General features: G+C 38.7%; 9 protein-coding genes across 9 annotated transcripts; 1 reads left to right on the top strand and 8 right to left on the bottom strand.

The window, feature by feature from the left end:
- Nucleotides 1–18,860: 18,860 nt before the first annotated feature.
- b3glcta (beta 3-glucosyltransferase a) lies at nt 18,861–71,273 on the bottom strand. Its single transcript, XM_041046681.1, has 15 exons — nt 71,120–71,273; nt 63,204–63,247; nt 52,141–52,180; nt 43,548–43,657; nt 37,622–37,698; nt 36,786–36,897; nt 35,182–35,318; nt 34,965–35,028; nt 33,775–33,906; nt 30,485–30,554; nt 28,436–28,549; nt 22,425–22,524; nt 21,838–21,957; nt 20,836–20,980; nt 18,861–19,790 (listed from the first exon to the last, which is right to left on the bottom strand). The coding sequence occupies exons 1-15, from the start codon at nt 71,181–71,183 to the stop codon at nt 19,623–19,625; spliced, it is 1,497 nt and encodes a 498-aa protein (XP_040902615.1). The 5' UTR covers nt 71,184–71,273; the 3' UTR covers nt 18,861–19,622.
- Nucleotides 71,274–75,282: 4,009 nt separating this feature from the next.
- Nucleotides 75,283–92,876, bottom strand: wdr95 (WD40 repeat domain 95). Its single transcript, XM_041046524.1, is given in 28 exon segments — nt 75,283–75,351; nt 75,484–75,517; nt 75,519–75,623; nt 75,625–75,658; nt 76,653–76,741; nt 77,148–77,187; nt 77,293–77,425; nt 78,207–78,512; nt 82,920–82,979; nt 83,353–83,398; nt 83,485–83,539; nt 83,759–83,868; nt 85,526–85,677; nt 86,124–86,229; nt 86,315–86,555; nt 87,139–87,208; nt 87,405–87,522; nt 88,293–88,339; nt 88,444–88,489; nt 88,571–88,663; nt 88,795–88,880; nt 89,573–89,800; nt 90,356–90,421; nt 90,591–90,674; nt 90,762–90,815; nt 90,997–91,020; nt 92,063–92,294; nt 92,769–92,876. Coding segments are annotated over 28 exon segments (2,796 nt in total). The 5' UTR covers nt 92,837–92,876.
- A 698-nt stretch (nt 92,877–93,574) lies between these two features.
- LOC121187331 (testis-expressed protein 26-like) lies at nt 93,575–97,354 on the bottom strand. The gene is made up of 9 exons (XM_041046523.1): nt 97,319–97,354; nt 97,150–97,258; nt 96,523–96,675; nt 94,985–95,069; nt 94,729–94,891; nt 94,458–94,614; nt 94,108–94,293; nt 93,863–94,024; nt 93,575–93,772 (listed from the first exon to the last, which is right to left on the bottom strand). Exons 1-9 carry the CDS (start codon nt 97,352–97,354, stop codon nt 93,666–93,668), a joined length of 1,158 nt encoding a protein of 385 aa, XP_040902457.1. The 3' UTR covers nt 93,575–93,665.
- On the top strand, nt 96,516–99,321 carry hmgb1b (high mobility group box 1b). The gene is made up of 5 exons (XM_041046689.1): nt 96,516–96,727; nt 97,875–98,030; nt 98,151–98,296; nt 98,411–98,585; nt 98,747–99,321. Exons 2-5 carry the CDS (start codon nt 97,884–97,886, stop codon nt 98,879–98,881), a joined length of 603 nt encoding a protein of 200 aa, XP_040902623.1. The 5' UTR covers nt 96,516–96,727; nt 97,875–97,883; the 3' UTR covers nt 98,882–99,321.
- Nucleotides 99,322–115,004: 15,683 nt separating this feature from the next.
- Nucleotides 115,005–117,861, bottom strand: LOC121187475 (olfactory receptor 52E8-like; the record flags this gene model as incomplete). Its single annotated transcript, XM_041046733.1, has 2 exons — nt 116,939–117,861; nt 115,005–115,035 (listed from the first exon to the last, which is right to left on the bottom strand). Coding segments are annotated over exons 1-2 (954 nt in total), but the record flags the coding sequence as incomplete, so codon positions are not given.
- Nucleotides 117,862–119,715: 1,854 nt separating this feature from the next.
- On the bottom strand, nt 119,716–120,678 carry LOC121187329 (olfactory receptor 52E8-like). The gene has a single exon (XM_041046521.1). The coding sequence runs from the start codon at nt 120,676–120,678 to the stop codon at nt 119,716–119,718; it is 963 nt and encodes a 320-aa protein (XP_040902455.1).
- Nucleotides 120,679–121,542: 864 nt separating this feature from the next.
- Nucleotides 121,543–122,511, bottom strand: LOC121187328 (olfactory receptor 2AT4-like). Its single transcript, XM_041046520.1, has one exon. It carries the CDS (start codon nt 122,509–122,511, stop codon nt 121,543–121,545), a length of 969 nt encoding a protein of 322 aa, XP_040902454.1.
- Nucleotides 122,512–124,832: 2,321 nt separating this feature from the next.
- LOC121187440 (olfactory receptor 52E8-like) lies at nt 124,833–125,798 on the bottom strand. The gene has a single exon (XM_041046694.1). The coding sequence runs from the start codon at nt 125,796–125,798 to the stop codon at nt 124,833–124,835; it is 966 nt and encodes a 321-aa protein (XP_040902628.1).
- Nucleotides 125,799–127,328: 1,530 nt separating this feature from the next.
- LOC121187324 (olfactory receptor 2AT4-like) lies at nt 127,329–128,303 on the bottom strand. Its single transcript, XM_041046507.1, has one exon. It carries the CDS (start codon nt 128,301–128,303, stop codon nt 127,329–127,331), a length of 975 nt encoding a protein of 324 aa, XP_040902441.1.
- Between the last annotated feature and the right edge of the window lie 5,326 nt (nt 128,304–133,629).

Genomic DNA, 133,629 nt, shown 5'->3' with positions numbered 1-133,629 from the left:
TAAATAACAAGCAAAGCAAAGACATGTCTTCAAAACATCTAAAGATATGCTTTCTGTTCTGGGGCTGAAAATACCTGATCCCAAGTCAGTAGACCAACAGTAGGAAAAACTTAATAATTAAAAACATGTACACACACATATGGATCCTCCAAAACACAAACAACTCTGACTGACATCAAAATCTTCACACCTGCCTACATTCACTCTAGTCCAGTTACAAAAGAGCCTGTTCAGTTTTTCAAGTCTAAATATACACATCTAAACTTTTTGGGAGAGAAAAAAAAAACTTACATAATGGGAACCCTGAAAATTCAAATATTTTAAGTGCCTGAGACAGAGGCTTCTGTACTGCAATGTATTATTACTGGAAATGACATGAACTTGTAAAAGATGTTATAGTAACAGTGCGCCCTCTAGTGTGCAACAAAATACACTGACAAGTTATATTAGAATTTCAGTTTTTGTTAAGGATTACTTTCTAAGAAACAGCGTCTGATAGAACTGATCACTTAAAGAATTCTTGCTCAACCTTCACTACTGAACTCAGTTTACACAAATGTACACACAGTGCAGTATTATGCAAGTTACAATTACATGTTTACCAAGTCATTTAATGGAGTGAAACAAAAATCAGCACATGAAAATCAGGAATCAACAATGCGGAAAACATTGTAGACAAAGAAAAATCTACTAAAAAAATAAATCTTTAGCAGCTTTTATTATTTTTCTATATGTTTTCGTCAAGTCTGAAAACCAGCTGAACCAATCACAGGTTGACTTGAGTTAAAATAAAGTCCACTACAAAGTGTAAAGCTGTCCTTGGTTTGTTTCATCGCATATATCAAAATGTGGAGCAGAGCAGGACTGCCTGGACTGAGCAAAGAGGTTGGAGACGGCGTAGCCGCTGAAACCAACACCCTCCGGGCGAAGACAGAAGGCTGTTTCCATGGTGAGACACATTTAGATTTGAACAGGCAGAGCAGAGCATGATGAATAATTGATAGATATCAGGCCCTAAAGTTAGCACAAACCAGCCGAAGGTTAATTCCAGCTATGCTCATGGACTCTTGAATAGCACACTCACGCAACAAGTAGACAAAGACACAACGCGCTGTGGGAACTGATGCAGGATGCAGATGATTATTACGTAACACACTTAACAACTTCTAGTGATAAAACATCAGTGTCTATCAATGTGCCACTGAAGTGCATTTGACTTGATTGTTTTCTCTTGACGCTCAGAGAAAAAGCAGCTGTACAGGGGTCCGTTTAAACATTTACAACTCCCTTGAATGCGAAGTGGAAGGACTATGCATAATGACAACTTAATACCACATGGGATCAAGGCTGTCAACCTCTTGCAACTGGTACAATCTTTTACAACTTTACAGGTCAGGCATACCACAGTCTCCTGATCCCAGCCATCTCCACATTTTACACTTCTAACTTCAGATAACAGGTATGTAAAACGTGACAAAAAGACAGCATCCACTGAGACTAATTGTTCAACGGGTCACCTGCTCTCTACACTGCTCGGGGTCTGAGTTGGGTCAACACACAAAAGGACCATTCAAGGGCTGCAAAAAAGTCCACAAACTGCACCTGTTCCCAGCGCTGCCTGTCTATTATCAACCTGAAAAGGGAGGGGCTTCACTCTGAACACATGCAGCCACTGTGGCCTCCAAAAACACATGAAACCAGGTGAAGTGAACACCGTGCGTATCCAGTTACAGTGAGGTAATTAGGTTCATTGTGCACCAAGAGGTTTGCCTCATTGTTTTGGGGAAAAAAATAATTTACTGATTGCTCCTGATGGATATTTTAACATTTGCCCAATGTCAGGATGGTATGCATACCAATTTGAAGTATATGTTTATTATTGATCCAGCCAGGTGGATAGCCCAAGGATTTATCTGAGTAACTTAGAAGGCATTATAAATATCAAAAATGAGAGAGATACTAAGTTGAGCTGTTAAAGCCCTAATTATATCCACTGCCTACAGGTGTGCACAGTCTCTCTCATGGGTTGAAAATCTTTTAAAAGTACTCCACTTCTCTATAAAGAGACCTCAATATTCTTAGTGACAGCTCCTCTTGGAAGTGGCTCAATTTGAAAGTGACTTTAAAAATGCATTTCAAGTAACTTTCTATGGTGTAATTAGGCCCGTGCTTTTATGGATTAGTCTACTTGCCTTTTGAAAGAAAAAAAAAACTTTCTAAGTAAAATTAAAACACCCTGTCTCATCCTACACCATTACTGGTATCAGCAATGACAATAGTGGTAGAATTATTGTTAAACCAAAGTTTGACAGCATATTTAGGTCAGAGACCTTTTCAGTTCAAATTAACATGCACAAAAACTGCAGAGCTTCACTGACTTGACAATGATGTCAAGTCAGTCCAAGTCTACATTATTTATGGAGCGCTTCTGCACAAACAAATTTGTTCTGTTTATTTTGTAGAAATAGCACCAAACAAAATAACAGTGTCAACTAAATCTGTGTGCATAACCAAGTAGGAAAATCCTCATTCTGAGTTTGAGAATCTCCTCACATAACTGACACTGCAACACTCTTGTGATGGTGGATCAGTAGAGATACCCAAACAGACACAGTTCTTCTAACTGATGTGACAAACATCACGCAAGGTAGAGCACAGTTTATATTTTGAGCGTCTTGTTTCATGGCAAGTACATTCTAATAGAAAGGAGGAAATACTTGAAATGCTTTAGATAATCTCATAAATGAAAGAAACTCTATTTGCAATAATGTCAAAGCCGCTGTGTCATACATACACTTTGTTTAGGTTATGCTTTTCTTCCTACAGGAGTGATTCAGTATGTCCATTTGATGTATTCATTTAAAGTATGTACAAAGAGAGTCAACACTGACGTCTACAAAGAAGTGTACACAACATGAAGGAGAATATTACAAAACAACAACAGACATAAAAAAACTAAGCAACATCAACCTATAAAGTACCTGAAGCCAAGGATCTATGCATCAGGTGAGAAGGCACAGTCTGGTCAGGTAGTTTCTCATAGGGATAACATAAATTTGGACAAATAGAAAACCAGAACACATGTAGATAATACAAACACTTGGAGAACAAGCAAACTCTCAGGCTCATTACAACCTGAATGGTTTTGCACCCTGGGCCTTCTAGACAGTGACCGTGCTGGCAACTCAGCCACCTTGTCCACAGGCTTTTCTTTTTTTTAATAAATCTACTAAAGGGTATAGCTTGTAATATAATGGGTTCCCTTCCTTACAAATTATTTCACCTCTTTTTCCAACTCAAGGAATAAGGGGTTGATCATTTAGGATATAACAACCTTATATAATAATAACCCTACGGGACTAATGATGCTTGTGCAAATAAACGTTTTGATGTCAACAAATTAACTAAAACATCTTCTTTCATTTGATTTTTTACCCAATGTAACACAGCGCCCTTCACACATATTTGAAGAGAAAAGCTGATTCAGTACAGAATACAAAGCTACAGTAAAACACCTTTTGCTTAAAGATTAACCCCACTGTGAGTTCCGCTTTTGGACAGCAGATATAACTCAAAGGGACTTTGGAACCAAAAGCTTTAAGATGAGAGGAAGTTGGGTTTTATTTAGAAAAAATGTCAAAACTAAATTTGGTTCCCCGCCCCCAGGTTTAGAGATCATCTCCGATTAAGAATGAACAATTTTAGCGATATTTAGAGCAACTACAGCGCCGAGACTTTCGTTTCAAGGTTAAGAAAGAGCTCATGTTATAGAAAATGCACAAATAGAAACAGAAAGATTAAGTTGGGTTAACGGTTTCTTCTGGCTCGAAAGTAAGACAACAGTTACTGCACCGAAAGATGAATTACAGAAAAAAACAGAAACTTCAAGAGACTTGTCAACACTTGAAATGATGATAAATACCTTCGACTACAGCCGGTGCGTTTATTTTGCTTACTCCATCTCCACTTGTGAAGTGAGTCCAAGTTTCAGGCTCAGTGTCCCCTCGGGCGCTCCACTTGTTCAGATGCACTTCTCTCCCTCGGTCTCCCTCCATCAGCTCGACAGAGACAAACTCCGCCCCCAGCAGCCACCGCGCTCATGTCCTCCTGAATAATGAAAAACATGCAAAGCATTGGCTTTCTTCTATCTGCAGGATGACCTGGCCCAGGGCCATGTCAGCCGCTTTGAAAAACATCTGCTGCCCTGTGGTCAATTATACAGGGAAGCCAACACACTAATATCACAATAAGCACTAACGAATATTACAGTTAAAGCTTTTTCAACAATAGATTGGATTAAATATATCATGTATGAATAAAATTCAAAATTGTTATTTATGTATAATTATGTAAATACAATCCAGCAGGAATGTCTGAATAAAGAATATGTAGCCTAAAAGCCCTTCAGTCAAATCCAATCAAAAGTAAATAGCCTAGCATTTATTTCACATGTAAGTTTGTATGTCAAATGTATCTCAAACTTTTTTCAGCTGCATTTGATATTCTAGGCTTGTTTGCAGCACTCATCCCTAGATGGGTCTTTAGAAAAAGAAAAGAAAAAAACATCAAATAAAACATCAAATCAATGCAGAAAAATAAACTCTGTTTAAATAAAACACAGGGAAGACTTAGAAATAAACATCTGATCATTTATGACTATGACTGGTCCTTCTTTAAAAACAGTCTGAAAAATGATCCAGTTTGTCCATATATTGAGTTATATAATAAAGTATATACTGCTGCAGCTATTTTTGCTAAAATAGACATAACAAGGCTTCCATGAACACGTTTGTTTAATGGTTTCACATCAAATCAATAAAAAGGCACATGAAGCAAAATAATCTTGTTGCGATAATTCAGAGAATTTGCTCCACTATAGCTTTGCCTCAAATAATACAGCATGGAAAAGGTGGCTATTACCTGTAGAAGCAACACAGATAAACACAAATACAGAAGGATGTATACTGCATTGGTGCTCAGTGAGTGGGACTGCTGCTTTGGATGTTCAGTGAGTATAGTTTAACAAGGACCCAGCAGATGGCGTCAAAGAACATGATAAAAGTATACTTATCTTTGAAGTAGAGGTGGTGAAGAGCAACACCACTGACATGTACATCTATAAAAGATGAAGCGTGAGAAAAGCAGGAGAGAATGATTTTCACAGAGATGACCAAGGAAATATAGGTGCACAGATTACAGTTTGGCAAGACTCAGTATTTTCTTTAGTTTATATTGGAGCTTCAAACACCTACACTTCTTGAGAGAACAGCACTCACAAATATCTCTGTTGGCTCTGATAGATGTGCCAGAAGTTAAAATGTAAGGTCTGAGTTGCTTTTTGAAAAAGATCTGTGTGTGACTGTGTGAACCCAAAGCCACAGAGAGACCCAGCGGTTGTTGATGAGAGCAGATACCCTGACAGGGATGGACACAGTTCAATGGCTGGCCATCAACCTCTCAGACATCACTGTTTTAGCACTCGGGGAGAGAGAATGTTACTGATTCAAGATGATAGCATGCCCAAGAGCGCTGTCCAGACCAGAACAAAAAAAATTGCTTTGTCAACTGTATGCACACACCAGGGCTTGTCACGATGACAGCAGAGCTTGACAGTGCTGGTGAGTTACAGAGCACCAGGTGCACTGCAAGGCACAACATTAAAAAACATTTGTGAATTTAGAACATGTTTTCCTGTGTGTTTTTGTTCTAAAGTGGGCCAGGTGTTCTTGGCTGCAACATATTGGCTGTGGTGATAATTCTGTTAGGCTAACCATCAGTGAAATAACACATCAGAGCCACAGCACAAAAGGCAGACAGATTTCCAAGCAGACATATAACTCAAAACTGCAGCTCTGACCTGATCCAAGCGCTCCTTTTGGGTATCTTTGAGGAATAGAGCAAATGCAGGATAAAGGAGGATGTGGATGATTGTCACACCAGAGTGCATTGATACACATGCAGGTATTTTTCAGCTCAGATGAAAGTCTGCAAACCAATTAAAAAGAGATTCCATAAACCGGTTGTGAAAGCCATGACCCACACAGACATGCGTAAAATCACATTAGCCACATCTTCTTCAAAGTAAGTCGTGCGTCACTTTGCACTTGCAGGCAGTAGGTTCAGTGCAGTCTTGACATTTTTCAGGGGTATTCTGCTGCAGCAGTTCCATACAGGGGGGATTTCTTGTTACAAAGGGAAAGTTTTTTGGGTTGGAACCTGCCCTACAACTGAAAGTCTGAGGCATGATGACCCTTGATTCATGCTTTGGCTCTTTTATGGGAGAATATGGGTCTGCCTTTGAAACCTTTGAGTTACAAGAGATCGGTCCCCCACAGAGGGCTGCTGCAGAGGGAGAGGGCACTGAAGCAGCAGGACATGAGTGTGGATCAAAGCTCTCCTGTCTTGCAAGGATGCTTTGACTGCATGGATTGGACTGTGCTGCACAATTCCACAAACAATATTGATGAGGCCACAGATGAGCTGTGCAGCTTCAGTGAGCTCTGCTAAGTATTTAAGCAAGGACACATTGTAATGTTTTGGCGCTGCAGCCTTGTAATGGATTTATGTTGTTAGAATGGATGGATGATGTGTCAGGTGTGTCTTTATTTTAGGAAAATGATCTAGATTCAACTGGCAGTTATAAAGTTGCCCAGAGCTCAGTCTCATAATTTGAATTAGCATCAAGACTGAGTAGCAAAAAATCTCATTAACATTGTTCAGATAATTGGAGTCGATTGAGGTATTTGTCATTCTCACAGAAGAGAACCCTGCCATGATTAGTGGTTTCTTGGGGAGTAGCTTGAAAGCAGCAGGTGATGTTGTTGCTGGAGAAGAGGAAAATGAGAAATGAGGTGAGAATGGTTAGAAAGTAGATGTGTATAAAGACTAAGGAAGAACTTTAAAGCTACTTGGAAAAGCCAGAGATTTATGTCTGGTTTTAAGCCTGACAAACAGCTGGTTGATGTGACTAATAGTTTTTAGACAGATGGAAAGTGTATGAGATCCTATACGATTTGCATACAGGACCTGGGGAGGTGTAAAGACGCCATCTTACACCACTGATGTATTTATACAAACATCTTAAGGGCTAAATACTCAAGAAAGCCTTTCAATCACTGATTTTTGAACCATCTCCAAAGCCTCACTTGGCAAGCTGACAGCTCTAAATGGCAGCAAGAAGTAACTGTTTACACCCAGAATTCATGTATCATCAGTACACTGTACACAGCACGTTCATGTTTACTAACCCAGACTCTGATTGCTTTATACCAAGGGACACCAAAGGGATGAGAGAGGCAAAAGATGTAATGAGACCAACCTTCGCTGAATGTAGTAGTCGCTTGCTGTTTGTATTTTGCTTTTAAATTTGGTTATTTTCTGTGAGCTGTTCAGTGTCTTACTTAGCAGGGGTGGGACACTCTTCTCCACTGCAGCCCAATTTTTTAAAATCTGGGCTGCTAAAACAGGTGTATTTTTCCATTAATATTGTGCCGTGTTAATGCTACTCTGCCACACTGATTATGGGCTTGAATGCCACCACAGCAAAGGTATGTTTAATGTGCATATGAAGACTATTTGTACAGGAGCAGAGATGATCAATGCAAAAATAGTAAAATGATAATACTTTCTGTGAATGGTATGCATGAATGTACATCTAGGATGCAACTAAACATGAAACCCAGTAATACTTACCACACACATTGAAGTATTCTCATCCATACCAGTGGTCAGAGAAAAATTCCCCTTTAGTGAAGGGCCTGAAATTTACATAGAAAGGTCAAGGAGGGACAGAGGATGGTATGAGATTAAAAGACAATATATCTTGTTATTCAGATAAACCAGTTACAAGTGACTTAAGGGCAAATCAAGAGCTGGCAGCTTCAGCCCCAGCAATGATTTCCTTTTATGCACAGCTAGCCACTTGGCACACTGTGCACGGCACACTGCAGCCCCAATGCTCTGCACAGCTAAGAGGACTTTAATGGGTTTTTCTTTCCACTTTAGGTTTAGCAACAAAACCTACTGCCACTCACTGGTCAGGACATCAGTGGAGTCACACTTGTCTTGTTTGAGTGCATTTTGCTTGGTCAGCATTTCACACACAACAATATAGCCTTGAGATGATTTGTAAGGAACTTGTGGCTTTACACTCTGATTGTTAGCTTTCAAGCGGTCATGGTTACCTGATGTGTGGATGTTCTGTTTATCTACTTGTCACAGACAGTTGAGGCCAAGGCTTAAAAAGACACATAAGTCAAATTCATAATTCTAAGTGCATATATAACAGCACTGTTGCGAATAGCTGTGACTTGTGGAGGTATCTCTCTGCCATTGAATAATCTTCCAGGGATGAATACATCATTTTCATATCTGTACACATATGATGGATTGGTTCAATTTGCATGTTTTCCATTGGTGGCAACTTTGAACATTGTAATTTTTTATTAGAAACGTATTAGACAGGCTTTTCAACTGTGTGTTTACACAAATGGTAAAAAGAAATCAGCTTTGCCTGTTCTGTATCATCCTACACTGAGCATCGCTTTACTGCAAACTTAAAGATGATTGAAGGTTGCTGCCTGACTGCTGTAGAGCTCAAGTCATTATTTCTAATAAATATAATGATGTTAAATATAATGATGTTGTGTTCAATTCTGGCTTAATTTGCACAATCTGCAATGAATGCATCTGCTCTTTTTTGACCTTGATGTTTTTTTTGTTGTTATGATGACTGTGATTCTTGCTGACTGCTTTACATGTGAGGTAGCAAGACTGAAGTGAGTAATACTAGATGAATATGAATTTATAGAGAGAATAGACATGGATGTGGAAGTTGAGAAGCAGCTGGAACATCTGTGCAGTGTACGAGCAGCATCATCCTCACTGTTAGGATTCAATGGGAAAGCAGAGGTGAGTTCTGTGAATCGTTTTCCTGGAACTGATGCTCCAATTCATCATCCCCTCTCTTTCTGGTTTCAGTCTGTCCTCTTCCTGCTAATCTCCCCCAGGAGGGATAGCAGGCCTTTGCTTGGCACAAAAGCATGCAGGAAGGCCGCTTGTTTATCTTTGATTTTATCAACAATCTGCTTCTCTGGAAATAAAAAACACCATAGGACAACACAACTTCAAGTTATGAGCTTGCTGTAAGAAATATCACTCAATTACAAGATAAAAAAGAGTATGCCCAGATGAGCTTATCAATTCAATTTTGGAAGGAGGTTATTCTTGGGCATGTTATAACTGTGAATAACTGCAATACATCCTCAGATGCTGAAGATGCAGACAAGTGATCAAATCTGCTGGATGCACATATATACTTCTCAAATATATATAGGAGCAACAGTTGAAATGGCATCAGAGACATAAACTCTGATGCTCTGATGTTTTGGTTTCACTTTAAATGTGTCCTTGGACAACATCAACAGTCATAATACATCATGGAGCGGCCTCTGATAATATTAAAATGAATCTCTAATCCTACTTGTCATTGCATTGATTGACAGGCTGCTGAAAAAGCTCAAACATCTGTCTCGTATCTGCACATTTTGCTGCAAGTAAGCTGCTCTGGATGCTTTTTAGTGTAAGGCGCAGAATTTGTCCTCTAGTCATTTCCTGATTTGATTTGTGAGTACAGATCTCTGATATCAAATCATTTAATGCAGGAATATGTATCACCCTGTTGTGTTCTACGCAAATTTGCCTCACATAACTGGATTGGACAACTTCAATCTGAGCCTCTATCAGTGACTGTAAATCTCTAACAGATGCCAAGATGAATGCAAACTAATATCGTTAAGAGAGACATTCACTCACATTGAGTGCACTTGCAGGGAAGCAAATGCAGAAAAAAATTATACCACATCACATACAGTATATTCTTAATGTTCTTACAGTGCTCATAATGCTGCTATTATTCATGATGTGTAATTCTATTTCAGTAAACCAAACAGAGCTGAACAACATTTTTAACCTTTATTCATTTTCATGAAGAATTAGTTATCTCACATTTCTAACAGTGCAATATCCTTTCTCATTAACAGCATAAAATGCATTGCTGATTACATCTGTGATGTTTTTTGTTTTGTTTTGTTTTTTTTTAATAATGCTTCAGATAAGTAGCTTAGTCTAAACACTCAACAGACCGCAATGCCTGTCAGTCCAGAGGTGACTCCAATACAATAAAAATCCATTACAACTTTGGCAAAGCAATCATGTCTGGGTGAGAAGGTTAACACAAGCAATAAGGACATGCTTACTTGCATCTGAACTTTGTTTGCCTTTCACTGCCCTGTGAGTAACATGAAGTAAGTGTAACGTGTTCAGAATCTTTTCATCTAGCGCCATCATCAGGTCAAATTCTTAGTTGATCAATACTTTTGGTTTAATCAATACCTGCAAAGCTAATGACACTGCCATTAGCTTCAGCTGTACTTTGTGTTCGGTGCTTGGCTTAATTAGAAAATGTCAGCATGTGAACACACTAAACTGGGAATCATGCTCTGCTACCTAGCGTTGACTCGAAACAGGCAAGTACACTGGACAGAGAGTGATTATAGAGAGCAGTGAGGTTTCTAGACAAAACAAAAGTGGAGACTGACTGTATCTGGCTCCCCTCTAAGTCCCTGTGCAGAGAGGACTGATGAAACAACAGAGCTTAATTCTGCTTTAAATGTCACGCTTGATTAAATCGTTCCCTTTCTTGTACTGATCTGTTAAAAGTTTGTGCACTCTGGCTTCATCACTGCTGAACGAATTTGCATGAAGCCTGACTTTCATTAGGCCAGAGCAGTAATAATGGAGACAATAAAGATAATGTAATACTGGCGGCAATTTAAGTGATATTAATGACCACTGGGACACATTACTGTAGAAATACTGGACTGATATAAGAAGATTTAATGTGAATGACAGAATAAATTTATCCCCGAGCATCCTGTGTCATTTCAACACTGACAAGGGACATAAACTCTGAATGTGTATGTGTGTGTTTTGTGTGTTTTTCTAGAAGTGTGTCTAGAGGAATAATACCACAGTCAAATTCACAGCAGCTTCATTGCTCTGATTAAAATTTCAAACACAGGAGGCTTCACCATTATTCATTTACATTCATCATATGGTGAAACTGAAGATGCAAACACTTAAGGGAAATAAATTTTTAAAACAATTTCAGCCTCTTGTTTCTGTCACTGGCTCCTACAGTTCATTTGTATGAGAGGATCATGATCAGTTGAAATTAAAGAGGCTAAAAATGAAATTGGCCTTAAGAAAAAACAAGAACACGACCAGCATCCCTGTTTTGATGCTTTCATGCTAAAGCTACTGGAGGGCAAACTCCTTTGAAAATAAACTCACTAGGTGCTTGATCTCATTGCCTTCAAACTGTAGAGACATAAACACATCACTCTTACATCTATAGTACGGTACTACCTGAAGACAGAATGAATAAATCAGAAAACTGGACCCCAGCTTCTACAGAGCCATGTTTATTTTAGCAAGCAGTTGAAGGAAGCAATCTGAAGTTATTTCTAATCAACCCCTGAACCCCACATGTGCAATTTGCTATGTATGTTTTGTGCTCTCCTACTTTAGTTCGGCTAAGTGGGCACTAATGGATTCAGCAATTAATGTTTTCCTTTATTATGCCTGATTGTTCATTTGTTTGTTTTGCTGCTTTTATTTTGCAATCCAGCATTCTTGGTGCAGAAGCTGTTAAGGTCTGGTCTTATACAGCAGCTCTGTGGACTGAGCATGGTGCTGGTAGTAAAAATATTTAGGGGTTTAAGTCTCACTGGCCCTATGCATTCTGAAAAAAGCATTTTTGGCCATTTGGCCATTTGGATAGCCCATAAAAAATGCATATATTAAAAACATAAATTTATTTAGACTTCAATATGAAACTTCACTTTGCCACATCTTACTGCACTTTTCCCATTAATTTAATCAAAAGATGCAAGATGAGCACAAAATAATCTTAAAACATGAATGCAGTTCATAATAAAATGACATCAGCATGATGATTTAAGAAGGCCTGGACCAAGCAGCCAGGAAATTTTGATCAAGTGTACATCAAACAAATTATTATTCGGTTGTAGTTACCATGCTGGCTTGATATTTGCCAACAGTTGACAACATACAGAGCAGGAGAGGCAGTATTCATGAGATTTTCTTTCTCTCTACGGTGCCACCATCACAGTGCAGATTCACAAATTAACAACAGCTTAAAGAGTGCAGCATGGAGTGCTTTGTGAAAAGTCAGCATGCACAAGAAAGACAGTAGACCAACAGTCAGTACCAACAACAAACCCATAATAAGCTGCTGGTTGCAGCCAAACATAATTTGCCGTTTTTTAGATTTTATCTTTGGAATTCTTCCTGGGTACTCACCCATTGCTCATATTTAATTCTGCACTTCATTAAAATGCATGTTGTACCTTGTTTCAAAACCGTTCTCCCCTCCCCTTCCACGACACCAAATTATTGTGCATTTTGGCTGGGACAGTAAATGTCATTAGGTTTCTGAGCTTGTGGGTTGACAAATCAAACAAAGGCAGCAATATTTTTATTACTCCTTTGTTACATTCACCCTTCCTTGTGAACTATGCACATCATAAAACAAACAAACAAACCAAAAAATAAACCACCAACAACATGCCATAAGGGGATTATGGGCTTTTCTGATATTATTCTAATTATTATCTTCACCTCCAACATCAAAGCAAGAAACTCTGATGTTCAACATGAAAGAAAGATTGAGGAATAAGGAAAGATTAAGACAAACAATTGTAATTATGATAAACATAGAGCAAATGGGAGAAATTGACCTTTATTACTCATAATTATATCTTTGTAAATATTTAGGTACTAATTACATTCGTGCTTAAATATTTTCAAAGATCTATCACAGGCCAATGCATACATATTTCTTTACAGTTGTGGTTCTTGTGTTTCTTGCTGCTGCTGGTGGTGTAGATACCCATATAGATGAAATACTATTGTTGCCTTTACAAATGATAATGGTTATAGTGTAGCTTGACGTATTCAGCAACAGAACAGGTGAGGTCACCTAAGTACACAGAAAGTGGGGAATCTAACCTTCTGAGAGAAATACAAAAGATTTATAAAACAGAATGAGCCCACAGAATGAGCTCTCTGTGCTTTGAAAGCTGGATTCACAGCTGACTGTGAAAGAACAAAATTATTTTTATCACCATCGCCACCTCACTAAAAAGAAAGTTTTGTTCAGCTTACACCATCTTACACTCTGGGTAATGAAATGCTTCCAGTGAGAAGTTCAAATAGCTGCCTCCCATTTTTGAATCCAAAAATGTAAAATTATTTGGAGCAGTATTTCCAGACTTTTCTTCTCATATCAGAGACTATAGCTGCGACTTATGGAGCTTATGCCTCTCCGACTTATACCCACATCTCTCAAAATAATTACATTTCATGCGGAGATGAAAGTGAACAGGTGGCCATTTTTCATCTGCTTTCTGTGTCTCAAAGATAAATGAGGGTTAACATGTGTGGGAGGAATTCTGACTAGTTTAATCACACCATGTTGTTTCATTACACAGTTACATTGTTGAGGCACCTGCACACAGTGCTGCTTTACAATCTTTATATCCTGGTTCCTGGAAAAACTAGGCTCACCATCATCACAATGGTGGTATCCTCACTTCTGCGATTTGAAAGCAGACCAGTGCTGAGCAGTATTGTTCTGACGCACACTGCCTGAATATAATTTGATTCGGTCAAGGACAGCGGCCCTAGAATTGGAGTTGCTCCCCAGGTGCAGCAGTGTGGCTGGCCACTGCTCCTGAAAAGTTGGGATGGGTCAAATTCAGAAGACAAACTTACCCACAAGCATTAATAAAGTACTAATGAACTCACAGAGCCACACTGTGTCTGCACCATGAAGCAAATATGAACAGTAACACGTAACAGACAAACACGTTATAGTCCTTACTCTGCAGTGAAGAGAGAAAAACACAGCCAGGAGTTACTTGTAAGGTTATACTTTCTGGAGCAAAATCAGTCAGTTCACATTTTCCTCCATGACACACAACTCTCCCTTAATCCTGCAGCAGTGCCATACCCCCATACCCCCCCCACAGTACATGCAGCTCATACAGTTTCTGGAACTGGAGATGAAACATCACATAATCAAGTGTTCCCACTCCTTTCTCACTTAACACACTAAGCTTGTTAAAGTTAATACTTTCCCTGAGCACATGGCTACAAACAGAGGTGCTGTCAGCCTCTCCCACATCCCTGTTACTTTTAACACTAATACCTGTAAAAAACTATGCTACAAAAATTAGCATCATTAAAGCCTTTGGTTATATGCATGTCTGATTGACTGAGTGAGTGTGATTATCATTTCCTCAACGATTGAGGCTCAGTTGAACATTAAAGGGGCATTCCACAGATCTTACACATAAAGATAATTTTATTTTTCACAAAGAGCACCACTCATCAGTTTCTGATTCTAGTTCTGGAAGGAGGCAGGCAGGTAATGAAAGATCCAGCATTTCTGACTTATATACGGTGGCAAAAGTCAAGATAGCTCAACCTCTGCAGCTTCGATTTTGAACGTTCTTTTGAAAAAATCTTTCTCTAGCAAGTCCCCCAACTTTATGGAAGTGCTACACAAAATCATGGGAGAACTCCTTAAGTGTGTCTAAGACCATCAACAAACTATAATGATCTGCAGCTATAGAAAAGGTAGTCATTCAAGGTCAGTCTGTACCATCCTCACTGTATAGCTGTCGAAAGGGAACCAACAAATACTGTTTCAGCGTATTAAGCCACTGGGATACAGTAAAAATGGTGTAAAAACCAATAACTACTTTCAGGTCATACAGTACAACAACTTAAGATCATACCGCCAACATGTGAAAGCTCCCCTCAGGAAAAAACCTTTTTTTAAGAGTATGTGCTGTATTTTGGCAATGTAAGAGGTATTTTTTGAGGTTTGTTTTTGGATGTGTACCTCTTGTCCCAGCTAGTTAATCACACAAAAAATATGTGGACCATGAATGTGTACGTATGTGCATGTATGTTTATACACACACACACACACACACACACAAACATACATATATACATATACATATATATCAGTAGACTCCACTCACATCTTGGACAGCTACTATCGTCTCTCCCCAGCAGGCAGGTGATACAGTGTCCCATGCTGCAGCCAGAACAGATACAAGGAGTCTGTTGTTCCCCTGCCAATAAAACTGATTAACTCAGAATGATAGTCTGGGTCTCCACAGCAAAAACACTCACTGCCTTCCTAGCTCTTCCTTCTTTTCCTTTTTTTTTTTAGATCTTTCCCCATTGTGTGCATTATTAACTGCAATGCATGTATTATATAGTGTGATTCTGGTCTGCACTGCTGGTTATTATGGTTTTCTTTGACTCTTTCGTGTCCTTGCTGCTGTGACAAGACAGATTTCCCTGCAAAGGCAATAAACTTTATTTGATCTAATCTAATCTTCTCTTGGAATAAGCAGCTGGTGGGGGATAAGCATTTAGAAATATTTTAATCGCTATCAGTAGCCTGACACTATGACCGCATACTATTTATTTTACTGTTGAACTAGCTGTAAAACCAATCTTGCGTTACATACGGTTAAGAGCCAGTAGCATTTTGACTTTCAACACTTGTCCTTGGCCCGGTTTTAACTGCAACCTGCCCATTTACCAGCACATCTGCACAAGTTTAACACCTTCTGCATTATCCACTCAGCCTTTTTAAAGAGACCCCTCTCAACCTCAGTATTATAATTTGACACTGAGTTTACTCTGTGGAGCTAAATTGTGCACACACAATCATATTATCCTTACAGGGCAGCGCTGAACCGCACATAAACATGAAAATAATTAATTTGCCAGCCTTGCCAACATTCATTATCATGATTTTCTTATTCCATATAGACAAGCAAAGAGATGACTCCTGCTAAGGCACACCTTTTGAATGCATAATGTTAAAAATTGGTGCTATGTAATTTTATTGGATGGCATAAATGAAATTCACCATGGACAAAACAAGATTTTAGACTAAGGGCTTCTGTGTCTTCATCTATATTAAACTGTGAACCCACAAACCCATGTAAACATCTGATTTTTAAAAGTGGCAAATTTTTGGCCCTGTGTGTGTGAGAGAGAGACAGACAGAGAGGTGGAAGTGTAATTGGCAGTAGTCTCATGTTAATAAGAAAATATTAAAATGCAATGAGTTACGAATGAATCTGTTTGCACTTTCAACTTGACCCCCTTACCCCTGGCTGAAATTATGTAAATGCTTCTTTGTGTTTATTACTAAAAGATTCAGTTTTGCACAAAGAATTACAGTTATGCTATTAATATGACTCACTTAATGGCCTACAAGTATGAATAAAAAGCCAGGAAAATTAAAATTATTCACAGAAAAACACATTTTAAAATACATAGAAATATGTGTGGATGCTTTATTTACATTTCAGCTTGGTTTCAAAGCAAATGTGTCATCCTAATTTACAAAGTGCTCTTTCACTAAAATGGTCATAAATGGTTTTTGGTTTGGTTAAAATTAATAGAACCAGAAGAGAGAACTGGCAGAGAAAATGCTCCCAATCTTAGTTTAGCATGTTGTTGTTGGAATGTCATTACTTTTGCAGGTCTGAGGGGACCAAAGTAATTAAGATTCCTCCTCTGGGGACAATGACTGTCGGTACAAAATTTCACGCAATCCATCCAGAAGTTGTTAAAGTTATTTTAGCCTGTACCAACACAGTGAACCAACCAACAGATAGACAGCTGCCATCCATATAGTAGCTAAAACTGGCAAGGTAGAAATATGAACCTTGAATTGTACAATACATGATTCACCAGGTTTTATTTTACCCTACTGAGATAGTGTTAAGATAGATATTAGTGTAACTGAGGCGAAGTTTCTGCAGCTCAAGTCTCATAATTGTTTTGCTAAAGAGATCTTTGCAGTCACTGTTGCTGCCCTGAAGGGATGGAAACAGATTGGCAACAAGTGAGAAAACCGAATGATGATAAAAGCCTCAGCAGAGCCAACTGTGACAGAGATTTGAGATGGCACTGACTGCAGCAGCTCTTCTCATTTGCTCCATTTTGGAGGCCCGGCTGGACACAGTGAATCCTCTGTGGAAAACACACTCATATTCAAACGGCCCCAAATGAAAATTCAAAACCCTCCAACAACTTTCCAGCCGGGCCTCTCCAAGGCTCATGCATGCTTTTATTCAAATAAAGCTTTATGAATAATAATCTGAACACATGAAAGCAAATCTTTACTTAAAAAGGTGCTGAAATATGACGTGAACCTGGACTTTCTGTAAAATGAATGTGTAATCTAGTGAACCGCTTCAAAAGGAGGAATCAGGGATATATTGTCAAGTTCATGGTTTTTGTACTTTTTTCTATCAGCATAAGAAATAAATCACAAACCCATAATGGGATAAAATGTATGAGTTATGATGAATCCAAAGAGGACAAAGGTAAAAAACATATTTATGAAAACCGACAGTTCACAGCGCAATATTGCGGCATAAATGACTGGAATTAGGTAATGTAGGCAGCTGCAATGTTTTTTGAAGCACATGATGCAAAATCCCTTCAGTGACTTAAACAATCATCAAAGCTGTATTCATAGCTGCATAGCTCATGTTTTAAGTCAGGTTTGGTCTGCAGTGATTAGAATTTCTCTGAGTTCACAGTTCAAAGTTACACATGATCCTTTTTTAAGCATAATTCTGTATATTTAGGCAAACAAAATAAAATATAAACAATTCAGTATTTCCCCTTCGAAGTTTTAAACTTGCAGTTTGTAGCAGTGTGGAGAGGCTTTAAAACAGCATTTAGACCTTCATGTAGGGAATAAAATCTACAGAAAACATAAACAGTTCACTGAAAAAAAGTGTGGAAAAAATACTTTTTTTGAATGTCTGGTGAAGTGCATAACCTCAGTATTTCTAAAAACCTGGAAACAACTCAAGACTCTTGGCTTAACAACATGTGGAGGATATTTTGAAGAAAACACAGCAATACACTCTCAGCAATACACTCTCATCCTCCTACTTCACTGTTTTGGGATAGGATTAAAGAATAAAATTCAACACCAGACAAAGTCCAAACTGACTGGGATGCTGTTGCTGACACACTAGAAATATGGGCGAAGCAAGCATTGTTATGTGGACCTACTTTGAATTATGCAGAGGATTTCCCTCAGTGCAAAGCACTGTCTTACCACCACTCATCACTCCATGTGTGGGTGAGTTCCACTAGGAATTTAACTTGTTTCCCGCAAATAGGTTACAATTCATAGGTGTGTTAGGAGATGTCTACTTGACTTATTGCTCTGCTTCAAATGCCTGAGGCTAATAGACTTTTCATGGACTCGAGCCGACCTACTGTGCTATTAGGACAGTGTAAATTTAGCATCACAAACACTGACAAAACCTGTGAATAGAGGAACAGCTTCTGCATTACATTGTGCATTTTATGTGAGTGAGTCAGTTTTCCAATATTAACATTTCAAATTTTCATTAATTCAGTGTAATTAATTTTTTTTTTTTTTTTTTTGAGAATGAAACATAACAACTGCAAATTAATTTTTCAATATGGAAAACAGCCAGAAGAAAGGTTTCATTCTACAACTGAGGCTCAAGGTCTTTGAAAGACCTTTAATAATGGTCAGTAAATCACAGAGTCTGTTGATTAATTGTCTGAGACAGTTAATATTGCGAGAACTAAAAAGGAAAATGAAAAAGTGGTACTGAGGTTGATAAGACCAATTTCTACCTCATACCTCAGGATACCAGCTAATGTTCTGCAAGTTTGTTCACGAAATTATGCCCAAGTTTTTGTTTTTTTTTTTGCTTCTAAGAGTCTGTTGAGCCGTGAGAAACAGATGGTTTTGGCCAAAATTGCAATGAGGGTGTTTGGTTGAGTTTAAAGTAAAGGTGATGAAGATGTTTATCTGCCTGAGCAACAGTCAGACCCTTTTAAAAACGTTCTGGGAGTAATTAAAAGACTTCATGCTTTAGAGAGCTTCACTGCTGCACCAGACAGGCTGCGTTCATACTGTAGTTGTACCATCTTAGCCTTAGCCTCAATTAACCTTTAACAAGTGCATAATTTATACATTACTGGTTTAGACTAAATCCTATAATAGGCCTCCAGTGAAATAGAAAAGCAAAACATTCTCAAATATTTATAATTTTATGTCAAAATAGAGCACATTGTACAGCTTTAGTGATACTTCTTGAAAGATACAGTATCTCCCAGAAAAGAAGATATGCTCCTCTGGAAAGTTTTGATTATTCATATGATATAAATATACACAATATTATATTCATAATTCCAAAATAACAATGATATCAACATGCAACTCAGTCATGAAAAGACCCTCACATTAAGCCATGGACACACGCTTGCATGGTCCCTCTTAGTAACGGTTCAACATTAGCAATACAAAAACATTTACATCTGCGAAGGACAACATTTCAAATCCATGACTCCATAATACACACACTCTTTTACTCTCTCTCTCACACACACTGTACAAACACACATATTCTTACAGGCTAGTCATGTGCTTAAAATTATTATAACTCCGTCTTTACGCTCATATTAAATCCACCTGAAGGTTTTGCTCTCAAGTCATCCTTTAGCCATTTGTTGAAAACAGCAACGGGGTCGATGTTCCAGTGTTTATGGAAAGAGATGGGCACCTGGTGAGCTAAGAAGTCTCTGGCATAGTCCTCTGGGCGTGCCTGAAAAGTAAGATTAAGCACAGTAATTTATATTTGGAAGCAGTCACAAGAGACTGTGTGCTAGTACTACAGAGAGCAAGAGTGGAGGCATGAATGTGAAAGTTTGCATTCAAACAAACGCTGCATACTGAAAACCGAGCAACTTAACTTTATTTTAGTGGCTGATCCTTTTACAGAGTGACCCATAACTTGTGTTAAACTAATGGTTTGCCAACTCGGTGCTTTCACTGGTGCACTCACAGGTGATTTCACCTATTTTATGCTAATTAGCCCCTTTTTCAGAACGTGCAGGGGTGTAGGGCCTATATTTGATTGACACCGTGTTCACTTCAGTGGCTTTGTTAGGGTGGGACAAACTACACATAAATTAGACATATTAATTATTGTTATAATTATGAACAGGTAACTCAGATTTTTCTGAATTCTCTTATATATTCAACTTAATAATGTGGTAGATTCTGAAAAGGTAAATAAGTATGGATGCTTCACATCAGCTAGTTCAAATTTGTTGTTTAATTTAATTAAACAACAAATATTACCCAAATATTGTACTACAGTATTTGCTACCATCATACAACCAGCTCTGCAACCACCTAGAGATGTCCAGTGATCTTATTATGTGAACATGATGCTACATTCATGCCATGTCAGCAGAGCAGAGAAACCTCACATTACTCAGACTGTGAGCATTCAAGCAATACTTCCAGATGCATAACTCCACTGCTAGCCTTGTGAACAACTAAAATCAGATACAAATAAATATACAAGTACAGAGAACTACTGGCAATTACAGAATCTAAGATATGACTTTAACACAGCATAAACAGAGGTTCACTCAGGCAGAATACCAGATATAGGCCAGATTGAGGTCTGTATCTGTGGCACGGCACTGTGGCAAAATTTCCCCTATAACTGAGCAGGCGCTTGGGAAATTTCAAAGAATTTTTTTTTTTTTTACTAAGCTAAAGACTTTCATTTTCAGCGCGAGGTGCAAATACACAGCAAGAGAGACACAAAGACTGTATTGTCAGAGTGTGAGCACAACCTGATGGAAGAGTGGACTGTGTGTGACAGGAAGTCCAAGAGCATTGAGGCACATTCCCAGCACCATGTCATCCGGTGCATCATTGCTGTAGCACTTGCAGCCGCTGTTAAGAAGTTGGACCACAGCCTCCCTGCTGAACACCATACTGCAGCAACACAGACAGACATCAGAAACATAAACATAAATACATAACACAGCCGATTTAGCTGCACTGTAAATTATCAGTTTAGAAGCACATGCTGAAAATGACAATAATATGTCCGTCTTTCAGTTATCATCCTAAGATTCATCATGCTTATTTTACTCATTTGATGAGAGGGCGACAGAGTAGGGAGTGAAACTGCAAATCAAACTGAGAGGGAGACGTGGCTTTTCTGTGAATCGGCTCTGCACAACGATGATGTGACATCTCTTTGAAAAGAGAAGCAATTACACATGAAAAAACAAATCTTAGGCTGCCAGAAAAATCGCTCATTGCCACTCAAAACAGTTTTTAGGAGATACCACTTTTGGGAAAACTGGCAGTTGCAGTGTTGTAAAGTGTCACTGCTACTGAAGTGTCCCTAAATAGAGTTTCTCACACAGCTCACTCACAGCTCAAGATTTATCTATAGTGCAGCTGACAGCCGACATAACTTGTCCTTCTTGTCCACTTTTACTTACAAGCAATAAGAGGACTTTAAAACATGGCTGTTATGGAATTGCAGTTATTTTTGTGCTATATGTTTTCTTGCAGTTCCTATCTCTGTATTAACTCCCTTTGTCTTAGCAACTGATAACTGTTTACTGTGTTTTTATTTCATATTTTTATTGAGTATATTTACTGTAATGCAGTTTGCAAACCAAAATTTCCCTTAAGGGAGCAACACACTTTTAAACAGAATTGAAATGGTTTATCTGTAAATTACAGATTACAGGTTTTTCATTACGTATTTTATAGTCCCTCTGTAGCGTCTGTATCTTTCATCATTATTCCCTGTGCATCTGAGCTTCGAAACTCACCCTCCACCTCCTGTGATGTAGCTGTAGCCACCTTGGCTCAGGCTGTAGCCATACCTCTCCCCCAGACACACTGGTTCAGAGGGGTCGTAACAGCTCAGCAAGACTTGCAGTCTCGAGAGGCTGCAGAAAGTACAGATCAAGCTCATCACACACTCATCATCGTTGTGCACACACGTCTATGCATACACACATATGAAACAGTCCATTTATAAGCTGAAATAACTGCTCTCCCTCAGGCACTATTACACATCCAGAGGCTTCCACATGAAGGAGCAACCTGACAGATATAAACTGAAGCCAGCTGGACTTGAATTTATGCACTGAGGTTTTTAGATGTTCGACAGGATGGTAATATCTCTGGAACTCCATTTCCCAAAACGACTTCATTCCAAGTGTTTCTTTCACTGTGCAAACCTTTTTTTTTTTTTAAATGGCTGTGAGACAGAATCAGTTAGAAAAGTTATGAATAAATGTCAAACTATGAGAAAAATGAAAGCATGATATTTAAAGATTGGGACACTGTGCCCTAGTTGAAAAAAAGGATAAACACCATGTTTAATAGCCATTTCCAGATCATGAAAATATACCTGATTAGGGTGTCATCGTCCACAACAAGGAGCCACTTGGTGTTTGGGACAGTGTTGCTAAGAAATCTCTGAAGGATTGCAAATGTTTTCCCGCAGTGGCCTGTAAATTGAGACATGCTATCAATAGACTCACCAGTACAACTTAATCACATATTGACCATGGGCTGTATCAATCACATATTGACCATGGTCAATCACATATTGACCATGGGCTGACAAAAGCTCTGCCACAAAAAGAAAAAAAAATTACTGCCATAAATTATGCTATCGCCAAAGAATTTGAAAGGTGGCAGACTAAGCGATAGATACAATTAGCAACTACAAAAACAGCAACGTTTTACTCTGGAGAAGACATTACTGGAAGTCAGATACCAGAGCTCCGTTCAGTTCAATAAGTGGGTGAATTTTTTCATCATGAATGGCTCCTGTGGTAAACCTCCTGTAATAATTAAGTATTACACTTTTATTCTCTTGATGGGAGCTTTTGAGGAGGCAATAAAAATAATATTGTGCCCAGACCTCACGAGGATGCACTACTTTGCATTAGCAACTTTTGTGTATGTTTCAGCATTTACTTGACAGTCCTGTGCATGATAGCTTACAAAGTGTGAAGAAACCTGAGTTCTGAATTCTGCTCAAGGACACCTCAAAAGCACACGTGGCTGTAGGCGGACACATCACCTACTTCAGCGATCAAATAAATGACCTTATGTTCAAGGGGATGTTGCTTTAAATGACTTTGCCACCCTTAAAAGATTTGAATTGCACAGCATTAAAGAAAATTCGTTTTGGCTTTTTCAGTCTGAAGATGTGTCCTCCAGAACTGTGTGAGCAAAAAGAAAGCCGGTGTCTACATTCTGACATCTCAAAGACGTTATAAGGTGTGTTTGGCATGATGGGCCAAGAAAATCAGACTTTTACTCTGGCATGTTTGACATGACCGCCAGATGGAACAAAATGTTCTGCCAACTCCTGAAAACAAAAACAGTGATGTGGCAGTACACAACAAACACAAACAATCCAAAGAAATATACCCATCAGAATCCAAATATCTGCACGCCATCATGGCTGAGAGCTGAGACATGGAAATCCCTGGTGGCAAGCATCACAAAGAATACTGAGGTCCTACTGTTTTATTTATAAGGAACCCAAGGTGTTGTATCTGAATATAGAATAAGAAAGGACACCTTGAACTGCTGACAGGAATAAAATCCAAAAACATACTTTTACAGGCAGGTCCCCCGAAAAACCTGCTAATCTTATTTCTAGTTGAAGGACGTTAGTGAGTGACGTTCACGGGCCGGGAAAAATGCAGTAGCTTCCCTGTTCATGTGTCATGCAGTATCTATCTCAAAAATATCAGTTTAAAACAGAGAGAACTGCTACTGCTTCCTAAACTTGAACATAACGCTACCATAATGCCACTAAGACACAGCTGACCGTGAATAGTATTTACTTGATAAAGTTCATGTTCCCATTTCAAGGTCTTGCATCACCCCGCACCTCACTTGCTCAGACTGTCTAAAATGTTTTACCTCAGAATGATTGGTTTATTTTTTTCATTTTCAAAATATTTATACTGTAAGGTTTGTGGCTTTCCACCAGACATGAAAAAACAGAGACATGTTTCTGCTTTGTTGCCTTTGTTCTAAACCCTATTACCAAATTTTACTACAAAGGTAAACATAACTTTATTGCTATTTACCCGATTTGTTTGTTTTTCCCGTTTAACCTCAATCATATATTGTTTCAATGCATGCTTGTCTGATCCCTGTAGTGCCCAGTGGCTTTTTGTTCCTAAGCAACTGACTCCAACTGTACATTTCTGTTCATATTTACAGCATAAAGATAAAGAACCGCTTTGATTTTCTGTTGTCATGGTGTTCAAGGCCCAATCACATTTAAAATCTCCCTCTTCCCAGACTCAAACCACTGTACAAATCCAATCTACTATACTTACTCCAGGATGTAAATGGTATTATGAGTTCTGTTTGATTGACATTATGCATAGTTATTAAACTGACAGCAGCTTCAGTATCTGGCTGCTTACCAAACTAGAGAAAATCCTCCTGCCTTGATGATGGAGTGTGGACGTCTGCCAAAGTGCCAACACTTGATTGTTGTCTCCCAAAAGTAAAATACTGGCATGCAGTGGATTGCAAGATTAAAGGGAAGGAGAAACTCTCTTCTAGATCATCAATGTGAAAGACTTAGCCAACACTGGATTTAAAAAAACCCCAAAAAACTAACAAATCGGTCGAGAGGAGCAGAGCCATCGCTTTTCTTGAGTAAGACGTCAAACTCAGAGGTAAGTCATTCCAACTCTTGAAACCCTGGGTTAGGTAAGGTGTCAAGTTATGCAAATCAGAAGTCAGACAACTTCCACTTGAATGTTTTGTCATGACATAACCAGCTGCCAGTCTGTCAGTTTGGCAGTATGCAAACTGTGAATGTGAGTGCACATCATCTCTTGCCCTGACCCAAGTATCTGCTCCAGAGAGTGAGAGAATATCATGACAGTATTCTTGTTGCTCTGCCTCAGTGGAAAAGACTTAACACATGAACATTTAGCATATCTTCAGGTCAGAGAAGGTCCTCTACACTGAGCAGTACTTACCGCACATTGGCAGTTGGAAACCAGCTTATCTATCTTTCCACCTTCCAACTAAAAATGCAACATTTAATTGATTAATCCACTGATTTTTCAAGCAAAAATGCCAAACATTCACTAGTTCCACCTTCTCAAATGTGAGGATTTGACAATTGTTCTTACCATATAGTAGAATAAACTTAAATCTTCTGGTTTACAACTGTGGGTTGTGTAAAACAAGTGATTTGATAGCATCTTCTTGGGCTGTAGAAAATTTATTTTAGGCATTTTTAAAGATTATTTTCTGGCATTTCAGAGACTAAGAGATTAACTGAGAAAATAATCAGCAGACTTTTCACTAATTTCACTAACAGTTAGTTGCAGTTCCATTTTCTAACAAATCTAATTACATGTAATCTAATCTAAACAGTGTGAACAGCTCTGAAACAAACCTTATGAAGACTATAAGGTTTGACCCTGTCACAGGTGCATGTATAGTGATGATGTACTGGAATGGATTATGTTCAGAGGTGTTTCTATTATTTTGTGACTGTGTGTGTGGAAATGCAGGTGAACCGGACATTAGAAACACATTTCAGTATAACTCAATATATAACACAATCAGTTAAGTCTCAATTAAGTCCTCCATCACTGCTGATTCCTGCTGCTGTCATGTGGTTAGCTGACAGGGATTAAATCATTCTGCATGTGACATCAAGGTTTGTTTACTATTATAAGTGAGTTAAAAGGGTTGAAATCAGTTTGAAATAGGTTTTGAGCAGCTAGGGTGAGACATGTCTTCAGCAATCTGGTCAAACTTCCTAAAATCTGATGTGCAAAAATCTGTCTCCATGTGAATATTTTCCTGTTCACATCTGATTAAAAAAAAAAAATCCAACTGGATGCTTCCTGTGACGACACAGTATGCCTGAAACCTGAGAACACTGACAGTTAGTGCAAGAATAACTATCTGTGGTTCAGTGTCAGGAAGGCAAAGGAGCTGGTGGTGGATTTGTTTTCTTTTTTTGGATTTGCCGCAGAGACCTGTCATTATCCACAACGAGGAGGTGGAGATGAGGCAGCCCTCAAGTGCAGAGGTTGCATATCAACAACAAACTGGACTGATAACAGAGTAACTTTACAAGAAAAGCTGACTTTTATTCTTGACGAAGCTCAGCTCTGCAAACAGACTTGTTCACATGTTCCAGCAAGTAGCCGGTGGGAGTTTGCATCGTTCCCTGCCTCGATGCAAATAGGCTGCAAAACATGTCCTTGTTAAAGAACTGAGCTGCCTAGAGACAGTAACTGAAGGGAGACTGGAGACTAAACCACACTATTTTGAACAACAACTCTCACCCTTCCCACAGTGGGCTGAAAATGGCAACAACCGATGCATCATCCCATTAAGGTGAAACATGAGAGGTCTTATGTGCCATTTTGTGCCGCCAGCCATCAGACTGTAAAATAATTTGTGCCCAAATGGCCCCTGCCTCAGGCAACCAGAAGGGCGCTGAAGCAGAGAGCCTGGGCTGTCTTTACAAAAGACCCTGGATTACTTTGAGGATTCTTATGCTCTATATACATGTTCTTGTTTCTGATTTGCATTTCCATAAATTCTGTATGAACTGGCACATGACATGTTTTCTGTACCTATGTTACATCTGCTGCCCTTGTTCTATCTTGATTCCATCATTGTACTGTTTACTGATTCAACAAGCTGATTTCTAATGAGGAATCTATGATTTATTTTTATTTTTTTTAATCAAACCTGTTAACAAATTTTCCAGTTGAATTCAAAATTTTTAGAAGTGTCTTCGGGAACCATAGATGAAATGGCCACAACATCTTATCAGAGACTCTTACTTGCAATGACTCACGCAAAAATTAATCTTCTGGACATCTCCTGCACTCAAAATTTTGCCTGAGGATAAAATCTGACTTATAGGAACCCAACAACATCCTCCAGCTTTTCCCTCAGGAGAAGCTGGAGGATGTTGTTGGGTTAAAGCTTCTCCTGAGGCAACACCAAACTCTCAGATCAGCTGGGGGAGGCGTTTTCCTTCTGGGGAAGTCTGGTCTGCCCAAGGGTCTTTTCCCAATCAGCCTCGCCTGATGCACCTCCACAGGGAGTCACCTTTGGAATTTTTCACCAGGTGCATCCTCTTGATAAAGATGAGCAATGGCTGATAACCTCTGAACTCTTGATTTTCTCCTGGATTTTTTTTTCTCCATACTGTATGATGTGTCTGTACCATTACATGAAATCAGATTATCAAAGATGATTTAAGAATATTTCCTCAAACTCCAAGCTCAATATCTTTGATAATATTTGGGATCTTGGGAAATGCACCAAATGTACCTCTTGAAGACTTAGATGAAAAGATAAATACCACTCGTCTAAGAAATGTAGATAAATGAAGACACATCCAGGAGTTGATTAACTTAGCGCAGAAATTGGAAACAGCTCTGTCAAAAGGTAACAAAATTTGCTGGCCAAGCTTTACAAAAGCGTAAAAATGACAAGTTGTAGTTTTTACATGCAGGGTGTGTGCCAGACTATTTCTTGGCCAGGACCAGTGACTTGCTGGAGTCTCCACCGATTGTCTGGCAAACAAGGAGTGAAAACAAGACATAAGAGAAGCACTGCTTCTGGCCAAGAACTAGTCTGCCACATAACCTCTATGTAAAACCAGTGAGCTCTAGAGGTCTGAGTAGGTGGATGTAACTACCTTTGAGCAGGACAAAGGTAGTTGTCCTGCTCAAAATATTGACCAGAGTAAGTTTGACAAAGTTCAAAAGGATAAACTGTGCTAGGGTTAAAAGTAAACTACTACAAGTGGTGAAATATATTAATGTCAGATTATCACCAGCTCTTAAACAGAAAAATATCTGGAGCAAACATTTCAGTTATTAGGTACTGACAGTCCAACAGCCTGTGGAAATCAGCAGGAGATATTGGCAAAGTTTGTGGTGAGTAAATGCGCAGTTTATAGCTTTCAATCAGAGGAAAGTGCCTTAAACTCAAGAACAAACAGAAAGCACAGACCCATTTATCACCTCAGATTTATTCTGAGAAAAATATAAAAGACAGCATGAAATATTTTCAAAAAAATCTGAGCATGATTAACTAAAAGCTCCAAGCACAACTGACTAAAATCTGCAGTTTACACAGGAGACCGACTAACAAATATCTAGTCTGTGAGGAAAGCACAGTTTTAGTTTCACTGCTGACTCCCACATGCTTTAGTTCCAATTCCTCTGCAATATTAGTCTGAGTCACTGGGACCATCCCCATCACAAGATGTTAGGTTACAGAAATTTCAACTTTAGTTTGCCTTTTCATTTTTCATGTACCTCTGTGTATGCAGCTGACCCAGCGACATTACAAAGGTCTTATTGTACCTGCCGCTGGAGCTCTTACCTCTTTCAGTATTTGGTATTCCTAAATTAATGGTTGGTATTGAAGGATCAGCATGGTCACTGTAGTACTCTAAATATAAGGCATCCTTTTCCCAAGTCTTCTTTATCACTGGAACTAGAGCAAAGGTAAAAAAAAAAAAATCAATACAGCGTTCATTGAATTTCACAACAGATTTCTGGTTCTTTGTGGTGTAGACACTCTGAGCAAATGATTATTTGACATTTATTGCAATACATATTTTCTCTGATGTTTGATTTCTGTCTGATTTTGGTAAAATATTCCATTAGACCTCTGAATATTTTAAGCCATAAATCAACAGTAGAGACACGAGGGAAAGTAGATTAAATTTAAAGAAAAGTGAGATGAAATGCTCTGCTCCCTAATTCTTCCACTCTGGTTAATTCTGATTATTTCAAAACTAGATAGTACATGCAGATGCTATTTTGTTTTGTCAATACGGGGGACAAAAATCCTTTCTTATTCCAGCTTGGATAAGTTGAATCCTTGGTATTTAATTTTTGATTAGTGGTTACACCAAATTAAAATGTAACCTGCAAAACAAAAAGCATTTTCTTTAGTTTCAGCATTTCTGTCTTCTAAAAAAAACATTTGGTAACGTCTTTGTCAGGTTCTGCTTGATGCCCTGTAACATCCTGGGACCTGCGACCTTTTGACTTTTTGTCCTCTGTTGAAAAAGAGCTGAGAAGTAGTGTATGTGAGCAGATTACTGTATCTGTATGTACGTTTTGCTATGTACGTTTATACACTGCCTTTGAGCTAAGCTGTTTGTACATACAGGACTGATCTGTTGCTGACCTAATTCTTGGCATCACACTTTAAAGCCTTCCTATAGATTGGGATCTGACTGATGAGACCTGGAGATTTTGTGATGAGAGTTCTGAGTTGTTGAGTTGCTGACAGTACATGAGTGCTGAGAAATACAAATACTCAGGGACCTGAGCTTGAGGCTGAGTTAAACTCTGAATGAATCGAAGTGTCATATTTAACACTGAAAGAAGAAACAAAAAAATAAATAAAATAAACTGTGTTGGCTGACCGTCACTGCCTCCAGAAAACTGAAAACTGAAGAAACTCCAAATGTGACACTGCTATTTCTATTTCTCACATTCAATTATATAAACCAAACTAACCAAAGGAGCAGGTTGAAAACAGACATTAAAGCACTTTATCATACTACAGTATACACCTAAATCTGCACATCACAACAAAGTTTGTAATGTAGCAGAGGAACAGCACTCTTCAGTTTTATACATATTCTTCATATTGTATGCTATTTATTGTTTATTTTATTTCATTTTTAAAACTAAGCCAAAAGCTACAATAAATACATGAATTGACAATTTCATGCTACAGATAATGAAGATTAAAAATCCTTAACACTTAATGACATCACAAATTAAATGTGAGGCTCTTTGGTGTCTATTGCTTTTTGATCTGAGCTAACCTTTGAAACATAAACTTAATATTCATTTTCATCCTGTCTACATTTGAAACTGATAGTGGCAGCTTGGCAGAGGAAATGGTAATTACGGTAATTAGTGCAATTAATTTTGAGCGACACCCTCTGAACATAGTGTACAAGTTGTCAGATCCCTATAAAACGAATCTGCTATTTGATCTGTTCACTGAACCTGCTACATTTTTATCAGGTAACAAAAGAAGAAGATTTACAGTAGAAAGCTTAATGTCAGGCAGAACTTGCCAAAAATTTGTTAAACATCAGTAAGTGATTTCTTAACATCTGCAGGGTTGTTGGATGATTGTGTGTTTTGGGCATTAAGGGAGGCACTTAGCTGAGTACTTCTGGGTATTTTCTTAACCTCAACACTATTAAATCCTTTCAGACATGATGGTGGAATTGTTCTGTGAGAGAATTTGTCATGATCATGAGGAGCAGCTCTTATGCAGTCACACATGTCAAAGGTAAAACAAATCCATTATGACAAAACAACGGGACAAAAACACATGCCATTTAAAGGGAAATTATGGGTCTTTGGTGCATTTTGTAAGAGTGGGAGTGTGACTCACCTCTTTCACTGTGAAACTTCCTACACGTTTTCACAGCAACAAATATATCTTCTTTACTTACAGGCTCCCCCTTTGATGAAAATAAGAGACATGAATCATGGAAATGCTCACATGAACAAACTCCATAAATCAAATGCAATTAAAACAGAATCTATATTATGTGCAGGCAAATCGTTGAAATTCTTTCATGTTATATTAAGTGTCTAAGTGATCAGAGGGAGTTGTTATCTTCAAAGTGAAATTAGAATTGGATATTTCTGTGAATGGTCAGAGGTCATTTGGCCCTCTGGCTGTCTCTGGCTCTTACAGTAGCTGATAACAATGCAGAGTATGTTAAAATTTCAGGATTTACGCTGAATGAAGTGAACATTTGTGGCATGTAAAAGCCCTTGAAATAAAAGGATGAGCAACCTGCGAGACAAGGAAGGGCGATAAATTAAAGGAAAGTGAATGAAACTAAATGTGGAACATCACTCTGTGCCTCTGTGTTCTTTGTTACCACATTTCATCCAAAATGGAAGAAGCCAGAATTTTTTTTTTCCCCTTGTGCTAAAACAGTGACACAAAAAGACTCACTAAATCAACAACAGACAGAATGCATTAAAAATGTACGCTACGTTAAAAATATCATCAGTTGCTGCACAAATCATCACTTCCTAGACAGCATTTATAGACAGGATGTGATGAACAGTAATGTCTTGTGCCATGATGAAGCCTGAGACTCACAAAGAAACCAAAGGCTGGAAATTTAAACCATGATAAAAAACATTAGGGCTGCAACTAATCATTATTTTTGTTATTAAAAATAAAAAAATATATATAAACATACAAACATTTGAAAAAAAGCTCATGTTCTCATTAGAGGATTTATAACTTTTTAATAGCTGCTAACTGCTGTCAATTAATTTTGAAGATAGTGTTTCAGCAGTAGTAAATCCTACAAATGTTGGCCATACAGAGCTACAGAACTATCACAGCGACAAGCAGCATCTCATCCAAATATTACAGTTCTGTGTGTAAGCACAGATGCTTTGTTGACCTAAGACCCCAAAAACCTCAAGACGGCTCAAAATACATTCTTATTTTGGTTCTTACCGCTCGCTTCTCGTCTCTTTTTTTGTCTGCTTTATTCATTTTTGAAAACAACTCATGTCTAAAATGAATTTGAACACACTTGTGTCCTGAAATGTCTGGCATGCACAGCGGAACAACACCACAATAAGTGTAGTTATAGCCTAAAATAAAAAGGACATGTTTTGCTGCTGCAGCCACTTTGCTGATTGCTGTCCTTTGCCTCCTTGAATCTGCCTCTCGAGACACTTGAGTCTTTGTTGACACTGCAGCCAAGTGCGGCTGTGGCCCTACTTGGCAATTTGTCTTGCAACAGTTTCGAACACTGGCCGATTACGATATGTCCCCTCTTGTTTTGTCTGAATGGAAACTTCTCCCTGAATACTTATTAAACCTGTGACCTTCATGTTTTTCCACCAGCTGCTTGAGTCGTTGTCCTGTTTTCTGGGCAAATTAATGCAGTTTTATGAGGTTAGTGATTTCCACGGCGAGGGAGGTAAAAACCACATGAATATAAATCTGACAATTCAGACTGCAGCAAACATGCGTCAGACTCTAGACCACATGTGCACATGCAGTATGAGATTTGAATCATAAATGAAAAGATCAGATTGGATTTTTCTTCTGTCAAAAGTAGGAGGGGAGGGGAGAAAATAAGAATTGGGACACTTTCAGCTGCAGTTCTGGCATCCCAAATTCAACTCACCTACTCTCAAAAACACTGCAGTCACATACACATCTGTCAAAGACTATTACCTCTTCCCAATATTAAAGATCATTTCATAGTACCTGGGGTCAGCAACTACAAACTAAAGGATGGCTGACCCTTCTGATCAGTTCACAAACCAAACTCCTTTCAGCTACAGAAAAAATAATACAATATATCAAGTATCATGTGGCAAAGCAGGGTTTGCAATCCAACAGTCAGAAAAATTATATACTGCAACAGTAAAAAATGTACAATACATGGACAAAAATTGTACTTTAAATGAAAGTACTGACCTTATTTACCACAACCACTCACCGTCTCCCGCGCCGATATAACACAACATAAAGTATGACCTTAAGACAATGCCAATTATTTCCTGCTGAATTATTCTAAGAAACTGCCTGCCTCTCATACATTATTCCCTTCCACATAAAACTGACTGTAATGTTCTCAATGTATTATTTGGTAAACAGTAGGTTATACATGAGATCAATCATTTACCAGCTGATGATCAATATTCATTTTGTAATAAAGCCTTCATTACACAATGAGAGACAGTGAACTGATTGTTATAATTGCAGTGTAGCACCAGTTCCTGGCAGTTTGTACAGTATCACTCCTCTTAGTTTCATTTAATTAGCCATTTTCCAACACTTGGGCTTGCTGCACATTAGTTTGTGCAACAGCGAAAGTAACAAGCCAGCTAAATCACAAGGCACAGATATCCTGTAGACATTTATGCTTAATTTTAAATTCCTCACAAAATATGCGAGGCGATTTATGCTTTTTTAGATAAATAGAACAAATTATGCTTATGTAATGAAATTGTGATGAGCATGTGTGCAAAATGGCTAACAAAAGAGATAAAGAGTATAAGTAAAAAGAAAAATGGAGGGCTGGTTAGTCACCAGCTGTGAACAACATGAATTTGCATGTGAATTTCGATTTTCCTTCGTTCAAATATGACAAAAGGATAAATCTGACAGAAGAGGACGAGCCAAAGGCAGAGGAACGCATGAGCCTGTAAAACTAGTTTTACTGTTTGTGTCAGCTGACAACCTGTTGCGGCCAGAAATGGATAAACCTGAACATATTTAGATAAATGTGGAAAAAAGGCAGAACAAACGGATGTAAAACTGGATGCTCAGAGGACGCAAAAGGATGTTGCTTAGCAACGGAAGTATATTTCTTTCTTGGCGCACGACTAAATTGAATTTAGCAAAACAAACCCAAGACTCCTGTCTTTTTAGGTAAATGCACAGTGTTCTACTGAATGGTGTATAAAAGCAAAAAAAGGTTCAAGGCTGCACTGCTCTATGAAATACTGGTGCCGCTTTGAAGTGGCTGTGACCACAAAGGCGGAAGGCCGAATGTCGTACATCATCAAGCAACTGCCAGTATCTGACAGTGAAGAACCCTCTGTTTTATGTTGCTGTTTAATTTTGGTCCTTTTCCATTTCCTGGAAATGGAGGACATCCAAAGTGGTCTGGAGACAGAGCAGATACTCACACACAGTGGAGGCTCGCTGCTCAGAGTGGTGGCACAGTGCTGGGCCTGAGGAGAGTCCTCCGGCTCAGTGCACAGCTCAGGAACAGCAGTGAGATGTGGACCCTTCCCATTGTCCCAGATATACAAAGCAACCTGTAATAACACAGACTGATCTTGTAAAATTCACGAGCTAAAGACTAGATGCAATCTTTTAGACATTAATGCTTTATTAAAAACTCAACAGAAGACATGTGGGATGCTTTCTGTTTTCTTTTATAAAAAATATGACAATTTTGCTCTCACAATAAAACTCCAGAGAGCTTTAATATTTAAGATGACGGAAAAAAAGAAAGATAAAGGGGATGACAGACAGGGAGAGATGGGGAGCTGGTGAGTATTACTGTACGTCTTTCTGAAGAAGAGCAAAATAAAATCTAGGATTTTGTTTAAATATTCTACAGGGGAAAAAGAGAGATTACAGTAAAAGAATATGTAATGAAGACAGTACAATCAGTGCTGTCTGACTATTGACAACAATCTCAGAGAATCAGAAACTACAGAAACTGTAAACAGTGATGTTTTGCTGAATTACTGTCTGGACTAAATTTACTGACAATGAGCTGGAAAGACACTAAGTATTCATGCAATGTTTGTCTATACCTCTGCATATAAATTATCTTTACTTATTTACTTATTTGTTTACATGCGCAGGGTTGTCTGTGCATGTAACTGAGAGAAATTATAGTGTTTAAAGGTGGAGTAATCTGCAAAAACAATACTTAATATTGTTTATAAATAAGATAACATTCCTTAAATCCCTTAATTCTTAATTTGTGTAACATTTGAAGAATGTACAGTAATTTAATTGAATCTCTAGGTCTGAGCTCATGCCATCTCTAACTGAACCACCTTTTTCAGACTGAGCTTGATAAGTCTGATGCCGTGTTTACTCAACAAAATCCCTCGATGCCTCCCTGACTGAATTTCAGTGATAAAAATAAGAACCTCAATGGCGTACCATGACAATTCTCCAAAGTAATGAGATTTCACTTCAAGGTTAGACGGATTTCATGCCTCGCTCTTTCTGTGCAAATAAACTACAGTAGGTTGGCGTTAGCTTGAATGTGAAAAAAAAACAAACAGGAGTCTCATCATCACATTCCAGACAAAATAGGTTTGAAGGTACTCGTGTGACTTGCATGTTATCTCACCTCATGTTTCAGGTCAATGGTGAAATCAGATTTAAGTGGCTCAGCTCTCACTTTGTTTGCAAGCCTAAAAAAACAGATAATAGATTTTTAGTTGAAATATGCAATAAATGCAAAATGTAAGCTTTCAAAATTAAGGAATATGGAATAAGTGGAATAAGCAATACAAAATGAACAGCTCAGTTTTACAGACAGTAATGGATTTACTGTACAAACTCACCGAACAACTAGGGGGATACTTAAGGCCCAACCAGCAGCAAAGTCTGGATACTTGAAGACAGAGGGATTCTCTGCAAAGGCATAGTGATGGATAATGGTCGACTCCTCGTCATGGAGGGGCTTACCAAGAAACCACTCCTGACAAATTAGAGGGACACATTGCAATAGGTAAAAAAAAAAAAAAAAAAGTTTTTACTTTCCATTAACATATTACAGTGAACTTTCATTGAATGAAACATTTGGGCTTCTGGTCTAATTTGGGTATTTTCACACTGTACTTGTCAGAGAATCTTTCCAGTGAGGAGGTTTGTCACTGCCTGGGAAAATAATGAGATTTCTTGAACAAAGTTCAAAGATGCTAGATATTGTAGTCACAAAGGCTCACATCATAATTCGGGACATATCTGGAGCAAAAATAATCTGATACTTAGATAAAAATTCTCCAACAGTTAAACAAGGTGAAGTTTAAAGGAACAGTACAACATATTTGCGAAATATGCTTATTTGCTTTCTGGCAATGAGTTAGATGAGAACATCAACACCACTTTCACATGTATGTATTACAAGTCATACTATGTCTTATTACTGTCATGCTTTAATGCCTTAGTGCTTAATTGGTATAAGCTAATATGAAGGTGACAGCTGGTTTCTCTGAGGAGCCTTCACCCTTGAAAATGTTTTGAAATGAAAACAAATTTTGTTGTGTTCATCAGTTACGAGGCTGACCACACTGAGCGGTAACACCTTTGCTATAGGGTGTGTTGTAATGAATCAAATCATAAGGTGTTGCATCCATTGTCACTTCCTCCTCAATATAAGGTTGTGGATATTCAATCAGGAATGAAATCCCATTTCTGATTTGGATTTTGGATTTGTGTTATTACAGGTTGCAGGGTCTAACAGTCTAAGGTGACCATAAAATTGGTTTCCATTTACTGTTTTGCAGAGTTTTTCTCAGGCAGACCAAAGCAAACTTCAGCATTTGCTGATAAAAGTAAGTTCTTTTTTTTCCTGCAGGCTTTACAAGAAAGTGTAATTAACATCATTTTTGGCTCTGTTTCACTTAAAAGCTGCTCAAACTTCTGTTAAGTATAATTAGAGAGGAAAAAAAACTGCTGTATCTACTGATCAAACCATAAAAATGCACCAATAATTTGGATTATTTTGAAAATTATTAAATGAACTAATTATTGATGGAGGAAGCTATTTTGCGAAGCTTGATTAAGAAGCAATCTTTTCATTACAACGCCAATGTATGATTTTTCAACTGCAGCATTTATCCAATATTTATATTCAACCTACCTCACCAACCCATATACAGGAAAAATAATTTCATGAGTGGAGAGACAGGGCTTAAATTAGGTCTACGGCAGAGACTGGAGTGACATGTCTGACAGGTTACACTGTGAGCTGGTGGAGCTCAGTGCAGCTCGGCAGCTGCAGAGGAGCTGGAGCCAACCTGATACTGTATCTCTTAATTGAACTGATGATCAACTAAGCTGGAGCTTGTATCGGGACACTTTGGTCTCACTGATGAATTTGGCAGAGAGAGACATAGCAGCAAAGAGACACAGAGATGGTTTAGGGAGAATACTGTATACTTACTTTATTCTTGTCAAATTTTGCAAGGACTTGAACAAGTTTAGTCATCTGCACATTTGTTTCCTCCTCAAGAAATACGATCCAGGATGAGTTTTTCCCAAAGGAGTATGATAAGCTGATGACACACAAAAAAATATGAAGTATCATCAAAACTAGAATGAAATAATAAAACAAAAGTGAATGGAACTTTGCCATGCACACACAAACTCTACAAAAGTGTCTTTCCATTTCAGTCCAGTCTGAGGAACTAGAATCTAACTGAGGCTCCTGACCCACTCAGATAAAGGAAGTCGCACAGTTTTCCCTAGAGGGCAGAAAACAAAACAAAAAAAAACATCACAGACACACAGACTTCTTTCAGGAAGGGCAGCTCTGTAATGGCTTGGGGTGCTTTTGGTGATCTGAGCCCTAAATCTTTATGAAGGGAGAAGAACACTTCAAAATTCAGATGCTATTTCTCATTTTCAAAAACAATTATTGAATACATATTGGATTTTTGAGAAGGCCCGAGCATGAAGATGACTGTAGCTAATGGCATTATCATGCTGTTCAGACCACTGGATAACTGCAGTAATAGGTTTATTGTCACAGTTATAGGCACATTAGGAAGGCATTTATCACAATACGAAGCAATCAATCTCAGTTATTGTGTCAGTAATAGCTTCTAAGTGATGTGTAACCTTAAAACATGGTAAACAAAATGTCCTCAAAACCTACACTTACTGTCCAAAAAGCCTACTATAGGAAGCAATGCTGTTTCTTCACATTTTGTCCACATTTTAAACTTTCAGTCATTTAATCACATGCCCATTCAATCCTGTGAGTTCAGGGATACTTACTAAGGCAGCAGGGGAAGGATACTCCAATCTCCCTCATTATCTGATAAACTGTGAAGAAGCAAAACCACCGGTGGTTTCTGAAAGAAAGACCACACAAACCAGAGCTAATTTTTTGTAACTGTACTGGAGCTGCACAAAGCTAAAGACAATTAAAGCAGCTTTTCTGCAGTGAAGGACCCGAGGGTGAACCCAGTGTTTGAAGAGACTGTCCTGTAACTGGAGGGTCAATGGTTTGATCAATACTAATGAGCCAGACTGCCACACTGGCTCTCTGGTATTCTTACACATATCAGTGGTTTTGCATGTTTTAGTCCATTTACCACAAACTGCATATACTGTGTATTAAAGTTAACCATGTTACAATCAACGGTGGTGTGTTTTACATTTCTAAAAATATTTTTCTATCACTCTGTGCAGCTTAGTATTTTTCTATTTGTGTTTCTAAGATATGAAAATCTATTAGCAGACACTTGAATCTTGTTTGAGTAGTGTAATTTATCACAGAGAGCATTGTGTCTGTATTTGTTTTTGTTAATGTTACATAGTCATTGCTTTGTACTTTAGTTTGAAAAATCTGCACAGCCTGACCCGACAACAATATTGTGTAACTCTGACATAAATGAGCACATATTCACTTGTATAAGTGTCAACAAATTCCAGGAAAAGACCAAAAAAGCAACAATATATATATAATCTACAAGAATTGAGTGTGTTGCCAAAAACTGATGTGCCAAACACCTCCATTGTTGTCCAAAGATATATCACTGCTGCACTGACCTGTACCTACATCATCAGAAATATGGGCACTGTAATTTATTTTGATCATCCATCCTGTTGCCTTAAATACTCACTAGAGCACCATATTTGTATTAATCTGCAGCAAAACATACTCCCCATTAAATGCATGATTACCATTTGTCAACAACTACAGTGCCCTGCTGACATTTTTAATGACATTTTTTGCCATTACAAAGGAATATATATACATATATACATATATGTATATATATGTGTGTGTTTGTGTGTGTGTGTGTGTGTGTGTGTGTATATATGTGTTTCTACTTTTCTAAAGATATATGCCTTCAGCAGGAACAAATGTCACAGATATAGTAGAAAAAGGTGAGCTGTGTTGTTTTCCTTCCCAGTCAGTAGAGAGAGGGCAACTCTGCAGGTGAACAGGAGCTGTTGAACTGGAAGGAAGGAGAAAGATGGTCTTTCTGTTGTATGATGTTGTGAGGGGTCCTCCACTATGAAACATTTTCAGTTGTTCCACCTAACACGCCCTATTGGGTCAGGTCATTATGAGGCTCAGGTTGTGTAGTAGTTAATGTATAAAAATGCCTGCTTTATCCTTGCAGGAGATGAGATTGGTAAACACACTGGTTTGATCCTTTAACAATAATATAGCCCTCAGGACTTCTGCTCCTGCCTGCCCTTACACTAAGAAATAAACTTTGGTCAGACAGAAATATCACCAGAGACAAGAGCAGGATATTCCAGGGCATGGACAGTGCACACAATCTCTTCCAAGTAAGAAGAATCTGTTTCAGCAAAATTTCCAGTAGTGAAGATGGAGAGTGGAAGGTGTGTGAGGACTGTATAAGAGAGCCAATGTCTCACACTGCGAGGAAAACAAAGCAGCAGAGCGTAAGACCCTGTGGTTCATTACTGCATGGTCCACTCATCATGCAGGAAGTCAGGGGGAACCGTCTCCTCTGAGCTGTTCAGCCTAACGGCAGCCTGTTTCATTCAGGCGATGAGTCTGACACTGTTTACACTTATTAAACCCTATAAGTCAGCTGAGATTTGTTAGCTCTCACCTAATACGGGTAGATAGATAGATTAATGGATACACAGATATTTTATTAATCCTCAAGGGGAAATTGCGTTGTTATAGCAGCTACATATAAGAACAGAGAGCAAACAAAGAACAAGATAAGAGAGATAAGAACAGATAATAGCCCCAATACCATAAAGGATATTTCTATATATCTATATCTGTATCTATTTATCTATCTATTCTATATCTTTCTCTCGATACATATATAGATATAGACATAGATATGTATGTATATATGCACACCTAATTTACAATGGCATAATGATATTTAACTGCTCTCTACTTGACATTCAAGCCATTGCTGTTAGATAAAATAATAATAACTTGGAAAAAAGTTAAACAGAAAAGAAGGATAGTCTTCAGATAATAACACAATCTCAAAGAGAGAGTTTTTGCTCCAAAGAGCTATTGACATTCTTGTGACAAAGGAGACATTCAAGAAGAAGAGCCTGCTCCTTTCATGGCAATTGTGTGCAAGCTGCAGATTCCTAATCAACAGATAAGAGCTGGTCATTGTGCGGACATGCCTGCAACGAATAGGACACTGATTGCTTGGTGACTTGGGAGAAGATGGGGGTCACTGAGATCTGGTTGTAATGGAAGGACAGGAAGCTATGCTTTTAACCAAAGGTGGGGCTGGAGGGGAGAGTGAAGATTGAGCAGCCACCTGTCAAAACAACTTTAGGGATGAGCTGCAGTCACACATGATGCTCATGAGGGTCAGTTAAGCCAAAGCAAAGAAGGATTAATCTATAACTGAAGAACGTGATTGCATATTAAAGGATTTTCATTACAGTGGCTCCTTAAATGCAACTGTTTAAGATAATACATGAGGAAGCACTCAAAAAGCATAGCGTATTCCACCACTGCTGTAAAAGGTTTCAGACTTTAATCTCATTCTATTGTACTTGTGTGTCTCTGTGGATATGAGCGTTGGCTAAATGACAAAAATACTATATAAATGTAATGTGAATTCCTCCCAGAAGGCAGAATGTCAGATAGCAAGAACATGGGCTGTGAGCTGCCACATAGAATACACAAGTTCCTGTCCGTGGAAATCTGTGAATATCACAAAACCTTCGACAGTCAGACGCGGACAAAACCGAAAGATCTGCTGTGGGTGAAAAAGGCTTGGCAAGAGGAAATACTGATTGAACATGGGTTTCCTGTCTTGGAGGTGCAGTGATCAGGTCATAAATCTTTCAGTTATCAGTGATGTTGGCCTGAAATTTCACATCTTTTGTGACACAAAGTCAACCTTAAACGATTTAAGAAGAAATAAATCTTTTTTTTTTTTTTTTTTTTGCATCACAATGCTTTTGATCAGAATACTTGTCAATCTTTTCCTTTTTTCTGACCTACAGAAAAGGAAGTAGAAACACAACTGGAAGACAACAGCTTGTCCAAAACCTGAACCTTCTTTCTTGAACAGGAATAGAAATCAAAGGTTGTAGTGCTCTCTAATGTCCAATATCAGTGTCTCAAATCTGATTTGAAGATATTTTCAATACATTGCGTGGCATTGTGCAAAGCTTTCCGTGGCCATGTACCATAACCCACTGTACATCAAACAAGTTTCTACAAACCGAGCAAATCTCTTGTGATTACTTGGCTTTGATCTCTTTCCTTCAGTATCCCAGGAACACCCTGCAAGACTGTTAAATGGCAGAACTATAAGCTTCTGCATGTTGTGCCTCGGAGGTGGGACCAGTAGTGGTTGGCTGGTTGTAACTCATGTTTGGCCTGAAGGGGTGGTAGTAAATAAGATAAATGAGAGAGTTTAAATTTTATCTATATACTCTGATGTTGCTAAAGTAATCAGAGTTTTTGCTTCTGCTTTATTTTTTGCTGCATTTTCATCGTGTGAAATCCTGCACCAACAAAATGCTATAATTCAGGAGCAGTTTTCATACCTGTAATTACCGACCTTAGATTCATTGCTTTTTTCCCAGACATATGATTTTTTTTTGAGGATCTCTGTATATTCTGATGCAGTTCTACAGAGGATGATTTCTCCCCAAATAAAAATTTTAAATGGAAAATTAAACAAGAAAAAAAAAAAAAAAACATTGGTACAGTGTGTTTCACTAATCAGGATAAGTATACCATAAATAAAATTCCTTATTTCCGTTTTCCTCCCTCCCTTTATTGCCTGTTTCCATTTGACATTTAATGTTTAGCTTTTCACATTTTTGCCATGTTTTATTTTAACTGTGTAAAAATTATCTATCCATGCAAATTTGAATTCAGATTCAATTTAGGTCTACTAACATTTCCTCAAATTCTGAGGACTCTGTAGCACTTCATGGAGATACACCATGTGCTCTCTTACTGCTCTCTAGGTACACCTGAGGCTAAAGGTATTTTCACTCTTATTCTGTGAAGATAACTTATCTGGATCATGAGCCTGGTCTTTTATCTCCTTGAAAAGCTTGCTAATTAAAATTCTCCCTGGACTTAGTTTGTATAATCGCATGCAACAGATACTAAAACGTCAGACATCCCTGAGATCATAAATGCAAACACAACATGATGTGGTTGTGGTAATCTAAGATAAGTCTGTCCTATCTAATAAAGTTTGACATCCATTAGTGTGCCTAAAACTTTTTATGACAAATCTTATCTACTGGCACAAATTGATGCCACTATTCATTACAGGAAACATGAAACAATCTTTTCAAAATGTGGACAACAAGACAATGTCTGTGCCTCAAACTTTGACTTATCAGATTTCAATTAAAAAAAAAACCTGGGAGGTCAGCCGTCTCTGCATTTCCTGACGTGCAGTGCAGGATTTCCTGCTGCAAATCAGAGAAAAAAAAAAACAACAACAACAGGGTGTCTACGAATTTTTCTAAGAACTTTTAAATGGTGTACCACACTAAATATTTTGAGATTATCTTCAAAGCATTATAATAGTGCCAAACAGAGAAATACTGACTCGCTTTGATTATTTATATGGTTTTCTCTGTCAGTGTGGTACAGTCTGTCAATAATGTAGACAAAAGGTGCGTGACATCCAGCAGAGGAGAATGAGAAAACAACAACAAATATCATTTCTGAGTCTGAAACAAATCCAAGACCACAGAAATATAAACCCAAACACAGAGATCTAAATTGGTCTCTTGAGAGAGGAAACACAGCAAACAATATCTTCATCTAATTTACTGTAATATTGTCATTAGTGATGCTACACTCACTATTTAACCAAACGAAATATAACTAATGTATTACACCACATTTCATCCAGATCTGAGGAGATTTAATGAACAGAAGCAAAAGGAATTTTGACCTGCTAATGTGCCCTCTGTCTTCCTATGACATGACGCTGACGTAATTAGTAAAATTTCAATGAGCACATGAAATGCTGAGTTTATTTCCTTGGTGAAAGTATATATTTCCTTTTCCTCTGGCCTTCTTTGGAATATCTGAATTATAAGCAGGAATTAGAATATTCATTAGGGTGAACATATGCCTTTGGATGATCATCACTCCTCATTAAAAATTCAACTAAAAGTGGCCAAAAATGGAAAGTTGACATGTTGAGCAGAGCGATACACATCTGAACATCAAAGCCACACAAATGTCTGGATTTCCTAAATCCATAAAATTATAAGTAAGCACATGATTTGATGTCGCAAGGAGCTGAGAATGTTGCATATTTTAAACTACACTTTCATATTTTGGACTTGAATGTACTTTAGAAGTTTAATCTGGAGGGTACCATGAATAATTCTTCACACCACCATTCAATATTTAAAATTATGAGTACTGAGTAATAGTGTAACAAATGACAAACACTTGGCGAGGCTCTTTGTCTAAGTAATGAAATCATGTCATGTTTACTTTCTCCCAAATGAATTTCCAATTAAAAAAAGTACAATAATTGAACACTTTTTCAAAAAATCTGTGCTGACACCATGTGGCAACATATTCGGCTTACAAAAACTCATATTCAGATGTGACTTTTGCTGTCTAGTGATGATCATTACCTACAGATTTCTACTAAAGTGTAAGTGAGCTTTCCTGTGCTCCTCATATGACAAAATAAGAGCATGTGTGTATGCTGAGCGGCTTGAATCTTACCTCTGTGAGAGTGTGTGCCTGCTTGAGTAAATCTGCTCTCCGTCTTTCTGCCTGCCTCACATGGAAGTGGTTGCTTTGACTCTGGATGAGGAACACTATCTCCCGCAGGTCTAGGGGAACACAAAGGATAGAGATGAGAGACCGCTCAAATACTGCGAAAAAAGGACCAAGCCAATCGATGGCTTTCTGAGAGCAAGATAAGCAAGATAAGAGCCATGGTCTGAATAACTGAGGTGACTTTTGCTAATCTCCATTATTGGTCTGTTGATAATAACCACCACATCAAGAGCTTAATTGGCTTGGGGAGAGAGAACGTAAATGTCACAGACCAGGCTGTGTTACTTAATAAATGATTAGCAGTCAGAGCAGTCTTCCTCTGAGGTGTCATAATACCCAAAAGGTTGACATAGCCCAGCTGTCCACTTCGAGCTGAGCGACACAACTGCATTGTCAGTAAAGCTCCTGTATTGTTACTGCATGTTAAGGCCAAGGTTAACAAGGAGCCACAAGCTCAATAACGTCTACAGAAAAACTGCTAATACAGGCTGTTTCAATGCTGACGTTATGTTTAGATACCATCTTCAGCTAGCTGCAGTTCCTCTTCATGTGAAATCCATTTACAGGGCAGTAATAGTGACACAGCTCAGTGAGGAATGACATTGGCTGCACAAACAAGTCCACATAAACCCTGTGGCTCTCACGACCAGTACAATCAAAACTAGACCAATGGACCTGGGGGGAGGAAATAAAAAAAAATCTGTCATTTTGTCTTTGGCTCTGTACAATTACATTTGACAACTTCTAAATCCTGTAAGCTGTCCCTCACATCAAAATAAAGTCTGCAGCACCTGGCTGGAAAGACTGTGACAACAAAAAGGCTTTTCAAGGATTTAGAGCTGAGAGGTGGGAGCCAATATCCAGGTGTGAAGTAAGAAGAAAAGCAGAAGAGATGTCAGAGTTTTCCTGCCATGACAGGCAGCTCAGAAACTTCCCAGTAATGAGATATGCAGAACCTTCTCCTTTACACTTTTCTCTTAATTTAAACTCAAACAAACATAACAGGCTCTGTGCCAAATAATTCTCACTTGCTTTAGACATTTTAATTAGCTGCTTAAGTATTTGTACAGAATGTAGTCATAAAGGGTATACCATGACATAAATTATGATTACCACAAGGAATTTTTCCCATATAGCTTGGAAAAATTAGCTGACTAAGAGTATTTTAATTTTTCAAAACATAAATAAGCAACAGCCACTGCTGACAGGTCTATAATCTTCCCTTTGGAATAGGAAGAAATACAAGGGAAGAGGGGAAGGGCGAGCGCTGACAATGGCAGGATTAGATGAATTGCCTCCTCCTCAATTACACTACTTGAACCTATTCCCTTCCTGGGATCAGATATTAGTGCCGGGGTCAGGGGAAGACACTATGTCAGGGTACAGTATCTGTGTCAGATCTTTTTAATTAAGTGTTGGTGGGTGTGTCGCTCCTTTGAACCGCTCATAACAAAGATCCCATTGATCCTGGAGCCCTGGTGAGGGGGTGGATTTACTTGCTAAATCTCAGCATGTCCATCTCCCAGCAGATCTAACCTCCGCCTAGAGCCGAGCTTAGAGAGTGAATACCACTGCACCACCTCTAAATGTCCTTCTGCTGAGTTTGCTAAATGAATGACTGTGTGTACGTGTGCGTGCATTTGGTTTCACATAAAGCTGTGCTTTTTAAAGCCCCAGGTGAGGTACCAGCCTCCTGATACTGCACAGTACAGCAATAATACCAGCTGCATGTGACTAACAGCACAATCAGATAAGCAGTTTGCCAATCCCTCATTGTGTAGATAATGCGTACCCTATGTCAAAGCAAAGGAGAATGAGGGGTAAAAAAAGAAACTAATTAAGACTGAATTCACTGGCCTTGGCTCCACACTAATGGCTTTCGATTAATCATCAAACAACGGGGAGAAAAGGGGAAAAGGAAAATTCCTGTTATAGCATCGTTCTTCCTTCTCCTCCATCATTCCTGTGTCCTTCTCCTTTCATGTAAAAATCACCTTTGTGCTCTCCCTTGGCATTCATGGCAGACAGAAATGTGCAATCAATAAAAAGACAAAGATTTATAACAATGTCTTAGGTGCCAGTGATGCCACAAAGCACTTCTCTAGTGATTAGGTAAGATTATCCAATGCTGCTCCAAGATGGGGAGAATATAAATTCAACATGAAAAAACTAAATATTTTCTGAGGAAAACACACACTGATTACACCTGCATTGTAAGCCACCGCTAGGTACTGTTAGGACTGTTAATGGTGGCTTGGCCAGGGTGGCTGATGTAGTTGTTAGGGTGCTGGCACATCGTTGATTGGATAGGTGATAGCTAGCTAAGAAATTCTGAATGGTACCAGGGTGTATTTACTCTAGATGGTTGGTAGAGCTGTGTTTGCTCCTCGTCTATATGGGACTTTGTCCTTGCAAAGTTTAAGAGAAACCAAGTTGGTGCACATCTTTTAAAAGGATCTTCAAACCCATTGGTTTAAGGTTTTTCTTGATTTATTTTAAACCTAAAATGTGGTCTGTACACATTCTCAGCACATTCTCAGAGTAGCAGGGTCCCCATGGACCCTGCCTCCATCATGAGGTTCACATTTGTTGTTTTTCAGTGAAATGTCAGCATCAACAACAATTACATGGATCGCTATTAAATTTGGCACAGATATTAATGCCCCCCTCAGCATAAAGTGTAATAACTCGGTGATTTCTTAATGAATTTCAATGTGTCCAGTACTTTGGTTTATGGCTAAATAGCAAATGAAAGAGATTAAAGGTTCCTGGGGAGATGAAGCCATATCCCCGATAACCTCGGCACAGATTTTATTTTGGCAGGCTGATGGAACTAGAAAGCATGACTCTGTTGTGTTCGTTTATCTCCCCTCACTCCTTCAGTATTCCATAGAGGCCACTCCATAGAAAAAAAAAGACTGTATCAGCCTTGAAATATATTGGTTGAAATGAGACACAGGAGAATTCTGCCTCCCTGTCTCTCTCTGATCTGATGCTTTTCTCAATTCATGGAGCCACTCTTAAAAGGCCATCGCCATCTGGTCCATGGCAAACTCTGAGTGTCGTGTGTACTGACTTCAGAGTGATTAAAGAATCAAGGCTGATAAACTAAAATGTGTTTGTATTCCTCGGTGCATGCACTCATACAGGAAGTAGGAGTAGTAAATATCTGCACTTGAATGTAGATAGTGTGCTCTCGTAGTGGCCTGGCCCCGCAGTGTTGTCACCTCATTGACACAAATCAATAGTGACACTTCCTGAGAGCAGGAAGGCAGACGTTGCCAAGTGGCAGAGAAGCTGAGAGCACACTGACCTCTAGGCACTCCTGCACCTCTGTCATCTCATTCAGCGTCACAGAGCAGGTGTGTGTAGTCACCAGAACTGTCACTGGGACGCTTCATTTCAGCCTGGAGTTTCTTCATCCGCACAGTTTAAACAAACACGCATCCATAGCAAGGCAACTGACAGTGAACAAATGAATGTGTGGCTAAATTTGGAGCGCAGGATTTTAAATCTAGTTCAAAAGTCAGACAGAAAAAAAAGAGGAGCAAAGGACAGAAAGCAGATCAATAGTGCAATTTCAATGACAAACGTCTGCGAAAGTCTAAAGGGATAAGATTCTGCGAGTGGGGCCATTAGGCTGTTGTGGGAACAATGAAACTGTCATGACAAATCCAGAGCTCTTCATTGCCAGCACATATTCAGAGATGACAGACGATGTCAATAGCTCATTTCCATCGTCAGCAGGCTTGACTCCCCTTCCAGTGGCTGATTGTGCTGGTGTAAAACCTGCTACAGTCCAGTGACTCACATCATTGGACTCCCCCAGACAAGACATCTCAGAATCAGCCTTTTCCTAGAAATTCCCCTCCATTTCTCCCTTCCCCACGTCCACAACGGTGCATCCAAGAGACATAGTGCACCGCCGAGAATTGGGTTGCAGTTTCCTGGCCAAACTAACCATGACCGTCACACCAGACAGCACCAGGATTTAATAGCCAATCCACAGTCATCCGGTGATATTCAATCTGGAAGCCCAAATTCAATATAGCCAACTTTTTAGGTTGTTGAGAGTTTGATTTAGCCATGTAAAAATAATTTACTTTCCCTATAGGCAATCATCTAGTGTGGCACAGGCCTATGTGTCATGCAGCAAGGGAAACGATTTTCTATCAGCCTTCTTCTCATATTAATTCAGACTTATAATTGCCTTGCACAAGATCAATAGAGAGCATGGTGTATTTAACTTTCAGCTTACTGCTGAAAAGGTCAGTGTCATAAATATCTCAGTAAAACAGAGAGAAGAAAGTAGCAGACAGAAAGGGAGTGAAATGAGGAAGCAAAACAATAGAGAGATAGAGAGATGCACCGCGATTGCAAAAATACAGAGAGGAAGAGTGTGTGCGTGTGTGTGTGTGTGTGCACGAGAGGAAAGCCATCTGAGGGAAAAGTCACTCTCCTGTAAAAAACAGCTCATTACAATTCGCTCCAAGTAGTAACGCAAAACACACATACCAAAAAAAATCACACAGCAGATGTAACATGTATAGGTTGGTAAAAAAAAGGGGTCTTTAACCTGTGATAATCACACTCAGAGGTTCTCTAGAGTTCATGACTCCATGGACAACTCTGTTGAACACTAATGAGTGCTGAATTCAACCCTTAAACCTCACTTAGCATCAATAATTCAGGAAGCTAGGGCAATTAATGCTTAACAGAGTCCAGATTTTGCTTATGAAACTCATTCATTACCTGTTATTGTATCTCGAAAATGGATGAGACACCACTTGAAAATAAGCTTGTTTTTCCCTAATTTCACATCATATAATAACACACATATACGAGCACTGTTTGTGACATCTCTGAGGATGGATGTGCGGTGTTATTTTAATTTGCAAAATAAAAAGTCATCAGCCACGTTTGGAATAGTAAATAACGAAAAGCAGAGACAATAGAGTTTTGTTACAAGTAAGCAGCCAGGCACTCTTAGGAGAGTGAGAGGAAAAGAGAAGTAAAACAAGAATGGCACTCAGTAGAGCGCACACCTCCGGCAAGGCCAAGCAATCCTACACATATCTGTCTAACTCGTATAGAAGAAATACAAAAGGAAAGCGAAAATAGCCTAACATCAATGATTCATTTGTCATGAAACACTGTAAGTACTCACCAGAGGTGGACTAATATCAGGATCTGCACCAAACTGTACAAACTCAAAGATCTCTACACCATAAATGTCTGATTTTTTACATCAAGATCTATACATTGTTTCTTAACAAACTGAAATGTCAAGCAATGCCCTATATCTTTGCCCAAATCAGTTCAGTACTTTTTGCGTAATCCTGCTGACAAACAAACAAACAGGCAAAAACATAACCTCCTTGGTGGAGGTAATAAGGAAAAGTAAATACACAGGGAATGTTAGACAGTGCACAGGAAGGGTTCAGCCAACATCTTGTGAACACTATACCTTCTTGAAGATACAGTGTGTAAGGCCCTGGCCCCCCCCTGGCCTGAAGAAGCTGCCTCCTGCTGGAAGCTGGAGGGGAGAGTAACACTTCTTTCCTTGGCTTAATTATTGTTATTGCGATAATCTGATTTAAATTCTGGCACACCTTCTCTGCTCTCAAGCAGCACTGTTCACTGTTTGTGGTACAGAGGTGCCCTATACCCTCAACTATCAAACTCTATACATTAAAAAGAAAAATCCACCTTAAAAAAAAACATGCTTTTGGCAATGTGCCTTGCGTCTGCTATTTGCTAGAACATTTTTCTTTCTTCTACAGATAAAGAACCAAACCTATAGGTCATTTATTTTTCTCCACAATCAACCGTAAACATCTGGCTTAAAAACACAGATACTGGCCATGGCCAAAGTGAACTGTAGGGAAAAGAAAGAAGAGGCAGAAATGCACATTTCTCCACCACTGAAGAACAACTACACTAAAGCAATGCAGCCATTTTCTTTCTTTTTTTGTTAAGTAAGGAGATCAAATCAAATAACTGACCAGATGTTCTTACTATCTCTGGATTATTAAGGTTTCTTTCCACCAATATGTACAAAAGGTTCACATCCATTCTCTGTGTGCGAGTGCATTTTTTATTTACTTCCTTCTGTTTCACTCATGTTGCACGAAATTAGTCTCTCTCCATTAGTAAGTCAATCTGACCAACAAATCACCATTTCAAAAGTGGAACTGTATGACTTAAAATGTAGTAAGATATGATTTCCTTACCAGGAAGAGTTGCATTAAGAAATTTTGGTAGAAAAAAGCTCTAATCTAATAAGGAAGCAGCCAAGTGCAATAACTCAGATTAAAACATGCATATCTGTACCGACTGTTAAAGCGAAATGCATTAACTGGCAAAATTTAAAGGTATACTGAATATAAAATTGGCCTAATAGTAAAGTAAGTAATACATTACTGTGGTCCGGGTTAATAGCCAACTGGATTTTAGTCAAAACTGCCTCATTTAGACATTACATAAGAGATAAGAACATTAATGCCCTGGATCTACTTACTTAAAAAGCTATGCTTGGCAGACAAGACATCAGAATGTCACAATCAGGTTCAAAGTTTAGACTTTTTTCTCAATTTATTAACAGCTACTCTTGCCCAAATGCATTACCTCTATATTTCCTATACTGTATGTATGTATGTGTGCTCTAAACCAAAAGTTCTTTGCATACATCATTATTCATTGCTGTCACTCCTCTACTGTGACCCTGTGCACATAAAACCATAATTTTATGCATTTCATCTTCTTCTTCTTTGGAATACAGGTTTGAACTGATTGGGCTAGACAGCCAAAGGCCTTACAACATTTAATTTTTTTTCTATATTATAAACCAATTTGGAGAAGAAACTAACAAGAGAAATGTCATTTTAGTGTAATATTTCTATATTTATAAACCAATTTTGGCCAACTGGAGAAGTGCACTCCTGTCGGCTAACATTTACGCTGGCACTGTGAAACTACAATGAAAGCCCAAATCAAATCGTGGAAATGAACACGTACTTCTGATTCCACTCGTTGATTGCGTTGTAGGAAGTTATGATACATTCAGCGGGGACTTGGGGCCCTGGGCACCGATGGAGAATGTACACATGCATGCAAGTCTTCAGTATAAATTGTCCTCATATTTTAACAATGCAGGAATGACATTCAGCGATGTTGAATGTTTTCTCTTCCTCAGGCATTTAGGTAGGTGATGTTCTCCAGGGTTTCATATGTCTGTGTTGGTGAGATGGAGCGTACTGATTTTTAAAAACACTACATACAGCAGAGTATGGCCAGAGGAATCACACTGCTCTTTTTTGTTCTAAAGATATGTAAGAATGCACACACACTACAGTGTGCACACACTGTATATATAATGCCTTATTTAATGCAGTCTTAAATGAGACATTCTATTCACATTTAGCACCCGGTATTCCCTCTAAAGGAACATTGCTTGAGTGATTTCTTCTTATACCTTCTAAAAGGTCACTAGCCCCTTTAAAACAAACAAGCCAGTTATACCTTTTGATGTTCGCTGTATTGTTAAAACAACTGAAATTCCGACTTTGCTTTATTCATCTTTTGAATTCCTGCCCACAAACAATATTCTCTGCAGGCGACCGTAGCTTTTCTGGTGTGACAAAGGGAATTACTATGGCAGTGCCAGATAGTGGAGCTCCGTTTTTCAGATAGCTGTCTGTTTGTATTTCCTCTCTGTGCTGAGGTGCCAAATGAGAGCATTATGAAGTTGCTTTTGTGTGTTTTTGCATCTGCGGTGACCCAGTTGAACGAACAACAGGCAGAGGTCCAGAAAACTGGCTCCAAACTCCTCTGCAGGCTTCCGAAAATCACTCTCAGATGGTGATTGTATGAGCCCCCTGAAGCATGAAAGGCATGCATGAGATCTTTTTATTTGCTCTACTTATGAAATTCCTGGTTGCTGTCAAATCGATGAAGAGGTGGGACTATATTTGTGAAAAAGTCTGTGGAACTCAAACACATTGATGAAAAAATCAGAGGAACTCCGAAGATTAAATTTTCAATGCAAGCATCAGACAAAAGCCCCTTTTACCATTTTCATGTTACAGCATTTTGCTATTTAAATTTCAAACTGCCCAACTTTTTTCATTTCAAGATGCACTATTCATGATTATATCAAGTGATAATGTATCCTTTAAGCAAAAAAGTTCTGTTAAAACTTAAAAATACACAGTAATAGTTCATCCTTTTGAATGTCATCCCACATCACAAACATTACATTCCACTGATACAGACTGATCCCAATATCAAACACACAAGGACAGAGTCCAATACATGGCCTGTTCTTTGAACTGCAGCTTTCAACACAGGTTCGCTCAAAGGCAGCATCAATATACTTGATTTAAATGAATACAATATAATATATAATAGTGTTTGGTAACACCTTATGCAGGCAGGCTGTAAACAAAAGCATTACACAATTTTTTGTTCTTTTTTTCACTTCTTTTTGTTGTATTACTTTTGCAACTAATTAGAAAAAAAAAAATTCAAGACTTACCCAGTTGACTGTTGTGGATGACATGCATATCATCTTGACTCTGAAAAGAGAGAGAGACTTTAATAATTACAGCATTAAAAAAAAAAGCTGTTCTAACATGTCTTCAAACAATGACCTACATACATCCACTTTTCTGTCTTAACAAAAAATGTAGAAAGTGTCAAAAATGGCTTGTGTGAAGATGCTCAGTTTCAGCAAAATACTCTTATTTCCTCATCCTGATCACTAATTAAGACTTAGCGATACTAAATATGGAAACCCCTGTGGGTTATTTGGAGAAATAATGGGTAATACCCCACGTCATTAGTCTTTCCTAATTGTGTGGATTTTGTGCCTGCAGCATTTAAGCTCTTAGCATTCAGCTCAATTAAGGCTATGAACACTGTTCTACCTCCAGAACTGTCAGCGCATGTGGCAGACCATGGAGGGATGAGTAAATCAATCATAAGCTGAGCAAACTTTGAAGAGCTGTCTTTTACCTCCATCTTTCAGAGGCAATCTTTCAGTCTTGGGGGAAGGGAAAAACGTGCAAGTTTCGGCTGTTTCCCGAGCTCTAGAGCGAGAGCGGCAGAGTATTAATAGATAATGACAAACCGAGGCCTGTTTTGATTTATGACTTCCTCTAGACTAACAATCATTTCACTGGCAAGCTGTTGCAGCCTTCAGAGAGCTTAACTAAGTCATAAATTCAGTCTCAGCGGGTGTGGTGCAGTGGTTACAGGGAATCATAGTAGTTTGGTGGCTGTTGTGTGAACCAGCCTATATGTAACCCACTATCTCAGCACATTTAGAGGACTACCAATTTCCTTATTTGGAACAACCTATTAATTTAGCCATTTTTTTGCCCATGTGCAGCTTCCTGTAACTGTCGTGACTACACATCATTTATTTTGTAGGGCATGTGTTTCCTGCACTTCCTATCTTTCCAATTATACTCATCAAATCCTGAATCGAGTGTTTTGACAAGCATCAAGCAAGCAAATATTCAAAATGTAAAAATAATAGTAGAAAGATCACCAACTATAAAGATATACACAGCAAAGATATGCCCCACTCTGTCTTCTCTTATTTTTCCAGGTGATCAGAGTTGGAGGCAAATATATGCACAGGCAGACAAGATCATATCAGGGTGATTTAATTCAGTGGGTACAAGACATCAGCTTAATTGGACTCAGTAGCATTAGTCATGCCCACAAGGTTTCTGTCTCATCTTATCACACACCACTCCTCTGAAATCATTTCCTTAGCTGAAGAGCAGGCACCTCACGGAAAGAAATGCATCTCGTAAGCCAGGAGGATCTGATTCGTTATCAGATAATTACTCACAGAAAAAGCTTTCAAACTTGGAAATATACATTATATAACAACAGGTTAATACAGAGGGAAAACCACTGAAAAGGTGGAGTCAATTAATGCTAAAACAAATTAAGGAGAATAGGAGTTTGGATGGTAGTTGTGACTGAAAAGTGGCAGGTGCAAAGTTTTTCACTCCACCTCCTCCAATACAACACAACTCTCAGGCAGAGAGGAAACAGTAAATCACTACAGTCACTGCCAAACAAAATAAATCAAGACCTCCAGCATGACAAATTAACTGATTGGTGAAACGTTACCATTTATATTGATTGTGTGTGTGCAACTGTTTGAGTGTTCACAATCTTTGCATGTAAGTCTACTACATTATTTTATATGACCCTGAATGTCCTAATGTCTTATGACAGGTTTTAATGGGACTTTAATGAGAAATCTCTAAATCTCGCCAAACTGGAGAAGCTTGTACACTGTTATACTTCAATTTGTAATGTTTTGTGTATTCAAGGAGTTTTTTGTAATAGGCTGTTGTAATATTGGAAAAAAAGCAGCCTCCTCATTCTTTTCAATTAAACCATTATTTTGGCACAGGAGAGGTCCCAACACAACGGCCTCTGGCAAAAGCCACAAGGTCATCTGGCAAAAACGTTGAGCCTGGCTCAAGCTTCTCCACAACAACAACCAGCAAGACATCATGCTTTGGCCAATCAGTTACATGCAAGTGAACATTCTTTGTACTGTGAATTATTTTTAACTGTTACTGATTACTCTGTACCCGGTGAGCTGTTAAATTCTGTTTTACAATTACAAGCTGCTGTGCAGTGTTTTGATTCAAGTGTCTTATTTCATCCTGCACCTGTAGCAGCACAACACCAACAATGCAGCCCTTTGTGCTTCTTAATACAATGCTAGTTTAGGCCTGAACATCTGCTCAAGCTATTTATTTTAGTTTTTCAAGAAAACTTTCCATTTACCAGTGATGTTTTACATGAAAGATGTAGTGTTAACCTCCACTGTGCTGCAGATGAGATTCAAATATTGTGAAATGATTTCACATCATCTTCATTTAGCCTATTATCAATGGAAGTTAAACCCAACGCAGCAATGCTGAAGAACAAAATGAGTTCAGAAATTCATAATTGTTTTGTCTGGTCTGGTTTATTGAAAACATTCTGATAGATTTATGAAAAAAAAACATGTCAAACTTCATCAGGGAAAAAAAAAATAATGCCCTGGACTTATTTCCTTTATTGCCCTTTGTATTTACAGACCTATATAATATAAATAAATTTATGACCAACAGTTGCTTTATTACTTGTTCAAGTTTTATAAGATGGATTTTCCCTTTTAAAGGCACAATTTATGATCCAAATGTAAAAACAGGGTAGCAACAAGGTGAATTTACCTCAGATTTATGTGATCAAAAACTCTCTCATGGCCTTTAACACAATACCTCACTGTAAATCCTACTCCTTGGTTGCACTTCATAAAATCCCTGCAGTTGAGTGACACCGGGGCTACAAATCTTTCTCTGGTAAATGATCTAATATTCTGCGGCAGAATGAACTCAGATTAGGTTTAACATTATTCTCGCCATTACTGAGAGATGAATTATTCTCAGCTCACAGAACTCGGCTCTTTTTGGCCTTCTATGCTTCTGTGCACAGGTAACGCTTTCCTTTATTCCATCTGACAGCAGGCTGTCAGCCATTTGCAGAAGGAACCAGACACCCATAGGTGTTAAAAAGGAACTGTTATGAATCTACACCGTCCATCTGAGGGGGTTAGTTTCAATATCCCTTGAGCATTTTTGATATGTGGCAGCACAGTACTGACACAGACAGAAAAATTGTGCCTCATGTAGCTTAACTTTAGAACAGCAGCAACACCGCAGTGAAGGCTTTCTCGGCTGATGCATACATGTGTAAACTCCTCTAAAATAATCCTCAGCCTACTTAATGTGACTGTAATGTAATGAAGGACAACAGCAAAGACAAGCCTTTGATCCCTGCCTTTGAAATGGAAGCTCTTCACATACATACATGGCCCCCTGCTACATCTCTCAGTCCCGGAGGGTACAGACGCTCCACTGATGTGAGTGACCCGTCAGGTCACGTTAGTTTTCTGTTCACTGATGGCAAGAGTGATTCAAGGTTGCAGGATTTTATGAATTTTGACATGTTAGAGGAAAATGTGTGATGTTTATAGAAGCTGGCTGTCAAAAAGGACTTGGGTTGAACACTGTTAGTAATGTTTTCACTCTATGTTTACATTTACTAAACTACTGAAAAGATTTTTCTGTAACGCCCAAATTGTTGGCCTCACTTTAACGAGGCTTTCATTGACAAATTTAATAATTAAAAAGCCTTTTGTTTCTCCTCCATGTCAGGTTGCCAAAGTCATTTTTCATGTTCTTAGAGTGTAATGACTTAATGACTTGAAATGTCAATTTCCTATGAACATCAGCAGACAATTCTTATCAGGTTTTTTTCCTAGCCGTTTTCTCCATTTTGTTGGCTTCAATAGAAAAAAAGCAGTTAAGTTAATTTTTTTTTTTTTTTTGGAAAAATGACTGAAAAAATTCATCAATTACCAAAATCAATGCAGATTTTTTTTTCTCACAGTCAACTAATGCAACTCCCCGTATCACCTTAGGAATATATGACGGTATATCTGACCAATGTTAGCTCATGCTAGTCTACATATTGTCCTTTGTGTACCTGTGTGCACCTCCTTTGATATATCTTAGCTTTCCTTGTTTATGCCTTGTGAAATGCTTTGTTTACGTAGATGAGCAAACTTGTTTTTCAGGGATAGAGGTATGTGCTGCAAAGAGGGATCTGGTATATTTCTTTAAATTAATACAATAATTTATTGGCTTTTAAGCTTTTGATGAACTTTCTTCCTCTTTTATTCTTCTGTTCCATTTCTTTCAGTATGAATCTCACTCTCCTGTGAGTTATTCTATAAAACTGATAATTTTACAGTTTCTCCCACAGTAAAACAGACCCATTCTCACTCATACTGTTCACAGGGGGATTCAGCGTCGTTTTTCCAAGCACAGGAAAAACTGCTGCCAACAGAGGCGACCAGACCGCACAAAATTGTTGACAGTGGTCCAAATCTGGTTGCCTGGAGCAACGGGGCAAACGTTACTATCAAGCCCTGCTGTGTAAGTTGTTTAGGGTCACAGTGTGCTCCCTGTCCTCTGCGTGAAACGGCTGATAGATGTTTTTGACCAGATTTTAGCCATAATAGTTTGACAAAAGGAGATTGGTCACACGTGAAAACATTATTCAAGCGCATGCCTTGACTTTCTGGATAATATCACAGGATTGTGGGATCTGTCTGGCTTGGTGTAAATGTGGTTTGCACAAGCCAGGTGAAATGGTTACAAAGGGACAAATTCCATATTCTGTTGATTTTTGAAGTAAAGTAAATACAACCCTTGCAGCGAGGAGAGATTAAAAAAAAATCAGCCTTTCTTTGGCAGATTATCACAGCTTTCTATTTTTCATTTAGGAATTTGAATCCCACTTTTCCTGCAGATTACTTTAAGTGCTTAGATCTTTTTAGGCAGCACACACAGCATGTTTAAGATCTACCTACAGATCAGAGGACTGTGTGGGCCACTCCAAAATCTTCAGCTTATGTTTCTTGAAGTGGTTCATTGCGGATTTGCTTCCAGAATTTGCTGATATTTAGTGGAATCTATTCTTCCCTCTGCCTGTGCAATGATTCCTGCCACACTGGCAGCCACACAATCTCAAAGAATAATCTTTCCACCTCATGCTTAATGCTTGGGAAGGTGTCCTTTCCCAATACTTCTCTTTCCCCCCATACACAGACACTTTTGGTGATTGTGGCCAAAGAGCTCAATTTTAAAGTTATCTGTCCACACCACGTTTTTGTTTGTAGACTTCAGATGTTGATTTATGTGATGAGGTCACAGGTAAGGTTTGCTTCTGTTGACTCTTCCATGTAGACCTTGTTTGTGCATCAATACTGTACAGCTAAATGTACACCACCACTGTTAGATAAACTTTCCTGCAGCTCCTCTGTGCTCTGGGGGTTTTACTTTGCCTTTCTGCCCAGCAGACATGCAGCTTTATCTGAAAGATTTCTTGGTTGTCCAGACCATGTCTTTACTTCTGCAGTTCCACTTAAATGCCATTTCTTCATGTCATTTCAGACAGTGGAGATTTCAACCTGGAAGCACTCTGATATCTTTTTACAGCCTCTCCTCCCTTGTAGGTATCAATTAGCTTCATTTTCTTATCCTCAGTCAGTTGCTTAGAGGAGCCCAGGGATGTTCAGTGTTACCACAAGGTTTGAAGAGTCAGACAGTTTATCAGCTGTGGACGTCTCATCAGCTGACAATTCCTAATGACAGTTCTTGACCTGCCCTACAAGTCCTAATGAGTCAGATAAGGGCTCATGAGCTGATAAAGCTCATAGTGTCCAAACTTTTTCATACCTCTGTGCCATCTCCACAATTCTATAAATATAACAAGATAATGCAAGATGTGTCAATAAACATTTTTGAAAACTTTTAGATAAAACTGAAAAAAAAAAAAAAACCCAGAAGGTCTTTTACAACACTTACCATTGTTCTGAAGGTATTCAAAGACTCTACTGACTGTATTTTTAAATGTCCTTCTGTCCTCCATTAAATATTATAAAGCCTATAAATATACCTGCAATGATCACTAGTTTGTTTAGATGATAGTGTGGCCCTGACTCTTCAGCTGGCGACAGCACACTGTCTTTCCTCAGCTTTTAAGCTGTAAACTAAAGCCCTTTTTTTTTTTTTTTTTACAACTTTCTCTTTCCTCTGCCAAAGCTTAACCTGCCAGCTGCTGTCAATCAAACACAAACACTGACACTCCCCTCATGGTGAGACAAAAAAGAGTATTTATATGATGTTTCCCAAAGAACTTCTTCCTTTTTTCCCTCCTTTTAATAATAATAATAATGAGGATTATAATAATGAACTACTGACTATAAAAAACAAAAAACAAAAACAACACATTGACCTTATTTTTGACAAACTATTTCACTAACTAATCACACTCTTTATGGCAGTATCTTTGTCAATTGTGTTCTTCCACACTGCATGGATGGGGGCAGGAAAGTTGCATGAAGGCAACACAGACAAACATGGAGGAGAGCGAGTGTGACAAGGATGTGACCAGCCAAGACAAAATGAGGAGATCGTACCTAAAAGAGGGGCAACTTCTGTCGCATGAACGTGGTTTGGGTATGAAAACTCTGACACAAACCAGAACACTGTGCTTAATTTATGCCGCAGACCAGTCCCCACAACAGACTCACTAATCTCTTTAACCAACTATGCAAGGATCATGTCAAACAGTACAGGGTGAGTCCAAGGATAAGAGCCACAAAAGTATAGCTGAGTGCTCAAAACAAACTCCAGACTCAGACATTGCAAGAGGCTTTTGCCTGCGGCACACCATATGGCAGAGAATCACAAAAATGAAAGAGGATAATGGCTGCCATTGCAACTTACATCTGCAAAGACATGGCCCCAGTTTAGTTTGAGAAACGGGGGTTTTGTGAGTTGGTGCTAACACTCAACACACAATGCCATCAGGGATATGCATCATTTGGCCATCTCACACAGTTCTACTTTCAGCTAATCGATGCAGATAATCGCGCCTGGCAAACTGTTTGTATTCACAGCCTTTGTCCGGTTGAGCTCATCAGATGAACACTGGCAGCATTCATACAGGTTTGTAATCTCAGAAAAAGAATCTGTCTCTTCTGCTGAGATAAGGTCACTGCAGAGGAGCTGAAGCAATGATTCAGACATCACACTCACATCTCCACTCAAGTTTGATTTTCTTTGAACTGCCCAAGGGGAGGGGATGCTGGACAATAAGAAAAGGCTCTCTTTGCATGTAGTGACAGCCATTTAGGCTTTAAACACAAATCTTTGCGAAATGATGTTTACCTGAGAACATGACTGCCTACCAACAACAGAGACGAGATGTTATTGTTCAATCATACATGATGACTTGAATTGACTGGGTTGTTAAGGAAGGAAACAGTTCCTTTCCTTCAAGACTGGTCATTATGTCAACAACTGCACTGCACTCAAGACTGAGAGCAGTCTACACACAGATGAAGATCTACAGCCCTCAAAGGACAAAGGAATTCAATGCTTTAGGTGGCTGGATGGTAGCAAATAAGAAGTGCTTGTGTCTCCTATCTGGGTTTAAAAAGACACAATTTAATGTCTTTTTTAATACTAGGGGATTGTAATAACTGTGTTGCTTCTGTCTGTGAAGCACGCCTCGATTTTTTCTGCACAGACAGAAGATGAAAATGTTTGGATTATGTAACTTTGTGAAGCTACCATTTAGCCTTGAAAAACATGAAATACCGTAATGACTCACAAGGGTTGTGCTCATGTCTATGTCGTATGACTGGTTGTTGCTTTTTCCCACATCTAGGAACATGGCCTGAAGGTGACGCTCACCCTTTCAGAATAAAGCCACCTGCTTGGTCCCTGCAATTTCTTTTAAAAGTGTCCTCATGTATCCTGAGAGCATCTCATTAAAAAAGTTCAAGTCATTCACTGGCTTTGCAGGACTCTCAGTAGGAAATTTGTAAATAATTTCTCACACTGTGTAGTCCTCATGCATCCATCTCCTCACTGTTCAGAATCCTCTGGGTGCATGAGATCAAGGCACTTCTGCTTACATTAGCAAACTTGTACTACACTTGTTGTTTGGGCTGTTTATGAAGCCCGGAAGCGGCAGATAATCACAGTACCTGCGCTCGCCTCCGTCAATTTCTCCAAGTCATTCTAAGTTCAGAGTGATGCCAGTCATCAGAGGCTGCAGGCTGTCTTCAAAGGAGGGGGGTAAAGCTGTGATCCATATGCAGGCCACAGACTGCGTTCAAAGACAACTACTGAGAATTAGACTGTGATGTTTACAGCTGCTGCCATCACTCCGCTTTACATATCATAAGCCTCTTGTAGTAATGATATATGAAACTATACTGATCAAAGCGGGGTACGTAGCTTCCCGAATATTTCCCTCCATTTGAAAGGAATAAGCAATAAGCCACAGGTTGCAGAAATACGGTGAAATGCATTTATGCATAATTTTATAGGTGTGTTGTTGCAAGTTTAAAGTTACTTGTCTGTTGTTGCTTTGCATTCTGAGTTAGCCATATCACACATTATAGGAGCCCCTGCAGATTTAGCCAGATTTTAATCATGATGGGAAGAGCCCAGCCCTTTGAAGTCAGATGGGGAATCCTCTGTGCAGATCTTCTACGCTGGCCATTTGGCCCAAAAATCGTGTGAAACAAGCTCTGATCAAACGGTGGTTTAATGGTCTACACTGGTGGTCTGACTCCATTAAATACAAAGCATGAACTTTTACAGTGCAATTGACATTGGGCTTCTAACACTTCCAAAGCACTTTATAATGTCTTAGATTCATTACATGCTTTTCTTACCTTACTGAGTGGATACACTACTTTTCACTGGACTCTGTAAATAGCATTTTTCCAATTGGCGTGCACCTGTTAAACATTACTTCAATATTTTCATAATAAAAGAAAAGACTGGAAAATTAATTGAAGTGTTTCAGAAAAGTCACAGCCCAGCTGCAAAAATCTCAGTATCGTTCTGCAAAATTGTGATGAGACTGCCCTGCTCCTAGGAGTTAATTTTCATATAAAATCAGTAACAGACAGACAGATATGAAATATGAACTGAAAAATCAGTTCTATGCTTTTGGAAAATTGGGTGGAAATAATTTAAAGAGCAACAGATTTCTTGTAAATCACAAAAAATACAAAAACAGTCTTTAACTTTAAATGAAAACATTTGTAACTGTGATGCCCTCAAACTATCTTTAACTCACAACTAACTTCATATCCTTTGGAACGAGTCTTTATTTCTGAATAAAATATCAATCATGTTTGGTGTGTTAAACAACATAGTTATGGCTGCACTGACTGTGGGAGGCACGAATCAAAATTATTTCAGATTTGATCTGGAAGCTTAGATATGTATTCTGCTGCACATGAGCTTATAATTCTTGATTCATTGCAACCATGCATTTTTATGTTCACACGAACAGTTTAAAGCTACACTGACAAAAAAGGTCCCACGTAGACTACACTACTAACTTTGTTAGAAAGTCAATCGTCCTCTATGGAAAGAGCTGTAATTAATTGCATTACTCAGTGACTGGTTTATTTTTGCAATAATAAATCAAGTATGTTTACTTTGGAGTCCACAAATTTATAAGCATGTCTTGCAAAATAGTGTGCATGTTAATGAATGCCAGGTCTCCTGCCATGGCCCTGATGTAATTCCATGACTTTCCATAACTAAACTGGAGCACTTCCATGACCTAGAAATTTGCATTCCTTTCTAATTTGTTAATGCTGTTCTTCGGCTCAGGAGATCTAAAAAAGGGACAACAACCTGGTTTTCACATTGCAGTTGGGCTTAGTTATAAAGAAAAATCGCACGACAAACATAATTGAATACAACGAATGCCTGATGAAGTGTGAAACTGCCGACTGTCTGTCTCACAATGTGATCATACCGGAGAAAATTCAAATGCAATGGGGAACCTCGATTTTGAAAGCACTGGGAAACATGTTATGTTGAACGAGCAAAGTTAACCAGCTACCATCATAGCCCCACCCCCCATCAAGGCACTAGAAGTCAGGGTCAAGAACGATGATGCTTTTTTCAGACATTTACATCTAAGAATAGATGTAGTACAGAACAGTACAGAGAAAAAGGAACTTCATTAACCAGTTTCTCGTGTCTTTTTTTCCAGCACATTAGACTTCACTTTTAGTCACGATTATGTTTCCATTGTTACGAAAACACTGCTCTTTTCATTCCCTTAATGGGTTTCTTCTCCTGAATGGATGCCATTTAAATCTTTGCTTTATCATTCTGACAGGCAGCTGTCCCTAATCGTTCTTTTATAGAAAAAAAAAAAAAAAATCGAGACTGAGTGAGTGTGCTTTGACTGAGTATCCATTCTTGAAGGTACATTGATAATGCAGCACAATTATTTGAAGATAATAGCTTTATGCAAACTTTAAAACCCCTTTTTTGTTCAAATCAAAGGCCAGTATCTTTGTGTGTGTCTCATAAATGCAATCTAACTGAAAGCCAGTTGGTTCAGGATGTTTTTTATTTCAGGTTTAGTTGATGACAATTTCTGCCTAACATCGTTTACCACAGTGTGAGTTAAATTAAAAAGTAACAAAGCAAAAGGGCGGAACTTCCTCTGTAGGAAAAGAAGCAGCTGACATCAGTAAAAAGCAAGACAGTAATTTCCCATTTCTGTGATGCTAAGCACCTCTGCCAGGAGGCTTACTGTCAACATCTTCTCACACCAATGAGAAGTAGAGCAACTGTACATTTTAATTATTTATTGAGCAGCAACTGCAGACTTAGAAAAAGCAACAGCACGAAAATCATCTGGCACTTCAGAAAAGAGCAAATAGATCTGTGTGGCAGAGCAAATTTAACTAGATCTGATGGCTGATAATCTATCTTTAAAAAAAAAAAAAGAAACGTGGCTTTACTCTGGTTGGTCAGGTAATTAAGGCTTTAATAGAGGTGAGGAAACAGGAAATCAATGATTAACACTAATTGTCGAGAAACGAGCAACAGCACAAGGCTTCAGGCTCATTTGCACACAGGAAATAAAGGATCACGTGTCAACTCTTTTTCTTACCTGTGAGTCTTTTCCTGAGCTGCCAGCAGCGAAGTTGATGTGAACTGTAGAAATGGAAAGAGAAAAATAATATTTTAGATAATGATCCAAACAGAAATTAATCCTTTTAACTGGAACCATAAACTCATTTTTTCTTCAGACTGGGCCACCTCTCTCTCTGAAGAGCTGCCATACACAGGCACAGCTAAAAGAAAAACAACCTGACTCATGATATTATTTTTGAAAAATTATGAAAAATATTCAAAAGATAACTCAGAGCCTAATTCCTTCGTGCTGAGTGTATGTTGGATCTCTGAGAGCGCAGTGCACCATTCATCTATCTGAGTTTGTAATTAGAGCACAGAGAGCTTCTATCCAATTACATAGCCATCGATTCTGGGACAAGAAAATCTTCACAAAAAGATTCCCAGGATTTCAAATCAATACATCCAAAACAGCAGTGTCGCTGAGAATGAATTTATATGCTGGTTAAAATTAAATCAGTCTACGCTGCACTCCAACATCAGTTGGCTTTAAATCTGACTTTAATTAGGTGATGGGATCAAGAAAGAGTTAAATTTCTTCTCCTGACGTGCTGCAGCAGCCATTAGAGGTCAACTGAGAGTGTTGATTAAAACCTAAAAGCAGCACATATATTTTCTAGGAACAAGCCAGCTGAAATTCCTGCAATAGAGCAATATACCAATTTACAATATACACACAAAAAAGTCCAATATAAATGTACATATTTCATAAGATGGATAGAATCTCTGTGACTTTGCTCTTATGACCCAATCTGCAGTAATTTGGTCAGATATTAATTTCATCCATTTCAAGAGAACCCTCTTCTTAAATTATTCAAAGAGCTAAGTTAACTTCAAAACGCTTCTGAGTGTAAAGCCTGGAGTAAAGCCACCAGTTCAGTACAAACGAACAATGTAATGAACCTAATTATTTTAGTCCTAAAAACACCAGAAAACAACAGTGGATCCAAGGCAGTTTTCAAACAGGCCGAATTTGCCAGCTGAGCCAAAAAAATATTATTTTCCCATGTTGCTGCAAAAAAAAAAAAGATAAGAAATACTCACATTAAAGGTGGTGATTACACCTCAGGTTTTTACCGATTTTCACTGAATTATTTACAGAACTTTCAAAGGAAGAAGATCTCATTTTTATATACAATTTTTATGTTTCCTTACATCAAAAACTCCATTTGTTTGTTGTTGCACGAGGGCACAGTTCACTGCAGTTTACAGTTAATAGAGAGTTTTTGTGATGAGGACAGCTCAGAATATGCCTCCAATAAGAGAAAGTAATGAGGAAGAAACACAAAAGAGATCCTGATAATCCTTCACACTCAATGAGAGTCCTCTGAAATGATAAAAAAATAGTAATAATAAAAAACAGAGAAACAACAGTGTTTTAGTGTTTGATTACCTTATCGATCAAATTTTAAAGCTGAGATCTTTGGATTTTTTCAATCAATTTTCAGCAACTTAAAACAATACAAAATATTACATGTAATATATGAATGACAGCATTGTTTTGTTAAGTGGGCCTTGAGTGGAGACATTTTTGTCAACTATCTCCAACGTTAAGAATGAACAGACATTTTTCAAATCAGCTACAACCAATTATTGTTTCTTTCTTATCGACTGCCTCTTTAAACACCGCCAGCAAATAAGTGTAGTCTACCTCAAAGAACATATGGCTCCTAAAAAAAAAAAGAGAGAGATAAAATGAGCAACTAAAGACACTAAATTGTACAATTAGGGAAATACAACAACAATTTGCATTACACTGCCTCGCTGTTTTTAAATCAGCAACCACAACAACAAAAAAAAAAACCAGCTAAACCAAATTATTATCTGGTCTATTATCAAATGTCCATGGATCCTAATAGCCATGTAATCTTCATCTACATAAAATGTGATCCAGCAAACCGTGACCTCTGTAGAGTGAGCAGAGAGACTACATTGTCATCTGGCATCCCAGTTTTTCTGTCAGTATTAAAAATGCAACATTTGGCGTGAAACGAAGCTTCCTACAGGAATACATTCGAGTTCACAATACATTCTGCTACATCTGCTCAAACCTCCTGTCTTTTCATGGCTCACCCTGGAGAGGGAGAGACACAGACACAGGGAGAGGGGGAAGGAGAGGGAAGGTGGGGGGTGTAACTCTCTACATAATGTCAGGAGTGCTGAGGGGAGCACCTCCATCGCATCGCCTCCTCAACCTGCATAATCAAGTCTGTTGTTTCCAACCATGTTTTCAATTGGGCTGCACCGAGGGGAACTTGCTTGCTTTGATTTTAGAAAGTCTGGAAATCACTCTACATGATGAAAGCTCTGAATGGTTTAGCAGAATGCTTTTCAACAAGCTACTCAATTTACATTGTCATTGGAATAAAATCCAGATGTCCGATGCAATTAGCCCAGAAATACTGTGCTCATAACAATGGGAGGGAATCGGGTTGGTGTGGGTGTATCTCAGCAGATTTGAAAGAATCTGACAACAAAGAAAACATGTATAGTGGGTAGAGACTTCCCAAATTTACAATTGGTCTTCCTTCTAAAGGATTACTTGTCCATAACGTATAGATTTAGATGGATTCATAGTAATTAAACAATGATTTGCTTGTCTGACGGTTGGTTGGTGTCCATCTGAACTTTCCACTTCATACAGGATTTAATGAGTACAGAGGGAGCAGAAAGAAATGGAGACACCTCATGAAAGTACTCTGAAGCAACTAAATCACATTAAAAAAGACAGCTATGTAGATGTATTATATTAACTTGAGTTCTAATTAGCAGTCAGTGTGAGCTTTAAAAAAGCTCTGATAATCACCACGTCCATGTGGAATATTAAAAGCAAAATGACACAACTAAAAGCTTCCGAAGAGGCTGAACAGTGAAGAGGCCAAACTACAGCTGCACTAGTCCCGAAAAACATATTTTATCAGGGACAAGACAATAAAATCTGAAAATTGCGTAAGCTTCAAAATGCTGATATTTATGGAAGGGCTGCCATCCGGAAACCACTTCTGAGACCAGTGCACAAACATCCCCAAGCTGAAGGCCTTTAAACCTGGACCCAGCTCTCACCAACCACATCCAAAACCACTGACAGCAGCTCCCAGCACTCGAGTTCACACGAGAAAACTACCTGCATGGCACAAAATGGTGTAGAGTGGCTGGTGAAACATTCAGCAAGCCAAAGAGACTTGTTGGAAAATCAAACCAGACATGAAAGGTGAGTGACTGCTCAAATGAAATTCCACAGGTGGTGAAAGTGGGCTCAAACTGGATTCTCATCTTGCTCTGAATCTGCCATTAAGTTGTGTACAAATGTAAAAGAACGTTAATTTTCATCTTCCTTTATTCATGCAATTTTGATGATTGCTGATGATTTGCAGCCTGTATTCACCACAGCATTCACCAGGTACTGACAACAGAGGGTGACTAACTGGCAATGTTTGCACTGAGCATGTGTGCGTGCAGAGCCCAGTGTACCTAGGAATTAGGTTCATCTTGGATTGTTCCTTACCAATACCCAATGCCCATGTTTAGTGCCAATGCAGGACGCAGTTTGCCCTACATTTAGCGAGACAATGTGGAGGTCAACATGGTGATTGCAACCAGGCACAAATGTTCAATTAACTTTTTCAGGTTTTTATTTTAACTATATCCATGGTCTTTCCTTAACCATAACCACACCTCTTTACCATGCACAGATACCACAGCAAGAAAGAATGTTGGCATTAGATGAAAAAACACATTATCACCAAACCTATTCTGGGATTTTGCAGAATTGTTCTGTTTGGGTGATCTTGCCTGGCGACAGGGGTTGTGCCTGTGAAAATGTGACAGCTCAGACTAAGACTGACCTCAAAACTTATCAAGAACTACAATTCTTTCTGTTATGATCCCTCTCAGTTTTATTCTTGTCTCTGTGTATTCAAGGAATGGAGTTATAGAGCTCAGTGAAAATTTTTGAACTCATGCTGACCTGTCTTGACCTCAATTTGTGTTACTTAGAACAAGAATTTGCTTCTCTTCATCGTGTGTAATCATTCTCCTTTTAAAGTTTGCTAAAATCTGCACAGTTAATTACAAGATGCCAGTGTTTCTTTCTATAATTCTTTCATGGAAAAAAAAAATTACATTTTGCGAGAACACAGGCGGCAAACACTATTATATAAAAGTACTAGTGACTGGCACAGATGGCACTCAGTTTGCATTGCACATACAGTTGTACTAATGCACCTGATTTTTATTTTTGAAAACTGCTCTGCAAACTGTTAGGCATGCAGGAAGCACAGGCTTCATCTGGCATTGTGTCATATTAAATTTAAACTTTTTATTCCCATCCCGGCACTGCCGGCAGCCATCTAGAACCCATACTGGCAACCCCTAACCTTGTTAGAGATTTTAGTTGGAGCTCTCTCTCTCGGGACTAACTTTTTATTTAAATACAGTTAACATCCTATTTTTAACTTAAGATGCTTTGTGTGCAGCATCCTCAGGTGTTTTGAAAGGTGTTTTTCATAAGATATTAATTTACACCTTTAGTGATAGTTACCATAATATGAAATATTTCAAGTATACATACAAAATGACTTCCTCTCCAATTGGACAACACTGACTACATTGGCCACATTGCAAACAACAAATTCCAGATGTTACCATCTGTGACTAAATATGCCTATAATTTTTACAGTTTTATAGGTTGGCTCTGTCTATCAAAAATGTTTACATTGAAAGGAAAACCATGACAGTATGTATAAAATCCTATATGACAGTCTATATGTAATTTTATAGTTATAATATCAATTTTACAACAATCAATTGGGAAACTGTTTATGAATAAAACAACCAGTGTCTGTTTTTGGCTGATCCAGGAAACTTAAACACCTGACAAATTAAAGTACTTGATCACATTGATGCACAAATCATATAAAAATCCTTTGTTGTCAAAAAGCAGTCCTGCTAACAGCAGAGCTGAAAGGATTAGCTGATTAACTGATTAGCAAAAATTTTCATACTTGATTAACAATTGAAAATAATTTTTCAAGCAAAAATGCCAAAACTTCTCTGGCTCCAGTTGCTCTAATGAGAAGATTTGCTGCTTTTATTTGTCTTTGTCTTGTACATGATAATGAAGTAAATGTCTGCGTTTTGGATTGTTCGTTCTACAAAACAAATATTTCCCTTTGAGTTCTGGGAACTTATTATAGAGGAGCCTTTCCCCCAGCAGCATCTCTCATCTCATCACATGTATCCCCCAAGTACTCGTAGACCAGCTAGAGATCTATAGTAATCTCTTCAGCATATCCTGGATCTGAAGGGGTGAGGCCTCCTTGTAAGGCATCTTTACCAGATGTCTGAACCACTTTCAACTGGCCTCTCTCATTGTCAAATAGCCACAGCAGCAGCTGCACCCCAAAATCCCTGTGAATCCCAGACCTCCTCACCCTGTCACCCACACTGATGCCGTCCAGCCTGCAGAGAAAACTCAACGTGGCTGCTCATGTTCATGATCTCATCCCTTCACTCTCTACCCAAAACGTGCAACCGCAGCTGATGGTCAGAACAAAGACAGCTGTTTGAGAGCTTCCCTCAGTGGCTCAGCTCTCACTTCACCACCAGCATCAACCCCACAATCCTTTTTGCTGTTACTTCCAAATAAAACCCTGAGACACCTGAATTGAGGCACCTGAACGAGGAAAGTAACTCTTGGAGTTAAAATAGCACATGGTGTAACTAAAAATGAACATTGAGAAGGTGCTCCATGGCATGCAATGAAAATGTACATTGACCAACTGAGCGACGTCAATCCCCATTTTTCATATAAGCAAAACATTTCGATAGCACCAGTACTGCCAAACCAACATGCACAACTTGCAACAATAAATGCATCATTTTTAGTACTGTTCCACATTTGCATATAATAAAAGCTTCTTTTTTTTTTTTAAATCAATTTCAGCTTTAAAAAAAACTGACCCATTTTGTGATCAGCACCGCTTCCACCCAAAACTGTGCAGCCTCCACAAATCCTTCAAACCTTCAAATACAGATTTTGTTGAGCTACCACATGTGGCACAATTGAAATGCAGCCCATGTGGAGTGGAGCACTGTAGCCTCAAACTTGGAGGTGCTGCTCCTCATCCCGACTGCTTCTCACTAAGCTGCAAACCGCTCCAGTGCACATCGAAAATGACAGTCTGTTGAAGCCTCATGGACGACATCATTGAAAAACAGCAGAGGTGGCACCCTAATGTCACCAAACTGGACACTCTCCAGACCTCGGCTGCGCCTTGATGTTCGGCGCATGAATATTGCATACAGGAGGAACAGACATGCAAACCTTGTCTGTATCTGATGCCCAACTAAACGTGCTTGAGTCAGTGCCAAGCACACAAATACAGCTTCTGCTCATGCACAGAGAACTAGTGGATTGCAGCAGTGACCCCGGCTCTCCATACTACTTAGATTGTACTTTACATATCCACAAGCTTGAAATGTAGTTCTTAAGTATATGTTTTTCTTCAGTGTGTAACGCCATCAGGTAAGCTAAAAGGCAAAATTTCACCCATATCTAGTTCCTGAAAACAAATTAATTTGAGACAAGCTTAAATTTTTGGACCCGCTATCAGCACTTAAAAGTGACAGGTCATCTTAAATGATATGTGACAACTATTCTTGCATTTCCAGGGAACTTAAAAATGTTGAAAGTTTGTAGAATAAAAAGACCAAGCTGACTTTTTACATGACATGAGCAATTATTATTTCCTGTTTTATTTACCGGAGCAAATGTTACACTTTCTTGCAGCAGTAAAATTTCTGCAGACCTTTGTGTATTCTGGCCTTTTCTATATTACATTCTGACAATTTTCAGTCCTAGCAGGGCAGACAGACTCTCCTGTGCTCAGCATTTATCTCATTCTGTTCAGGTGGACACCCACATGGTACACTGGGCCAGTGCAATATTGGTCACTCACTGCAATTCCCTCCACAGCTGCAGCCACATATTGTGTGCTGCACCCCACCCAATGGATGTGACACATCACTGAAAATGTTCTGTATTTGCAAAAAATTTTACATGGATGTACTGTATTTAGAGATCTTTGGGCTTAATGGCGACATATTGTATGCAAGGCCCCATTAGTGGTTAAAACATCCTTTTTCTTCCTGTGAAATTAAAGTCACCTGAAATATTTGACACATAAGCCACTAACTATTTGTCAAATTAAGCAACCAACTCCATGGCAGAAAATAAAAACGTAAATTATCCATAATTTATAATAGGCTATTTCTATTTCTGCTCACTCTCACTACAATCTCTGATAAAGGTGCACATGTAGATCTGTGATCTTTGTTGCCAAACTCCCGGTATAGATCTAGATTGACAGAGAAAGCCGTGACTTGGTAAAGCTTACACTATCTGTAGCCTGAGGTGCATTCATCCGCGGGCTTGACTCCCACTAGTGCAACGTCGATGTGTCAGAGAGCAGCAGCTACTTAACGCTGCTTAAAGCGAGTGGGAAACGATTTTCATGAGAGATGCCGTGATTCCAAAGTGTTGAGCTTTCAAACCTTTTTCCTGTGATTAACTCTCATGTAAACTTGAAGTCACCGGTCTACAAAAACCCACATGGCAGCCGGTTTGCGCAAATCGCCTTTCAACTCCTCAGGAAGTTGAGGCGAATCATGGCTCCGCACTTCTGAAACAGTTCTGGAAATACACTCACGGCTCGTCTCTTTCCGCCGCTGGAAACACCGAATTCAGCGCTGCACCGTCGCTTCTTTCCAAACACAAGCTTCGCCTTTCTAAACAGGACAAACTCTTTCCTGTTGAGCGCGTCTTTACGTCCCTCACAGCTGTCTGGTCTGAGCCTCCTGACATGAGGATTAGAAAGTAAAGTGAGGACTTACAGAAGGAGAGGAAAATCAAACAGCCGGTCACTTTGTAACCGACGTGAGGGTTGTTCGACAGCATCCTGGGAGAGTCCTGCGAGCAGTGGAGGCGGTGGAAGAAGCTCTCGGTGCATGGGCTTCCTGACAGTGTTTAAAAAAAAAGAAGAAAACAACAGGGCTTTTCCTTTTCACAGTTCCACGGTAAAACGGGGAGTGGGGTTTGTGCTCTGGCGGAAGACGTCCCCACTTACTGTACGAGGCGCAGGGACGCGCTCTGCTGGCGGGATGAGTTCACTGAGCTCAGCTGACAGGCTGCCTGACCAGATGGTGACCAAAAAAAAAAAAAAAAAAAAAAAAAAATCACACAGGCTTACTGTTGTTGCCTTCAAGTACTGTTGTGAAACTCCTGCTTCTGTGCACTAACCGTGGAAATACGCTCATTTTTGGAGGAAATAATGGCAAAGAGGGTAAAGCAAAAGCATTATTTTCGTTTTAGTTGAGTTTTTAATTTTAAAATTCAAGCTGCAGACTTTGTTTTTATCAAAACAATTATCAAAACAAAGTGACATAACAGAACAATTATTCAGTAATTGTTGCACTTATGGTCAGGAATGCCAATCCTCCCCCCAAGCCAACCCAGTGGTTCCTGGATTTGGAGCACTACATGGATTAGACATCATTAATGTTATAAATAAAACCTGTTCTTTTTGTGCCGTGTCAAGAAGTTAAAACGTCTGTTGTGAAGAAGGTCAGTCATGATGATGTTCAGACCCACTGCACGGTAGAGTTTTAATGACTTAACCTCAGTGTCCTCTAGTCAGACATAGGCCTATGCTCAGTTGGTTGCTATGCTTTCGCTTGGAGAAACAACAGGGAACATTTTATCAAGACTTTTTTTTTCTTTCTCTGTTTTGTTGATTTTGTTATTTGTGTTTTTTATTAAAACTCCCACAAACCCATGGTGCACCCACACAGGTGTCTTCACTTATTTGGCCGGATTAGACATGCTCTCAGGGCTGTGTAGGAGTTCACAGACTGGTTCAGTGACATCTGTCTCACTTTCTTGTGAGTTAAGTAGAGCTTGTTAGCGGGACAATTTACACCTTTATCATTCTCATTAGTTCATAGAGATTGGTTACATCATTTATTTCCAGCACAACTTCGACTTCAGTGGGAGCCTAATTAGCCACAGTAATTGAAAACATCTGTGCAGGTGTACTGGGCCTGTAAATAAGCTTAGTTACTTAGTCACTAGTTGCATAATTGTATTGCTCTGTTCTCTGGAGAATATGGTAATGTTAGGCTACTTGTGTTATATTTTGATACCAAAACAACAGCTTATGTTGCTATGAATCACTGTACTATGAAATGTGATGTCATCTAAGTAGAGAGTGGACATTTTTAAGTCTCAGACAGTAGTAATTAAGATTAATAATGGTTAAATTGCCTTTAGGAGTTGCATTTTGCATGCAGACTAATTGGGACATCTAAATTTAACTGAAGCATCATTAGTGTTTTCAGTTACACCTGTGTTTTCTTGCTACAGGAGTTGTGCAAAGACTTTCTGCTAAAGCATGACAAGTCAGGGTAAAAGTTAAGGAAATTGTTTTTCTGAATCAAGTTGAAAGCTTATAGATCCTAAAGAAAAGAGAGAAGTGTGTGAGCTCTGTCCAACGCTGACATGATTTTGCCTTTAAATGACAACAAGAGGACTGTTCAGTCGTGCGCCTGTCGTTTACATCATAATCACTTTGTTGTGTATTGTCTTTTGCCCCAAAATGATCAAAAGCAAGAATTTGTGTTTGGATACTTTACTTACACTAATTTGCTATAAACATCAGTGCAATATACAACAATTTAGGTTAAAAAAAAATGCAGAAAATGAACACCCGGTCTGATTCTGTTTGACTAACTCTCATAATTACAGTTCTGTGCTTCCCTCTATAGGTGCTTATATCACCAAAGCCTGCCTGGCTCCCCATCCAAAGCTCCCACTGCTGTGAATCTGTGTGGGTAATTAGGTTATAGGGTAGGGCCAGGTGCTAATATTTGGTGTAATCCAAAAATAAATGTGGTGTGTAAAACCTCCCCTGGGATAACTCTTGTAATTATTGTTTGTTAACATTAAATTGCTCGCCCTCATATTTTACCAGTAAGAGCGGGGTGGTGGGGCTGGTGGGTGGGTTGGAGTTGGAGGGGTTGTACAAAGGATGATAAATTGCAGGTTTTCAAGATCTCCATGGGCATGATTTCAATGAACGGTGGCCCAACAAAATATAAATACCATTGTGACAATTTACTTGATGGACTGTGCAAAATGCAATTGTGTGCACGCACTGTACAACAGACCTCATTCCCTCAGTTTTTTTTAATGTCACACACACTTTGCTTGCACAAATATGGCTTGTGTCTGCACTCATACAGTGTGCCTCACTTTCCCCTTACCCATACCTGAAATGCTCTACCTCTTTTACCTCTAAAATATTACTACCCCTGCACGAGAATCTCTATCCTCTCTATCGTAACCCAAACAGGTGGTTTTTAATGTGGTAAACTCACAGCATCAGACATATCTCTCACTTCAAATCCCTGAAAGATATAAAGCAGGTAGAGCAAAGCTAAAGCAAGGGCATTACATTAAACTGTAATGTGTATCATGATTAATTTATAAAATATAAGTCTGACAAATTTGAAAGTACGTAGGATTTCATTAATAATACAATGCATGCCAGAGTACCTTTGAAAGATCATGGATGAAACATTTATTACACGGATAATACATCATATCTGGTAGATAAAGAAATGTATTATGCAAACTGGAGCCATTATCACCAAAACTGTGTGACATGTTTTATTTTTTCCTTTAATTTAATCAGATTTTCAGAATCAGATCTGGGCAGCTGGTTCAGCAACATCAACTTCTTTGTATTCTAGCCAGCAATTGTTCAAACTTGCTGGCTCCAGCTGATAAGTCCAATATTCACTCTCCTTTTAGCTATCTTACTCTCCCCTCTAACTCGTGATGGAAATATGTGGCTCTTTGGCTGATTAATGCTCCATTATGTTCACCAGCTAGTGGCTAACTTTTTCTGTCCTGTTTGGTGCTGAGCAGCTTTTCAGGTTAAAACATCTGTTGTGGCTAAAAAAGCAACAAGAACAGCAAGGGTGAACCAAAAGTTGTGGGCCACTAAAGCAAAACAGTAAGCTAAAAGATGCTATAGAGCTTCATAGAGCTGAGAGGAACTTCAGAGTCAGATGATAATTCTCACTACAGTCACTACAGCCCCTTTCACGTCATCAATTGTTAATGCAAAAATATTGGATATAGCTGCTTTAAGGATGAAGTATCTGCAAAAAAAAAAAGAAAAGAAAATTACAGCCTTAGTTTAAATATTTGGCTAGATTATAATGAAGACCGTATATGAGTAATTTCTTTCTATTCCATTAACACATTGGTGTATTCCTCAGGAATACTGAGGAAAATGTGCTTCACTGCCTGAAATCATAAATGTCAAAGCCATCACTCTTTAATGGCAATGAGTTCCCAACCCTCTTTTTGCTTTACTTCATGCCAGCACTAAGATGTGGACTGTTGTATTTCAAAATGTGAGTGAGAACAGCCTGAAGTTGTGGAGAAGACCTGAAAAAGCCTTTACTTCTTCGTTAAAAAACATCTAAAGGTTGCAATCCACATTTTCACATTTTCATTTATACATATTTCTTTTATGGTCTATCGTTGAGAAAGTCAGTAGTGTATGATTACCTATGGCCCAAATTCTCACTTTTATTTTATTTGTCCTTGCTCTGTCTTTGCAGTATTGGACACTACAATGGCCCAGTTTCCCGAGTGTGATCAATACAGTTTCATCCTATTCAGTTGACTCCAGTTCCTCAGTGCTGCCTATGAGAGGATCAACACAGGGGATGGAGGGAGAGGTCAGGTCTTATGCCAGTGTTTGGTGGCCCCACAGTATCAAATCCGAGTGCAATGGTTCGATAGCTTGTTAGTATGCCTCACAATTTCATGGCACAGTCTGAAATGCAAAAGAAGACACGCTCTAAATATAAATCTGTCATATTTTCAGCTGAGTCTGGTGTAATACTTGCACTGCATATGTACAGTAGTTGTTGTAATGGTTATAACTCACCATGTCTTGTGTTCCTCTGGGTAAAACGTGCTTTTAATCTTCCTCAGTGTCTGTGTCACTGACGGATGTCGGAGGAAGTCTCAACTCACTATGCGTCTCTGACTGCAATTACGCCGCAAGAGGGGCAGGCAAAGTTCAGTTCAGTTCAACATTCGGAGGGTGAAGAGACAGACAGAGAAGCATACCTTATGTAGGTCAGATAATCATTTGTGAAATAATGATAATGCAGCTCACCTTTAGCTCCCCTCTGTCAGCCTCACTCTTGTCTGATTGCATCAGAAAGGTGTGTTTTTACATTCAAAATTTCATGATTGGGCATACGCAGAGGATGAATCAGAACCTCATACGGGACAGCAGGATGCATCCAGGAGGATGTGGATGATCCAGCTCTCAGACTGCCCAAAGGTCCCTGTGGATAAAGACCAAAATTCTCCGTTTTAATGTTTCGCCAAATGGTACGGCGTGGTGCTGAGTGAGTGTGACACAGTCAAAACTGTAGCTTCTTAAAATGTCACAATGTCTGAATCCATTTGAAATAATTTCTCTGCAGCAGTGCCCTACTGTGCAGCACACCTCCTACAGCCTGAGTCAAAGACACACACATACAAACACACACATCCTTTTTTTTACTGAATTGGTGGAGACCCATCATTGACAAGATGCATTCTCTAGCCCTTTATGCAAAGCTTAACCATCACAACTGAATGCCTACCCCCAACTGTTACCCTGACCATAACCGGAACCCAATTCTAACTCTAACCCTGAAACCAAGTCTCAATCCTCAAACAGAAATTTCAACTTGTGAGATCCAGCTGATGGACCCCACAAGTATAGCGGGTTCTCGGTTTAGTTTCGGACCCCAAGAACATGGCAAAACAAGCCAACATATTCACACACACACACACACACGATATATATAAATATAAAATATATATGATGCAACACATTGGGTTTTTTGTTTTTGTTTTTTTTGGTAGTGTTGTAATTACATGGTGCATATTCTTAAATGAATTTCTTTTTTTAACAAAATGTTATTGACACACTGTAAACCAGGGGCCAGGTGTAGGAGGGATGGTTGTTTACCAGCTCTCAAACAAAACATAATTAAACTGCTGTGCAATTTTCAGTGTTCACTGTACTTGATGGGTACTTGAACGTGACAGGACACATGCTATACATGAGAGTGGGAGGAAGGGGGGGACCACAGGGGCCCAGCAGCTCATTTTTACCCCAAGGCCCCCTTGTGGGTTAATCCAGCCATGTGCACCGTCACACAGAAATGAACATGCCCATTAATAACAGTTCTACCTTAAGCACAGCACCATGTGCAAGATTAATGTTGTTTGCATGAAGATTAATAATGTCTGGAATGTGAGAATTGATGGAGGCAAAATGACACCCACCTATGAATTCACCACGTGTACTCCAAAGGCGCACAGTGTAGTCTGTGGATGAGGTAAGCACCACTTGATCATTGTCAACAATCTGCAGCCTGGACCAGAATAAAGAGGCATGAGACAAAATGGGAGAAGGCATTTTTGGCAGAACACTCTAAATCATCCACTGTGTTGGTGCGTCTGATGGCAGATGCACCCCAGGCAGCATCTCACCTATACTGATCATCTGTTTAAGACCTTCCCACACACAGTCACTTCTATACTTTGTTTTTTCTGCTGCAGCAGGAGGTAGTTATGCTGTTTCTGCTGCCACCGACACCCCAGGCTGAGTATGATTGGTTCTACTATGGATGTACCCATCGAAGGGTGTATACAACAAGCTAAAAGATAAGGACACAACCCAAAGTCGAATTTCTCTTTGACTGCAGTCACCCAATAATTTTAAACTAATGACAAGAGGAATCTCTGACCATGAAAAGACGTGTTGTGCATTTTACATACCCAGAAACTCGGCTGGTGTGGGCATGCCAGAAGTTTTCAGCTGAATAAATGAAAAAACAAAAAAAAAGTATTAGCATGTTCTGATAGCCAGTACTTTCACTTTATGTCTAATTAAATGCAAAGGAAAACAAAGAATGAACCTAACCTCTTGATGATTTTTGCTCAGGGGCAAACCTGTTCATGTTGTAAACATAGATGTAACCAATTTGGTCGGCAGCATACAACAACGTGTCCTTGTCTGTTTTAGCCAATTTTGTAATCTTTTGTTGGAATCTAGACTGCAAAGTGGAAATAATAATAAAAAAAACACCATCAAATATGAGCACCTTTCTGTCACTGCATGTTCATACAGTATAATCAACTACTCACTTTCATTGTTTGCCAATGACTCTCTCTACCACTCAATCTAACAGAATGAAAGGGACAAAATTAAATACTAATATCAAACAGTTTTCTCCCCTGTGGTGTCTAAATGTTTCCTTACATGCAGACAGATTTAATACATTTCCCTGGATAATAGTCCTCTTCAAATAATCAGAAAAATAATATAATACAAAATGTGTCAGGCAGGCAATAAATTGCAGAAAGTAATCATGGAGAAAGTTCATGAAAATAAGAGCACAAGCCATTATTCCTAGGTAACAAAACACAACTGGGGTATGACGACAAAGCAAAAAAAATGTTTTAGGGGTTTTTGTGTGTCTTTTGAAGAAAATATTAGCATTTTTATGTTATATAGCCTAAAGAGACAATTTCTGCTTTCTTTAGGAGAATTTCATAGGCACGTTTTATTTCATCTTTGGGGATTACTGCTCCAGATGCCCCCATATTCATCCACCTTCCAGAATTAAAGGATTCCTGCTTTGCACTGTGTAGCTGCAAAGAAGGTACCTTCTAGTTGTTTAAGAACTGGAGCTAAGCAAAGGAACTGCACACTATGAATTAGCTTATTCTTTAATCAGCGATTTTGGAGACAAGGGAAAGAAAAGTAAAACTAGCGCTCTATTCCTCGATATCCAAAAGTCCCACTGAGCAACATGGTTAAGAAAAATATCTTACTGTTTTGAAGCTACTAACAAACTTTCCTCCTGTAGCCAAGGAAAACTGCTGTAATTTGAGGTTCTTCAGGAAAATGATGCTTGGAACACTGGTATCAAGTCCTAACAGAGAAAAATGCAATGTAAATGCAAAACTGTATATTCATCATTCAAAATCCAAAATCACATGATGAGTGCTGCCGAACCGACACTGGGTATGTCCCGAAACCACGTTCCACAGTATAATCTTTCCATCATAACTGCTGGTGCCCAGGAGAAACGGGGGACACTGCGCCACACAAAGGATGTCCTCATTATGGCCATTTTTCTGAGGAAACACAAAGATGTGATGTGATTATTTTCGTTTCAGTCATGACTGAGTTATTGTAAGGAATTCCTATGTTGGTTTGCACATAAAACAATACAGTGTATTACTTTTTCCTTCTCGTCAGGATGTTTTTAGATCTGTTGAAATGTGTTAAAGCTTTAGAGTTTATGTCTTAACTGGCAAGGAAAGAAATTTCTTTTTTGCTGTTTCACAGTTTCTCCAGCTGCTGATCGTGGCCTATAGTTATCAGACAATATACAGACATGAGAAGTGGTATCAGTCTTCTCATTTAACTCTTGGCAAGAAAGCAAGTAATCGTATATACCTAAATGTTGTACAATTTCTTTAACCTTACCAATTCAGAAATGATCAAGGAGTTTCCACACCTCACAGAATAAGTGGACGTCTTAAAGGTCACCAATCTGTTAACCAAAAATTTTCAAGTAAATGTTTTTCTGAAGAGCTAAGGAGTCTCATTAAAACGGCTGAGAGGAAAAATGTTTCAAAGTGACTTGTTAAAAATATTGTATGAATGTCAAAGAAATTTTAACTGAAGCTTTGGTTTTAGCAGACAGTACCGTGGCCAAGTGTGCCACACATTCTGGATCAGCAGCTGACATGATGTCAAACCTCTGAGCGAGCTCACAAGCCAAACATTACTCCTGCTGCTGCACCTCACACTGATACAAAGTGATTCATCTTATCCTTTATGTGCTTATTTCTCACTGAACCCAACAGGGGTATTTGCTTGGAGCGATTCTGCCAACAAGAAACTGTACACATTATGAACCAAATCAGGAAAAGCAGATGGCATTTTTGAACCTATAATATACTCAGGGCCAGCTTGTGGCATAGGCAACACAGGCGGTTGCCTAAGGCACAGAATGTCATGGGGGTGTTGCAAGAATGCCACTGATATAATTTCATTAATCATGGTCATAGTAACAGTATTATCAACAAGAACAGCCTTTTAATTACAAAAATAAACACACTGCGCTCCCTGAACTGTCAGTCAGGGGGGTGAAGACACCGCTGCTCCTCACAATGTTTCACCTGCCCTCACTCAGCTCACGTCTGGGACGTAACACTGACTGCCTGTTGGGCAAATGCTAGATTGGTTGAGCTTGAAGGACACTTCAATTATTATTACCACAGATACAGATATATGAATCTAAACTGCAATCTAGCAGTGGTGGAAGAAGTATTCAGTTCCCTCGGTACCAATACAGCAATGCAAAAGTACTCTGTTACAAGTACTCACTTAAGTAAAAGCAAATTCATATTAGCAGGGAAAAGTAGTTAAAATATTAAAGTACTGGTTCGGTCCCTCCGACTGATTATTACGTATGACATCAGATGATTAATACTGAAGCACCAGTTACAGCATGTTACTGTTGGAGCTGCTGGAGGTGGAACTAGTGTGAGCTACTTTATATACAGTCTTATATACACAGATATTGGATAAATCTTAGGGGTCGTGCGATGATTAATGGGAGAAGAAAGAAGAAAAAAAAAATCCTAATCATGCCTAGAGCACCAAAGTGGCTAGAGCCGGCCTTGATTATACTCCATGCCGAAGCAAAATATTTAGCTGAACTGGGCCATGTTTTAAAATTTTAATGAAATGCAACACAAGACTGACCATCTGGAAGAACAGAAAAATTCACAGTGAACCCAAGGCTCAGTGGATAAAGGAAGGAGACCAATATATATGGAACAACCCATTGATCTTCCTCCTGCAGGCCATTAATGAAAAACAATTTCAAGAGAGGGATCTGAAGATAATCAAAGGGGTCTCTTCTCTTACTGGCCACTGCAATTCAATCTTTCTGCTCTGTTAATGGGCGTCTTAAGGGTGAATGTAACCATCAGCCATAGTGAAAGAAACGACAGGGAACTCAGCATCACATCTTCCAATGGATCATTCAGTGTTAGTGAGAATCAGTTTTCCTTCAATGTGTACCTGTTAGCTGACCACATTTTACAGGTAAAATCAGATGAAAGAACTGTAACCTATTGTGGGATATAATTAGAAAATGATTATACAGCTTTGAGAGCTCGACTCACCTTCAAAGAAGCCGGCTGCATTAATTATTGCACCAATACTAAAGTGTGGTTTTGCTCGGTTTTGAACTGTAATGGTAATTAAATGTTCAAAGCAGTGAACATGTTCGCATTGACTTAGTGAACATGTTAGCATGCTGACATTAGGATTTAGCCAAAATTACTGCTGCGCCAAAGCCAGCAAGTCCTCGCCATTGGACTCATAGGTTATTTGTCTCCACCAGCAGTAGATGTACTAGACCACTGTCGTCATGATAACAATAATAAACAGGTTATGGTTGTGGAATGGTCCCAGTGTGGTTAGGTTTAGATACAAAACCTACTTTTTTTTCACTTGCTTTTGGAATGGACAGAGTTTGGCTTAAAATAAGTACTTTCTGAGAAGACTTTCATAGTCACGGTTACAGTGTTAAAACTGCAGCTGTGCAGTGTCAGACTGGCCATCCGGCATACTGGGACAAATCCTGGTGGGCAGCTGCATCCGTGGGCCAGTGGGCCGTAAGAAAATCCATAAAGTTTTTACCGGCCCTGCCAGTCCCTTTACCAGCCCACTCTGTCCAGGGCTGAATTTCTTCCTGCAGTTGAGGTTGTGAAATGGTCATGGATAAAAGATTCACACTGGAAATGAACAGCGGTCTCCTGTGTGAAAATCCCCATCCATTCACCCCACCCCCCTCCTCTTTATGAAGCCTTTGTCATTCTACATACTATATCACCTGACTTCCTCCTTGGCTCCCATCATAATTACTACGGCTGCTAGACAAAGGGCATTTAGTGCTCATCTTGTGTTCTGAAGTGAGTCATTGATGAAACCATCTTTACATTTCACTTAGAATTCAGACTCTCTGGTGCAGAGCCTGTGATAAACTACAGGTATACTGACAGGTCAAGGCTTTGCTCCACTGGGAAAATCTAGTGATGATGTGTAGGGGAGAAACCTTGACTAAACATGCTCAATAAAAATTATAATATAGTATATGTACAATGTGGGTACAGGAAGGTGGTATATTTTTTAGAAGAAGCTAAAACATTTTAAAATACAGTATAATAGAAAATCTCAAAACAGAGAGAAATGGAACAAGGAAAGAGGAAGGAGAGAAGGGAAATGTCGGGATGGTGCAACTCACTGTTTGAGTTAAAAAAAATTTCTGCAGGCAATGCACAGTAGGGCAGAGATCAGGGAGGCTTTGTTACCCATCTCTCTCTGAGCTTTCCAGCCAGTCAGCAAAAACCATTCTTAAGACCAAAGACTACAGTGTCCTCTGTGTGCCTGTGTAATATGAACATAGAACTGGCAGGGAAGCTTTATCTTCACTGCCTTGTAGGTGCAACAGTGACTGAGGTAAAGTATGAACAGAACTGGCCAAGCACCCCCACTATGTAATGTACGTAGATGTTTGTGACAGATAGGAGCAAAATCACCATTATAAATAAATCTTATTCATGCACAGATAGACATAAGTAGATACATAAACCATTTTCTCAAGTAGACATACAGAAATATTATCAGCAAAATATTCCCAAAGTATTAAAAGTAAAAGTTCTCAGTATGAAGAATGGGAAAAGTCTTATAATATTGTAAATTATATTTATATTATTATATATATCATACTATTTGATTACTGTTACTGATGCATTAACTTGTAGAGCATTTTAATAGTTCAATTTGGGGCCAATTCTTACTACTTTGTATATTAGTGGTTACTTTAATATATTACAATTGATCATATTTTGATGAAGTTGTTTATATGCAACTTGTTTTTATAATGCTTTATAATGCAAAGTACAATGTTTGCTTCTGAAATGTAGTAAATTGGGGGTATAAAGTAGCATAAAATTATAGAATTAGTACCTCAAAATTATACTTAAGTGCGACACCTGAGTAAATACGTATCTACTGGCTAGTTACTTTCAACTACTTGAAAAGGTAGATTGTCACTTCATAATTTTATAAAAAGAAAATATAAACCACATCCACTTTTGCCATGGCCATAATAAGGAGATGAATAAGATGGTAATAGAATCATTGAACTACAGAGCTAACTGACACTAGCTAGCTGCATTTGCCTAATGTGTTTTTGATCACACATTCAGTTCACAACAAAAAGACACAATTTGTCCCCCTGTTGCTTTCAGCACAGAATGGTGTGCTTTTTAGAAATACAAGAATAATGTTTGAATCCATCCAATGTTTCTACGGCTGTCATCTAGTGTGCCTGAAGTAAATGTCATGGGGGGAATACAAACCCTCAGACAGAAGCCTTTGAACTGTTTATTATTTTGTCCTGCCTGAACATCTTTTCTAAAAGTTACTGTCAAGACAGTTTTCTGTTCATTAATCACCAGATCATCTGGCCACGAAGGCTGCGGCCTCTGGACATGATGAAGGTCTTCAGGTATGTCCTGACAAGATAATAAGAGACATTTTACACCTCAGTAAGTTTTGTTTGCATCACAACAGCAGTGGCTTGTAGAACATCCTATTAGCACTATACAGTAAAATTCCTATTAACCTGACAATGATGAGAAGAGTCATTTACCATACAACAAAAATGGGCACAATTGTTTATAAACTGTTGAAAAGGTTATATGTAACATGAGTCAATCTTTTTTGCTGTATCAGAATGGAGTTCAGCTGGTAATGACAATGTAAACAAATGCAAATAGGATGCAATACGACAGAGAGATGGAGGAACTGGAGAAATAATGGGAATTGTATTTCTGACATGCAACTGACAAATAATAGATCAAATTCTGTCTTTTCTTTCATACTCACTGAGTAAATGTCAATCTTCCGGTCCCTGCCGACAGACATCACATAGCTTCAAAAATAAATTGCACAAGCTCAACATGGATTCAAATTTATACTGAGCCAAGAACATTTGCCAACTATCGCATCATTACTCACCAGTTCCTGTGAACTTTCAGAAAAATGCAGTCGGACACCTCTTGACATTCACCAGCTACAGGAAAGATTGAAAGAGATTTTTCACAACTACTGGATACTTTAGTGTTTCAAACATTTTGTTTTCAGAGAGTAGTGAAAATTTACAATACATACCTTTCTGTAGTGTCTTTAAGCACTTAAACACTTTTACACTTATGCAGGGGTTCACACCCACCCCAGCCAGCCCCCTAGCCCGCGGTTTCATTTAGACATGTATACAGGGGCTCCCACCCACCCCAGCCAGCCCCCTGGCCCGCAGTTTTCATGTGTTGGCTGCCATGGGTGTCCGTACAGCTCAGCAGAGGGAAAACAACACCTGGGAAGATCGGGTATTGTGAATCAACCCTTTTAATGTCATGCAGCATGGACACAAGACATACAGTTCACAGTGTGTTCTGCAGTGTTGTCTCAAGAGTGTTCTCTAGTATGACCTCTTTATACCTGCCATACATTCGTTTCCCATTAAAGGGACATTAAAGGATGTCTTCTGATCACCCCTACTGTAAACACTCCGGACAACCAAATGGGGTTCACTCCCAGGACATCTAAGGTGTTTCCAGATCAACAGTTACAGATGTCATTTCACTTTAGGGGACATCTGTTTTAAATGATCACAAGATATAATCCTTATTTTCTTACAACACCCCTGGGGAGAGGTTTACAACAAGGATGGCTTTGGTTACAGCTTATTTCTATGAACAATCCTAAACTTAGTATCACTAAATTGAAAAAAAAAATTCCACATTACCCCCTTTTGACACAAAATGTCAACACAATTGTCTGTTTCTTTGGATTAGGTTTCTGTTGTAGTGGTGCTGATGTCATCTTTTTCTGGGGTCTCCTGACCCTGCGTTTGTTGAGGATGGCTAACATTCCAGCTGCTGTTGGATGTGACTTAGAGACTCTTGGTGTTTCACTGAAGACCATTAATGGATGGTGATGGCTGTGATTGTCACTCCAATAATGACAACCGCATTTCAACCCCCGATGCTGTGACTAGGTTGTTTCAGTTCCAAACAGTTCAGCTGCTTGGGCAGCTGAAAGCTTTGCACTTTCAACTATACTATGATATGCTCAGTACATACAGCTTACTTAGACCATATTCAGAGCCAGTTGATGGAGTCCTCAGCGCTGAGCCATCTACAAAGTGAACAGAATCAGGAATAGTCGGAGGAGTGTTATCCTGTGGTTTCGACATCGCCTTGACAAACTGCAAACAGTGATGTGGTTCTCCAGCTTCTGCTGTAGCGAGCAAAGTTGATGGGTGGAGTGACATAAGCACATTTGCCTAATGCAGCAGTCTTGCTGGGGTTTAGCTGAGAAAGTTTGGCCTGTAGGATGAGAGAGTGAACATGTGGAACATGGACAACAAGATGATACATAGCAACAATGTCAACTGTTACAGCTCTTAAACATGCCACCATCGCTCTTTCAGTTGTAGAAAATCATGGTTTATTACCATTGGACTGAGTACATACTGCTGACATAAAATGATTGAGTGAATGAGTGAAACAAAAAGACTAAAAAGTTTAGTCAAGTCTGGAAGTCCTAAGAACATGGCGAAGATGGTGAGTTTGGGAACAGGCAAGATGGTGAGTTTGGGTATTCCACAATGGCACCTTTGTCTACAAGAGACTGAATGACAGATACAATGCCTTCAACAGCTTCAGGGCTGAATGGATATTATTATGGTCTAAAAGTTGAACAATGACAGGAGATGATTCTACACCTTCTCAAATATTCTGTACTCAATGTCCAAGAGGAAAAAGATATAAACTGAATAACAGCGAGATGAATATTAAGGAGCTGTAGTGTTCTTTGAGGAAAAAACTTTTGGGTAAAAGTTAGATGTTTAACATGATCTGCTTTCTTTTTCTTTTTTTTTTTTTAGAATTTCACACACCATTATCCTTAAATGACTACATCTGAAGAACAGTTTCAAAATATCTTCAGAACACATTGGATTCTATGATGAATAAAGCACAAAGGCATAACAACCAACCTTATCTTTAGGGAGAGCACAGCCATGCAGTCTGCTGCAATGAAAAGAGATTTCATAGCCGACGAATACGAGCACGCAGATATGTCACCGTGAATCCTGCTCACTTTGGGGTCTGCTGTAAACAGGCAACACTGGTCTTGAATATCCCAGATCTGAAATGAGAACAGGCTAACAATGATGGAAGATGAATTTGCATCATTTACTTAAGTAGAAGTTGCAATATCACACCATAAAAAATACTCTAATCAACTTATAATTACAAGTAGAAGTTGTGCATTTGAAATTTTACTTAATCAAAGTACAGAATAATTAGAATTCATTTGTGCCAAAGTAGAGTATTAATCATACAGAATTGCTATTGTCCATGGTACTGTACATTAAACTATACTGTATAGTATAGGACTATCATCAAAATTAATGTATGTAAGCAGTACTAAAATGTTGACGCTAGTTACTTTTCACTACTGCTTGTGAAGTTCCCGTCATGGTTTATGCATGTATAGTAATGCAAATGCTGTATTAATCTGTATGGTTTGGAACATAAAAAATCACAAAATACAAAAGCGAAACTAAAAAATAAAAAAAACTAATGAATCACTTTCACAGTGCTGTCAGTAGAGACAGAGAAGATCTGACTGTCCTCTGAGGAGATGCAGAGGTAGAGGATGGGAGCAGAGTGGCCTTTCAAAATACCAGTTGGTTTCCTAAAAAGAGAAACAGAGCCAAGTAGAGGTGACTTTTTAAATTAATGTTGTCTTAAAGAAAGCCCAGTGAATTGTGGTTCCTCACCCAGAAAAATGTGGGTTCCACATTCGTATGAGTCTGTCCATGCCTCCAGTGACCAACAAGCTGTGCTTCTGACAAAGGTCAAAGGTCTTGACACCTTTGTAAATGGTGAAAACTGTCTGGTCACATGATGCCCGGACCTGTGGAGTCCAGCTCATTTGGACCTTCTTGGTCTTACCCTCGTAGCAGGCCTCTCTGATCTCATTCAACTGCTGCTCAGCATCTGTTAAAGGCAGCACACGGCCTCAAGAAGGAAAAGAGAAAAAGAAGCATTTTATTACAAGGCCATGTGTATGAGAATCAATCAAAACATGCTTTTTGGATCAAGGGTAAGCCATTATCAGAATAAATGACCAAGCTGGCCAAATGGACATGCCCACATACATGGGCGATCACACACACACACACACACACACACACACACACACACACACACACACACACACACACACACACACACACACACACACACACACACGCGCGCACACACACACACACGCGCACACACACACATGCTGGCATTGATTGGTGAATTTGTGATAGATGAGTCATCATGAGTCATCCCTCACAGCTCTCCTACCACGCTGCTTCACGTTTGGCTCTGAGTATAATTATTGCACATTGTAGACTAAAAGGACTTGATTTTTTTTTTTGTTGTTGTTGTTTTAACCATCAATTTCAGCACGTGTGTCCAGACAATGTGTGTAAGAACAGACAGGTAAGTGTGTGTAGGCATGAGTCCAGTTAACAATAAAAATCATGGATTATTTGTTATTTGTGCTGAACGTGCTAATAAAGAAAAAAAGTTTAAAAAATAAATAAATTACCTATAACAAGAGACAAAGATTCTTCATTTGATGAGGAGACAGCAGCTTGGAAACTCTGAAAATATTTTACCTAAATTCAGAGGGCAGAGTTAGTTGCTCGGTCCATTCCAGTATTATCTGTTAATAATACAAGTGAAATGCCACACCATTGAATGGTTTAGACTGTTACATGGTTTCAGCAGATATTATAAGCTGTCTTTTGGCTGAAGTAGTATATTTCTTCATAAAGAAGGTGTATACATTCACACTGAAATTTAAAATGTCACCTGAGTCACCCAGTCACGATGAACCTTCCATCTGACAAATGTCACATTCGGAGAGATCACTGCGTTGTCAATCATTATGTTGGGTATGTTTTCAACCTTTGGTAATTTATTCCATAATCTATAAAAAGAGATGCTGAGATGTACAGTCAGGCCTGAAACTGGCCACACTTTCACAGGTACAACCTCACATTCGTCCACTATATAATTTCTTTTGATTGGCAGGGAACCTATAGGAAGCAAAGGTATAATTTTCCACCACATCTTTGAAGTGACTTGTACAGACTCTTAACCCAGCTATTTTTTTCATGAGTTCACAGAGTCCATGCAATCTGTTCCAGTAAAACCTGAGCAAAATAACTGCATGATCACTACTGTGAGAGACATACCATGAATCCAACTCACACAGTGTATGTTCTCAAGCCGCATACACTCAAAGGCCCTGATGTAGCATTTACTGTAAAATGACCACTGTTGGTCATATTCCTCAGTAGAGTGAAACTTTTAACTCATCAGTACAAATGCTATTTTGCTCAGGAATCACCAAACATGCAGTGAATGTGTGTCTCTCACAAAATAATATTCTTGTTTCTTTTTTCACTAACAAACTCCTTTGATCAGTCAAGAACATGATCTGGGAGGGAAACAAGTAAACAAATCTGATTGAATGTTAAAGGTTGATGTCTCCCTCAGGCTCAGCTGAGCTTCCTTTGGTTACCTGGTTGTGTAGAAACTCAAAGAGTCTTATCACTGTTTTTGAATAGCAGGCAGACTATTGCTGGAAAAGATTTTCTCATAAGATTATATTGTAAAAATAGTATGTGCCGTATATACTAGCAGTAGATTTATAATAGGAATATGTCTAGTAGGTCTTTAGAAAAGCACACTTACCTGAGGGTATCTCCAACAGAGGATATTAAAATGATAGTCACACATCCCTGAAACACAAAGACAAATATTAACCTCTCCCTCTATTAATCAAATGGGACATAATAAATGATTTGGGTCTGGTAATTGGATCAGGTTTTAAAAAATGACCTACCTCAGTGTCTCCATACAGAATACAACATTTATCAGGGCCAGTGTAGCTATGAGGAAAAACATCAACCATGATGTGGGACATATTTGGACATTTTGAAGACACGTTAATATGTATCTTTGTTGCTCACCTGTAGTCTAATGTCAGAGGCACTGTGTCGAGTGCATTGATTTGGCAATAAGGCTCCAGAGTGGAGAGCTCATAAAGCTGGAGCTCCCTGTCCCTGCAAGATAATGAAGACATGCGCAATAAACAAACTTAGCATAATCTGGGACCCGCAGGTGACACATATAATAAAATTACTCAATGAATGATCCAGTCTTAATGTCATTTTGATACACTATTTCTTATTACCCTGTTCCGATCATCAGCTTGTTGTACTCCGTCATCAGAGTGAAATCACTTGCCCACTTTGACTTCCTGTTGGCAGGTCCTTCATTCTGTTATAAATAACAAAGCCAAGAGCTGAAAACTCAAACTTAAATTTGGACACATTTACATGAACACCTGCAAAATATAATCTTGTGCTCAAAAAGTAAACCCTGCTTGTAAAGCTTAATGCTATGCACACAGAAGAGTGACAAAATGAACGCCTTATACCATTTGTACAAATGGGTAATATTAAAGGCTATGTCTATTGATATTGTGTATTTTACTTACTAACATTAAATCCCATGAAAAGGAGCAAACCAACAATGAACTGATTCTACCAACAAGTGTTCTCTGATCCAGCTTATTTTGCTCAACCATGAAGCTTCACAATTGTCCAAAAACAATTAAAAAAACATATCAGTGAACAACAATGTTGAACTGTGTGACATGCTCCCTCATTATGATGAACACACGCACTGTGGTTTATTTTGAGTCAATCTGACATACACCGCCCTGCTGCTGTAAATACGCACCAGGACAGCAAAGGTCAGCTGCTAAAAATAGTCCCCAGTAAATGCACTATTTACCCCTGTTTGAGTAACATTTGCTAAAAACTACAGTCCCTTGCTGTTTTGGAGCTGTTTTTAAAAATATGCGTCTTCAGTAGGAACCAAAGGGCTTCGGGATGAGTGCCACAGAGAAAGTAGATCTTTTCATGGGATGTGTTGACAGTAAGAAACATTCAGGTAAATTTACATACAAACATGTGTTTGGTCTTCTGAGGTTTAAGCTCAGGGTTCCAGAAGCAAACAGCACCATCTTCTCGCACTGTTAGGGTGCCATCATTGGTGGAGTGGATGTTGACGATGGGAATGCCATGACCCAACGCCTTCATAGTGGCCGGCAGAGTAAAAGCCACCTGCTTACTGCGCCTTGCACTTTCCTCTTTCTCTTTGTGCTCCTGCAGCATGTGTGTGCAGAACTGACCCTGCATCACATTACCATGTGTTAGAGCTGTCAATGTTCAGGTAGTGCATCCTGCATGTCCACAGTCATGAAAGTGAGTACAATTGTGGAATTATTCTTTGACTCCTGCATTTTAAAAAATAAATCATACTCCACTGTTACACCAAATATCTACAATAGAAAAATCTTCTTTACAAAGCAGGACATATTTTTCATACAACCTATACAAATCGACAAACAATCCAGCTAAAGAAAAACCACTGAAAAGATGTTAAACATTAAGTCAGGCATAACTTTGTGCTAGTACCATTGAATTGCTTTTGAGTCAACTCAAGACAAATGTGTTATTATACAGTCAACTTGGCATTAGAAAAGCTGATTTAATCCTAATTGCTGTGTTCTGGTCAGTTTCACTTGCTCTGAAATCACCCTAATTTTTTTTATAGTGGCCTACCTTTTTTATTGCAGGTTCCTGGTGTTAGCATGCATGGAAAAGTGTCAGAACTAAGGCAGTTCCCCTTATACTGAATAAAAAGGCTGCATGCTCCATAAGAAACAAATATGAATTTCATCTCACCCATGAAATCCTCCCTTGGCCTGAATAATCAATCTTCTTAAATAACTCTTGAATCTGTGCATTGCTCTGTGAAATTCAAAGAACAAAAGAATAAAGAACAGTGACACTTATTGTAAATTAATCAAGTAATTGCAAATGCTTGTCCTTAACTGCAAAGAAGGGAGACACAGCGAGCACAGAGATGAGACAATCTGAGAGACAGTAAAATATAAAGAGAAATGTCACACTGTCTTACTGTGTTAGGCAAACCCAAACATTTCTTCACTATACGTCCAAAATTCTTCGCATCAATGAATCTCAAGCCACCCGTTTCAAAGTCCTTTATAAAGAAAAATACAGTCAACCCTTCCAGAGATGAATAACCACACTATCAGTGTGTTTTAGAAAGATGCAGTTCATACAGTACCTCAAATGCAAGTTTCAATTTCTGGAGGTTGTCGAGTGATATCGTCTCATCAATCTTTTTGGAGAGAAGAAAAGTGTTGGCATTATTTTATGACACAAGCCAATTGCCATTCTATCTACAAGTTGATTATGAATATTATAGGAGAAGAGCACAGTGCACAATAAAACAAGTAATTAAGTTTAATTAGTGAAAATGCTCCTTCCATTTTTTTTTCAGTCCACTCAAATCCACTCACCAGGCAGTTCACAATGTCTGAGTGCTAAAAATACAAATCAAGGTTAGAGAGGAGACATTAACAGTGCATTTTACACTGAAAACTGTGTAATTACCAGCACACAAAATTAGGACTCCACCTCCGAGAATCAGTGACTACCTGTAATAGCCACAACAAAGCCACCACCAGCTATGTCTTGTCTCTGAGATGCTTGCACGAGGCCAGATGACAGGCCATGCTCTCTGCGTTAATGGCCTTTCTTCAATTTGCCACAGTTTCCTGGCAACGGCTCCACGATCCATGACACTCTTTGATCTATCATTAATAAATAACGGGGATAAACACCCTAATTCCTTAAGGATGTAACTAGAGTCGAGGTTTCCCTGCGGTATTTCCTGTATCGTTGAGATAATTGTTTAATCAGTCAGAGTGATGGAAGTACTGAAAGTGTTCACATAACCTCAACCTCTTTCCAAATCCCTTTGTTAGAGCTGCATAACTTTGAACTCCTGAGCCTGTTCCGCCTAATCTGTTATGGCACAATTATTCATTACATTAAGTAGGAGAGTGTGACTGACATCTGCAACTGAAACCCACAAACTTCAGCCGGTGCATTTGCACCAGCCTCCTACATCACTCTATCATTCCTGTCAGCTTGAAAGCTTGAATTTGAATCTACTGGGGCCCTTTTAAGTGGTTGGCTCAGCAACCATGTTTGTTTTACTTTGGCCTGCAACATGGCCATCCCTGGAATAGATTGTCCTGCCCAATGTGCTGTCAGGCTGCTGGTAAATTGATCATCAACTTGATTTAAAATGGCACTTTTGGCATTACTTCACATTCATTCTCCTGCTGGTGAGATATGAGCTGAAGTTGAGTTTAAGCACTTTGGAAAGAGACTGTAAACTGACAAGTGTAGCAATGTAACACTCTAGTGACACCTTGAGGCCAAAAGCAGCAACTTTAGGAGAGCCACACCACCACAATAATTGTGACTTATGACAACTTCTGAGATGCAGAGATGGGTTTAAATAGGTCACATTTACTTCTCTGATTTCACTTTTAGATGACATTTTGAAAACTGTACCTTGAGGCTGCAAAGTCTGCGAAATGAATCAATACTGTGGTGTTGCTGTCTCATGATTGAGGCCTTATCTCCAAGTGTGACAGAGTGCCTTCGCGTCTTCTGTTTCAGCGTCAACCATTCAGGCTGTCCGCTTGCTGGTTTTGGTGCTGAGAAGTCAGTTTGCTCACTGTAAAATCCAGGTTGAGAAGGGTTTCTGGTCCTCTCTTCTTTACTTTCCAGCTCAGAGAGGATGCTGTAGGATTTGAGATGTTATTTTGATTAACTGTGTGCACTGTTCTTATAGTACATTGTTGTTAAAGGTAAATGTTTTGCCCCTCATAACAAGTATGTGAGAAGGAATTTGTTGTATCTTCACTTGACTCAGGGTAGCCTACATTTTTACAAACTACACACAAATCTATTTAATCTTAGGACTGCGATTATGAATCCCATGTGACCAGTGTCCCTGTATTACATGGTAAGTCCTGCCACAGATGGTAACTCAAGCACCATGACAACAGTAAACATTTTCTGAGCAAGACAGAGATGCATGCATAACAACCAGAGAAACAAGTGAAGGCCTCAATCTATGGACTTATTCCACCCTGTCTAGACATTAGAAACTTTAATGTAAGAACTGTACAGTTAAGACAAATTTGGAATTAAACTGGCATGACACTAAACAAAAATGTGATTTACTAAGGAGAGCAACAAAATGGCAAATTACCTGGTCACATGTTGGGTTTCTAATCTTCCAGAGGCTGAAGAAGAGCGAGTCTTTTTCCCCAGTGGCATCCTTGTTAGATGGTGTGTCTTAAAATTTGATGTGATATAAGAAAAATCAGACTTTAAAACACCACATTTCCTTAGTCGGGCCTCCAAACAGACGTTAATCAGACAGATCTAACATTAGTCTACCTGACACTCACTCTAGCATTACACCTGAGAAGAGCAGGTGGCCCCATGGTAACCAAGAAACCAAGAGTGACAACTGAGACTACAAAACAAAAAACAAGACAACCACCCTCTGGTTACAGAGGGAGACACAACTTTGTCACCATGTTAAGTCTTTTTTAAAACTAAAGATGTATTGCTCTGGTCACATTGTACTTCAGTCAGTTAATTGCTGTAGCAACTTTCAGGTAATTATAGTTTAACTTATCTCATTAATGTTGATGCATTTTTACATTTTTATTGCAGCTACCAAGGGAATGAATACATTTAACAAATACATAATTTATATTCCTTCTGGAAGGACATGGAAAACGCTGCTGGTGATATTCCATGCAGATAGAATCCATTAAATCAACGCAAGAAGTTTTATCGTGTCTTGTTATCAAGCTGCAAACAGACTGCATAATGTCAAACAGCAGAACACGGGGGCAATGAGACATGAAGGCAGACAAATATCTTTTCATCCCAGGGAGACGTTTAATTATCACAGTACACAAGTTACACACAAAAATGAGTAAATTAATTTTATCTGTAGTGTATTATATAACTATCCATTTCATGCATTTATTACCCCTACCATCAATTTCATAAAACCACGAAATACAAACACAGATACACCAACCACTAATTTGAGCCACACGGTTGAGAGAGGTCCTGGCCAGCTTGATATCTACTCTAGTGAGCAAGACTTACGCACAACAGCTGGAAGTTTATTTACTTTATCCCCATTGTTTGGATGAGTATCTTTCCTCAAAACTGTTTTTACAGCTTCTTTTTCTGCAAAGTCAAAAGATGCAAATCATGAGTGACCTGTCTGTCAAAATCAGCAAAACGCTCAAACATTCAGAGGCAAAAGATGATGCTAACCTTCCTCAGGTAAAATACTGTGTAAACGCTCTAGCTCCTGGGGCAGCAGGGACCTTATTACAGATGAGACATTAGTAACTCTCTTTCCACAAAACCTGTCATAGGTTGACAGATGTGATCGTTTCTGCTGAGTGTGGACATGCCTTTGCACAACAGTTGGAACTGCAACACACAGAGGATGAACAAATAGAAATCATTCAAACTGCGTTTACATGTGTCGTCAGTGGTTTTTGAGTGGACAGTACCTATACCACGGCAGGCCACTTTAGGATCCGTGTTGCAGCTGTAGTGAGAATGATTGGCCATCAGCTCAGGTTTTTGCTTTGGCTGGCGATAATTGTCCCTCATCTCTGTGTCAGTGGAAAGGGGAACACGGTACCTACTGCACAGAGGTGCAAGTCTTCTTTCTGTATAACCAGTGTGATTATATCCTGTCAAACAAATTCCACAATAAATGGAAAATAAACTGTAGAGAGGAACAATATGATTACAGTGATGGTTTGATTCTGACACGCCTCAGTGCTTGGATGCCTTTAGTTCTTCTGTCCTGACATGCTTTCATATTACCCAGACTGAACCAACGGACTTGTCCTACCTTGAGGCATGCCCATGAAGTCACATTTATAGGTGGAGCAGTACTGTGCTGTCAAGGCCTTATAGATCTCCTCTTCAGATGGGGGACATTTCCACGGAAACATGACATACTCAGGGCTTCGTGTGGCGTCCCTAGGCAGCCTCCACATCATGAAAGACTTGGGGAAAACAGAAAAATTTGATTTAAAGGTTACGATGCACTGTGAGAGGTCAAGCATGGCATACAACTATAAATGTAAAATTGAGGCTAACACAGCCCCAATTTTACCCACCTGACTGGGATGCGGGTTGTTTCTCCTCCATCCTGAGGCTGCTGCTGTGTGATTGCAATCAGGTTTACATGCTGGCTTCCAGCAAAAGTCCTTATTATACACAGTTGAACCAAAAGGACCAGACAGTGAATAAGAGTCTATGAATGATGTTGATGTTGGGCACCTACATAAACATTCACATAGATATGCAATTATAAACAAACACATCAATTCTACATGCTTATTCAGAACTTTACCAGAAGCCCATTATACTTACAGCAGAGCCTCTGTCGCAGAATTTGGCCGACAGACAAACTGTTTTCTGTGACATGTTTCATATGGATCCCACCACTGTTTGCCCCCTGCAACCAAAATTTACTATTAGATCACAACACTGACTTCTTGATGGGGACAAGAAGTCATCAAGAAGTGATGCTTTTTCTTACACTCAGACCTCACACTCACAACAGCAGGTAGGAAGCAAAGTTACCCTGAGACCAGGGGGCATGAAAATAGAATAGAAATATTTACAATGCAGCAAGCAAAAATTATAATAAAAAGGGACTCTGCAAAAGTCCAAAATTAGACTGTGGAACACTGAAAAAAGTGAGATTACAGACCCTCATTACACAACAAATTGAGATAGACTTAACATATTACAGTAAACCAAGATGGAATAGAAATGTAAGGAAATAAAGATGCCTGCTAAATCAAATATAACATGATTTTACGATTCAAGGCCCAGATTCTGTTACTTCTAAGTTAATTGTTAAAAGGTTCTCACTATCTTTACATATCCATGGTTTAACTTTACCTTTGGTTGCCATTGGTGACCACTGTTTTGTGTTACAGTTGTTTTCGGTGAAATGAAAACCTTTCCTTTTCCATGACCAGATGAAAGTTCACTTCTCGGATGGCTTGCTGAAAAGCATAACTGTCAACTGTGGATCTTAAATTTGAGCCAGTGTGTACAACAGTTGGAGAGTTTTGCTTCACGATATCGGCTTTATCTATTCAGAGGCAGATCTGATCGCAGCAGGATGTTTCTAGGCACTGTGGTTATGGAGACCTACAACATTTGAATGGTTGCTGTGAGCTGCTCAGCAGGAGAGACGTTGCATTAAAAATTTAACATAGCCAGAGATGCCTTATTTATGTCTGTTACTGACGGCAGGCAGCAAAGTAAATTTGTTCAAATACTGTGCTTGAGTACAGTTTTCAGGTGCTCTGAGTAATTTCATTTCATGGTATAAGCTGCAACTCCACAACATGTCAGAGAGAAATTCTGTCCTCTGCATGTATTTGAAAACTACACTTACTCTGCAGACTAATCAAGACTTAAAATAAAATCAGGGTTTTCTTCGAATTTGGTTAAATTATGTACTCTGAAAGCGGAGTATAACAAGGTAAAAAGGATTTTTAAAAACGTATTTAAATCTGTTTTACATTTTTCCTATGCCATAATACAGCTTGAATTTGTTGCATATTATTTTTTTTAGAGGTAATTAATTAGTATTTTGCTTTGTTTCCAGTGTAATAATTATGCCAATGAAAACTAATATAATTTCATACGGGCGCAGAAGCATATAACACTTTGAATAAATGTTATGTTTTTTATATTTTTTTGAGTGTATTTTCACCATATTACACATACTTGTTTAAAGAATGTTATTCCACCACACATTTCTGCACTTTCACTTTCATATCCAAAATTCACTCTACTTAAACGCATCTTTCTCTTCACTAAAATAAAGCCACCGGTTGTATGTCATTCAAGTTTAGCGCCATCGCCCCCTCGTGTTTTGGACAACCAACCCCACAACAAGCAGGACCGAGACAGACAGTGTCCAATAAGATACTCCAAGGAGTTGGCGGCAGCCAATGTCCCACAGCCGGAGCCCAACACACAGGATAAACACAGAGAGATACTCGCAGCCTGAAGACCGCGCTCTGACGGTGCTATTCGTCCTATTGTTTGAGACGTACCGACGCACAGCTGGCCTCATATAGCGCTGTAGGGGTAAGCATCATAAGTATGAACTAATTAACAAAACGACTAATGTGCACCTATTATGAATGAAACAGTGGGCTGCGACATGTTCCGCACAGTATACATTGGTGTTGTACATGTTTAGTTGCATGACTGAGCTGGATAGGATGCTAACACAGTCACAAGCTCTTGCTGGTGTTTAATACTGCCTTGCTAACTTGGCTACGTTGTTACCAAACACTGACATTAGCTGCGGTCGTAAATAATCTCCGAAACACAGTACACTGGTTACTGCGCTCGGGTTAGCGTAACCTCCGTTGATGTGTTGCCAGCTAACAGCTAACACGTTTAGCCATCTGTGTTAGCCTGACAATGGTGGCTGGTCTGGCCGTGCTGCTATCGAAAAAGCTAACGCTAGCGAGAAGGTGAATAACTAGGTTAACACCACTTACTGATGCTGAGGCTGCCCGGGTCCGGTGATGCAGGCGGAGCATCTCCCTCCGAGATGATCGCCACTTTCACTGAAACTTTAAATCCAATAATCTGCGTTCTCCAGACAGGCTATTGGGGATTAACAAGAGGCCAGTTAATAGGCTAGACGAACGTAGGGTGTGTGGAAACAGCCCGGTAGCCATTGTTAGCAGTGTAATCAGCCATTTTAATAATCGTCTCATGAAATGAGCTCTGTGGCATGCCAGCTAGCTACAACTAGCTAGCCTAGCTTGAAGCAAGAGGACACAAAGCAAGAGGGAGCCATAATGGCTAACAGCTAACGAACAATCAAAGGCGGTGGAAGCTAATGCTAATGTATTCATCTGCAGCCACAAGCCGGGTAGCTACATGTTATACCAATGAGATTCTGCTATAACACACTGTGCTGTTTTTATCTAGGTCTGCACTACATCTATGTCTGTGGGTGAATTCTGAAAGTAAACTAATGTGTTGTTGAGTGTAGTATTAAAAGAAGCATCATGTTGGCCTCTACATACAATGGATCATCAGTCACCCCAGACACCCTCCTCCCACTACCCGGTTTAAACAATAGATGGAACTGACAAAGCAAGAGGCAGACAGTTGACTAGAGGGATGTTTAGATATTCTCAGTACCATTGCAGGAGTGGACTTGGACACATTTCACTCAAAACATATCTTTGTTTTTTTTTCCCTCTGTATTTAGCAAGCCAAGATGGTGAAGGATCCAAAGAAGCCGAGGGGCAAAATGTCCTCATACGCCTACTTTGTGCAAACATGCCGAGAGGAGCATAAGAAGAAACATCCTGATGCCAGTGTCAACTTTTCAGAGTTCTCCAAGAAATGCTCTGAGCGATGGAAGGTAAAATAGATCACTTTCAATATCTGAATCTTTTTTCCTTTTTAATCTGTGAATCCAGTATTTTCCCTGAAGCGGTGTGAGTGATCTAGATTCTTTAAAGCTGTTTGTGTTTCCCCAAAGACAATGTCACCCAAAGAGAAAGGCAAGTTCGAAGATATGGCCAAACAAGACAAGTTGCGTTATGAGAGGGAAATGAAGAATTATATTCCCCCCAAGGGCCAGAAGAAGAAGCGATTTAAGGACCCCAATGCCCCCAAGAGACCACCGTATGTACCATAATCAACTTGCTCCACACCACTACGTTTTTTTACTTTCTGATAATAAGTGCTACGTGGATTATGATGTGGTAGAAAAACCCTGACACATTTTTCTCCCCACAGGTCTGCATTCTTCCTCTTCTGTGCAGACTTTCGCCCCAAGGTAAAAGGTGAGAATCCTGGACTCTCCATCGGAGACACAGCAAAGAAGTTGGGGGAGATGTGGAACAGCTCATCCGCAGAGGACAAGCAGCCATATGAGAAGAAGGCTGCCAAGTTGAAGGAGAAATACGACAAGGTGAACAGCCATCATGTAATTGAAGCTGGAGTTGTTGTTTTTTTTAATTTGGCAAACATGTTTGTTTTATTGTTGAATGAATCTAGCATCTTTACTTTAGGGCAGATGAAAGAGTAGGTTTCTCTGTTGCACTGAAAACACATTTGACATGTTTTCCACAGGATATTGTCGCTTACCGCACAAAGGGCAAAGTGGATTCAGGATCAGCTGCTGCAGCAGATGATGAGGAAGACGAAGATGAAGAAGATGAGGGAGAGGAGGAGGAGGACGACGATGAGGATGACGATGACGAGTAAATTGCAGAGGGATAGGACCTGAAGTTTTGTTTATGCCATATAACCCTAATATACTCAATTCACCATCTTGAAACAGAAGTCAAATTGAACAAGAACATGTGTATATTTAATGTTTTTAAGATGTACAGTGTTATGCTCCTTTTTTTGTAAAGTTAACACTACATATCTTAAGTTTGAGATTTTCTAGTGGTAGTTCTTTATCCCTGCCATATTATGTAACAATTTAGGAGGACTACAAATCAGTATGAAAGTAATTAGTCTATAGGTGTTACAACTCAAAAATGAGATTTCTGAGTTGGTAGTGTATTTTTCTTTATTTTGAAAAATATTTTTTTATGTGCTGTCCCAATGTCTTTTTATTGTTCTTTGAATACCACTCTAATATCAAATGCAGCTGTCGACATTCAAGAATGTCTTCAATAAAGGTCGTTTTTTTTTTTAAGAAGTTTGTTTTCTTCTCTCCATCTCAACATTTTCGAGGCTGCCAGCCAATTATCGAAGATCTAACATAAGAACATGTAGTTTATCAAGTAGGTGCACTCATAAACAATTCAGACACTGGGGTTTGAGGCTTTTCATTTAAAACATAGCTAATGGTGAATAAGTGCAAGAAGACATATCTTTGTTCTCATTTTTGCTGACAAATTCCATTTATCCAGAACAGTTGAAAACAGCTGTTTTAAACTTGAATGATCAGGTGGTATCAACTCATTTTGTACTTTCTGATGCATTGCAAATATCCATCGAGTGATATCACCTCTCACTAAATCATATGTTTGGATTCAGGGAAATGTTTGAACAGCAGAAGAAGAAACTGGCAACAGGAAATAATATGAACACGCTCAAATGTGTCCAAAATAAACTGTATTCTAAAATGAGTTTTTGTAGAATTTATTAGTTCTGAAAACACATAGCCCAAAGGCTATGGTTTAGAAAGAGTTAAAGAATCTGTGCACTGCAGGATTATTGCATTTATCTGTAAATAAGTGCACGTTTGTGTGTTATCTAACTGTATGATTAGTATCCCATCGTGTGCCAAGCTTCCACAGTTCTATTTTTTGTCCTTGAACAGCAGGATTATCCAGAAGGTGGCGCCATGATGAAGTCAGTTCTAAAAGTACATGTATTAAACGTATATGCGCGATTTTTGGCTAAATTCTCCTTCACACAAGGTTCAACATTCTAGTTGTTTTCATAACTGTGTTTGTAATTTAGTATGTACCCAACAGGCTACTTTGTTCATTCATTGTTTGTACCTAAATGTCACCATATTATTGAATGAATTCAGTCCATTCCACTGACACACTGACACCAGCAAGACACATAGCTATATATTAGTAATAGTGCTGCTTTTTGTGACTAAAGGAGGATGAATCACAACTGCTGGCTGAGTTATACTGACCACATCCAAAACAAAAAATTAAATTTTGCATTTTTGCTAGTTTAGTCTCACCAGGGAAAAGTCCTGTTTGTGTTTTGTATGTGCACTTCCCCCGTGAGTTCAGGCAGAGACCCTTTGTGATCATTTGGTGGGATAAAGTTCCCTTAGCCTGTAATTGGAGACAGTCTCACAGTCACGGTGGCCTCACAGCCACTTAAAGGGGGTTCACATGTCCATTTATCAGACTGTTCTCAGCAGTGGTGCCCTTAGCCGCACAAAGAGCTGTCCTCCTCTCAGAAGTGTTTGCAAATATGAATGAAGTCACTGTGGTCTCCTTTCAGTGGGTCTCACACAAACAGGCTTTTCACCAGTAACAGTAATTCAGTAAACCATGCATGAACCCACAGGAGAGGCAGTAATTAAATTCTGAATAACAAAGAGAAGTTTCGTGTCATATACTCTATTACTTGTTTACAATTGCATGTGAGGTTTGTGTTATGCTGGCACACTAACAATCTGTTCATGTAAATTCAGTTTTAACATTCTGTGCTACAGTGACATGTCAGCTCTCTTTTGCGACCTGTGATTCAAAGCAGCAGTTTTTTTTTCTTTTCTCTCCTTTCACCCTTTGAATGAATACACTGCAGTCTCTGAATGAATCCTCCATCTGACATGCAGCAAGAAAGGCTCCCTCTAGGCTACCTTACTGCAGGCAACTGTTCAAAGAGTCCATTTCATCTCTACACTGAGGAACTTCAATAGCAAAATCCATGGAGAGAATATAAAACAGACTGATTCAGCAAAGCATAATAGGATGTATTATTATTGCTCTTTTTTATTTCCCAGAAATTTGGCTCATTTTACAAAGAAAGCAAGGGCATGTGGACTAATTAATTTCAAGATTAAGGGGCATGTTTTCTTTTGAAATACACATAACAACAACAAACTTTCAATGTGCTGCATTTTGGAGTCTCAAAAGAACTTGTTTTTTTTTTCTGCTGCAGGATTTGCATGGAGTGATGTCAAAGGGGCGTGCCAGTCAGGATTACGAGCTGAGGAGGTTGAGTAATCACTATGGATACAGGTTTTAAAGTTTTCCGTTTGTTGGGCTTGTGTGCAGTTTCCAGGACTTCACTTTTTTAATGCTGTGTCTGTTTTGTTTTTCTTAGGATCTCATTCTCTTACATATGACTGTGCAATTATGACCAAAGCAGTTTGGAAGTGAACTTTATGATGGACTCTATTGGACAATGGAGAAAATATACAGTTTTCATGTTTCATTTTTTGGTAAGTTGGCCTGTTGGTTCATATGTTGGAGCAGTGAATGAATCACAATTTATGTTTAGATATATCAGTCCCTGCCTAATTTAATGACATAGTTGAGAGTACAGTGCATTTAGATGCTTCAGAAGTTGCCTGTTTATAGATATTTCAGTCTAAGAAGAAACTGAGAGTCAGTTCTTTCTTTTTTTCTGTGGTTTGTCAGGTGTTCAATTCTGCATCCTCTCATGAACCCTCATCTGGAAACACAGCGAATGTGAGCAGTGAGACGCAGTTTGCAGATATCGTCTTAGGGCAGCATACGCTTCCCTCCTGGTATCATACATCTGTTAATGCTGTGCCCAAGCATGGCACAGTCAGCTTACACCCTCATAACAGATGGCGAACACAGATGGCTTTCTCCAAAACTGTTTATTTATTTGAAGTGAAAGAAGACACAGTACCAGGTTAGTCATCTGTACAGTGAGGTCTTGCTCATGTGAATTAAGCACAAATGCATGTTTGCTGACAACAGCAAACACTGAGTATAGTTTCTGAAATATTATCATTTGACTTGTAATTCAAGATTAGTACTATCTTCATTTCTAATATTTGCAGGGCAGTGAAGGTCCTTCTGTGTTTAATAACATTGCCAAATGTTTTCTTGTCACTCCACAGTCAGTAAATCACCCACTAACTATGCATTGTTTAATGTGTTGACAGGAACAGTTGTGGGAAAGGTGGAAACAGTGTTTGCGAGTCCCACGCCTATCACATATTCAGTGCAGGAGGATGACGGAGAGAACCTGTTCCTCCTCAGCCCCCTCTCAGGGGAGTTCCTATTATCTCGCAGCCTGGATTTCGAAGCACAAAGATTTTACATTCTCACAGTGGTGGTGCAGCAGGGGGATTTTCTGCTATCCAGTGTCAGGGTGTACTTCAGTGTGTTGAATGTGAATGACAACCCCCCTGTGTTCAGTCAGGATACCTTTTCTACATCATTACTGGAAGACACAAGGGTTGGCACTTGCTTCCTGTCCTTGAACGTGTCAGATGAAGATGATAGTAAGTTCAGTGGGAAAAGTGTGATTTAAAAGTATTGAGAGAACTCACCATGTAGAGGCTGTAAAAAGAAATAAACCTATTATTTTTACACTGCATGAATAGTTTGTTCACACTTTAAACTTACTTATCATGTACAAAAAAATAGTCATCCACTTTCTGTAATAAGCATCAGTCTCATCCACATCTATTAGTTTATCAGATCAATAAAAATGATAGCGTTGAAAAATGCCCCATTACTGGATTGACCTGTACATGGCAAACTCACTCTGCGTGTCCAACTTGTCCTTCCAAGTTATGAGTGTAAGAAGGAAAAATTAATATTCACATTTCTTGGCTAAGCATGCATCATTTGGCAAGTCAGACTGAGACACAAGTCTTGTTTATTTTTGTGTTTATATTTTTAAATGTGTCTTGCTGAAAATGTTGCCAGGAAATCTCATTAATCTCAAGTGCACATGTCGGCTTTTATCATTTCCTCTCTGCCAGGTGACAGTGGAGAGCTGAAACTGAAAGTTGTCGATGGAGATGAAGAGACAGCGTTCTTCATAAACTCAGCTGGTCGTTTATGCTTGAACAAAGAGTTAGACAGAGAGAGACAGTCCTCCTACAATCTGACTGTGACAGCCAATGACTGTGTCCAGCCTGTGTCTTTACAGCTCACCAGCACAGCACATGTTATTGTGGTGGTTAATGATGTCAATGACAATGCTCCAGTGTTTGTGTCAGCCAACAGTGTCAGTATACCAGAAGACACACCGCTTCATTCTATTGTAATGACTGTGTATGCTGAGGATGGAGACACTGGATCCAATGGGGAAGTCTTATATTATTTAAACAGCACTTCTGGTGGCATGTTCAGCATCGACAACAGAAGTGGGAAAATATACCTGGAAGAGGCATTAGATAGAGAACAGGTAGATACTCTGACTGTTCTTGTAACAGCCACTGATAGAGGCTCACCCAGGATGTCAAGCACTATGAATTTCACGGTGCACGCTGAAGATATAAATGACCATGACCCTGAGTTCTCACAAAGCACATATAGTCTGACAGTAAGAGAGGATATCCCCAGAGGAACGAGCTTGTTTCTGATTCAGGCTCATGATAAAGACATCGGGCCAAACGGACAAGTGCAGTACATGCTGACCCAGCCCAGTTCGTTTGTGGTGGACACGGTTCGAGGTGTGGTCACAGTCATGGATAAACTGGACAGAGAGAAGGACTCAAACTACACCTTAATCGTAACAGCTGTAGATCGGGGGAACATACCCAGGTCTGCCACTGCTGCTATCAGTGTCACAGTGCTGGATATCAATGATTTTACTCCCCAGTTTTCTCCAGAAACACTGATCATACATGTCATGGAGAATGAGGAGGACCCCTCTCAGCCAACACACCAGGTGCTACTGGGTCTCAGTCACTTAAAAGGCCAGTGAATATTGATTACAGAATGTTCTGTTGTTAATTACTATATTGTTTATGTTGTTTTTGATCAGCTCTCAGCTTCGGACGAAGATTTAGGGGTCAACAGCCAACTTACTTATTTGATACAGGATGGAAATAGCGATGGTTTCTTCTCCATCACTCCTGATGGCACTTTTCAGATTGTGCACAGCCTGGACAGAGAAAAAGAATCACTATATATTGTCACCATTATTGCTGTTGATTCAGGTAATTTAGGCCCTAAAGTTAAACTGCAGGATACTTTATTAAATTTGTTAATATCCTTTGAACAGCCACTTCAAACAGTTTGATAATGAATGTCACTTTGTCTTTTGAAGGTTTGCCACCTTTAACAGGTACTCTTACCATACATGTCACAGTGGATGACATCAATGATAACCGCCCAGAGTTTACTGAGGAAGTCTACAACACCATAGTGTATGAGGATAGTCCCACAGGCACCGTGTTTGCCATGATAACGGCATCTGACACTGATGAGGGTGTCAGTGGGGAAATAAGGTAAAAAGTTCTTAAAATTTAAGATCAGTGTTTGACAGATGCTTGATGTTTCTCTTTGAGAGTAGCCCCTAGGATGCTGTATGCAGTATGTTTACTTATATTTCATTGCAATACAGTGATAAAGTATTGTATGTTTTACCTTTAGGTATTTCATAGAGAGCCCTGATATACCTTTTTCTATTGATGAAACATCTGGAGAGCTGTTTACAACCGATGTCCTGGACAGGGAGACAGTAGCCATTTACCAGCTGACAGTGATTAGCACTGATAAGCATCCTACTAAGCCTCTGTCAAGCTCAGTGCTGGTCACTGTGCTCATTGGAGATATTAACGACCATTGGCCTCAGTTTACAAACAGCCCCTATGTGGCATATGTGCCCACTGAAATGCACCCAGGTGAGAGTTTTTACTTCCAAATGGCAGTTATATATTTGGGTAACATTGTCTTGATATGACTGAGAGAAGAGTTTTAATTTTTTCTCATGTTTTGTGTTTTTTTTTTTCCTTGCAGGTTCAGTTGTTTGTGCAGTAAAAGCAACAGATGAAGATACTGAGATGAACGCAGAACTACATTATTCACTGTATGGACAAAATTCAGGTCTGTTTTCCATCAATCCACATAGCGGCACAGTGTTCACTTCAAGCTCTCTACGTAGAACTGAAGATATCATTGTCAACGTACATGTGGAGGATGCTGGAGAGATTTCTAAATTTGACACCACTACCATCAGTATCAAGTTTCAGAACATCTCTGACTTTCCAGAGATGAATGTGGATGTTCTAAGTTATTCCCTCTTTGAGGACGAACCAGTGGGAACATTGGTGGCTGTAGTTTCTGCAGTGAGCGTCAGAGCTGAACCCGTCTCTTTTTATCTAGCTTCTGGAAACTTTGAAGACATGTTTCATGTGGAGCAATTAAGTGGAGCGCTGACAGTGGAGAATCCTCTGGATTATGAGAACACAAAGGAGTTTACTCTGTTGGTAGAAGCTAGAGACTCCGGCTCGCCTCCTTTTTCATCATTTGCAGAAATTCACATAAACATCAGCGATGTAAATGATAACTTCCCACAGTTCACTCAAGCTGAGTACAGGTGTGAAGTTTTTGAGAATTCCCTGCCATCGTGGGTTTGTGATGTTCTTGCCATTGATGCCGACTCTGGCACTTATGGCACAGTGCTGTACAACATAACAGAAGGAAACACGGACCATTTTTTCACAATTGACCCCGAAAATGGATTTTTAAGCACCACTGCAAGTTTAGACAGAGAAATTAACCCTGAATTCAGATTGATAGTTGAAGCTGCAGAATCAGAAAATCCTCTTCATACAGTCAGAGCAACCGTTATCATCATTGTTTTAGACAGAAATGACAACGCACCTCGTTTTTCACAGATTTTCCTCACAGAGGTACCTGAAGATGCCCCTGTCGGACACACAATTATAAAAGTAACTTCAACTGATGATGATACTGGTCCCAATGCAGTTGTTAATTACTCAATAATTGACGAAAGCGATGATATGCCATTTAATATTGACTTTACCACTGGCTATATCACAGTTGAAAGACTTCTGGACAGGGAGATGCAGGATCATTATGTCCTGAAAGTAAATGCAAATGATTCAGCATGGAGCATGAGTACAGATGTCATGATAGTCATTACAGATGTTAATGATAACAGACCAGTATTTTCTGATCATTTTTACCATGCTGTCCTCCCTGAAACAAAAGATAAAGAGGTGTTTGTTTTGCAGGTTCTTGCTACAGATGCAGATGTTGGGCAGAACAGTGAGATTTTATATGTTATTGAACCTCCAAATGAGGAGTTTTGGGTGAATGCTTCTTTTGGTGAAATTTATACGAAGCAGCCACTGCTGTTACACAATTCTGCTTTTGAAATCTACCAATTTACAGTCATCGCTTTTGACTGTAGCAGTGCTCCCATGTATAGTAACACCACAGTCACTGTGAGATTAGAGCCTTACAACCACTACCCACCAATGTTTCTCCCTTTTCAGACTCTGATTGCAATCCCGTATCACATGGCTGTGGGCACTGAGGTGGTCCAGTTTACTGCAATAGATCTGGATGTCAGTAATAGCAGTGCTAATATTGAGTATGCTTTGAATGGAGGAAATGCATCTGATTTCTTCTGGATCCAAGCTGATAACGGAAAAGTAAAGTTAAAGCAAAGTTTGACAGAGAGCGTAGAGTTGTTTCTCACTCTAATGGTTGTGGCAAAAGATCAGGGCACCCCGTCTTTGTCATCACAGACTGAGATCACTTTTGAAATTACTGGGAAGAATCAATTTTCTCCAAGCTTTAGGCAGCCAGATATCACTTTCTCTGTCCCAGAGGACTTGCCGGTAGGATCAGTAATTGGGAGAATTCAAGCAGAAGACAAGGATTATGGTCCCAATGGTGCCATCATGTACTGCATTACCCCAGAAAATCGATATTTACCATTGTCTGTAGGAGAAGCCTCTGGGCTGCTAACACTAATCAGAGAGCTTGACTTTGAAGAAGAAGTTATTTATCATCTTCAAATCAAAGCCACAGATGGTGGCTGGGTCTCTAAAACAGGCATGTTAAATGTTACAGTCACAATTATGGATGTGAATGACAATCCTCCAGTCTTTTCGTCCTCTGAGTATCTCACTTCAGTGCCTGAAAACTCTGAAATTGGGACAAATGTCATAGATGTAAAGGCCGCTGATGCTGATTCAGGTGCAAATGCACAAATATCCTACTCTCTTATTGCTGGCCATGTGGATAAATTTGCTATTGACTCAAGAAATGGCACAATCACCACCCTGGATGTGTTTGATTATGAGCAAGAGCAGATCTTTGATATAACAATCAAAGCCTCAAATATTGGCGGTCATAACTTATTTTCTTTGGCTCATGTTGTCATCCAAATATCAGACGTCAATGAGTTCATACCCACATTCAGGAAAAAAGAGTTTAACTTTTCAGTATTCAAAAATGTGCCTGTTGGAACTAGGATTGGAAAGGTAACAGCCACAGATTATGACCAAGGCTCTGAAGGTCAGATATTTTATTTGATGTTTGGCCATAATAAATATATGGGCTTTGAAATCGACAGACTTTCTGGAGAAATATACACTACTCGCAGTGTGAGGAAACAAGGGAACAGTCACATAGTTTTAAAAGTTCTGGCAAAGAACTCTGGTGTCATTACTGGCATGGATGTAGATGAAACTTTGGTCCACATCAGTGTGATTGACACAAATGATGCACCCATGTTCACATCTGCACTTTATTTGGCAAATGTGACAGAGGACAGCCCCTCTGGGACACCTGTGATAACTGTGAACGCTACGGATCATGACTCCATCTTGGATTGGAATCGTTTCCTCTACAGCATTGAAAGCGGGAACACGAACATGTCTTTTGCCATTGATCCACTCAGTGGTGTCATTTCAGTAAATTCTCCACTTGACAGAGAACTGTGGACAAATTATAATTTGACTGTTACAGCCACTGATAATGGCTCTCCACCAGCCACCGGGACTACTAATGTCATCGTGACTGTTGGTGATGTTAACGACAACTCTCCCACACTCGCATTCACTGAGGCTCAGGTGAAGGAAAATCAGCCTGAAGGCACCATAGTGGCCAGGCTACATGCATCTGACTCTGATTTGCCACCAAACCAAGGACCTTTTACTTACTGGCTGGTAAATCCTTCAGCAGGTATTCCTTTTTCACTGACTCCTGATGGAGTTTTATTCACCACAAGGCCCACTGATCGGGAACAAATCTCTGCATATCAAGTCCTGTTGGCTGTTAGGGATGGAGGGATTCCTGCGCAATCATCCACAACAATGTTCCATATCAGGATTGTGGATGAAAACGATAACCCTCCACTGCCTAGAAACATCTTTATAGAGGTAAAATATTTTGGTAGTTCTTTCGAAGGAGGCATGATCGGTAATGTCCATCCTGAGGATCCGGATGAGTCTGATACATTTAACTGTGCTATCAAAAGTGGGCCACTGAACATGTTCATGATACCTAATGGCACATGTGAGCTGTGGTCATCTCCTTTTCAAGGCGAGGCTACATTTAATATCACAATCGAAGCTACAGACCAGCTTCACTTCCCAGTCAACAACAGCATTTATGTACACTACAAAGGTTTCACAAATGCTTCTATAGATAGTTGTATACTGTTCTACGTGTCATCTTCCTCAATGGAAGAGTTCTTGTCTAGTAAGTATTTGAGGTTTGTGAAAGCTCTGGACAGCCTGTTTAACCTTCTGGCCTCTAAGACTCATGTATTTGGAATCAAACATATTGGCAGTGAAATCCTTATGCTGGCGGCAGTCAAAAATTACAACGGTGAATATCTTAGCAGAGAGGTAGCGAGTGGTATCTCTGCTGGACATAAGAAATTACTGGAGTCTCAGAGCAATGTGACGATATCTCACATCACCAGCGATCCATGTCTCACCAGCCCGTGTCAGAACGGGGCCACGTGCAACAAAAACATCTACATCAGCCAGGATGTTGCTGTCCTTGAAAGCCTGGTGGTCATCTTTGTGTCACCACAGAAAGAGGTTTTTAATTGTACCTGTCCAGCTGGCTTCACCGGGACACTGTGTGAAGATGACATTGACGAATGCGAGGTGAATCCCTGTGAGAATAAAGGCACATGTGTGAATACTGCAGGAAGTTTCTACTGCCATTGTCAGAGTGGCTTTTCTGGCTTTATCTGCGTGACTGATGTAGATGAATGCCTGAAGGTGAAGTGCCAAAATGGAGGAACTTGTGTTCCCACACAGAATGGATATTACTGTCACTGTGTGCCTGGATTTGAAGGTACACTTTTGAAAAAAAATATCACATTATTCTGCATGAGTAAAGGCCAGACTATTTCAGTCTGAGCTTTATTTGCTTTTTCCAGGACAATTGTGTGAGCAGTTCATCGACCACTGTAGATCAGCCCCATGTGTCCAGGGCAGCTGCATCAATTCACAGACCGGGTTCTCTTGTCAGTGTCCCTTTGGTAAGAGTAATGCATAAAAAGAAAGGTTTCACATTTTGGGAAAGTTTTTTTTTCTCTCTTTTATTTTGCTTCCTTGCAGAAATTTACATGAGAAGATCAATGCCACTCCTATTTCTGTCCTCTAAATATAAGGCTACAGCAAGTAGCCAGTTAGCTTAGCTTAGCATAAAGACTGGAAATGGAGAAACAACTTGCCTGACACAAAAAAAATATGCCTACCGCCCCCTGTAAAGGATTAACGTTTCGTTAAGTGATTAACGAATTATATCTCATTTGTTTAATGCATGCTAAAAACAAAATTGAATGTGCTGAAGTATCTGAACCAGGCCAAGAAACTGTCTAGCACATAAACAGTAAACTGTAAGTTTTCTACTTAACTTTTTAAACAAACGAAATGTAAATTGTTAGCTTGTGAGCTTTAGAGGTGCATTTTGTTATCTTTGGACAGAGCCTGGCTGGTTTTCCTGTTCTCCAGTTCTCACGCTAAGATAAGCTATCAGTCTGCTAACTGTAGCTAGCCTTACATTAAATTGACAGAATATGAGTGGTATCCTATTGATCTTCTTATTTAACCCCCTGCAAGAAAGCAAATAAGTGTATTTATTCCATTAAAATATACTCTTCCGAGCTACAACTGAAATCAGCTTTTTCAATTTCTTGAACTGTACTAACAGTTTCATCTCTATTTTAGGAATCAGTGGAGTCCACTGTGAGGAGCAGAGTTATGGCTTCGAGGAGCTGTCCTTTATGGAGTTTCCCCCATTAGATCGCAGGACAAATTTAATCTCTCTAGAGTTTGCGACCGTGCAGAAAAATTCCATGCTTCTCTACAACCCTGGAGGATCATCCAGCAGGGAGTTCTTTGCACTCGAGATACTGGATGGGGCCATACAACTCTCTTATGACCTGGGCTCAGGGCCTGTGAGGCTGCAGACAAACAAGCAAGTGGCAGATGGATATTTTCACAGTGTCACAGCAAGGAGGATTGGCAATGTGAGTTTTAAATATATCAGCACATACACAAGGCTAATGAGCCGGTATTTTTATGTTGGAAATGAGTGAAGTGAATCTGAAGACTGATGTAGCACTATTTGGCTTTAACAGATGGGCTCTTTACATGTGGACAACTGCACGGATGTTGAGAGCAATGGATTTTGTTTTTCACAAAGTGATGGCAGTAGCTCAGAGAGGTAGCAGTGAAATATTATTACTTTTCCATAATTGATCATTTCTGTTTTTAGCCTTGTGTTTACAATTTGTTACTGACCTCTCTATGTCATTACCTACAATCAGGACCCTAGATGTCGGCAACAATAATATGACATTTGGAGGACTGAGAACGGTTGAATTTCTATTACTACACCCTGCTCAGATAAAAACCCACGACTTTGTTGGATGTGTTCGAAACATTCACCTTAATGGCATCCTGCTGAGACCTTCAATGGCCCTTGCACAATATAACATCCTTGATAGGTAAGCTAATAAAATTTAAAACATGAAGATTCTCTAGGTAAAGGGTTAGGAGCTCAGTCCTTCTGATTTAGAAGTCCTTGTATTTAAGATAGAAGATATATCTTTAATTTTTTTATATGTGTAGATTTCAGCATGTCACATATATTTCTTTTATGAAGGTGTCCTCGAGCAATGGTGTCACCATGCCACAGCAACCCATGTAATAACGGTGGTGTGTGCCATGACCTCTGGTCTGACTATCTTTGTGAGTGCAAAAGCCCATTTATTGGAAGCAACTGTGCCAAAGGTAAAATAAATAAATAAAAACATATACACATACAAAAAAGATATTAGGCACATTAGTTTATATGTTTATTTTAAAGAACTAAGTTTTGTTATAATTATGAGCAAAAGATTAAGATTTTTTCCCCTTAATGAACAGAAACATCAGAGGAAGTCGTACTGCGATTTAATGGTAATGACTACATTGAGTATGTCATCAAGGAGAGATTCAAGAGAGACCACCTGCTGAAAGACTTGCTGACTGATGAAAAAGAGGGAAAAAACAAAGACCAAACAGTGATTAACATAAAGTTTAAGACCAAAGACAATGGAGCATTAATGCTTGTTATTGGACAGACAGGATATATCATGCTGAAGGTAGGTATGAAATGCATTTAGACATCTACTTACCTTGTGTTTATATGTGTGTAAAACTTTGTTTTTTTCTGTCTAATCCAGATAAAAGACAGAAGGCCTGTGTACCTCTCTAAAGACACACTGTCAGGACACCTGTCAGAGTTCACTGTGGACTCTCCAGTGGCTGATGGGGTCTGGCATGTCCTCTCCTTGCTCAGCAGTGGACAGCTCAGTTTTCTCGCTCTGGATGGAAAACCGGTTTTGAACATCACTGACCGAAGTATGGATCTCACCCCTGTTAGTGTGGAAAAGATTATCCTTGGTGCAGCTCTGACAGCTGATTCTAAACTCCAACAGTCAGGTGAGATTTACAGTAATTATTGCTGACAGATTATATCTGTTTTGGAATTTTAATGTGTGAACAAGACATCTAAGAGGGCCAGAAAAGATTTTTTGATAGTTACCAAGTGATAACGATAACAGCATATAGCTTTATTTCACTTCATACAGGAAGTTTAATCAGGTTAGACTGTCTCTTGTCTTTGTTTGGTGTGGGAATTAATCGCTGAGTTTGTGCCATAATCCTTCCCCATTATATCTATAATAAATTGCTTAAAACCAACATTAAAATGGAAGTCGTTATCGCTAATGACTGTCTTCATGCTTTTTTTGACAGGATTCACTGGATGTGTGCAGTATTTCAATGTGACCGGTTACACTCTGCCTATCAGCGGACACAGTGTGATGGTGGACATCTGGCCGAGCTGGAATCTCATCCAGCCCAGCTGCATCTCTCCAGATGTTTGCCTCCCCTCACCTTGCTCTGAGGAGAGCACTGCCAGGAGACGTTGTGTCTCTGGACAGTGTCAAAACCAGTGGAGGTGTGGACCTGCTATGCAGAACAGGTCCTGCATCTGTTTACATAATGTCTCTGACCACACCTGTGATATCTGCATCTCTACAACAGAAAGCCATAATCAGTGCCATGATCAGGCACAGGGCAGCGTGCCTCTGTGGCTCATAGCTGTGATTCTTCCTTTAGTCTCTATCCTGGTTATTGTAGGAATGTTTGTTGCCCTTTATATAGTGAGACGGCAGAATGCAAAGTGTCGGAGTGACAACTTGCCACAGAAGACGGAGCAAGGGATGGACAATGGAGCTTTTTGTTTTGATGACAACAGAACACATACAGATGCTGCATCTGCCGAAAAAGAGAAACAACGTGACCCAATCAGTGCTGATCAGCAGAGGTCAGGTGTGGAGTTTTACTGTGATGCCAGTCTGTCGAGTGTTCAGCCGGACCCAAACAGTGAGCTGGAGTATTATGAAATCGGCAGCATCTCTAGTGTGTGTAATTCAGACACTGCCTCACTCAAACTCAGCTGGCACAAGCATTTGTATGGCACAAAGTGTGTGAAAGCTGATCCTAAACAGTGGGGAGATCTGAAGATGCTGTTAGCAGGATTTAAGAAGGACCGCCTCAGCGATGGGTGCGCAAAAAGTCCAACGAAACCTCCAAATGTGGCCTCCCTAAACAAGCAGTTGTTGACTAGGATTGATACAGAGCAGTCGCAGCAAACACCACCTTATCACATGAAGGGGATCCCACAAACGGAGCTGGCACATGTGCAATGCCTCACCATTGAAGAAATTGATAAACTGAATTCTCCTCTGGAGCAAATAATGTCACATCGAGCATTCCTGAGATCTGGACCCGCTATGTGCACCACAATGATCGATGTCTCATCTGACAGTGAAACAGACAGCACGTTCACCTGCTCGGAGTCAGAGTATGGACAGGTTTCTGTCACCAGCACCAGAAAACATGGACATGACCGGTCAAGCCTCTCAGCACGCAGCATCAGACAACAGGACATTTTGCCTGTGAGTACATTATTCAAACACAACTGTCACTCTGCTGCAGGTCAGCATAAAGATGAAGGTGCTCCCTCTAGTATCTTAGAGCAATGGGAAAATATTTTAAATCTGCATCTGCCTTTTAGTAGCTATGTTCCCGTATTTGAGGATATTGCATGTCTACCCATGGAACCCAGCCATAGCTATGATATGCAAAGTGACATAGAAGAAATTATTTGATGGTGATTATATCCAGTAGGTGTGGCTGTAATATATGAAAACTCATTAATAATGTTTGTTTCACTAATTATTCATTTGTCACTGAATGTTCCATATGTCCAGTTTTGTCTGTTTCTTCTGTATCTACACTGAAAAAAATGTTTCGTTGAATTTACTCAATTTTAATGTTGAAAGTGGTTGCACACAATACATTCATCTAAATCCAGACATATTTTTTTAAGTTGGCTGTGCTTAATAATTTTGAGTAATTTCAATTAAATTATGTAAGCAGTTTCAGCACAAAAATTCTGAGTATTTGTTACTCTGATTTCCTTAGTAATTCTAACTAAGCCCATGTTTAATTTACTTAAATTCATTATGTAATTCATATATTGTGGTTAGCTAATTTATTATTGTGTTTTAAATTAAATTGTTTTATTCTACATATGTAAAATCTTTTAATTCAATTCACAATTTTATTTAAAACAATCAAAATGCATATGTAGATGTGGGGGTGGCTGAGAAACCCAGTATACAACAATGAGTTTAATAATAAAATGGAGTCTTGTTCAAAAACTCCACAGTAAAAAATGCACATTGGGCCAACCAGAAAGATAAAAGTAAGCAAAAAGGGGGGGGGGGGGGGGGGGGGGGGAATTCTCAAGAGCACTTCTCAAGAAGAATCAAAATAATACAAAACAAAAGAATTCGCTCTAAACTGCCTTTCTGGTTATACCCTTAAAGTTTGGGCCCATGGCAGGAGCTACAATCTGGAGCTGTGTTCAGGGGCTGTGCTTCTCTCCTTTAGGCTCCGGCCACCACAGCCTCCTCACTTTTATACTGGTGGACTGCACCAAGAAATCAATATCAATTATCTCTTCCAGCACACTTACAATAATCCCAATACTAAATAACATATTATCAAATAGAAGTTCAGTTAAACTTACTTTAAAAACCACATATTTATTTTTAAACAAGATACTTATACAGGTCATTTCACCACAAAAGACAAAACACCCCTCTCACTCTACCACACTTGGTTTCTTCCCCTGTGAATCCCCCTATTTAACCAAATGGACTGCTCCAGCTCAGGTTTGGCTGTTCCTGGTCTGACAGAGCAAGAAGTGCAACAAAGGAGACAGATCAACAAAATTTAAATTCAATAAATCAAATACACGATCACAGTGTGACTTCTCTCCTTCACCCCCTCGTCCAAATGTTCATACCACACACATCACCACCAGCACTTCACACCAGGATCAACATTCTGAGACAACCTGAGAAAGAGCACATGTAGTGCACAGGGTCTCCCTGTGACAGTAGCACAAAACAATTTAATTATTTTGATTCTTCTTGAGAAGTGCTCTTGAGAATTTTTTTTCCTCTTTTTTGCTTACTTTTGTCTTTCTGGTTGGCCCAATGTGCATTTTTTACTGTGGAGTTTTTGAACAAGACTCTAATTTTGTCAAATAAAATGGAATTGGGAATTGCTCCAGACTGCCACAACTCATTGTTGTATACCGGGTTTCTCGACCACCCCTACATCTACATATGCATTTTGATTGTTTTAAATAAAATTGTGAATTGAATTAACATATTTTACATAATGTAGAATAAAACAATTTAATTTAAAGCACAATAACAAATGATGTAACCACAATAAATGAATTACAAAATGAATTTAAGTAAATTAAACATGGGTTTAGTTAGAATTACTAAGGAAATACAAAAAAAGTAACAAATACTCAGAATTTTCGTGCCGAAAGTGCTTATTTAATTTATTTGAAATTACTAGTACAGTCAACTTAAAAAATATGTCTGGATTTAGATGAATGTATTGCGTGCAACCACTTTCAACATTAAAATTGAGTAAATTCAACGAATCATTTTTTTCAGTGTATAACCTGTGTGTTGTTTGATACATGAATGTTCAGGATGCTGTTTGCAGATCAGTTTCTTGTACATTACAAGATTTAGCTTGTCAGTTCACATTTACAGGATTGTAGAACTGTTAAAATTCAGGTGATGTCATGGAACATGTCCTTGTAGAGTGCGAATGAAGAATTACATGTGGCTCAAAATTTCACCCTGAGTGGTCCTTAGATGCAGTGCCAGCTGTGGAAGAAAATGAGGTTACTGTGATGAAACAGCATGTTGTGCTTATTGTAGAGAGAGAACACATTACTGTACTAGACTCACAATCAAAACTCACAAAGTCTCTATTGCTCCTATCTCAAATCTTTGAACTTTTCAGTGCTTCAAAATGATGATGAATAATATTAGATCTATAACAAACATGGACAAATGATTTGTGCAGGGGAAATTTGCAAACCTTGGTCACAGGGCGTCTGATATCATGCACATGAACACCACAACCTCCATCCCCAGATGTCTTCATCTTAAAATCTAAAGTACACACTGACATGCCTTTTTAGCTTCAGTTTATTTTAACATAAGCAGATGGTTTGGCTCTATCTAGTGGACAAATTCAAGGTTACATTCAGATGTGCTGTGATAAAAAAGTAATCAATATATAATAATATTCTCAAGATGCATACTTGCCAACACGGGCAGAGATTTTTGTTGAATTGCAGTGTACTTGGTGTATAGACAGTTTGCTCAGTCTGTGAGGTCTTGATTTGGTAATTAAGTGTGCAGACAACAGTTTTAGATTTCAAGAACTATGATGTATTTATATCAGAAAAAGAGTTGATCTTCAACTGAATCAGTATACAGTGATTAAATCGCAAGATGATTCTATTTAGCACTAGATGTTATTCTGTTTCACTTTTACTCTGCAGGTTCATTTGAGTGTAAAAAGTTCAATCGAATATACAAATGATTAGAGATCATAACAACTAACAACAGATCTATGAGACTATCAGTTTGAAAAAGCTCATTTAATTCTTCATTCATTTTACATTTCACAAAAGTGCAAAAAATTTAGCAGTCCACACAGTTCCAAGAGATATGTCAGTGGAAGGTCACCCTGATTAAACAAAGGACAAGAGGTTAAAAAAAATGCGCTCAGACAAACTCATTGATGGAATAATGTAAAGTAATAAATTAATTAAAAACAATTCAGGCAACGGTGTTATGTTGCACCTCTATGACAACTACCACACATAAAATTACTTGATATTGTGTTTACAGTCAATTTTGAATGCAATGCTCACTTTTCTGTTTCTAAATCTCTGCATCAAAGCTCTTTTAATGTCCTTAGTCTTGAAGCAGTATATCAATGGATTAACTGCAGCAGGTATGAGGCTATATATCATTGTTATAATAATACGAGCATCAGTACTAAAACTGAATCCCAGGTTGTGAGAGAGATAAACGAAACATCTTGGCACATAATAAAGGCAGGTAATAAAGATCTGAGGAGCACAGGTGGACATGACTTTGTGGCACGTCTCAGTATGAGACATTTTCAGAGCAGCTATGATAATAGAGAAGTAAGAACAAATGATAAATGTTAATGGAACCAAGAGACTGACCAAGGCATTTGCAAGTGCAACATTTTTAACATATGCAACATTTTCACCACATCCCAGCTGAGTTATTGATATATGATCACAGTAGCACTGCATGATTACATTTAGGTTACAGTAAGGCAAAGTTAAAGCGTGGAGCACAATCCCCATCATACGTATAAATGTGAAAACCGAGCACAGGCTACAAGCAATACTAACTGTTTTATTTGTAATCCAAACGGGATATCGGAAAGGAAGCCATATGGCAACAAAACGATCCAAAGCCATAATAAGCAAAATTAAAGAATGAATAGCTCCCAAAGAATGGACAAAATACATTTGTGTAAAGCAGGCTCCAAATGAAGATATCATGTCATTCCACCAATATCTGGAAATGATTTTTGGTAGTGTCACGGTCCCAAATGTGATGTCTGTCATTGCAAGGTGAAAAAAGATCAGGTACATTGGTTTGTGAAGAGTCCGCTCATACATAATAACCGTCAAAATCAAAGCATTTCCACTCACAATAGCAAGGTAAACAAGGAAAAGAAGAACAGACACTGGTCCATAATACTCAGGTGGAAGTCCAGGGAATCCAATGATGATGAAGTCTTTTATATTTGTAATATTAGTGTGTTTCATAATCCTTTGTACATAAAAAAGACAGCCTTTAAAGAGAAATGAAAATTAATTAAAACAAACAAGCCTGGAAGTGAAATGAAAAAAGAGTGACTGAAGAAACAGCACTTCACTTGCAATGCTGACGTAGTAACATCAAAGAGATTATTCAAAGGATATTCACAATCACAACGATTACCTTGCCCTGAATCTCACATGTTGTCAGCTTTTACCTTTTAGACTGCAACTCTGAAAGGCTGGGGTCTGGCTTCGTTATCTATTTTGACATCTGAGGCACTTTATATTGGAAAAGCTTCCAATGGAGTGTCGTCACCTAATGCCACTAGAGATTAACAGTCAGAGGAGTCAATTCCCATGCACACTCAAGTGGTTCAAGTGTCTGACTGCATACATTAAAAACAAAACATTGTGAAATATCTTAGGTGTGTGAAGCTGTTGACTGCAAGTTTTTCTGTGTTATATTTGGGGAAAATCATGTTTAATGCATCTAACAGAAACAGAAATACATTCATGCATCTCTATGAGGATTTGCTGAAAGAGCTGTTTGTTTGAAGTGTGAGATAAGGAGTTCCTTTGTGCAAAACAACCCATCTGCCCTTTCCCTAACTACACTGTCTGAGAGTTTGTTTTTATCATTTTTATCAGAAATTTTATGTTGCCTGTTGTTCTCAATGTTGTCAGACATTTTATATGCACAGAGAATGAACTGCTTCTGACATCCGATGTACAGAGCTTGTATTCACACACCTCCCACAGTACTGGTATTGAAATATTACCAGTTGTTTTTTTTTTTCTTAAATCTTGCCTCCTGGTGAGTTTTTATTTACATTAACTGATATGACTCATTTGAGTAACATAAACATATTTCAAACAGTCCCTATGATATTATATTGAAACCACTCAAATTATTTGAATTAAGTGAAGGAGGCTTATACAGAAAAGAAACATTTGGGGAGCAGAATATACATAAAAGAACTCAGAGTTAGTCTGTATGTTGATTCAGCCACTTTGTTTTGATTTTTATTTATTTAAAATTAAAAGTTGCCACAATGTTCAATAATTAAAATCACAACTGATTTCTTTTGATGATAAATAAACATAGACTAAGTTCATTTCTTGAACTGAATTTCAGGAAAGATTCAATACAAAAATGTTATTGCTTGTGAAATCTTAACTTGTCTGGTGATAGGACAGGCCACAAGGTACATTTAGCATTTAAAAATTACTCTAAAGATGGAATGTTATTTTTTTTATTGATGCCAATGGAAGATGTATTTAAACTGTAATAGATTTTACTTATCCACTTTTTACACAATTTACTTTACAGTAAAACATCAGAGCAACTCCACAAGAAACAATAAAAATGGGCTAAAAAATATGTGATGACATGACAAGAAAATATAGAAGTAGAAAACAGAAACAAAAAACATTGAGAATAAAGCAAAGATTTGTTAGAAAAGGCTGGTAAAATCAGGACCTGTACTCTCCTATATGTGTGTTTTAAGATGTGATGTAAAGTTATTTTTTGATTTGGTTCCTTACTCAGGTGATCCAGTGATCAGAGACCCAAAAAGAAAAAAGGTTCAGTCAACCCTACTAGTATGGTGTACAGCAGGAACAACCAGGATACCCCTGCTTGACATCTTTGTGGCTCATGGAGGGTTTTATAAACTATAATTAGGAGCTTGACCATGCAGCATGTTAAAAGTTAACCACAAAAATGTAAAATTTATTCTAAAACTCAGGGGCTTCGGCACCTGAAAAGAAAACGGCGTGTCACCTGACTTGCTTAATTGCACAGTGTTCTGCTATATTACTTTTCTTTTCTAGATTAACTGCGCACTGCTGTATTGTATTTTATCCAGTTTTTGTGATAACATTAATTTTCCTATTCAAGAATTTCTTTTTCAAGTTTTCTTTGATATCCTTGGTTTTGAAACAGTATATTACTGGGTTGACAGCAGCAGGCAAAAGACTGTACAGCATCACAACAACAATGCGAACTGGAACACTGAATGTGAATCCTACATTATTTGCCAGGTACACAAAGCATCTTGGCATATAATAAAGAAATGTGATGAGGAGCTGTGGGGTGCAGGTAGACAGAGTCCTAATGCGGCCCTCGGAGCTGGACATGCGCATAACAGCAACAATGATGACAAAATAAGAGAATATGATAAAACCCAGAGGCACCAGCAAACTGAACATGGCCAGACTAAATGCAACTACCTGAACTTCTCGCACATTCTCACATCCAAGTGCTGTTATGGCTATATGGTCACAATAGCACTGTACAATTATGTTTGAATTACAAAAAGGCAATGTAAGAGCATCTAAAACTATACCCACCATCCATGATATTGGCATAAACCATGATATTCCACAAAGCACAGAAACTGTGGTGTTTGTGAAAAGAGTTGCGTAACGCAGTGGAGCACAAACTGCAATAAAACGATCAAGAGCCATCACCATCAGGATGAAAGAATGAGCTGCCCCTAAAAAATGAACAAAATACATTTGTGCGAAGCAACTGTAAAATGAAATAATGCTGTCATTAAACCAGTATTTTGATATAATCTTTGGCAGCGTAACAGTCCCAAACGCTAAGTCAGTTAATGCAAGGTGGCAAAATATCAGATATGTGGGTTTGTGAAGAGACCTTTCACGTTTGACAAACACTAAAATAAAAATATTTCCTACAGCTATAGCCAAGAACAGTATGAAAAGCAGGGTTGACACGGGACCATAATGCTCTGGTGAAAGTCCAGGAAATCCAGTGATGAAGAAATATTTTATCCTTGTTACATTAGTGTAGAACATATTCGCTTAAATTCAAAATAACAGCTCATTAGATAGACAACACAGAGATTCTTCAAGTCTTTTTTTGGTAAAACTTACAGTAGATCTGCTTCCATTAGCGCTCTGCAACATCTCACTGCCATGCCACCTAGTATGTGCTTAGCATCTTGTCTGATCCTATGGTTTATGTACACAGGTAGATCCAAAGGGCTACATTCCCAAAAGAGTTCCACTAGTGAAGCATGACAGATGACATATGAAACTGAAATAGTATTTGGATTCCAATCTGTGTCTTGCAGCCTTGGCAAATAAACAACTACAGTACACTATTGAACAGGCTGCACGAAGATATATCGTGGGACAACTAAGTTCTTTCAAAACTGCTATTTGAAGTGATTACATTCAGGGTTTGTCAGCAGTCTACACTGAAAAAAATGTTTTGTTGAATTTACTCAATTTTAATATTAAAAGTGGTTGCACGCAATACACTCATCTAAATCGAGACGTATTTTTTAAGTTGACTATACTTAATATTTTTGAGTAATTTCAATTAAATTATGTAAGCAGTTTCAGCACAAAAATTCTGAGTATATGTTACGCTGATTTCCTTAGTAATTCTAACTAAACCCATGTTTAATTTATTTAAATTCTTTATGTAATATATATATTGTTGTTAACCAGTACCATTTAGGTTTTATTATCATCTGAATTGCTGTGGGATGCATTACAGAAAAGAAACACAAAGTACAAATAAAAATAGAATGTGCACATCATGTTAACCTATTTTAGAAATAATTTTCTGTTGTACTGTCATATGTCTTACAAATCAAACAAACCTTTGAGAATAAATGGCTGAGGTATGATGACAATCTCATCAGTTTGTTATTAGACTGAAAGTTTTATCTCTATTCCAATCTTTGTTGTTGTCAGCTTTTTCATCAAAGCCTGCTTGATATCCAGAGTCTTGAAGCAATATATCATTGGATTAACAGCAGCAGGAAAAAGACTGTACAACAATATCAATAAAATGCGAACATCTAAACTGAAAGAAAATCCAACAGTATTAGCTACATAAACAAAACATCTGGGAAGGTAAAAAAGGCAAGTGATAAATATTTGTGGGGTACAAGTTGATAGGGTCTTTTTGCGGCCAGCAGCATTGGACATTTTCATAATAATCACAATAATGGAAACATAAGAACACAAGATGAATGTAAGAGGAAGCAAAAGACAAAACATGGCCATGCAGAGGGTAGTGACCTGTACAATCTTAACATCCTCACCACACGCCTGGCTTGTAATAGAAATGTGGTCACAGTAGCACTGAGCAATGACATTCAATTTACAGTACGGTAAAGTCAGGGCGTGGAGAACAATGGTCACCATCAAAGACACAGGTATGAACCAAGCAAACCCACAGAGCACAGATATGATGTTGTTTGTGATTAGCACAGGATAACGCAAAGGAATACATATGGCAATAAATCGATCAAGAGCCATGACCAACAAGATGAAAGATGTCACTGATCCTAAATAATGAACAAAAAACATCTGGGTAAAACAGCCATAAAATGAAATAATGGCATCATCAAACCAGTATTTTGATATGATCTTTGGGAGAGTCACAGTGCCAAATGTTAAGTCATTCAGAGCCAGGTGACAAAAGACCAGATATGTTGGTTTTTGAAGTGACTTCTCATAGATAACAAATGCTAAAATGAAAATATTCCCGACTGCAATAGTTAGGTAGATGAAAAAAAGCAGAGCTGACACAGGTCCATAATACTGTGATGAAAGTCCAGGGAAACCGAGGATGAAGAAGCTTCTCATGTGTGTGACATTGGCGTAGACCATTATCACATATGTCACAATCAGCACCAGTACAAAGTAATTCCTGTAAAGTTTAGGTTAAAATTCATGAGATGCAGTGAGTCAGAAGTGATATTTAACATGACCAAACAATGACAACATGCATGAAAATTACTAGTGTCACAGACGTGTTCAGGGTTTTCTAATGTGAAGAGTTGCCTTTTTCCTCTGTTTCATTTTATGACCATTTTGAATGTTATGTAGTTTTTCGGTCAGACATAATTTTTGAAAAAATGTTTTGGCCTCTGGTCAACGGTGATTGGCATTTTCTATTACATTTGACTTTTAGTAGAGAAAATTATTTAATGATTCCTTGAAAAATATTCATTAGTAATTTTTAACACAATTAAGACATTAATTTCAGGCATAATGGTAATTAAATATTGCTTTAAATATTACATTGAATTCTTCACTCCTCGCTCCTCCTGACCAGAATCTATCAGAACCAGAGCTGCCCAAAGTTAAAAGCATTTGTCATGAATTGTTCTATTTACAACACACTTTAACAGAAGAACGTAAATGTTAATATCATATCAAACATTTCAGCCCATGGATTATCTTCCAAATATAAAACAGATGAAAGGGAACAAAGACAGTTATAATAATGGTTTTGGTAATGGTAATATGGTTTTATTGTTTTCCACTTTGAATCCAAGTAAGAGTCTTACCTGTCAGATTGGAGGCCAGCGACCGAAAGCTGAGAGCTTGCCTGGGTGATGGCTAATATCTGCTCTTTACAACATCCGACCATGTAAATCCTCAAAGGATCTTCCTCTCAAATGAATTTCGACAGTGCCCTAAATAGCATCATGATATGTTCCTCTTTGTAATAATCAACAGTTCACTGAAAACCTGTATAAAGATAAAAACAATTAACAGTAATATAAAAAACAAAAATAGGTTTAAAAAGGCACTCTAAACCCTTTCAGCCACATTCAGTCAGTGTGGTTACTGAATCTGAAAAACTGAACAGAATTTCACAAAGAAAGAATACTCTGGGCACTGTTGTGGCCAAACCTTAACAAATATGAGTCTTTGTTACTGAATTCCTTTAGGTTTTCATAAAGCTGATGGCGCTGACTCTGCTCCCACTGAACTGACATTACCGAGACTCTCATGAACATTTATCAAAATCAAGTGTGAAGTGTGAAAAACTTGATGCTTTTCTGTTGAGATGGTTAGCATCACAGAGGTGGAAATCACAAAACACTTTGCTGATTAAATTTTTTTTGTTGTTGCAGTCTGTTCAGGCTATTCAGCGTCATTCCCAAATATTTACGTGGGCTATTGTGTTCACCTTGTGAGTCTGTGAGTGTGTATGCGTGTGTGTCATCATGATAAAATGTGGTCCTGGAGACACCTAGCAGGAAGAACCTCAGAGGCAGTTTTGAATACTTTTGCAGGTGTTTATTTGTCTGTCTTTGTGTGGACAGATTTAGTCTCCCTGATAGTGTCACCTCTCTGCAAGATACAGTCATGAAACTTTACAGGTGTGTAGTTGAGATCAAAATGAAGGCCAAGTTGACATATGGGTGTGGTCCAAGCAAGGGTGTGGGTGGATTTGAAGAAGTGAATTGGATTCCCTTTGTCTACCCTCTCTTTCTCAAATTTGCATACAGGCAAATACACATACACATGGAAACATTATTCGTCTGATCAGTATCAACGATATTGCTAGTGCACATCAATGAGCTCATCTGGCAATCTGATATTATAAACAGTGTAATTGTAATTAAACACTATTTAAACTACTCTTAATGAATGAAGAATGCAATTTCCATTAATTTATATGCTTTCATTACCTTGAGACTGGTATGATAATACCAAAATTGTATTTTAATGATGTTATAGAACAATACAAAGATATAAAAAGACAAAAGTGAAAACAAATGTCGTCTAAAGTTTACAACAAAGTTTACATTGTAGTCAATGACTCAAACATGATCTAGAATTAACTGGACGTTAATAAAGTTTTAATAATATATAAAAACTGACTAAGCCATGTTCAAATTTTAAAATGTGTACACACGGAAACTGTGTCTTCAGTGATCAGTTCAACTGGATAATTTCGTATATCAGCTTAAAGGTACTCTATCAACAACTGTGCAAAATGGATCAAACTTAAACTACATATTTTGCCTGTCAAGCCTTACCTGAGAGGTGATGCTTTCCCAAGACTAAAATATGAAAAAATGAGAGTTCGTCCGAATTGTGAAGGTGGAGTTTGTCTTTAACATCACAAACTTGTCTGGAACAAATAAATCATGCTGTTGCATTATCATGCATTCTGCTTCCCCTGCTTTACATCAATATGAGAGTTTTATCTCTATTCCAATTTTAGTTTTCCTCAGCCTCTTCATCAACATCTGCTTGATATCCTGAGTCTTAAAGCAATATATCATTGGATTAACAGCAGCAGGAAAAAGACTGTACAACAATATCAATAAAATGCGAACATCTAAACTGAAAGAAAATCCAACAGTAGTAGCTACATAAACAAAACATCTGGGAAGGTAAAAAAGGCAAGTGATAAATATTTGTGGGGTACAAGTTGATAAGGTCTTTTTGCGGCCGGCAGCATTGGACATTTTCATAATAACCACTATGATGGAAATGTAGGAAAATAAGATGAATGCAAGAGGGAGCAAGAGACAAAACATAGCTACACACAGAGAAGTGACAAGAACTATTTTAACATCCTCACCACACGCCTGACTTGTAATAGAAATGTGGTCACAGTAGCACTGAGCAATAAAATTTGATTTACAGAATGGTAAAGTGAGGACATGGAGAACAACAGCTACCATCAAAGGCACAGGTATGAACCAAGCAAACCCACAGAGCACAGATATGATGTTGTTTGTGATTAGCACAGGATAACGCAGTGGAATACATATGGCAATAAATCGATCAAGAGCCATGACCAACAAGATGAAAGATGTCACTGATCCTAAATAATGAACAAAAAACATCTGGGTAAAACAGCCATAAAATGAAATAATGGCATCATCAAACCAGTATTTTGATATGATCTTTGGGAGAGTCACAGTGCCAAATGTTAAGTCATTCAGAGCCAGGTGACAAAAGACCAGATATGTTGGTTTTTGAAGTGACTTCTCATAGATAACAAATGCTAAAATGAAAATATTCCCTATTGCAATAGTTAGGTAGACGAAAAAAAGCAGAGCTGACACAGGTCCATAATACTGTGGTGAAAGTCCAGGGAAACCGAGGATGAAGAAGCTTCTCATCCTTGTAAAATTGGCAATCATAATTTGAGTTTTCAGCAAGAATTTATCAGAACCAAGACATGAAATGAAGACCTGCAAAGTAAAAGCACTGTTTAGATCTTACCAATGTTAATCAGAGAATATACTACCAACATACCAGATAATTTAAGTAAAATAACCAAAACCAAACTATTCAAAACAATGCTCTATATCTGAAAATTGCATATGCAAAGAAGTCTACATAATGATTCAGATGCTCTTCCACACTCAGTCTGACTACTCTTACTTTTGAGAGTGGAGTTCAGTGTGCAAAAACCCATAACAAAGTCTGGATGCCAGGTAATATCAGCCTTTTATCAAGTTTGACCAGACATATCCTCAAAGGATCATGAGATAAATCGAAGAGTCATTTGTTTGTTTGTTTTTTCCTCTTTCAGTAATGAGTTCTTCTCATTGTTGGAAACTCTGGAAACTCACTTTTTACTTTTACAAAAGCATAGATAAAACTAAAATAGCTACTGATTAAGACAATGATAAGAAAAAAAGTAGTTTGATTATTTTATTAATCCTTTCTTTCCATTTAAGGCTATACATCAATCTTAGGAAACCTTTCATTTTTTTCATGTGCTGTCCTTCCACCCTGTTCATCCTGTCCCACATGTCTTGGCCTAACTCTGAACACCTTTGTTTCCCAGACTCCTCTCTCCCATTGTTTTGGATTTTTCAAAATGACACAAAACAGAAAGAACAATGCGGTGCAAAATAACGTGCTGATAATCTCAAGATGGAAAAATGTTGTTTACAAAGGTTAATCAGGCTCATTAGAACATACCCAATATTAAAGAATTACACAGTAAATGTAAACTAGAAGCAGGAGGATTTTGCACATATACTCGTTTTTGTTTAATTTGAATGCCACATGGTTCGTGTGAGTTTCTCAGGTTTACTTTGTACTCTAATGGTGAGCATCATGTATGTCTCAGGCAAACAACTGCATTTTGATTTATTTTGTAGAACTTCAAAATGTGTTTATTCAGAAAACAATTAACCCTTAACATCATATACAGTCTATACAGGCTACTTGTAGCTTGTAATTTCAATTGCTCTTGAATGGAAGTAGTTGAGATGAATATTTTTTCATGTAATATACAGCGATATGAGAAGAATTTTATTCAGTTCATTTCAAGTACAGGCTTGAAATATGCATGACAGGTCCCTACAATGATTGCTGGGGTCAGTTAGAGAAATAAACCCTTTGGAAAATATTTCAAAACCCATTTTCAGCTGTTTTCCTCTTTACCCCACGACAGAAATCACTGAAAATTGTTGTTGTGACATACACAAAGCATTTTTATTTGTATTTTATTGTATTTGTTTCACATAAACATACCATGGGACTGTTTTATTCAATACATATTAATATTCCAGACAGAAGAATCTTTTCCCTCCCTCAAAATATGGACATGTATGTTTTAAAATGACACGATTAACATTGTGACAGCTCTGGCTTTCAATTTGCCCCCAGTCAGCATTTCTAAAGAAATTTTAGTCGTTGAATGATGCATTGGTTTGTCAGTCACTAACAGCTGAAATTTGTGCTTGTTGTAGAACTGTCCTTTTGTTGAATTGCCTCAACAAACTTTCTCTCATATCTTTACCTCTTAAGCAGTATATAAGTGGATTGATCATGGGGGGGCAAAGGCTATACAGCATGATGATCACTATTCGAGCATCAGCACTAAATTTAATGCCAACATTGCTGGCTAAATATACAAAACATCTGGGTAAATAATAAAGTGAGATTATAATCAGCTGAGTACTACAAGTGGACAGAGACTTCAGACGACCTTGTAAATTTGCTATCTTAAGTACTGCTATAATTATGCTTGAATATGAAAAAATTATAAACGCCAGAGGCCCCAGTAGCATAATCATTGCCAACACAAAAGCAGGAAAACCATAAGGGGCTCTATCAGTACACGCCAGTGTTGTTATACCAATATGATCACAGTAACAGTGGTGGATTATGTTTGAGGCACAGTATGGAAGTGGGTACGCCCTAATAACTAACATTAAAGGGCATGCTTTGGCAACAACCCATGCAGTAACACTGAGAATGCAGATAGTGGAGTTTTTAAGAACAAGTGAATATCTGAGAGGATGACAGATAGCCAGATACCTATCTAAAGCCATCAGGAAGAGAATATAGGAATTCACTGTGCCAAGATAGTGAACAAAGTACATTTGGACAAAACAAGCAGTGAATGAGATGGTCCCTGATTGAAACCAATACTTACTGATGATCTTAGGTAAAGTTGTTGTGCTAAAGAGAATGTCACAAGCACTGAGATTCAGAATGATGTAATACATGGGCTTGTGAAGGCTGCGGTCAGTTGCAAATAAAAAAAGAACGGTAGCATTGCCTATCAAAGTGAAGGTATAAACCAAGAACAACAAAGCTGAGGCGAGACCTTCATATTCTGGATGAAGTCCAGGGAATCCAGTAAGAATAAATTCAGTCACAGTGCTGTGATTTCCCTCTGGCATGATGGAGCAGAAATTTCCTAAACACACTGAAAAGGAAATATGGGGGCACATGTACAACACACATTAACATCTGACATTTAAACAATAGCAACACATCTGATTGAAAATTAACTTTTTCAATCTTTTTTTTTGCACTGTCAACCATTTTAGAGTAATTGATGGATCTCACATTTTTGTCTTTTATCAAATCCTATAATTTAATATCCTTTATAATTCCTGTTACACAGCCCTAAATTATATACTACTGCATAGAGTATTGGATTCTTGTATCCTCACTGCTATGCATGAGCATAAAATAAGTATGTGAGTAAGGCTTCAGTCAGCTACAGTAGATATGTTTACATACCTTCCTCAGACAGTATGGCAGCACACTCTGCTCACACACCTGCTTATTCACCTCTTAAAAAGACTTCCTACAACATACCTGGTGATGAGCCATCTTTAATTCTCAGTGGCTCACTAACAATCTATTATCTAAGCGTTTTTTTTCATCAAGCAGAAAGACAGCCATCAATTACCCTTTTGAGATAAACAGTAAGTCAGTGATTGTGTATCATTCTGTAAATGAAACTTTTTTGCTTCTTCATTTTCTTGCATTTTCATGCTACTTTTTGGACAGCAGTTAATGTGGTAATTGGCTAATTCAAAGAAACATTAATTTAATAATGCTAATGGATTATAAATCCCACATGGGTGAACAACCTCAACTTAATAAAACCCCAATGTGTTCCTAGAATGATACTGAGGAAAGACTGTTAATATCCCCTGTGTTTAATAATGGTCTCTAATGGTCTCTCATAGCATGTGTTTAATGTGAGGGGATGTCTTCATAGCGTAACCCTCCAGGTTACAAGCCAATAAACATGAAATGTAAAGTCTGTTGGCTTTTGAGTTTCATTTTGGGTGATGTAGTGCTAAAAATAATTGTCATAGCAGATTGATTGGCATCATATATACATATTTACCATATTTTCATTTACTTTTGTTATAACCTTCAGAAACTGAAGCAAGACTAATGTGAGGTAGAAAGTCATATTGAATCACATCATAATCAGTTGTCTTTAAAAAAAAAACAACAACACTTTTTACTTTTGGTCAGACTAAATAAGGTATATGAAGGCAAATTTGGGTTTTGGACTTTGTGATGGGTGTTTTTTCCATGGATTTTTCATATATGCACTCATGTCATGAAAAAAAATATTTGATGGAATAACTTATAATCAAACTAATAACTGTGGGCCTATGCCCTTTATTTGTGATCGTGGTATATGCTGTCTGAGGCAATTCAGAACCATGCAAGTGCTTGCCTCTCTGAACAAATATTCACTCTGGTAACATTTCACATCATTCATATTTTGCAATTTCCAAAACTTATGGAACTTAACTTTGATGTCTGCTGATGTGCAAACTATACATTTGAGAGTTGATGTTCACAACAATAGTTAGACAAAAGGTCTGTTGAGATGAGAATTCACTAAGGTACAAAGAGTTAGGCACTGAGACCCACACTCACACATGCACTCATTAATCACACACTTGAGACGAGTGTTGACATGAGACACTAACTAGTGTCCTCTGTGGAACTCATTTATGCTGTTGCTTCTGAGTATCAATGGTCTAAAACAAACGTCACTCTGCCTGCAAGACAAAACTTTTTGATGGTTAATTGTGCTGAACAACATGTCAGTGGAAGGATTGCACTTTCATTGCACATGCGAGGGGTGATTGATAAGTTTGCGGCCTAATGTAGAAGGAGACAACCTAAGAAAACCTAGCACATGTATTTTGCAACACACTCCCCTTCTACATTTTCACACTTAGTCCAGTGGTTGTGGAGCATATGAATCCTATCTTTGTAGGTGTCAGTGACTTGGAACCTCCAGAAAGGGAGGGAACCAAAATTGCATTGTGTTGGCAAAATTTGCTGACAATAATTTAGGTTTTGCAAGATGTTAGTTTTGAAGCAATTAAACTACATTTTGGATCAGTAGTCACATTAAAACATGGCTGACACTCAGAACTTTCTTTGTGTAGTTTGCACATTCTGCCCTGTTAGAGTTTTCTGGGCCCGCTGAATTCACCCGAAAGACATTCAGCTCAGGTCAGCTGGATATCTAAATTGCTAATTAATGTAAATCTAATAGTCAGTGTTATCCCTGTGATAGACTGTGACCCATCTAGGGTGTACCCTGCCATTTGCTCACTGTTTGGCTCTGCTTATACAAGGACAGTTTGGTGGTTAAAAAGTATGAACTTTTTTGAAATGGGAAAACAAGACCAAGAGTCAAGAGCCACGGCAGCAGGTTGGTGAGGCTGCACTTACAGGGGACACAGCAGCATGCTAACAAATTGAAAGTGACAGTATTTGAATGCAAGTGTTTAGCAAGTATAGCCTACTGTTTGCAAGGGTCACAATCTTAGTCTAGCTTGTTAGCCTTAGCTAATTAGCACTAAACAGGTGGTACAGCCAAGGCTGATGAGATTAGCATTAGCTCTGCAGGTTTTTGGTCATGAACTGAAAGACTGAAAAAATTAAAATCTTGACCTGATGACGGTGTAAGAGGAACAGTCAGAAGATCCTCAGAGTTCCTCAGAGATCACAATTCATCCTGATGTCTGTCCCAAATTAATTGTTCCAATATTTCACTCAAAACCATCAATGTAAACCTTATGGTGGTACTACAATAAAAGTTAGTGGGTCACCAAAGTTATTAGGATGCATCTGGGACTGGTATTTATTTTTTATTTGAAAAAGGGACAGCATAAAATTCCTTGTGCCAGTGGGACTTATTGTGTACAAAAACTAAATTTCTGTGCTAAATGTGCTAAATTATTCCAGGCATGTGTTTTTGGTCTGGTCACCTGCCAAAACTGGACACCTTTGTGAGACATTACGAGATCTAAGACAAAATGTAGATCAGAATTTGACAATGTTCAGGGAAGTTTGATTTTTTTTTAAAAGTGATACAATATATAAAAAACACATATATATTTTATTGAGTAGAAATATGACTCAGTTCCATATAGATCATTCTGAACTGCCTTTGTACTCTGACAGTAAAATATATAAAACACACTACAATAAATGCAACAACTTGATAGGTCTCTACAGTGATTGCTTCAGTCAGTCATAGCAATAACAGTTTGGTTGCAGACCAGAAAACATTTCAAAACCCATTTTCAGCTGTTTCACTGAACATTGTTGTAATGACAGACATGGCATTTGTTTTACATAAACAAATCATGGGACCATTTCATTCAGTACATTTCAATAGTCCACACAGAATAAATGTTTTCACTTATCTTTTTCTGGCTTTCAATTTGCCCCCAGTCAGTATTTTTTAAGAAAGTGTTCAGCCCTCTCAGAATGAAGTGGATAATTAGAAGAAAGGAAAGTCATTGAATGATGCATTGGTTTGTCAGTCACTAACAGCTGAAATTTGTGCTTTTTGTAGAACTGTCCTTTTGTTGAATTGCCTCAACAAACTTTCTCTCATATCTTTACCTCTTAAGCAGTATATAAGTGGATTGATCATGGGGGGGCAAAGGCTATACAGCATGATGATCACTATTCGAGCATCAGCACTAAATTTAATGCCAACATTGCTGGCTAAATATACAAAACATCTGGGTAAATAATAAAGTGAGATTATAATCAGCTGAGTACTACAAGTGGACAGAGACTTCAGACGACCTTGTAAATTTGCTATCTTAAGTACTGCTATAATTATGCTTGAATATGAAAAAATTATAAATGCCAGAGGCCCCAGTAACGTAACCATTGCCAACACAAAAGCAGGAAAACCATAAGGGGCTCTATCAGTACACGCCAGTGTTGTTATACCAATATGATCACAGTAACAGTGGTTGATTATGTTTGAGGCACAGTATGGAAGTGGGTACGCCCTAATAACTAACATTAAAGGGCCTGCTTTGGCAACAACCCATGCAGTAACACTGAGAATGCAGATAGTGGCGTTTTTAAGAACAAGTGAATATCTGAGAGGATGACAGATAGCCAGATACCTATCTAAAGCCATCAGGAAGAGAATATAGGAATTCACTGTGCCAAGATAGTGAACAAAGTACATTTGGACAAAACAAGCAGTGAATGAGATGGTCCCTGATTGAAACCAATACTTACTGATGATCTTAGGTAAAGTTGTTGTGCTAAAGAGAATGTCACAAGCACTGAGATTCAGAATGATGTAATACATGGGCTTGTGAAGGCTGCGGTCAGTTGCAAATAAAAAAAGAACGGTAGCATTGCCTATCAAAGTGAAGGTATAAACCAAGAACAACAAAGCTGAGGCGAGACCTTCATATTCTGGATGAAGTCCAGGGAATCCAGTAAGAATAAATTCAGTCACAGTGCTGTGATTTCCCTCTGGCATGATGGAGCAGAAATTTCCTAAACACACTGAAAAGGAAATATGGGGGCACATGTACAACACACATTAACATCTGACATTTAAACAATAGCAACCCAACTGATTGAAAATGAATTGTTAACCATCTTACAGTTTTATATTTATAATTCCTTTTTTCTAATTCTCATTTTTCATACTAATCATGTAGTACAGCCCTAAACTATATACTACGTTGCACTGCACAGAGCTTTGGATTCTTGAATCCTCACTGATATGCATGAACATAAAATAAAGATGTGACTAAGGCCTTACTCAGCCACAGTAGATCAGTTTACACATACCTCCCTCAAACAGTATGGCAGCATACTCTGCTCACGCACCTGCTGATTCCTCTCTTAAAAAGACTTCTTACAACATGCCTGGTGATGAAGGTCATGTCATGTCATCATCTGCCACTTATCTGGGTTCGGGCCCAGGTCACGGGGGCGACTGCTGCTCAGTGGCTCACTAACAATCTATTATCTAAGCAGTTTTTTCATCAAGCAGAAAGACAGCCATCAATTACCCCTTGAGAAAAACAGTCTGTGATTGTGTATCACTCTGTTTTTGAAACAATAAGGGTAAGAGTCACTCTTGTTTCTTAAATGTCTTATTTCTCAGTAGGTGTTAACATGCTACTTTTAGGGCAACAGTTAGTGATTAACAAGAAATGGGTCAGTGGGGAAATACTGTGTATGCAATGTAAGCAACACTCACCTCATGAGTGGTTAATTGGAACATCTGGGTAAATATCTGGGAAGAAATCTGGGAAGAAAAATTAATTTAAGAATGTTAATGGATTATAAATCTCATGTGTGAACAACCTCATCTTAGCAAAACCCCGGTGTGTACTTAGAATGATACTGACGAAAGACTGTTAATATCCCCAGTGTTTAATCGTGGTCTCTCAGCACATA

This window comes from Toxotes jaculatrix, chromosome 9, assembly GCF_017976425.1.
Source record: "Toxotes jaculatrix isolate fToxJac2 chromosome 9, fToxJac2.pri, whole genome shotgun sequence".
Classification (NCBI taxonomy): domain Eukaryota; kingdom Metazoa; phylum Chordata; class Actinopteri; family Toxotidae; genus Toxotes; species Toxotes jaculatrix.
This window is presented reverse-complemented; position numbering and strand designations above follow the sequence as displayed.

Coding starts and splice junctions, on each gene's coding strand:
- LOC121187324 (XM_041046507.1), bottom strand. CDS start 128,303: ATGCCAGAGGGAAATCACAGCACTGTGACTGAATTTATTCTTACTGGA.
- LOC121187329 (XM_041046521.1), bottom strand. CDS start 120,678: ATGTTCTACACTAATGTAACAAGGATAAAATATTTCTTCATCACTGGA.
- LOC121187440 (XM_041046694.1), bottom strand. CDS start 125,798: ATGATTGCCAATTTTACAAGGATGAGAAGCTTCTTCATCCTCGGTTTC.
- b3glcta (XM_041046681.1), bottom strand. CDS start 71,183: ATGCTGTCGAACAACCCTCACGTCGGTTACAAAGTGACCGGCTGTTTG. Junction 43,658..52,140: donor CATCCACAACAGTCAACTGG/GTAAGTCTTGAA, acceptor GTGTTCCCCTAG/ACCTGCGGGAGATAGTGTTC. Junction 22,525..28,435: donor AATACCAAATACTGAAAGAG/GTAAGAGCTCCA, acceptor CTCAATTTACAG/GCCACTGCGGGAAAACATTT.
- LOC121187328 (XM_041046520.1), bottom strand. CDS start 122,511: ATGGTCTACGCCAATGTCACACACATGAGAAGCTTCTTCATCCTCGGT.
- hmgb1b (XM_041046689.1), top strand. CDS start 97,884: ATGGTGAAGGATCCAAAGAAGCCGAGGGGCAAAATGTCCTCATACGCC. Junction 98,031..98,150: donor AATGCTCTGAGCGATGGAAG/GTAAAATAGATC, acceptor GTTTCCCCAAAG/ACAATGTCACCCAAAGAGAA. Junction 98,297..98,410: donor AATGCCCCCAAGAGACCACC/GTATGTACCATA, acceptor TTCTCCCCACAG/GTCTGCATTCTTCCTCTTCT.
- LOC121187331 (XM_041046523.1), bottom strand. CDS start 97,354: ATGGCTGATTACACTGCTAACAATGGCTACCGGGCT. Junction 96,676..97,149: donor CCCGGGCAGCCTCAGCATCA/GTAAGTGGTGTT, acceptor CTCAAACAATAG/GACGAATAGCACCGTCAGAG. Junction 94,615..94,728: donor ACAACCCGCATCCCAGTCAG/GTGGGTAAAATT, acceptor GTTTTCCCCAAG/TCTTTCATGATGTGGAGGCT.